At 37.8% G+C, this 124516-nt stretch overlaps 2 protein-coding genes and 2 long non-coding RNA genes across 4 annotated transcripts; 2 read left to right on the plus strand and 2 right to left on the minus strand.

Moving 5' to 3' along the window:
- Positions 1-34934: 34934 nt before the first annotated feature.
- On the plus strand, positions 34935-79217 carry SPARCL1 (SPARC like 1). Its single transcript, XM_038582185.1, is given in 12 exon segments — positions 34935-35338; positions 60827-60891; positions 63693-63866; positions 64232-64486; positions 64488-65231; positions 67039-67111; positions 67859-67977; positions 68453-68573; positions 70029-70165; positions 72190-72338; positions 72949-73097; positions 78756-79217. Coding segments are annotated over 11 exon segments (2004 nt in total). The 5' UTR covers positions 34935-35338; positions 60827-60837; the 3' UTR covers positions 78785-79217.
- A 12714-nt stretch (positions 79218-91931) lies between these two features.
- Positions 91932-116734, minus strand: NUDT9 (nudix hydrolase 9). The gene is made up of 8 exons (XM_038582187.1): positions 116318-116734; positions 104702-104941; positions 102905-103000; positions 101767-101853; positions 96783-96894; positions 95532-95678; positions 93600-93684; positions 91932-92735 (listed from the first exon to the last, which is right to left on the minus strand). The coding sequence occupies exons 1-8, from the start codon at positions 116422-116424 to the stop codon at positions 92557-92559; spliced, it is 1053 nt and encodes a 350-aa protein (XP_038438115.1). The 5' UTR covers positions 116425-116734; the 3' UTR covers positions 91932-92556.
- Positions 116735-116798: 64 nt separating this feature from the next.
- On the plus strand, positions 116799-118055 carry LOC102152088. The gene is made up of 2 exons (XR_005382879.1): positions 116799-117004; positions 117082-118055. It is a non-coding gene; the product is annotated as an uncharacterized LOC102152088 (long non-coding RNA).
- A 369-nt stretch (positions 118056-118424) lies between these two features.
- Positions 118425-119757, minus strand: LOC119867151. The gene is made up of 3 exons (XR_005382549.1): positions 119685-119757; positions 119151-119225; positions 118425-118505 (listed from the first exon to the last, which is right to left on the minus strand). It is a non-coding gene; the product is annotated as an uncharacterized LOC119867151 (long non-coding RNA).
- Between the last annotated feature and the right edge of the window lie 4759 nt (positions 119758-124516).

A 124516-nucleotide genomic window follows, 5' to 3' on the forward strand; every position in this document is an offset into this window, starting at 1 on the left:
TTCAGTCAATTCAGGTTTTCTGTTTCTTCCTGTTTTAGTTTTGGTAGTTTATATGTTTCTAAGATTTATCCATTTCTTCCAAATTGTCCAATTTTTTGGATATAATTTTTCATAATATTCTCTTATAATTGCTTGTATTTCTGTAGTGTTGGTTGTTATTTCTCCTCTCTCATTGGTGATTTAATTTTTTGGGTCCTTTCTCTTTTCTTTTTGATAAGTCTGGCTAGGGGTTTAATAATTTTATTAATTAATTAATGTCCATTGATTAATGGATAAAGAAGATATAGTATACATACACACACACACACACAATAGAATAGTACTCAGCCATTAAAAAGAAAGAAATCAAAAAAAAAAAAGAAAGAAAGAAATCTTGCTAAGTGATATAAGTCATAGAAAGATACCACATGATTTCACTCATATGTAGAATTTAAGAAACAAAACAGATTAACGTAGGGGGAGAAAAGAGACAAACCAAGAAACAGACTCTTAACTATAGAGAACAAACTTATGGTTACCAGGGTGAGAGGGTGGAATGGGTTAAACAGGTCATGGGGATTAGGGAAAGCACTTGTGATGAGCACTGGGTGTTGTATGTAAGTAATGAATCACTAAATTCTATGCCTGAAACTAATACTACCCTGTACATTAACTAATTGGAATTTGGATAAAAACTTTAAAACTATATAAAATAAAAATTTATATTATAAATTACAATCACAAATTGTGCTTTATTTTATCCTTCTACAGAAATATTTCTTACCTAATTTATGTTTCTTAAGCAGAACTCCAAAATTATACAAGCTTCAGGCTCCACAAACCTGGATCCACCCCTTCACTTCATTTATCTCAATTCTCAGTGACAAGTGAACACATTCTTGTCACTCCCCCAGTCCAACTGTGTTCCCAAATCTGTCAAGTAAAAAGTTTCAGAAACTTCTCCCTTAACTCCCTGGCTCTTCTGACTTAATAAATCTTATGTGAAATCTGGGCATTTGTACCTCTGCAGAGTTCTGCAAGTAGTTCTCCTGTGTGGCTCTGGTTTTGAAACCCCTGTCCTGCAATGTCAGAGGCACTTGCTTGACAAAGTGTGGGTCATCACTCATTATTTGTGAAATCAATTTAGTTGGCCAGTCGGCATTGTTTTAACAGAATAGAATTACTTTAGCATGCATCACAGGGTTAGTGGGTTTTGTCAAATTTTTGTTTTGTTTCAGAACAAAATCTGCAATATCTACATTGCTTTGCAGGACCCAATTCTTAATGTTATTATGGTCATTAAAAGTTTCAGAGCATCGATGTCAGGGATACTAGAAACTATTTATGACAAAACAGAATGATCTGGATTTAACTAATTATAAACAGCCTCTCTTGCATATGCCTTTAAGGATAACTCTTTTTTTTATAATAAATTTATTTTTTATTGGTGTTCAATTTACCAACGTACAGAATAACTCCCAGTGCTCATCCTGTCAAGTGCCCCCCTCAGTGCCCGTCACCCATTCACCCCCACCCCCTCCTCCCCTTCCACCCTCCCTCCCCTTCCACCACCCCTAGTTCGTTTCCCAGAGTTAGGAGTCTTTATGTTCTGTCTCCCTTTCTGATATTTTTACAAGACTTAAGGGGAAAGCTCCGGAATAGAGAAATTATGAGCTCACAAAACTTTAAAAAAAAAAAAGAGAGAGAGAGAGAGATAGGGATTGTGGAAAGCACACACACGTGCTTTCAAATCCTGGAAATACTAAAATATCTGTAGAAAGAGGAAAAGCAATTTGAGATTTTTTTAAATTATCGTTTTACTATGGAATGTGGTAAGGAAAGGAAATGGGAGCTTGGAAAAGTTTCATTCCATGCTAGCAAAAGTTTCTATCTGTGTACCTAAGAAGTAAGTAATAACTAAGACGAAAGAACATGGTTTGAAAGCAAACTGTATGACATTTGTAGGGCACGAAGACCGAGTTCTTTCTACTAAAAATAAAATGCTTAACTTATGCTGTCTGGCAAAACCGGCTGAGAGTTTGTCATGTTCTGGTACCTGGATATCTTTATTTCCTGCAGCCCTAAAAATAAAAGGACATATTCTATGTGGCATTTAGATTTAGTCATTAACTAACCCTGGACTTAAGTTTTCGCTAAGAATCTGCTGCACTTCATTTGGGAGGTAATGAATCATCCTTTGTTCTGTCATTTATGAGCTGATAATTATGAACTTGGAGGACCTTGAAAATTCAAGCTAGCATGTTTTTCAAATCATTTTAACAAGAAAGTTTAAAATGATGGGTCAATAAGAACTAAATTTCATTGGGACACCTGATGGCTGGCTCAGCGGTTGGGTGGCTGCCTTCGGCTCAGGTTGTGATCCTGGGATCTGGGACCTGAGATCGAGTCCCACACCAGGCTCCTGCGAAGAGTCTCCTTCTTCCTCTGCCTGTGTCTCTGCCTCTCTCTTTCTCTCTCTCATGAATAAATAAATATTTTTAAAAAAACTTTCTTGTGAGAAAAAGTGTTTTATGTGTCCTAGTTTGACTACTGTTGAGTGACGTTAGGACATTATCCTATTAAATGTGTTGGTATTTAATGAAGATAGTATTGCAAATGAATTAAAGCCATGGGCTCAGAAGTCAGGCCACCTTGGTGACAAAAAGAGCACTGTGCTTAGCTGCATGAGCCTGTGCCTTAGTTTCTCCCCTTGTAAATGGGAATACAAACGAATATAACTCATGGGAATATTGTGAACAGTAAATGAATACATACAATATGCTTTAAATGATCCCTGGCATATAGTAACCATTCAATAAATTAACTTTTTTTTCAAGATTTTTATTTGTTTATTTTTGCAAGAGGGAGAGAGAGAGAGAGAAAGAGAGAGAGAGAACAGGAGCCAGAGGAGGGGCAGCGGGAGAAGCAGACTCCCCGCTGAGCAGAGAGCCTGATTGAGGACTCAATCCCAGGACCCTGAGATCATGACCTGAGCCGAAGGCAAACACTTAACCAATTAAGCCACCCAGCACCCTCAATAAATTAACATTAAATACATACATACAGAGAAAGATCAAAGAAGAGATTTTTTATGTTAATTCAGCATTCATCTATTATTTTGTCCAGTTTCAGTTCCAATATATTGGAAACAATGTCAGGAAAAATGGAGCTATTTTTAAAGAGGATCAAAAACTGATTTTTAAAATGGACTCTATCTGAGTGATTCTCAAATTAAGGCAATGAGGATTCTCACATTTCATTTAACAATACTATTGTTTTTATCCTTTTTTTTAATTTATTTTTTATTGGTGTTCAATTTACTAACATACAGAATAACCCCCAGTGCCCGTCACCCATTCACTCCCACCCCCCCGCCCTCCTCCCCTTCTACCACCCTTAGTTCGTTTCCCAGAGTTAGCAGTCTTTACGTTCTGTCTCCCTTTCTGATATTTCCCACACATTTCTTCTCCCTTCCCTTATATTCCCTTTCACTATTATTTATATTCCCCAAATGAATGAGAACATATAATGTTTGTCCTTCTCCGACTGACTTACTTCACTCAGCATAATACCCTCCAGTTCCATCCACGTTGAAGCAAGTGGTGGGTATTTGTCATTTCTAATAGCTGAGTAATATTCCATTGTATACATAAACCACATCTTCTTTATCCATTCATCTTTCGTTGGACACCGAGGCTCCTTCCACAGTTTGGCTATCGTGGCCATTGCTGCTATAAACATCGGGGTGCAGGTGTCCCGGCGTTTCATTGCATTTGTATCTTTGGGGTAAATCCCCAACAGTGCAATTGCTGGGTCGTAGGGCAGGTCTATTTTTAACTGTTTGAGGAACCTCCACACAGTTTTCCAGAGTGGCTGCACCAGTTCACATTCCCACCAACAGTGTATGAGGGTTCCCTTTTCTCCGCATCCTCTCCAACATTTGTTGTTTCCTGCCTTGTTAATTTTCCCCATTCTCACTGGTGTGAGGTGGTATCTCATTGTGGTTTTGATTTGTATTTCCCTGATGGCAAGTGATGCAGAGCATTTTCTCATATGCATGTTGGCCATGTCTATGTCTTCCTCTGTGAGATTTCTGTTCATGTCTTTTGCCCATTTCATGATTGGATTGTTTGTTTCTTTGGTGTTGAGTTTAAGAAGTTCTTTATAGATCTTGGAAACTAGCCCTTTATCTGATATGTCATTTGCAAATATCTTCTCCCATTCTGTAGGTTGTCTTTGAGTTTTGTTGACTGTATCCTTTGCTGTGCAAAAGCTTCTTATCTTGATGAAGTCCCAATAGTTCATTTTTGCTTTTGTTTCTTTTGCCTTCGTGGATGTATCTTGCAAGAAGTTACTGTGGCCGAGTTTAAAAAGGGTGTTGCCTGTGTTCTTCTCTAGGATTTTGATGGAATCTTGTCTCACATTTAGATCTTTCATCCATTTTGAGTTTATCTTTGTGTATGGTGAAAGAGAGTGGTCTAGTTTCATTCTTCTGCATGTGGATGTCCAATTTTCCCAGCACCATTTATTGAAGAGACTGTCTTTCTTCCAATGGATAGTCTTTCCTCCTTTATCGAATATTAGTTGCCCATAAAGTTCAGGGTCCACTTCTGGATTCTCTATTCTGTTCCACTGATCTATGTGTCTGTTTTTGTGCCAGTACCACACTGTCTTGATGACCACAGCTTTGTAGTACAACCTGAAATCTGGCATTGTGATGCCCCCAGATATGGTTTTCTTTTTTAAAATTCCCCTGGCTATTCGGGGTCTTTTCTGATTCCACACAAATCTTAAAATAATTTGTTCTAACTCTCTGAAGAAAGTCCATGGTATTTTGATAGGGATTGCATTAAACGTGTATATTGCCCTGGGTAACATTGACATTTTCACAATATTAATTCTGCCAATCCATGAGCATGGAATATTTTTCCATCTCTTTGTGTCTTCCTCAATTTCTTTCAGAAGTGTTCTATAGTTTTGAGGGTATGGATCCTTAACATCTTTGGTTAGGTTTATTCCTAGGTATCTTATGCTTTTGGGTGCAATTGTAAATGGGATTGACTCCTTAATTTCTCTTTCTTCAGTCTCATTGTTAGTGTATAGAAATGCCACTGACTTCTGGGCATTGATTTTGTATCCTGCCACGCTACCGAATTGCTGTATGAGTTCTAGCAATCTTGGGGTGGAGACTTTTGGGTTTTCTATGTAGAGTATCATGTCATCGGCGAAGAGGGAGAGTTTGACTTCTTCTTTGCCAATTTGAATGCCTTTAATGTCTTTTTGTTGTCTGATTGCTGAGGCTAGGACTTCCAGTACTATGTTGAACAGCAGTGGTGAGAGTGGACATCCCTGTCTTGTTCCTGATCTTAGGGGAAAGGCTCCCAGTGCTTCCCCATTGAGAATGATATTTGCTGTGGGCTTTTCATAGATGGCTTTTAAGATGTCGAGGAATGTTCCCTCTATCCCTACACTCTGAAGAGTTTTGATCAGGAATGGATGCTGTATTTTGTCAAATGCTTTCTCTGCATCCAATGAGAGGATCATATGGTACTTGGTTTTTCTCTTGCTGATATGATGAATCACATTGATTGTTTTACGAGTGTTGAACCAGCCTTGTGTCCCAGGGATAAATCCTACTTGGTCATGGTGAATAATTTTCTTAATGTACTGTTGGATCCTATTGGCCAGTATCTTGTTGAGAATTTTTGCATCCATGTTCATCAGGGATATTGGTCTGTAATTCTCCTTTTTGGTGGGGTCTTTGGTTTTGGAATTAAGGTGATGCTGGCCTCGTAGAACGTATTTGGAAGTACTCCATCTCTTTCTATCTTTCCAAACAGCTTTAGGAGAATAGGTATGGTTTCTTCTTTAAACGTTTGATAAAATTCCCCTGGGAAGCCATCTGGCCCTGGACTCTTGTGTCTTGGGAGGTTTTTGATGACTGCTTCAATTTCCTCCCTGGTTATTGGCCTGTTCAGGTTTTCTATTTCTTCCTGTTCCAGTTTTGGTAGTTTGTGGCTTTCCAGGAATGCATCCATTTCTTCTAGATTGCCTAATTTATTGGCGTATAGCTGTTCATAATATGTTTTTAAAATCGTTTGTATTTCCTTGGTGTTGGTAGTGATCTCTCCTTTCTCATTCATGATTTTATTTTATTTTTTTTTACACTCATGATTTTATTAATTTGAGTCTTCTCTCTCTTCTTTTTAATAAGGCTGGCTAATGGTTTATCTATCTTATTAATTCTTTCAAAGAACCAACTCCTGGTTCTGTTGATCTGTTCCACAGTTCTTCTGGTCTCGATTTCGTTGAGTTCTGCTCGAATCTTTATTAACTCCCTTCTTCTCTTGGGTGTAGGATCTATTTGCTGTTTTTTCTCTAGCTTCTTTATGTGTAAGGTTAGCTTTTGTATTTGAGTTCTTTCCAGTTTTTGAATGGATGCTTGTATTGCGATGTATTTCCCCCTCAGGACTGCTTTTGCTGCATCCCAAAGATTTTGAACGGTTGTATCTTCGTTCTCATTAGTTTCCATGAATCTTTTTAATTCTTCCTTAATTTCCTGGTTGACCCTTTAATCTTTTAGCAGGATGGTCCTTAACCTCCACGTGTTTGAGGTCCTTCCAAACTTCTTGTTGTGATTTAGTTCTAATTTCAAGGCATTATGGTCTGAGAATATGCAGGGGACAATCCCAATCTTTTGGTATCGGTTCAGACCCGATTTGTGACCCAATATGTGGTCTATTCTGGAGAAAGTTCCATGTGCGCTTGAGAAGAATGTGTATTCAGCTGAGTTTGGATGTAAAGTTCTGTAGATATCTGTGAAATCCATCTGGTCCAGTGTATCATTTAAAGCTCTCGTTTCTTTGGAGATGTTGTGCTTAGAAGACCTATCGAGTATAGAAAGAGCTAGATTGAAGTCACCAAGTATAAGTGTATTATTATCTAAGTATTTCTTCACTTTGGTTAATAATTGATTTATATATTTGGCAGCTCCCACATTCAGGGCATATATATTGAGGATTGTTAAGTCCTCTTGTTGAATAGATCCTTTAAGTATGATATAGTGTCCCTCTTCATCTCTCACTACAGTCTTTGGGGTAAATTTTAGTTTATCTGATATAAGGATGGCTACCCCTGCTTTCTTTTGAGGACCATTCGAATGGTAAATGGTTCTCCAACCTTTTATTTTCAGGCTGTAGGTGTCCTTCTGTCTAAAATGAGTCTCTTGTAGACAGCAAATAGATGGGTCTTGCTTTTTTATCCAGTCTGAAACCCTGCGCCTTTTGATGGGGTCATTAAGCCCGTTCACATTCAGAGTTACTATTGAGAGATATGAGTTTAGTGTCATCATGATATCTATTCAGTCCTTGTTTTTGTGGATTGTTTTACTGAACTTCTTCTTAAAGGGGAATTTTAAGAGTACCCCTTAAAATTTCTTGCAGAGCTGGTTTGGAGGTCACATATTCTTTTAGTTGCTGCCTGTCTTGGAAGCTCTTTATCTCTCCTTCCATTTTGAATGAGAGCCTTGCTGGATAAAGTATTCTTGGTTGCATGTTCTTCTCATTTAGGACCCTGAATATATCCTGCCAGCCCTTTCTGGCCTGCCAGGTCTCTGTGGAGAGGTCTGCTGTTACCCTAATACTCCTCCCCATAAAAGTCAGGGATTTCTTGTCTCTTGCTGCCTTAAGGATTTTCTCTTTATCTTTGGAATTTGCAAGCTTCACTATTAAATGTGGAGGTGTTGAACGGTTTTTATTGATTTTAGGGGGGGATCTCTCTATTTCCTGGATCTGAATGCCTGTTTCCCTTCCCAGATTAGGAAAGTTTTCAGCTAGAATTTGTTCAAATACATATTCTGACCCTCGTCCCTTTCGGCGCCCTCGGGAACCCCAATTAAACGTAGGTTTTTCTTTCTCAGGCTGTCGTTTATTTCCCTTAATCTATCTTCATGGTCTTTTAATTGTTTGTTTCTTTTTTCCTCAGTTTCCCTCTTTGCTATCAACTTGTCTTCTATGTCACTCACTCGTTCTTCCACGTCGTTAACCCTCGTCGTTAGGACTTCTAGTTTGGATTGCATCTCATTCAATTGATTTTTAATTTCTGCCTGATTAGCTCTAAATTCTGCAGTCATGAAGTCTCTTGAGTCCTTTATACTTTTTTCTAGAGCCGCCAGTAGCTGTATAATAGTGCTTCTGAATTGGCTTTCTGACATTGAATTGTAATCCAGATTTTATAACTCTGTGGGAGAGAGGACTGTTTCTGATTCTTTCTTTTGAGGTGAGGTTTTCCTTCTAGTCATTTTGCTCAGTGCAGAGTGGCCAAAAGCAAGTTGTATTGGGAAAAAGAGAAAAAGAAAGGAGAGAAAGAAGGAAAGAAAAGAGAAAGAGAAAAAAAAGGGAAGAAAAAAAACGAAAAAAAAAAAAGAAGAAAAAGAAAGAAAAAGAAAGGAGGAAAAAAAGGGGCTGGGGGAAGGAAACAAATCAAAAAGCAAAACAAACAACAACAAAAAAAGAACCACGGGGGAGTATCTTCTGATTCTGTGTACTTTAAGTCCCTTGGCTTCTCCTGGAAGTTGTCCGTCTAGCTGGTGTTCTGGGGGAGGGGCCTGCTGTGCTGATTTTCAGGTGTTAGCACTTGGGGGAGCTGCTGTGCCCCTGCCTGGTGCAGGGCTCAGTGGGGGTTGTTTACCCCGTGAGGCCGCAGGAGGAACAACCGCAGTGGCGGGGCCAGCTCTGGACACCTGGATTCAGCTCCGGCAGGAACTCCGTCTGCAGGGCCTGGAGGCTCCGGGGCGGGGCCGCTGATCTGCTCAGCTGGGGCAGGAGCGTCCTCGCTGTCCTGGGCCCTCCCAGCCTCTGCCTGTCCCGGGTGAGGCCGGATCCTGGGCTGTGTCCCGGCGCCCTGTGCTCCGGCGCCTGCGCTGGTGGATTCGCGCTCCCGCCCCGCAGCCCCCTCCGCGGAGCCGCCCCCGAGCCCCCCCGAGCTGCTCCCGCCCCGCAGCCCCCTCCGCGGAGCCGCCCCCCCGCCCCCCCGAGCTGCTCCGGGTCCCGCCGTGCGCGCTGCAGCCCTTAGGGAGCTCGGCGCACTCTCCCGGGGCGCAGGTGTCCGTCAGTGTCCCCGGGAGCCCGCGGGCATCCCCGCCCTCCTGGGTCCTGCTCCACCTCCCCTGCGAGCCCCTTTCCGCCCGGGAAGGTCGGTGCAGCTCCTGCTCCTCCGGGACGGGGCTCTCCTGTCCTGGGGACACTCGCCCCGGCCTCAGCCCGGCTCCTCGCGGGGCCCCTCCCCCTTGGAGGCCTTTTGTTTCTTTATTTCTTTTCCCCGTCTTCCTACCTGGATAGAAGCGCGAACTCTTCTCACTGTAGCATTCCAGCTGGTCTCTCTTTAAATCTCAGGCCGAATTCATAGATTTTCAGGATAATTTGAAGGTTTTCTAGGTAATTTGTTGGAGACAGGTGATTTGGGGACCCTACTCTTCCGCCATCTTACTCCTCCCCCAATACTATTGTTTTTAAACAAAGTCTCTGTAGGGTTTTTTTTAATTAAATGTGTTATCAATAAAAAAATTTTTTTTATTTATTACTTTGTTAAAATTTTGTGACCTGGGATTATTTGAGCTAGGATAACCAAACTAGGAATCACTGTGGTATGTAAGAAATGTTCACCAGTGGAGATTGGAGGGATTAGGGGAGGGAGTTCTCCAGAGGCAGAATTACATGGAAAACTTTTTCAAAGTGCAAATGCCCACTCCCCTCTACTGCTCCTCTAGAGTGAACCACTGATACAAAAGAAGTTAGAGAAACAACTTAGTAGTTGAAGAGTTGGAAGTATAATGGCAGTGGAACCAAGTTCTCCAGCCTTTAGAATTAACTTTTTCTTTAATTACAGACCAAATGATGCAAACCACATTCCACATACAATGGGAAATCCAAAGCCTCCGTTTCCTGTGTTCCTGCAATTTGCTCTGAAAGAGATTTTTGTTCTCCTAAGCATCTGTCACTGCAGATTCCTGCTTCTGCAGAATTCTGAGTCCCCGCCAGCTGTCCCTGTGATATTCTCACCCCACTGTGTGAGTGGTCCTCTCTGTGCTTACTTTCTCTTCATTCACTCCAAATACCGCTAATATAGTTCACCTCCACTTTTGGCTCTCCCTCTCTTTTACTCTGCTTCATTTTTTGCCCTAGAATTTATCATCCTTTGGATGATAATATGTTGATTTCATGAGGACAGAGACTTGGTCTGCTCTGTTGCTGCAGTATCCCTAGCACCTTACCACATGCAGGAAGAACTCAATAAATATGCATATGATGAAAGAGTGATTGAAGACCTTATGATTATTACTATTTATCTTATTAATGCAGCAGACTTTTATTGTGAGCTTTGAATAATGATGGTTACTTACATCAAAGCTCAGGACAGTAAAACAGTTTAAAATGGACCCCTAAACTTATCTCTTGTTTTCCAAGGTCCTGGATCATCCTCCACAGAGACTTCTCACAAGCTTTTCTCCTTAGGCCATGTTCTTGAGCATTTGGGGCCTTCTTTTCCTGTATCTTTCAGACCTAATCTTCTCTCTCCTCCTGTCTCAGGTCCAGTGCTCTTCCTGCTTCCAGTGTTGATTCGACCAGAATGTATCTACACAGTCAAAAGTCCAGATGTTGTGTTTCCAATACTGGGTGCCTAAAATTTCATTAATCATAATCTTTGGCCCATGACACAGTCTCAACCTTAGTTCTGGCCTGGCCTATATTATTATTATTATTATTATTTTGCTTAGTTACATCTTTGTTTATTAAACAATAAATACCTGTGTAAATCCTACCCAGCATGCTAATGAAAACATTCAAAATTTCTAACATTTACCTATGTTTTCCTTCCTATTTTATACCCTGCCTCTTTCCAGTGGAAGAAACCACTATCCTGCAACTTTTACTATTATTCTCTTCACTTTTTAGAATGTTAGCTTTATCACAATATAAATATTTCTTAAAAAAATATTGAGCAGTTTTAGTTTGTAACTGTTTTCAGGGGATATGGAGTATTATGGTATATCTAATCTTTGGGAGCTTGTTTTTTACTTAAATTATAGTTTAGGACAAATTTACATTCACTTTAAGTTTATACTTGTGTAAGTAAAATTACTAATATAAGGTATATGAATTTCCAATTTTAAAAGATAATGCCAAAGTATTTTCCAAAGTAGTTGAACTAATTTGTGCTCCCACCATCAAAGTATAAGCTAGCCTATTTATCCACATATTCTCCAATATTTGATGATATTAGACTTCTTCAATTAACTGATTTGGTTTAAAATGGTATCTCATTGTGGTCTTCTTATTAGCTTATAAATGTCTTTTATATATTTTTGCTATCAGTTCTTTGCCAAGGTGTTGCAAATATTTTGTCTTCATTTATTTTTTCACTTTATTAAAAATATCTTTTAATATACAGAAGTTTTTAGTTTAATATGTCAAATTTATTATATGAGAGAAATCAGCTATCATAAATGTTTCAGCAATAGCCTTGAAGGATAGTGATAAGGGAAATCACCACAATAGGTAAGACTTCAGGCTATGTACTTAGTCATACATTTTGTATGAAGAGAGAAAAGACCTAAAGTTAGAATATACATGGACTCTGGGATTTTAGCAAATACTTGGCTAGCTAGTCAGGAACCGTGCTCATCTCCTAGAGCTGTCATACAAATTAGGCAGCTTAAATTTATTCTCTTATAGTTCAAGGAAGCCAGAAGTTTGAAATCAAGATGTTAGTAGGGTTAGTTCTCCTGGAGGCTCTAAGGAGGAAATCATTTCAAACCTTTTTCCTAGCATCCAGTGATTGCCAGTAATCCTTAGCATTTCTTGACTTGTGGACTTATCATTCCAATCTCTGCCTTTATCGTCCACACTGCCTCTTCTCCATGTACCTATCAGTATCCTTCCCTCTTCTTATAAGAGCCCCAGTCATTGGACTTAGGGCCCATCCTAAATCCCAGGATGATTTTATCTCAAGATTGTTAATGCATTACATTTATAAAAATACTAATTCCAAATAAGGTCACAATCTGAAGTTCCAGGGAGGCATGAATTTAGGACAAACACTGTTAAACCACTGCAGGGGTCTAAAAGGAGAAAGATTGGAATATCAGGAAAAAGGAAATCTGGGAAAGAGGCATATAACTGAACATTAGAGAATGAGCATAAAGTATGAAGAGCTTTAGAACACGTAATACCTACTCAAGATTACCAACATGGAAGAGACATCGAACAACCAGATAGACAAAAATGACTTGGCCAGTTAACATTATTCATCCTCTACCATCAACCAGTCACTGCTAGCACAATGGGAAATGATTGAAATAGCTTTGTCTCTGAGAGACTGTGCATGTGCTCAACATATGCTCCCATTCACCAACGCTAATTTAACTATTGCACCTGCAAAATGTACAACCTGCAAGCAAGAGAGACCAATGCTGAGTACCCCACATAGTATCACACTCTTCTGCATCCTGTATTCCTCACTCAATAATGATTTGTGATAATTGCTGGAAATCATTTGGATTTGCTCTAATTCATTATTTTTAATGGCCACATAATATCCCATGGCATTCCAAAGCTTTTCCTGCTATGGCTTCCTTTTACATTATAACACCCTATTAAATTCCTCTTATGATAGGAAAATGGGACAAATACTCAATGACAATAGATGGTGAGGACACCTGAGAAGACCCTATCTGACCTGCCCCCTCCACACACTCCATCAAACAACATGCTCCTGCTCTAGTTTCACAGTACAAATCCAAATTTAACAATTCAGAGAAGAGTTCCTTCAGCTGGTAAGTTTAATTCTGGGAATTAATTCTATTTTTTAAGTCCATTTTTGGCCACAAGCTAATAAAGCTACTATTATCTCAAATGATGAAAGCAGAGAAACCCTTTGAAGAATTTTCCAGGAGACTTGGCAGGAAGATTATAGTGTCGAAAAAGTAAGCTGAAAAAATATTCTGAGTCCGTATAAGTAGAGGAAGGTCAAAAGCAACTATCCAGTGTAGATCCTTTTGAGGATCACCGTATACGTGCAAATTTTTTTTGATGACAAGCCTCAGATCGATTTAGGAAGGGGAAGCGGAGATGGTGAAAGAGAACATGTCTACCTTCCAGCTGCCAAAAAGCAGCAGCTGCTGCAGGATGCCCTTATATGGCATTTGTTTCCTGTTGTCCTCTAGTGAAGTCTGCCGGGACAAACTAAGGCAAGTGGTATTTGCCATTTCCTGGAAGACAACCACAAAGCCAACTCTATAATTACCCAGAGGCCCTGTCTAAGCACCACAGCCGTAATCAGGCACCAGTCACGGGGAGAAGAGACTGACTGGGGCTCTGGTTAGGTACGCTGGGCATGTAGAGTGAAGGGTCCAAACCACATCTGGTCAGATCCTACCAGGAAAGCTTTGCCTCTACAGATGCTGCAAGAAACATCTCTGCATGAGGCAGCCGACAACCACCTCAGACGGCTCTGCTGTCCAAAATATCTGCTTGAGGGCAAAATTTCATGCAAGCAAGTGAAGATTTTTTGGGGAGAATATTTAGAGATGCAGTTTATATTGGCAACAAATCCTATGTTAGACCAAGCTGAGTAGTTTTGTAGCTGTTCTTGTCTTGCCTAACTGGATCTCAGATTGAATAATCACTGCTCTACCAGCTAACTGCTAGTTTTAAATGACTTCTAGGAAAAGTCCACCGACAATTTCATTTCCTTGCAATGCAACAAGCAGTATGTTAGCTATGGTTAACATCAGCATCTACAATTTCATAACAAACCCATTCTCGTTCCATGTCCAAAATACGTGGCTATTTGTAATCACTTCCCTTGGAAGCTATAACCCTGTGTTACCATAAATAATAATCGAATTGCCTTCTGAAGCATACCTATTTTTCTTGATTAAAAACTAAATTTTTGCACATGATTTGATTTTTATTGTCTCAAGAAATTTCTATAACCTTTTAGAAGTAGTTTTCAGACTGTATCCCAAGAATTCTGTCTTCATTAGAAATCTTTCCAGATGGATAAACAGATAAAAGCAGAACTGTTCTGAACAAAGTGGTTGAGCATTCTCACCCTTCCTTGTGTTACCTCCCATAAAACAAAATAAATAGATTACAAAATAGACTATAATAGTTAATGAGTTAATATAATCATTATTTTTAATTTTTTTATTTTGAAATAATTACAGATACACAAGAAGTTGCAAAAATAGCATAGAGAGGTCCTGTCACTCCTTCACCCAGCTTCTCCTAAAGTAACATCTCACTTAACTATAGTGCATTATCAAAACTAGGAAAACTATTGACTATAGACCTTACTCAAATTTCACTAGTTTTCACACACACTCCCATTGTATGGTTCTATGAAATTTTATCAGCATATAGATTTCCTCACCACTGAACTCTCTCATGATAGCCCTTTATATACCTCCCTCCACCCTCATACCTAACCCCACTGATCTGTTTTCCACTGATCTGATCCCTATACCTTTACTATTTCAAGAGTATAATATACATGGAATCATACAGTAGGTAATTTCAGATCTTTTTTTTTCACTTAGCATAATGCCTTGAATTTTATCCAAGTTGATATGTGTGTAAACAATGCCTTTGTATTTCAAAATAGTATTCCATTGTACAGATTTACCTTATTTTCTGTATTCATTCAGCTTTTGAAGGACATTTGGGTTGTTTCCAATTAGGTCTTCTACAGTTAAAGTTGCTAAGAGAATTTGTATACAGATTATTGTAAGAATAAGTTTTCTTTTTCTAGGATAAATGTCTAAGAGTGCAATTGCCAGGTTGAATGATAAGTATATGTTTAATTCTATAAGAAACTGCAAAACATTTTCTAAACTAATTGTCCACTTTTGTATTTCTACCAAAGATCCATATGAAAGATCTAGTTTCTCTGTCTTCTTGTCAGCATTTAGTATTATCAGTATTTTCCTTCTGGCTACTTGGTATGTAGTGAAGTGATCATTTATTTTAAAGATCAATATTACCTTTCTTTTCTTTGTGCAATTTAAAATTGGGAACTATTTAAAGTATTAAGAATAGTGTTCCCCAAGAATAAAATTAACATAAAAATGCATGTGATGATATGAACTCAATGATAGCTATTCCAGACCACACCTCAATGGATGAAATTAATGATCTGGTCCACTTCTAAAGATTCAGGAATTTTCATTTATTCACTGACCTAGAAATGAAAAGATACATAGGCATTGAGCCATGTCAAACAAATTTCTAAGAAATTTTTCTGCAGGCTAGATATATTAGGTATAACAATATCATACCCATTTACTCTGGTATGGTGGGTCTACCCAAGGGCCCAAACCTCAGAGCATATGTTTACAGAAGGAAAGCACAGGATGTAGATGTTCTTATAGGCATTTTTATAAAGCTACACTAGCCTGATGAAAGGCTACCTTCATTTCCCGAATGAATCACAATCAGTATGAAGGATGAAATCATCCTTTGGCCATGATTGTGCTGAAGAAAAAAGTCTACTTTTAATCCCCTTTCTACAGCAGGGTCACTTACCTTCTTTTGGATTTTACACTTCAAAATGAACCTGCTTCTTTCAATTTCCATTAACATACTAATTCCCAAGTGTACTAATTTTCACTTACTACATTTTATAATATGGACTTTCTTATAGTCAGTGGTATCATAAAGTGCTATATGGAGATAGATGGCAGCTGCCCTGTGGTGACCATAGCATAGTGTACAGAGTTGTTGAATCACTATATTGTACACTTGAAATTAGTGTAGCATTGTGGGTTAGCTATACTTTAGTAAATATATATATAAATAGATTTAAAAAAATACAGACTTCCTAAGGATGCTTAAACTCACTCTTCACACAACAGTAAACTACCTCCAAATTGTAGGATAATTCTAAACTTGAAAATAATCAATCACAACCTTAGCTTGTAATTTTTAAAAGATTTTTAAATATAAAAGCAGTACATACAGTAAATAATTCAGACTTGCAAATCTTGAGCATGTCATTCCCTTATGTGATTGTGTTGACCTCTTGCTGACATTTTAATATACTTAGCTTTGATCCTAAACTTTAGGGTCTGTTTTACCTTGGTGTCTACATCACTCTAATTCATGGATTGAATACATTAAAACCCTAAATAAAGGCTATGTAGATAAACATTGATATTTGCTTGAATTCTAGTCATACAAAATAGTATCTAACCACACACACAAAGAGCTCTGCTAATTGTTACCATGGCACACATAACTGTGAGTTACTCCTGATCACTAATGCTGGGCTTTCAGCAGGGCACTAAGTATGAGAAAAGGGCTTAGAAAATGCTTTGAAGTTCAAAACATAATTTAGTCTCTTAGATTTAAAATAATCTACTGCAAAGGCTGAGGTATTTCCTTTTTGAAAATGTCCTTTCAAAATTTTTGACATTGTCTTCCATTATGATTGTGGTTGACTAGAGTGCCATTTTGGGGGGTTATTTTGGCTGTATTAGTTACAGGCTAAGAGATCCCAAAGTTTAGCAGCTAATACAATATAGAAGTTTATCACTGTCTCATATATGAAAGTCCAGAAATAGACACTCCAAGGTTGGTAGGGCATCTCTGCCATCTGCATTAAGAACTTTCCATCTTTTTGTCTAAAATAGCTGCCTTTACAAAAATAAATAAATAAATAAATAAATAAATAAATAAATAAATAATAAAATAGCTGCCCTCTTGACAGGATGAGCACTGGGTGATATGCTATATGTTGACAAATTGAACTAAAAAAATAAAATAAAATAATAAAATATAAAATAAAATAAAATAAAATAAAATAATAAAATAAAATAACTGCCCTAATACCTTCCATAATATGTACATCACAGGTAGTGAGAAGAAAGAAAGGAAAAGAAATGTGTATTGCTCATTAAGGTATAACCTGAAAAAAAAAAAAAGGTATAATCTGAAAGTGGTACATATCACTTCTATTGTCATTCTCTTGTCAAGAACTTAGTCAAAAGGGCACAGCTAGCTGCAAGTGAATCTGAGAAAAAGAGTCTCCAACTAAAAATCAGAGTGCCCAACTATGGCCCAGGAATTTTAATATTAGAGGAAAAAAAGATGAACTACAGTGACCAGTTATTCTCCAGGGATAGCCAGCTCCTCCTCCCTCCCATTATTTCCAATTGTCAAAGTCCACATACAAATGGAAATGAGCTGGAAAATAGGGAAATTTGTACTCAAAACATTGTTCAAATTATAACCCATGGAACTTCATGACTGTTTCTAGAGTCAAGAATTTGAAGTGCATCCCTTACTCTAATATCTTGATCTCATTCACCAATTTCTATTGAGAAATGATTGCACTTTAGTGGTAAATAAAAGAATATGGATAAGAAGGTGAGAGAAAATGTTTTCAAAAACTGTAAACAAGAGTCTCTTTGAGAATAAAATATTGTGGGTTTTTTTCAACCTTCTCACATTGCCTGGTAATATAGCAGTGGTGGCAGCAGCATGGTGGGTGCAATAATAGTAATAGTAGTAGCAGTAATTGTAATGGTAAGAGGCATAGAAGGTGCCTTTTATGGCACACTTGCTATGTGTCAAGTCTTTCCTAAGTTATTTCTCTAAACTATTTTGTTGGCTTTTCATAACAATCCTTTGCGGTAAGTAATTTGTCTCTTGAAAATGAAGTTGAAGCAAAGTGATATGAAGTATCTTGCCCCCAGTTGCATAGCAAATAAGTAGCAAAGCCAGAATTTTAATATAGACAAACTGACTGCCTGTGTTATACGATATGCCTGAGATACCCTTAATGGGGTTACTGTGCTAGACACTTCATATGTATATCTGCTCACTTTATCCTCACAATAATCACACAGAACTATTTATAGATGGGAAAACTGGGGATTAAAAAAAAGTAGATAGTTTTCCTTTAATCAGAGCCATTAAGTAATAGAGCAAGATTCAGACCCAGGCAGTCTGATTCCTGTCCTCCAAACTAATACAGAGCTCATGCTCAGAACTTGCTCACTAGCAGAATCCTCATACTGGGGAAGAAAGCATAAACTAGTATGACCTTATTGTTTTCTAATAAGCTTTCCATTTGCCTTCTGATTCAGCTGAAGAACACTGGAATACCAAGTTAAAACAGCTTCCCAGGAGTGAACAGGTGGATTTGTAAAACTAGATTTGTTTTGTCTGATGAGTCATCTTTGTCTTGTGTCTGGTAAAAATGAAGTTGTTTTGTCTCACTGTGGCCCTGAGAGGTATTTAAGGTTATATCCAGAGACATTTTGAGTTTGTCATCTTTGTCTGACTATAAAAATAAAACCAGATGGCCTACTGCAGGTATGAGTATGATGATTGGGTATATGGAGGTGGAAGGTATGAGCGGTCAAGTGAGTGACAGGAAGTTTCTTAACCATACTATTGTAGTGCCTTTCCTACACACACACACACACACACACACACACACACACTTTCTCTCTCTCTCTCTCTCTCTCTCTCAAATCCACTGGAAACAGCTGCCTATCAGCATCTATACCAAGCATGTTCCTATTCCTCAGATACCCATCAGCAAAGTCAACCCTAGAAAAAATTGTAAAATACATACATATTACCCCCTCTCCACCATCTCTTTTTGTCTTCCTTCTGTCCTTGTTTTGTGATGTCTACAAGCTTCCCTCTTGAGAGCTGTAAATCCCTCACAGAGGCTTCTGCCCTAACTACAGCTCTCTCTGCCTGCTTATGTTTAATCAGCCCATTCATTTATTCAACAAATAGGTATAGAGTGGCTACTATGAGCCAGTCACTGTTCTAGGCTCTTGAGATACTTTGGTGAGCAAAACAAAAATGTTTGCCCTTTAAAAGCTTACATTCTAGCAAAGGCAAGCAAAAAATAAACAGGTCACATTATAAATGAATATATTATTTAGTCTATTAGTTCGTTATTGATACTACGATTAATACTATGTAAAACCAGAGAAAGGTTGAGTAGGGAAGAAGGATCAAGAGAGCTGAGGGGAGAAGGCAAAGATGTGGTTTGAAATATTCCATAGTGTGATCAGAAGACGTCTCACTGAGAAGAAATTAGAGCAAAGACTTGAGTTTGGGAGAGAGTGAACAAATGGATAAACTAGGAAAAAACACTCCATGCATAAGAAGGAATAAGTACAAAGGCCCTGGGTCAGAATGTATCTGAAGGGTTTGAGGAGCTGCAAAGAGGCAGAGAGTTCTGGAGCAGAATGAAGTGAGGGGAGAGTAGTAGCAGGAGATAAGTTTACCAAGACCAAGGCAGCCATAGATGCTAGACCTTATAGACCAATGCAAGGACTTCAGATATTAAATTGGGTACAAATGGAAAGTCGGTTACATTTTCTCTTCAGTTTAACTGATATAAACAAAATATTTCTCCTCTTTTAAGAAAACATATAGAAACTTAAGAAGTAACATAATGGGGGAGGACCAATGGATATGCAATTCAGTCTTCTACAGTTAAAGTGTTTCCATCTTCTTGAGTGGAAGAGCCTTGTAATATTTCCTCCCCTTAAAAATATATTAGATATTTCTGTAGAAATGCATATAGTACCATCTTTTATTTCCTTGGTCAAAAGGTGAGCTTATCCCTTCCCCTCTTCTCTTAAGTGAAATAAAGACATAGTTTGAAAATGCACCTACCCATTTGGCTCAATAGTTAAGTCTTGTCTGGCTTTAGTGTAAAAATAGACATTCTTCTGTCTGAACATGAAAATAGTACTTCCCCAACAAAAGCCAAATGTCTTAGAGCTGCAAAAGATGTTTACTTTTATAAAACAGCCTTTTCCTCTATGTTTATTTTCAGATCGTGTAGGTGTGCTTGTAGAAGTAAGCAGGTATATAAAGCTTAAAGAAAACCCATAAGAGCATGCTTCCCGCTGTAGGTGAGAGAGTCTTGTGGTAGTCACAACTTTCCACATGATAGGTTGGGAATATATGCTGGTGTAATATTTATCCCCCCCTCTTGAAAAGTTGTGGATATATTAAAGTAACAATAATGACCATAACTGTCTAATCTTTCTGGAACACTGTATATTCATTCATTCCTTCACTCATTCATTCAACAAGCAATTATTAAAGACCTACCATGCACTTTTCAAGTCACATTGTCTCTCAACTCTGTAGTTGTACAGCAGAATTGGCCACAGTCAAGATATTAAAAAGTGAATATGGTTGTATTCCAATAAAACTTTTGTTTGCAAAAAGAGGGCTATAAGGGTGCGTGGGTGTCTCAGTCAGTTAAGCGTCTGCCTTCAGCTCAAGTCATAATCTCAGAGTCCTGAGATAGAGCCCTACATCAGGCCTCCTGCTCAGCAGAGAGCCTGCTTCTCCCTCTCCCTCTGCCTGCCATTCCCCTTGCTTGTACTGTCTCTCTGTCTCTCTGTGTCAAACAAATAAATAAAATCTTTTTGAAAACAAGAGGAACATAGTTTGTCAACCCCTGAAATAAGAAAAAGGAATCAGGAATTCAGGTCAGCATTTTTAAATAGGATGATCAAGGTGAGGTTAATGGAGAAGGTAACATTCAGTCAAAAACTAGGAGGTGAACAAGTCAAGACTTGTGGTTATATGGATGAAAGCATTCCAGGTAGAGGGAGCAGCGAGTGCTAAAATTCTGTGGCAGCAGTGTGTCTGGTGTGTTTTGAAGCATCAGGAGGGAGCTCTGTCTGGTTAAGGCAGTGAGTGAGTGACCCTACTTGTAACCACTCTCACTAAATGAAAACATGTTTTACTACAATGAGTAAGGGCTCAGAATTAGGCCTTTCCCTGACATAGGAAAGATAAGCAGCATTGATATATTTTGTTTTGTCCTCATTAAGGCCTTGGTTCAACTTAATACTGGGAACAAAGGTGACAGGATGATGGTAAGAATGCTTAACCATAGGGATCCCTGGGTGGCGCAGGGGTTTGGCGCCTGCCTTTGGCCCAGGGCGCGATTCTGGAGACCCAGGATCGAATCCCACATCGGGCTCCCGGTGCATGGAGCCTGCTTCTCCCTCTGCCTGTGTCTCTGCCTCTCTCTCTCTCGCTCTCTGTGTGACTATCATAAATAAATAAAAATTTAATAAGTGGTGAGAGGGATCCCTGGGTGGCGCAGCGGTTTGGCGCCTGCCTTTGGCCCAGGGCGCGATTCTGGAGACCCAGGATCGAATCCCACGTCGGGCTCCCGGTGCATGGAGCCTGCTTCTCCCTCTGCCTGTGTCTCTGCCTCTCTCTCTCTCTCTGTGTGTGTGATTATCATAAATAAATAAAAATTAAAAAAAAAAAAGAATGCTTAACCATAGAGGTTTCCTCTAGGAATCTGTTACCAACACATTCTAATCCTCAGCAAAGCTGGACGAATAAAGGTCTATAATCAAAAAGCAGCTATAAAATACTGCCTTTTTATTCACTTGCCTGTTTATTCCTGAAGTGCTTTTAAGAGGCAACTAATGGTAGTATTTACAGAACCAGAAGGCAGGACTGTTATTTCTAAACTGTCAATAAACCTAACTTCTAAGAAGAACTCTCTAACTCTTGGTGTGGATGTGGTGTGAAGGAAGAATAATGTGAGTCTCCAGATGTCATGAGAGCAAACCAGTCTATGTTCTCAAGTCCACAGATGGGCTCCTGCAGAGCAGGCCGGAATACCTGGGTCTGTGAGTGAGAACCTGTGGACATGAGCGAGCCTTGGCTCATGTGATATATGTGTAAAATGGTTTTCATGTAGTGTCTGATGGACCCAGCTTGTAATGCAACTTGGAAGAATAACTTTTCATTTATACCCCATCTTGTTCCACAAAAATATGTTTGTTATGAAAAGATAACAGACAAGAGATAGAGAGTAAACCAGAAGCCTCAGTAAAGCCACCAAAAGCTCACTGTCCTCTCAAGCCTTGCCCCCTACCTTCCTCATTTTTCCCTGTATTTTAGCCCCACTGGAATTCTTCCAATGGCAGAATGTACAATGCTGTCCCCTTCTGGTGAGGAATGTCTGTGCCCCACCCCTGTCACTCAGGTAACATATTTATCCTTGTGTTCAAAGAATACTTTTGCCCAATTAAGTCCACGCCTCCTGTTATGCACTATCATGCTATGAAGCTTCCTTTCCTTCACAGCACTTTTCATTTTGTAGTTTATACATTCATCTGAGTGATTATATCAAAGTGTGATTTGGCATGTTGTTCTAGGCCTATCAAAATTCATTATAAACAATTCTAAATGGAGCAAAACAAGGTAATCCAAGAACACGGTTTTCTCAGGGTTCTGGTTTAATGCAAAGGTAAAATGACATCAGTGGAAATGAGGGAGAAGAACTGCATGTCCTTCAGGCCCTTCCATAAATCTTTTTTTCCAATCAGCATTATGGTATGATTGGACAGCTGAGATTTGAAGGCTGTATTTTCCATGAATACTTAAAGAGCAAACCCATGTTCATTCTTTGACAATCAGCTGGGAGGAATATGATTATTCAATTGACTGTTGTTCAGAATTGAGCTTGCATTCAGCTGAAGAAGGAATGATTCATCAGTTCATGCATTTGTGAAAGATGACTATGGTTCATACTCCCCTCTTGTGGCCACTTTCAAGGATTCTGGCGTACATAGGAGTGTAGTAAGGCAAATGAGAAATCAGATTCCTTTATTCAAGTCAGGAACCTGAGAATCACTTACTCTTTAGCCCTTCTCAATGTCAGAACAATTTTTAAAAATTGGTAAGATGTTTAAAAGCATCTCCAAACAAGGGTCAGTAGAGTTTGTGTTAAATCTTTAACGATTAAAATTTTTAAAAGTTTTTAAAACTCAACATTTAAACTGGTGGAGGGTTTGATATGATCATTTCTTGCAAATTACCTTTCCTTAATTAGATATGCCTTATCTGTTTGTTCCTCTTCAAATAGGACAGTAGTAGATTTAGAACTTTTAGGGAGTGTGGGAAGGAATGATGTGGTAGATGAAGCAATCAATAATAGCACAAATGCCCATTTTACAAATATTTATTGAGTATTTGCCACTATAGGGAATCATAGTTAATAAAAATTATTCCTATCTTAAAATATTAGCCAAGAGGGGTAAGGGGACCTGTATATATAACTACATTACATGATGAAAAATGATGAATGCCAAAGAAAAAATAATGATATGCTCTTTCACTATGACACGAGACAAAGTCAGAGACAGGAAGTGAAAAGGGACGGCAGATGAGCTGCTTCTTCTAAACCAACATGTTCTAGTGCAGGACGATTATGGATAAAGCATTTATTCTGCATCAAGTGTTCTAATCACCTTATCAAAGATAATATAATATTTACCTCACACCCATCAGGATGGCTATGACGCAAAAAGAAAATAACAAATGTTAGCAAGGATGTGGGAAAATCAGAATCCTTGTGCACTGTTAGTGGGAATGTAAAATGGTACAGCTGCTGTAGAAAACAGGATGACTATTCCTCAAAAAATTTTAAAATAAAATTACAGTATGATCCAGCAACTCCACTTCTAAGTATCTACCAAAAGAATTGAAGGCAAGATTTCCAGGAGATATTTATATATCTGTGTTCAGAGTAGCATTATTTCCAACAGCTAAAACATAGAAGCAACCCAAGACTCCATTGACAAATGAATGGATAAACAAAATGTGGCCTATACATACATAATACAGAATATAATTCAATCTTAAAAAGGAAGGAAATTCTGACACATGTTACAACATGGATTAACCTTGAGGACATTATGCAAAGTGAAATAAGCCAGTCACAAAAAGACAATTAGTGTATGATCCATTCATATGAGGTGCTTAGAATAGTCAAAATCATAGAGACAGGAAGTAGAATGATGGTTGCCAGGGATAGATGGAGGGAGGGATGGAAGTTATTGTTTAACAGGTACAGAGTTTCAGTTTTACAAGATGATGAGCTCTAGAGACAGATGGTTTGGTGATGGTTACACACCAAAATGCATTTAATATCACCGAACTGTATATTCAAAATGGTTAAGTAGGGAAATTTCATCTTACATGTATTTTACCACAATAAAAAAAATCATTTAAAAAATATGCTATTGAAGATCCAAGCATAACTTCCAAAGATAGCAGAGAAAGCTTCTTGGAGAAGAAGCAGCTAAGTTCAACCTGGAAAAATTGGTAGGGTTTAAGCATGGAGTTTTCAGGCAGAGGAAGCCACCTAAGCAAAAGCATGGAGGCAGAAAATTACAAGGCAAGGAAGAGAAAATGTTGGTGTTCATTTAAGTAAATGGAAGATAATATATAAGATGACGGATAGCTTTAAACGCCTGGCTCATGAGTTTACAATCAACTTGGTAAGCAGTGAGAAGCTATTGAAAGCTTTTGGGCAGAAGAGGGATATGATGTGAGTTGCACTTTGAGAGGGTTAAATTTTTAAAATACCATTTAAGATGGATTGGATTGGAGAGACAGGAAGAATCTGGAACTGATGTCAAAAACGTGTTCTGTGGCTCAATCCAGCTCATAGACCTCCTTTATATGACTTAAAGGGTATTGAGCAATATTTAATGATCACATAAAATTTCAGGCTTCTCGCTTCTCTTTGAAATGCTAAAATGATCTAGTGACGCTGGCTGTAGGTTCCTCATGACGATAAAACTGCAAAAGTTGAGTAACAGCTACTATCTTTCCATGGACCACATATTTTCCAGCTCCCAAGTCCCAAGCACTCCCTCGTCTTCCTGACACAAAGGCCTAGTGTCAGCTACCAATCATCATTGTCCTAAGTGTGTTGTTTTCCTACCTCAGACCTTTCTTATTTATGTGACCTTCCTGCCCTGTGGAGGAAATTGCATTTGTGAATGTGAGTCCAGAGGACACAACAGTTGGATGTGAGGTGACCAGAGCTTTCTTCAGGAATATGATCATAGGAATGAAGATGAAAGGCATTTTCAAGAGATCTTGGTCCTGCTGTTTTTTTTCTAAATCTGAACTATTTGTTAACAGACAATATGAGAACTGCTGACTTAGATGGAAAAAATTATAATTATGAACAGTTTGACTAGATCTCCTCAAAAAGTCAAGTGTAATGTCTCTAAAGGGTTATTTTGCCTCGTTTCTTTATAAAAAGATTTTAGAGTGGGACACCTGGGTAGCTCAGCAGTTGAGCATCTGTCTTTGGCTCAGGTCATGATCCTGGAGTCCTGGGATTGAGTCCTGGGATGGAGTCCCACATCGGGCTCCTGCATGGAGCCTGCTTCTCCCTCTGCCTATATCTCTGCCTCTCTCTGTCTCTCTCATGAAAAAGTAAATAAAATCTTTTTAAAAAATAAAAGATTTTAGAGTAATGAATGCTGTTATTATATAGAATTCAACAGAAATGACTCAGTTTCTCCCACCATAGAGTATGATAGTCAATTGATTACACCACAGTAAACTGTATTTTTAAGTATGAGATATGTTTCAATCATTTGGTGAGGTTCATTAGTCAGAGGCAAAACTGGTTCATGGGAGGAACAAAAAAAAATACTATTTTTTAAAATAAAACATAGCTATGGATATAGTATAATAAATGGATATACAGAATATCTGTGGTATTACAATTGCATAGGGAGGGGACGCTTAGGGAAAAATAAGTTCAAAGGGCCCCTGGGAGAGTGATATTGAAAAGAATATTTGAGAAAAACTGGAGAGAACATTGAGCAAATCATTGTTTTGTCTCCATCTGAACTGCCTTCCAGTTAATGCCAGTGTAGACTCTAACCAGTTCAAATCTGCTTGCTTATCACTTGTGAGAGATCAGGGCTCGGTCATAGCACTGCCAATGCTCATGTATAAAGACAACATGAAACCTCTGTAACAAACTCAGTACTGTTCACAACTGAAATACTGACAAAAACACAAATGCTCTCACCCAAAACCAAGAAGAAAACACAACCACTGGAACAAATTTCCAGAGTAGGATCACTTCATTACACAAACAGTACTTCTTAGTCCAAAACATCTTGCTCTGGGAACTTAACACTACAGCCAAAGAAACATCAGACAGATTTGGAGGAGGGCGGCTTTTGGCTAATAACAGCAAAGTGACCTCACCCGTGAGATGGCCTGAGTGCAAACTCCAGTGTTGGTGAACAAGACACATCTGCAAATCAAATGCACAGAAGTCTGAAGAAGTCCAGCTGTACCTCACTTGGACAAGACATCCAAACACCAGGCTATTTGATAGATTGGGCTCTGTGTCTCTCCTCAGGTGAGGTCAGAGCAAGAGAGCAGCTAACATGGCTCACATTGCTAGTGCACAGCCAACCCGAATTTCCCCAAACTCAATGAGGGTTCTGTCTGAGAAAAGACAATGGCACGGGACTCCAGGGATTGATGTGAGCAGCTGCTGTGTTTTCAGAGCTTGACTAAAAGGATGTGTTTCATCCCTTGCTGAGGATATTAGCAATTTATGTGAAAAGAGGAGATGTGCTAATTCTTATTACAGAAGGCTCCATGACAGTCTCCAGTAATGTCTAGCTTCTTAATTGGTCACTTTCATCATCATTATCTTTATTATTATTATTTATTAAGCTCTTGTCCAATCACACGTTATACAAAGCACTATGTAAACATTATCTCTTTTCCTTGAAATTACCCTATGAGGTAGGCATTATTATCATCCTCATCTTTTAAGATGAGGACATGGAAACCCAGAGAAGCGAAGTAAATGGCCCAAATGACACAACAGTAAAGCATCAGAGCTAGGGCTCAAATTCAGGTCTCTCTGACTCATCAATTCTCTGCTACTTCTTCCAGGGAAAAGAAGGATTTAGAATGGGTTCCATTTTCTAAGGGTTTGATCAGTGTAGTTTAGATTGAGAGGTAGTAGAATTTATTTCTGGTAGTGTTCAATGGCATCAGTGATTAGCAAGATCCTATCGAGCCATTCTGATATCCTTTGATAATCTGGCACCTGATAGGGAGGTAGGCACAAAAGATTAGAGGTACAAGGAAACAGCAGGCATTTTAAAATTTACCAATTCTGAATCAAAGCAATGGATATATGTACCTATATGTGACTTTTTGGGCTGGAACTCAGAATATGTGTCTTGCACCTTGGTAATGGATTTGACAGTCCATATTTAAGGCCAAGTACCATCAGACTAAGTCCTTTGGAATCTTTCAATGCTGATTAAAATTTCTCAGAGGAAAGAAAGAGGAAAGAAAAAGAGTGAAGAGAAGGAGGGAGGAAGGAAGGAAATATTTCTTGCTATTGTGATGAAGGACTTCAAGAATACAAAAAGATAAGGGCACCTGGGTGGCTCAGTCAGTTAAACACCTGCCTTCAGTTCAGGTCATGATCCCAGGGTCCTGGAACTGTGCCCCGCGAGAGGCTCCCTGCTCAGCAGAGAGCCTGCTTCTCCCTCTCCCTCTGCCCCTCCTCTCCAGTCGTTCTCTCTCTCTCTCTCAAATAAATAAAATTTTAAAATCTTTTTTTAAAAATACAAAACAACAGAACTCACAACTACTAAATGAAAATCTGCTACACACAGGTGCAAAAATATCATGAACTGGGCCATATAAAAACAGTTATAGATTTTTACTGAGCTAAGAATGATCATAAACAATTTCAGAAGGAATCTATTTCCTTTTTCAGGCCACTGCAGCTTTACTTCTTTTACTTTCAACTTTACTCTTTAAACTCAGTTCTCCAACTCAAAGTTATGCTCAAAGATATCTCATGTGTTCCTAGATTCCCGGTTATCACATGATCTCTTCCATTTCATAATCTCTTGCCATGACTCCTCCGGGGTTATTCATTGCCTGGAAAGCTACATAAGATCAGCAGCCCTGATCTGAGGCCCATGATAGGGCCACTTCTCACCAGCCATGCCTCTACCAACTTTGGGTTCCAATATGTTTGCCAGCACCACTACCTCTAGAGGGCACCACTATCATTGCCTAATGCCACTGACCTCATCAGGCACTCTGCCTCTGCTGAGCACCTTCGCTCAGTCAGCATCACTTACCATCATCCCCTCAAGAGTCTACACTGTGCACTTTTGCCTGTGGCTGGTACCACTGAGATGCCAGAGTAATTCTTTGTGCTCCGGAGTCGTCCTTACAAGGTATGCCATGGCATGCCTGCTGTACTTTCACTGCACATGGATATGAAAGCAAACCACCTAAGCCCTGGTTTTTTCAAGAGATTTGATAAAATGGCTTATTCCGTTAAACCCAGAGCCCTCCTCTTTCCAAGATGGACTTGCATTCATTGAGAGCGGGGCTAAGGTCAAAACTAAGGTCAAAAATATAATACAGGCATGCCTTATTTTACTGTACTTCACTTTATTGTGCTTTGCAGATATTGCATTTTTTACAAATGGAAGGTTTGTGGCAACCCTGTGTTGAGCAAGTCTGTCAGCATCATTTTTTTTTTAATTGAGGTATAGTTGGCACACAATGTTACATTAATTTCAGGCATACATCATAGTGATTCCACAAGTCTGTGCATTACCATGCTCAGGAAACATAAGCTACCATCTATCACATCAGCACCATCTTTGCAATAATTGCTCACTTTGTGTCTCTGTGTCACATTTTGGTAATTTTCATAAGATTTCAAACTTTTTCATTATTATTATATTTGAATTGCTGCAATCTCATGATAAAGCTTTCATGAAGGAGGAATTGCTTCTTACAGATGAGCAAAGAAAGTGGTTTCTTGAGATGGAATATACTCCAGGTGAAGATACTGTGAAGATTTTTGAAATGGCAACAAAGGAGTTAGTTTATTACATAAACCTAGTTGATAAATCGGTGTCAGGGTTTAGAGGATTGATTCCAATTTTGAAAGAAGCTCTACTGTGATTAAAACGTTATCAAACAGTATCACATGCTACAGAGAAATCTTTCATCAAAGGAGGAGTTAATCACAGCAAACTTTATTGTCATTTTATTTTAAGAAATTGCCACAGCCATCCCAACTCTCAGCAACCACCACCCTGATCAATCAGCAGCCATCAACACTGAAGCAGACCCCCCACCAGCAAAAAGATTACAACTCACCAAAAGCTCTGATGATGGTTAGCATTTTTTAGCCATAAAGTATTTATTAATTAAGGTATATACATTGTTTTTTAAGACATAGCTATTACTTAATAGACAGCAGCATGGGATAAATATAACTTTTATATCCACTGGGAAACCAAAAAATTTGTTTAACTCACTTTACTAAGCAATATTTGCTCTACTGTGGTGGTCTGGAACAAACCCCCAATATCTCTATGGTATGCCTATGTCCCACTGCTCCACTGGCTACATAATTAAGCTAATCTTGTCTGCCTAGCTTCCTGTTCCCTTACTTAGAATGAGTCTTCCCAAAAACTCCTTGGCTCCTTCTAAAGGGCCCACCCACTCATCTCTCAATATATGTCCAAATTTTTTTCAATGGTGCATGAAACTAAATTCAAACTGAACCCACAGAACAGAGATTAGAATTGAATTGCAAATACATTTGTGATTTGTTACATTTGTTTTTGCAGATTTGTTCATGTAAGCATTAAAGAATAAAACCAAACTATCACTAAGCATTTGTTACTGTCTTATAGAATTTATTTTATTTAATTGGACTTTAGCCTTTTTCTATTGCCTATCCACCCAGGGTGTTGTAGGAACCAGCAAAAAGAAATGTGATATTGGGGGCACCTCAGTGGCTCAGTCCACTAAGCATCTGCCTTCAGGTTGGTTCATGATCACAGGGTCCTGGGATTGTGCCCTGCATAGGACTCCCTCTTCGGTGACAAGTCTGTTTCTTCCTTTTCCTCTGCCCCTTCGCCTACTTGTGCCTGCTTGTGCGCTCTCTCTCTCTCTATCAAATAAATAAATAAAATAATTTTTTAATTAAAAAAAGGAAATGTAAAAAATAAATAAAATTTTAAAACATAAAAAAATGTGGTATTGCAAGGATGCTGTAAGGGTACTTTTGAGGCTTTACATAGTATCTCATATGTTTTATTCTGAAATTATTTTACAATATGAATTTTAACACTAATCATATTTTCTTCCTTCTTTTGGGTGCCTAGTTTAGTGGCTTGAATTGTGTGCCTCAAAAAAATATGTTCAAGTCTCAACATCTGGTGCCTGTGAATGGGACCTTATTTGGAAATAAGGTCTTTGCGGATGTAATTAAGATGAAGTCATACTGGATTTGTATTGGCCTTGGATCCAATGACTGGCATCCCTTTTTTTAAATTTATTTATTCATGAGAGAGACAGAGAGAGAGGCAGAGACTTAAGCAGAGGGAAAAGCAGGCTCCCTGCAGAGAGCCGGATGTGGGACTCAATTCCGGGACTCTGGGATCATGCTCTGAGCCAAAGGCAGACGCTCAACCGTTGAGCAACCCAGGTGTCCCCAGTGACTGGCATCCTTATAAGAAAATAGGACACACAGCGATTCGGAGGAGACACACAGGAACAAAGGTCATGTGAAGATGGATGCACAGATTGGTATAATGTTGCTGCAAGCCAAGGAATGCCACGAGTTTCTGGGAGCCATTAGAAGCAAGGAAGAGGCGGGACACCTGGGTGGCTGCCCTGGGCCAAAGGCAGGTGCTAAACCGCTGAGCCACCCAGGAATCCCCTAGTAATAACTTTCAAAACAAAACAAAAAAATAAAAAATAAAAAAATGAAACGAGAAAGACTGGTTAGAGTGAGATGAATTTTATAGGTCAGTCTAAGAAGTCTGGCTTTTGTTTCTTAGGTAAAAGGGAGCTCTGGAAGGTTTTCCTATTGAAGGTTAGGAAGAAGAAGAAGGAATGAACATAAAATATTGTATGTAAGGGGTGCCTGGCGGGTTCAGTGGGTGGAGCACGTGATTCTTGATCTCAGGGTTGTGAGTTCAAGCCCCATATTGGTTGCAGAGTTACTTAAAATCTTTTAAAAAACCCTGTTTTTTAACAGGGTTAAAAAGAAGAAGGGAAGAAGGGAAGAAGAACAGGGAAGGAGATTCTGGGATCTTGGGGTCCCAGAATCGAGTCCCACATCAGGTTCCCTGTATGGAGCCTGCTTCTCTCTCTGCCTGTGTCTCTGCCTTTCTCTCTGTGTCTCTCATGAATAAATAAATAAATTCTTTAAAAAAAAAAAAGAAAGAAAGTTACTACTAGAAAAATAGTTAATTACATTAACCACATTATATTTAGCAAAATATTATGCATATTTTTGTACTCTCTTATTAATTGTTTCCATAAGTCAGGCCTCTGCTTAAAACCAACTGGGGAGTATCTGACTAAGCCACAGAAGAACCAGGCTAGCCTAGGAAAGGATGGCTGGACTAAAGTCCTGTAAGAACCCATCATCAGAAATTGATCCAGTGGGTTGATGACTGAGACAGAGCTGAGAGATCTTAAAAGGTTCAGGGCCAGGATATGATGCTGGGAGGTGGGGGAGATTGCATGAGTAGAAGTCAGTAGCTAAGCCAGAACTGAGAAATAAGTGTGGATCCCGGTGTAAGACCCACAAGGAATTAAATATCAAGGTATGACAGATAATGAGATGTTATTGATTGAACTGTATCTCCCCCCAACCCCCCCAAAATTCATATGTTGAAGCCCTAACCCCTAATGTAACTGAATGTGGAGATAGAGCCCTTAAAGAGGTATTTCGGGTTAAATGCGGTCATAAGGGTGGGGCTCTAATCCAATATGACTGGTGTTCTTTTAAGAAAAGGAAAAGACACCGGGAATGTATGAGCATAGAGAAAATTCCATGTGAGGACATAGCGAGTAGATAGACATCTACAAGAAGAGAGAAGCCTCAGGAGAAACCAGCCCAGCTAGCACCTTGATCCTGGACTTTCAGCCTCCAGAACTGTGAGAAAATAAATTTGTTTTAGGTAAGTAAGCCACCCATTCTGTAGCATTTTGTTAATGATAGCCCTAGCAAACTAATACATAGCATAGCAAGGAGGAAGGTCCCACAGGCCAAGCCCTGGACAAGATAATTATTGAAACTGCTTTTACCGCACGTTTCCTTCATCCATACTCCCTTCCTACCTGTAGCTCTCCACTATTTCAAGGAAATCATGCCCCTTCTGATAATGAGTATATATATGTCTTGTGTCTTAAGACTCCTAATAGGCAAGAACTATGACATTTCTCTCATATCACCCAGAGATTTGTGCTATGTATAACAAAAAGGCTTATTCAGTGCTTGAGGATTGATTAATGTGTTCTCTGTGTTTACCTAAATCAGAGGTTCTTAACTTCATGGAACCCCTGAGTGAGGGGGTAATTTATGGACTTTAGATGGACTTTAGGAGCTTTCCCACAGCTTTTGTCAGATTCTTAAAAGGAATCCTAGCCCTCAAGGGTTAAAAAAAATACTTCATCTTTGATATTGGCTTTTGTTAGATCCTTTTGACCAATGCTGATGTTATGTGGGTCAGTTCATATGCAGTAATGTAATAAGCACTTTATTTGTCAGGGTTCTCCAATCACATTTGGACACTGGGTAAGTTTCTAAATCTGATCTGTAGCTCCATCTGTTAGGTAGTTATTATAGGTTTATTGTCCTCAGCTTCATGAGCTGTAAACTATTTTAGAAATGACAGCCTTAGAAACAATAAGAGTTTGGATATCTGCCCATGAACATTCCCAAAATAAAATCATACTTAAAAGACATTGTAGATTAAAGTTTTTTTAATTTTAAAAAAATGGTTATCTAGTTATAAGAAATACAGTAGATCTTTTTAATCATATTATAGGTCAATAAGATCCAGAGAAAACACCAAATATAACAGTCAAAATTCTCTAGCTTTACCACCTACAAATGAACTGTGTAGTTACATATTTACTTTTAAGAGATAAATCATATACTTTACTTAAGAGATAAATTCAGTTTGCTTTAACCAAGTTATTTCTATGTCAATGTAAATTTCCATAAGAAATTTCACTCGATAATGTCATAGACACATAAAATACCAATTTTAGTATTAGAATATTTTGTTGGTCAAGTCTTTTTTTCCATAGTCCTCCAGCTAAAACTTTCTCTACATTTTCATTGAATTAATGTGATTACCTGAAATTGGTCTCATAATGCTATCTTGAGATAAATGAGGAATATGGTTAGAATAAGAAGTCAGTATTTCAGGTTCCAGAGAAAATCCATAGCCAAACCAGGCAAAATCTTCAGAAATGCTTGTCCTACATCCCCTGCAATAGTACCACCATACCTGTGGCCCTCAGAAGCTGTCAGAAAAATGGTGCCTGTGTGCCCTGCACTTCTCAGACCTAGATGTGCACAGACACAGAGGAGAAGCAAAGTCAAACACAGCCCACTCCTTTGATCCTGCCTCTGAGGAGATGGTGCACACCCTGGACCTTGGCTAAGGAAAAACATCCCATTGTCTGGGGCAAAAGGACATCACGTCATTCCATCCTGTGCCTGGAAAGACCGTTCAGAACAAGTAATCCTGATTCTGGAGATGTGAGACAGTTCCCAGCTGCACTGTGACTTGTTTTCTGTTCCTAGGCAAATTGCCCAGTTTCCTCTGCTTCCAAATTTCCCCAACTGCAAAATAGAGATAATTATTGTTACCTTTCTCTTGTGGTGTTCTGACAAATAAATAGGGTGTTTCTAACATGGTTGGAGACAATTGTCTAAGGACATACTTGCCTAAAACTATAGGTGGAGGTTTTGTTTATTTTGATTGTTGTTATTTTGCTTTGGGCCTGACTTTGGCATAAGTGTAGAAAATCTAAATTAAATTATAAGCATTCATCTAATCTCAGTGGAGCATTTACAGTCAACAAAGCGCTGTGCCAGGCAGAAGGAGCACATCGTTACCCTCAAGCAACTCAGAACTCCCTCAGAAGGAGGTATTATATATAGTCTGGAGGTCGAGCAACATAAGCATAGCAGTTGACCAAGATAGCTAGGTTGGAATCCCACTCTATAACTTATGAGCTAGAGACCCTGGAAAAATCACTCAGCTTTATTAAGCCTTGATTTCCTCATGCGTATCACAGTAGCTACCATTCGAGGGCCTGCTGGTGACAGGAGATGTTCTGTGCACTTGCATTCACATGAAACCCAGAACAACTGCCTGAGATAGATATTGTTATCATCTCCATATTTGTATCCCCATCTTATAGATAAGGATACTGAAGCTTAGAGAGGTTACATCATTTGTCCCAGGTTATACAGTTAGGAAGTGGTGAAATTAGGACGCAAACCCAAGGTATGTGGCCTCAAAGCGTGCAGCCCTTACCACTTACACTATATACCCTCCAATGGGAACATAGTTCTACTCAGCTCATACAGACTTGTGAGGATCAACTGAAGTCATGCATAAAAAACTGTTAGCACGGTGTCCGACACATAATAAATGTACAATGAATGTGGAAGTAGCAGTAGAACAGATTAGACACGTATATAAATAACCAAAATGCCAAGTCAAAAATAAATGCGTAACACCAGTGTGTTTCATAAGAAAACTTGTTCTCATAGACCAGGTTATACAGGGGGTTCAGTTAAGGAGTTGTGATGGGAGAATAATAGTTTGTGAACTGCAACATTTCTACATCGGCATCCGAGGGATCTATAGTATGAATGAGTGTTGCTTCATATATACATAAGTTTCTGAAGGTCATTTAGGGAATGTTTAAAGTATCTGAGGTACCCTGCCCTTACTACTCAATTTACTAAAATTGAGACTGTACTCACAAGAACAATTTCCAATTAAGCAAGTAAAAATGCGTCTGCTGCAATTATTCTCTTCCCTTCCTTCACCCCCACTTTCCAATTTCCTTTAATAAGAAACAACAGTGGAGTTTCTTTTCAGAGCCTTAAAATAAAACCCCCCAAAAAAGGGATCCTGCTTGCTTTAGAGTTGTTTGAAAAAGGGAAAAAAATGCATAAAGAACCACGTGCTTATGTTCTGGCCAAGTTATTAGCCTCTGAGAACAAGAGCTAGAGGAGAGGACTGTTAACTCCATCGTCTCAGGCAGAATGAGCTCTTTCCCTGTTGGCTTGCGCTGCCTGGAAAGCATCTCGCGCCCTCCGAGAGGCCAGCCTGCTGGAGAACTGCAGGAATCTGCAACAAAAACGATGACAGCCTGAAATACACCCCGGTGCCAACCTCCACATTTGTCTGTCACCTCAGACCCTGACTAGTTGACAGAGCAGCAGAATTTCAACTCCAACAGACTCGAATGTGTTTCTGGGCAGAGAAGCAGAGCTAAAGAGGGAAGAGATTTTTTTAAAGAGTATTGAGTATTTACCAAACTTTTATTTCCTGGCCGTGTGCAAAGAGGGGATCCAACTCCAATTTTGTATCAAGGCTCTGAGTCCAGTCACATACCTGAAGGTAAATTTTAATACATTTACTGTATTATCTAATTGCATTTGTTATACTAATTTGCATGATCTGATGAAGATGTCTAATATTTTTTTTCCTAGTACAAAGCCATTTATTTACCAAAAAAAAATAAAAAAATAAAAAAACAAACCACCACAAACCTTTTGTGTGATTTACAGAAAAGCTACTTAATAGGAAAGTTTAACCGTCATATTCATGTTTCCTTTTCTTTTCCAAGATGAAATAGTAAGTAGTAATAAATGATGGTTTTTAATGTAGACCACGAACACAAATGTAGAACTGTTGTCGGCCTGATTAGCATTCAGATCTTGGTGAAGTCTGAATCCAGAATGGGTTTTATAGAAATATTTAACTACATATATTAAATCATCAGGGAAATAGGTTTAAAAAAAATAAATTTTCAAATCAAAGTGTTTTCCGTGTTTAAATTACCTAAAATTATCTTATCACCATCATTGTCCTAGTCTGTACCTAACAGCAATGTAGAAGTGGAACATTTTGCTTTTCCAAAAGATTAGGAAAATTATACTACTATAATCTTTGATTATGTTTTAGTTATTATAACCATTATTCCTTTCCTAACTCCCTTTTGTACTTTTATTACTAATTGTTGTCTCCTTCTACCATTTCTTAAGATGCACACGCAGAAAATTTCTCTAATTCCTAATGATGTCTTATTTGGGGAGGGAAAGGGGAGACAGAGAAACTAAAGAGCTAAGGAGATTATAACAACTCCTATACTGTAAGGTACTATCATTTCTGGTTCTACCAAAATAAAACAATAATGCAAGTCATGCTCACTCATTCCTCCTAGATATTAGAGGTCCCCCTGCAGGAGAAAACCATGCTTTCAGCTGCAGACTGATGCTGTTAATACTCTAACCAAGAAGTATTGCGGAAAGAGTATCTCTTTCACTGCCTTCAATCTACAAAGAGGTTAAGTATGTCACCTTGGCATTGTATCTGAGCTTTTCCCTGGCCCATGGCCTAAGTACACTGAATAGAAATGTTCCCTCAATCCAACTAAGCAGAAATATTTTAAAAATCCCCCCCTTTCTCTAGGATACCAACTTTTTTTTCAGTTCAGAGCTTATTCACCGAAACTTTGATGGTAATGACTATTGTTAACTATGACTATTTAAAAGAAAAGGGCACCCCTCTTAGGAAAGATTTAAGTTTTTATTTCTGTTCATTCAACAACATCTAGCAAAGCAGTACCGTCTGTTTCATCCAGTTACCATCCAGTCAACTAATGCTGCTCTCCACAGTTTTGAAAAGAATATGTACATGTTATTAATGAATCATGCTTTTTTTTTTCTTTTATGGAATTTCTGTACAGCCATTCAGAAATTACTGAGACTTCCTTTCCAGGTCTTTTGGGATTCAATTCCCAATACTTTCCCATGGGCAGCTCCACTTATCAACTACATAAAAATTAAAGGTGATGACAGAAAGGAAGTGAACGGCCATGTATCTAGACAATGCCCAACCATTATTCATTTCATTTCCCTTTGACAGCTTGTCATTTTTACTCCATTAATTTGTAACCGTAGATCAGCATTGCTGTTTTAGTTAAGTTTAGCACAACGTCCAGAACATGTTAGGGATCTTTTTTCCACCAAGAGGAACAAAAACAACTACTGTTGAAAGATTTCAGGTGCCCTTTTCCCCTCACATATCCTTCTGGAACAACTTTCAGTGAAGGAGAAGGGGGCCCATAAACCCAAGAGAACTTCCCCAGTAGGCTTGGCAGTCCAAGAGATGCCAGAGAAACCGGGGTCTCGTTCATATGACCTACAGGGCCTCTTCCACCAAAGGCTGAGCTTGCTGTGGTAGTGCCAGCTGGGGCCAGCCTGGTTTTTGTCTTGGGTATCAGAATATGGACAGAACAGAGCGTGTGGTCTTGAGTGTAAGGAGATGGTGTAAGAAAGTGAGTGAGATCATGAGCACTGGAAACATCCAGATCTGGTTTATATCTGGACTTTACCAGGCTCTGTGACTTTGGGCAAATGACTCTTTGAGCCTCAGTCGCAGAAATGAGAATCATAAAATTAGGTGCCACCTCAGAAATTTGTGGTGATATTAAGTCAAGAAAACAGCTATCCCTGGTGCATATGAAGTAATCAATCAATCACAGCTAATATGAAAACACTACCCTACTGATATGTCCCAACTAGAACTCTGTAAGAAGGGAATACGCTGTAGGTTTTCCCTCAAGGCCTTAGTTTATCCATCTATTAAGCAAGTAGTGGTAATAATACCCTCAGATGTGGCTGTCGGTGGAATTAAATGAGATGGTTTTTGGTATTTATTTATTTATTTGTTTATTTATGAGAGACACAGAGAGAGAGGCAGAGACATAGGCAGAGGGAGAAACAGGTCCTGTGGGGAGCCTGATGCGGGACTTGATCCCAGGATCCTGTAATCATGACCTGAGCCAAAGTCAGACGCTTACCACTGAGCCACCTCGGTGCCCACATGAGATGTTTTTTAAATACCAAGTATAGCATCTGACAGAGTGGCATGCCATGAGAAAGTATTTGGTTATGCACTGGAAATTATTTTTCTGGTAACAAATTTGGGGATCAGGAGTAAATATTCTTTGAATTGTCTTTTTTTATCCAAAGAAATGGAAAAATACATCTGACTCTACTCTGCTCCCCAGAGGGCCTCAACATGAGGTATTTATTACTGTGAGTCTTTTACTCCTTCATCAATTAGTTGCCTCTTAATGGCCAAGTCAGATGAAACCAAAGGGAGTTTTCTGTCTCAGATTGCCATTAAGAGAGAGAGACGAAATGCTGCTTTGCAGTCAATTCTGTTTTATTGGCCTAGTTGGACAGGGGAGAAGGTCCCCAGCATTTCTCCTTTCTTATCTTTTCTAAAGGCAAGAATAGGGGTTTTGACTTGCTTTGGGAGTATTTTTTTCCTTTCTAACTGAAATTCAAATGAAAGGGTTTGGGCTTTGTTTTTTGTTTTTGTAAACCTCTCCCCTACTCTCCTGGCATTGAAATGTCAGCTGCTTTTTCTGGCTACATGTAGCAGGAGCAGCCTGTCGTCATAGCAATGAAAGGGTATAGAGAGACTCGAGTTTCATGACCCACTCTGTGAAATAACTCTTAGTCTGCTCTAAAATCCTTCTTTAGAAATGAAGTCTCCAGTCCTGGCTTGTTTCCTTCCTATTATGCAACCAACTTATGTACACCAACTGCAGTAGCTAAATGTTTCCTTTAGAGATTCAATGAATAGATGTTAAGAAAATGAACAGAAAGCTACTAAAACAGTGACCAGTTTACTCGGGAGTGCAGGGGGAAAACAACTGAGAAGGCAAAGAAAGAAAGATAGAAATAACCTCCCTTCATAGCACATACCGCACAACCCAGAATAAATCCTTTCTCAAAGTTCCCACTGGCTCCTCCCATCTTCACCATGCACCGAAGTGTCGTGGTTATCCAGGGGGATTCTGGGGCAGGCTGCCTGGACTCACATCCTGGAACTCTCTCGGTTCTCTCTCGGTTTTTGTCTTACCCACTCCTTGCCTCTGTCCTCTCATATGTAAAATAGAGATAGTAATAGTCATAAAACTGTTATGGGAATTGAGTAAGACAGTGCATATAAGGCTCTTATTACAGTATCTGACCAGTGGCCAACGTGGACTATTAGGCTTGCCAGGCCTCAATTTCCTCTATTTGTTAAATGAGGATAACAGCTAATTCATAAGATCATTGTAGGATTAACGGAAATAATGTGTGTAAGTGCTAATAAGTAGTAGTTCTTTTAATACCGTTCATCATTATGTCTAACTTTGATGGAAATAGCTTTTTTTGAATTTGGAATATCCCAGTGAGTGAACTAATGAATACAGTCCTCAGAATTATCATGGTATAAATGTGAACCACTGAATTTCGAAAAAGAGAAGAAATAGGGTTTTTACATTTTTAAAGAATAAAGAAAATTCTCATCTTGGTTAATGATAAAAAGTTATTAAAACATCTTATCTTTCATTAAGATGCTTTATGTGAAAATTTGTTTTAGTTTCTTCAGTGTTGTCCATGCCATGCAATTATGTAACTAATTAACCTTATGTCTCAAACTCATGTATTCAATGTTCTGTACCTGAAAAATGCCAGAGATGCTGCAGGAGGAGCGGGGCTGTGCTCTGGTGGCTCTTACTGCGTAGTTAGGGAGATTGTTATTAAACAGATCATCACATTAATAAAAAGTGCTTATGCCCAAACACAAGGTGACCTCGATTACAAAGCCATCTTTATTTTTCTAATGAAAAGATCCTCAGCCAAAGTCTTTGGCTAACCTATGCACAAATGGATAGTTTATTGTAATGTGTACTCAGGATGCCTAAGATCGACTCACTGAATCGATCAGTGAGGGATAGCAATAAAGAAGTTTCCAAAGAATTTTTACACATTAAAGTAGACTTACAGGATCCCGGGAGTCAGGCTAAGATTGCCTTTTGCACTAACCTCAAGGCAGCTGAGTTCCTAGAGGAATGAATGTCACTCTGCCTGTTTCAAGAACTTGTCAATGGGCTGTAAGTAGTAAGGAAATTTAATTTCTCTTTTGTCTTTGTTTCCCACATCACAAGGACTTACTTGAAACCACCTGAGTCTATAAAGTGTGGTTTTTCTGAAACTGTGCAATTCCAACACTTGAGATAATGAAGGCGTATCTCAAGAATAATTACTAAATCTGCTTGAAATATCTTCATCTCCGTTTTTATTGTCAAGATGACCATCTTGGGGTACCTGGGTGGCTCAGTGGTTGAGCATCTGCCTTCAGCTCAGGTCATGATCTGAGGATCCTGGGATCCAGTTCCACATCAGGCTCCCCACAGGGAGCCTGCTTCTCCCTCTGCCTATGTCTCTGCCTCTCTCGCTCTCTCTCTCTCTCATGAATAAATAAATAAAATCTTAAAAAAAAAAAAAGATGACCATCTTAAGCATGACAAAAATAAGTATTGCTTGGAATCATTTTAGGCTGTTTTCTTGAAATGAAATTTTATTTTTTTTTTTATTTTATTGTTCAAAATTGTTCAAAATTATTTTATTGTTCAAAATTAAGTCATTGAGACAATGGTCTTTAATGTGAGAGATTTCAGAAGCACTAGAATATAAGGCAAGCCGCTCCTTTTCATAGCATAATTTTGGGGGCTGAAAAATTCACAGTATATTTGAATATGTATTATATAAAATTATATACTAAAGTAAATGTTAAGAGGGCAAAGCACCTTTGTTCTAAGAAAGTATATAAGGAGTCTGATCCCTGCCGAAGGTCAGTGATGGCTTTGATTTGAAGCTAAATCAATGTTACTCTCTGGTGTGTGTGTGTGTGTGTGTGTGTGTGTTGGGTGGTGGTGGTTGGGGTGAGTCGGTGCTGGCAAGAGAATTCTGAGTGTCACACATTGTACAAAGACCCTGTAGCAGGTGGGATCATGGGCTCTTTGAGGAACATTGAGAGCAAAGAGCAGAACAATGGGAGATGCAAATCTTAAGCAACTCTCCCCACAATGCCCTCTTCTTTGAGCACGAAGTGTTTATCCTCTGCTTGATTCACGTTTAATGTGTATCTTTAACATCTCTATCAAATGCTGGATAGACTCAGTGCCCCAACTGGCATTAACCATGTTTATCCCTCACTCAGCCTCACATGGTAGTAGGTTCAGTTAGGAAGAATGACAGCCAGTTGAAGGTCAGAGTTCCAGAAGGTCTGTATCCTTCACAGGACTGGGACACCTTGATGTCAGATGGTGACTCAGCTGAGAACTCAAAATAGAAGAGCATCTTTTTTTAATCCTTCAGGGTAACTGTAAAGTCAAGCTACAGAGCTCTCCCAAGAGACTCATTAACACTTTAAAAGCCCTGAAACATCACTGTTAACTCTGGATCAGGTAACAATAAGCATACATCAACCGAAATGTGACTAAAAGGTTGCCTCTCTAATAACAAAGCCTTTGGCTATCACGTAAAGACAGAGTGAAGGAAAATGGTCTGTTTGAGTTTGATTATGAAATACTTATGATAATCATTTTGTTGACTGCATTTCTCTGAAAGGAAATTTTTCCATAGTTATAATAATTACTAAAAATAGCAGCCTACAGTCTTCCTCTGATATAAATGAATTCAGCAGAGGATATACCTAACCTTATTTAGAAGCATGGAAGTACATGGTCAAGAAATGATATGCCAATAGTAAGAAGAAAAATAAAATAGAGCAAACAGTCGGTGCAAATTTCTCTTTTTTCTAGGGTATATGGTGTATCTTTCTCAGTTTGTTGGACTTTAGACAAGGTGAGATGAACAGAGCAATAGTCGTAACCTGCGTTGAAAACCAAAAACATTAAAGGAAGGTTTGTTTAGTTTCCTTGGCCTAGAAGGAAGGGGGAGGACTTGTAAGTTTGGCTGAGGCTGCCTCTGAAGGAGCCAACATCTAAGGGGAGAGGGGGCAGTTCAGCTGCCTGGGGGACTCCAGGCAACAAGACGGAAATCCACTTCAAACAATAACTGCCAGCACTAAAATTTCCAAGGAGTTATTTACGTAGCCAATAGAAGAGCTGGAAAACAAAAGACTCCAAGCCTGTTCCTCCCTTTAGAGGAATGGGTAACTCTGTTTGCTCTAGTTCAGTGGTCAGACAGCTTGTTAATGCTTAAAAGAGAAGGGAGATAAAAAGAGAGAAGAGGTATAGTGACCTAAGAAGTGCCCAGTGGAGCGAGATGGTTAGAATAAGTAGATTAAAGCGACAAGAGGACACGCAGAACTCCAAAAATAAAAATCCTCTTTTTAAGTTTAAATTAGTGCTTCAAATTAATAAAGTGAACAAATGTCCTACGAAACTTCAGAAACTGAAAAGAAATCCAATACAAAAGTCTACTCTGACCCAATCGAATTCTAATTTAGTCTTCCAGAAAATATCCTAGAAACTGAAATGCAACCAATTACAAATAAGGACTCAAAATGAATCAGAGTACCCAAAATATATTCTGGTAGTTTGTCTAAGTCCACTCCTAAATCTGGATCGATAATGATGCTCTAAGGAGTGAAATGTGTGGGAAATATCAGAAAGGGAGACAGAACGTAAAGACTGCTAACTCTGGGAAACGAACTAGGGGTGGTAGAAGGGGAGGAGGGCGGGGGGTGGGAGTGAATGGGTGACGGGCACTGGGGGTTATTCTGTATGTTAGTAAATTGAACACCAATAAAAAATAAATTAAAAAAAAAAAAGGAGTGCCAAACTTTAGGCTCTCTTCCCTTCTCTACGATACAGAAATTTCAGGAGAGAGAGAGAGAGAGACCAAAAGTCAGAGGGTTCCTTTCAGAAACGTTTCCTACCAAAGCAACATCCAAACCATATTTAGGTATTACATGCACGGCTTTCCACCCTCCATCTGAAGGACGAGCCATTGGTCATAGAGGCCAGAGTGGACGTAGCTCCATCAATCAGGGGTGGCTGACACAGGCATAGCTTATTTTGCCTGCCTTTCAGTCCAATCCCTTTGGGCTCAGCTGGGCTCCCTTCCCAGCTAGAGGAAAGGATATCCAGGCCCCTTTCCTTGTTTTTCCAGGGACAGAGCTTGTAGACCTGCTGAGAAATCTAATTACAACCTCCTTTCATGCTAAAATCCAATTACAACCTCTCCCAGGGTGAAAGCCAATCCTTTTGATAAAAAGGAAGCCAAACAAAGAGGCTTCAGGCAGGGGGTGTGCCTGTGTTCGGCCTTCCCTTAGGCAACTATGCAGAAAGGTTGCAGTGACCTTCTCCTGCCTTGAGTAGGAACAGTGGCCATAACCTATTACTACTCCCATCCTCATAAGAAGGAAAAATATTTTCATATCTGATGCTGGAGTTTCTGGGGATTTTTTCAAGCATCCATTAGCTGGGCAAAGCAAATTTTGAGCCACTCTCCACACACACGTTTTCGATTGACCAAGATGACTTTTTTTTAAATCAAATTTGGAATATGTTAAACAAGAAAAAAGTGAGTTATTAAATCCAATATCCTTCTATACTCTATTCCTGACGTCTTTGATGTCCTGTGCCACCCATTCAGCTACCCATTCATTTGAGGATAATGAATTCATTTGAGGAAACTGCAGTGTTCCTTGAAAAAGGGTCACCCCAAATTCTTGAAACCTAAATAAGATAAACAGAGACAGTTCTCAAAATAGCCATTTATGGAAACAACATGTTTTCCGAATACCTGGCATAAGTGTATAGTTGCTGAAACAATAAAATTCTAACCACATTCTAATCAAATATCTATCACTTCTACATAACCACTGTAGTCATAGAGTATGTATAAAATCCAGATTTGCAGTTTAGCAAAAAAAAAAAAAAATGGACAAAATTTTTAGAAAGAGCATCCAGTTATCTTTTTTTTTTTTTTAAGATTTATTTACTTATTTATTTATTTGTGATAAGACACACACAGAGAGAGAGGCAGAGACACAGGAGGAGGGAGAAGCAGGCTCCATGCAAGGAGCCCGACATGGGACTCGATCCCAGGACTCCAATATTGCGCTCTGGGCCAAAGGCAGGCACTAAGCCACTGAGCCACTGGGGACCCCCAACATCCAGTTATCTAATAAGTTTTTAATTGGATATGAGCAGAACATTGTTGTTGTTTTTTATAGGATAAAGTTTACCCTAGGTTCAAAAAAGGTGTGTTACACCCATAAAGTTAATATAAATATATAAATAAGAATAAGATCAACCATTTAATGACTCTCAAATACCTCCAAAAGCAAAACATTTTTACATACTTGACTCAACTTCCATTACCTAATCATCTATATAATATGATAGCAACCCAGTCACAAAGATGACTGAAATTTACAAAAGTCAGAAGAATTGACCCTAATTGTAGGTCAATGAAAACCTGTAACTAGTTTTAAGACACCGTGTTTGCTCAGGTCTTCATGCTCTCTTAGCCCACTGGAATCATTTTTAACTCCTAAGCCATTAGTTCAGAGGGTTTCCTCAACCTTTTATTGGGAACCAAACAACTCTGAACGAACTCTAAATTCATGCAGCATTCTATTGGAATTCAGTAGAATCAAATATATAGGTAAAGGAAGATACTAGAAGTTTTTGTTTTAAACTGGGAAGACTTCCGGTTTAAACCTTGGTACTCCCAGTGATCTTGCATTTAATAGCTTCTTAGATAGGTATGGAGGTATGGGAGGAGTATGGCATTAGCTCACTGACAAAAGAAAAGAAAATAACAACAACAGCTGATTGATGTTGCTTTGTAATCTGAAAACAATTTAAAATGATTTCAAAAGCAAATGCTTTCTTATAATTTGAAAAATACTCTGGTAGGAACATTGAAGTTTACTATAGTCTGAGCTGTGGATATGATTAACTTCTTTTCTTTTCCCAAAAGGTGACAGACAAAAATCTAGCCCATACCTATTCTATATTTGGTTCTTTGGTTTTTTTTTTTTTTTTTTTTTTGTATATTTCTTTATTGGAGTTCGATTTGCCAACATATGGTATAACACCCAGTGCCCGTCACCCAATCACCCCATCCCCCCGCCCCCAAATCCTCTGTATTGGATGGTGGCCACAATAAGGTCTCCTGATGTAGTCATGGCTGGAGGTAGCTGACTTACCTCACACTTCCCAGCATCTTGATAACAGGGCTAATAATGCCTAGAGATCCATAGCATAGTTATTGAATATGGTATGTACATTTTAGTGCCATGAAACTATCAAAAATAGTCCTTGTCCAAAAAGAATTAGCAGATTCCCTTATACAGTATCATTCATCCAGAGTACAACTTTGTTTTAATGTGGCTCATTAGACCACTCTTGATTAGGCAAATCTCCACGTGTTCAGTAGTTTTAGAACAGTTTACAATGTTTAGTCAGACTGAGCTAATGAGTTGGATTTCCTTTGGTATAGACTGCAAAATGGAGGGGAGAGAAACAGAGACAGTAATTTACTTCCTGGGGTTCCAGATTAATCTTGGTGTCATAACATTCTAGAGAGTGCATGAAAAGCAAAATGAGAGAGTACTTTAAAGTGAAAAAAGCCATGTTCTAACACAAAATACTCCCATAGTTTGCCCATATTTCTTTCTAAAATTCTTCAGTTCACCCTTCAGATCTTATGATTAAATCAGCAAAATCATCTTTATTGAGTGCTAATCCATATTTGAATACCTTGTAGCTTTGGATTCTCTCCAAAGTGAGGACTGCTGTGTCCCATTGAAAAAGAAAAATGTCAGGCAGCCCCTGTAGCTCAGCGGTTTAGCGCCACTTTCGGCCCAGGGCGGGATCCTGGAGACCCAGGATGGAGTCCCACATCAGGCTCCTTGCATGGGGCCTGCTTGTGTCTCTGCCTCTGTGTGTGTGTGTGTGTCTCTCACGAATAAATAAATAAAATCTTTAAAAAAGAAATTAATTAAATTAAATTAAATTTAAAAAGAAAAATGTGCCCCAGCTAAGGCAATACAGAAGAGGAAAAACTCTTTCCTCTATCCTTTTAGGTTCAGTTTTTGGGGCCTGCAAATTAAACTGACAAAAGACAGGTTAACAGGACGAAAAGGTTTATTCATATACATGCAGGAACTGGCTCCTTGAATGGTTAAAGTTTAAGGCTTGCATATCTAACTTAGTAGGGGAAAGGAAGGACTAGGGAAAGAAACAGCTTCTGTGGAAAGGACAAAAGATTTCTTTAGGAAAGATAAATGGGCTTTTAAAGCAAACGAGATAAGAGATTTTGTGAAAATGTTTATTTATTCAAGTACAGTGGTCTTTCTTCTTTAGAGCTACAAAATTCCTGAAGAGGAATTTATGGTAGGTTTACTCTCAGTCTCTCTCCTGGGAGTAGAAGGTACCCTGGGAGTAGAAGAGGGAATTTATGGCATTTCTTATTTCTCAGAAGGTTCTGCTTTTAGTCCAATAAGGAAGGCTCCAAGAAGACTTCTTTCTGCATCTGTTGAATCTCAAATATCCTCTGCTTAAAATAACCTTCATACCAACTCAAGGGGTCCAAGTGGGTCCCCACAGCAACTATTAGACAGACCTGAAACAGGGCAGCACTGGGGAACAGGAGGCAGCTTCATTGGCAGAGGATCTGAAAATATTCAAATCCATGTATCCTAAATTTTGAATCAAGTGTTGTTTGGTCAAGGTTCCAGCAAGAAAATGATAGATGCAGGCAGAAAAAATTGAATTTGGGGATTTGAGATAATGTATTAAAGGATTATCTATCAAGCTCTGGGCAGGGTATAGAGAAGCCCCAAAATCCTCTGAGAACAGGCTAATAAGTAAGCTTGTACATTCCAGGGGAGAGAGGATTTTCCAAACTCAGACAGAAAACACTGCCTAGAGAGGGTCACTGGGGGGAGCTATGGCCTCTAGGAGAGGGCCACAGTCACAGAGAGGGAGCTAAGAAAATATATACCCTGATTTTACACTCTTCCCTCAAATTTCTCCTGCAGTGTACCCCACTGGCTGAACCCAACAGAAACCATCAGGCAAGAGAGCCTGAAGATGCAATTCACACAGACTCTGGGACAGCTCAGGTTGGAGAGTAGATGTGGTATGGATCTGGAATAGATGGAAGGTTTCTAGATACTCAGTAGGGGTGGGGGAGTAAATCTTTTCCCAGTATGGGAGAAGTAGAATTAACAGCTGTAGACCAGCTGCGTCCTCTCCTTGCTTTAAAGAATCTTCTGGAGCTTCCCCTTGGAAGGCATAAATATGCCTAGGTTTTTCACCCTGTTTTCAAAGAACTGCTCAAACCTCAGCTGTAAAATTCATTAGGGTTATTGTATATCTGCTTCTTTTAGAGAAGGCGGGTAATGTGTAACAATGCACTACTAGGAAAAGCAGTTGTTCTCCCTGCTAATATATAATAATAATAATATTATATAATAATATAATATAACAATAGTGTTGGCCCTCACCAAGGCACATGAGAGGCTTCAACCATGTGCTGAACCCTGGAGGGATTTCTGCTGGAGTAAGTCTTTTCATTAGTGGTTCACACAGGAACTACTCATCAAAGCCCACCATTGTTCCCCAGCAGATCCAACACCATGAGAATGAGGCTACTTGGAACTGTTCTTAGGTATGATTTGCTGTTTTTCTTAATCCTGGAAGAGAACGACCCCAGTGAATAGTCCTTGGTACATTCACAGAGCTGAAAGCACTTGAAATTCCTCTCCCAACTGGCAGAGCTCAACAACAGACTTACTCTATTGACAAAAGAGAGACAATTTCCATTGAATCCAAAGAGGTTTTCTATTGTGCTGGTAGAGTTTAACTAATAAGGGAAATTCAAAGAACAGTCAGAGCAGAAAGCTAAGAACCTGGCATTCAGGGGAAAGAAATTCCAGGGAGGTAGGGAATGAAATAAATTAGGAGATGTAGAGAAAAGAGCTAAAGGCAAAGAAAGAATAGGAGTAATATATCTGATCATATCATGGGCTAGGCTTCAAAAGTTGAATTGTCATGCCGTTAATATCATGAAGCAAATCATTCAGGTATTATTATGTCCCACAACATAACAAATGCCACAGGTCTTCAGGCAAGCCATACTCAGGGGTAGATTCAGAATTTGTAAACCAAAAGTTTACTGTATGTATGGGGCCTTCTTTTTTTAAATAGAAAAATCAAAATTAGGTACAGGGCTTTGTAAGGAATGAGGAGCTCTAAAGCTTAAGCTTCTTAGCTTTGTAGTACATCTACCTCTGACTATACTCAAGTATCTGTTGCCCCAAAGAATATGCAAAAAGATGGGAGGAGAAAAAAATAAATGTAAATATGAGAAAACCCTGCAGACACAGAAAAAGAGGAAATAAAAGAACAGATACCACATTATGATTTGAACAAAAAAAAAAAAACATATAGGGCCAAAATAATTTTTCACACTATACCATTCTCACATAGTTCCAAAAGAAAAGCATTTTTACTATCCTTGATTCAACTTTAGTTACCTAATCATCTATATAATATGATAGGAACCAGTGGGATCATAGCATGAGATTTACAAAAATCAGAAGAACTGACCTTGTCTATAGGTCAGTGAAAACCTGTAACTGACTTTAAGACACCATGTTTGCAGGGTGCCTGGTTGGCTCATTCGATGGACCATGTGACTTTTGATCTTGGCGTTTGAGTTTGAGCCCCATGTTGGGGGTAGAGATTGCCCAAAAATAAAATCTTAAAAAAAAAAAAAAAAAAGGCACCATGTTTGCTCAGATCTTCATACTCTTTTAGTCCATTGTAATCATTTTTAACACAGGCAGTAGTGGAAATTTTCAGAAGGGCTGGCAAATGCCTGAGGGAAAGAACAGAACATTGCCTTCATGGGTCCATCCTATAGAGTTGTGAAATGAGACTCAATGAGATTAGTGAATGGCAAGTCATACAATCAGATGAGGAACCCTGAGAGGAATAATGAAGAGGTGTGGAAACATGGCTATTGCACAGTCTTGCCTAAGATAAGCCTGTGGGATCCTCTAAATATAATTAAAGTAATCCTGTAATTACACATTATAGAAGAGGGAGAATGTACTAATTTCTCCCAAGATGGAGAGACAGAACAATATTTGAGAATGTTCCTGAAAAACAATTCTTTTTGAAATCTTGCATGCTCCTCATTCATGACTGGGCACAGTGGCACAGAACTCAGGAAGCTCTCACTGAATGGATACTCTATGAACTGGAAGTGAGGCTATAGGTAGGAATATGCAGATGGTTCATAGATGAAGTGCTTAGCATAGTACCTGGCATATAGTAAAATCTCAAAAAATACAAGCCATTATATTACCTATTATATATGTTAATGATAAAAACTTACTTTTTCAATAAAACTATAGTTGGATGAAGATAAGTCAAAACTCTAAAGCTTCTTATGAGTGAAACTCCAGAGTCCTAGGCCATCATGTCTATCTAATCATTTGAGCAAGTAACTAAAGCCAGTCCAGATTGAAGTGGCAGAGAATTTTAGACCTCTCAATAGGAGAAGCAGCAAAGAATCTACAGCCATCTGTACTCTCCTATAAGTTTATGTGTGTTAAATAAGAAATGTTACAAATTGTCTCAAGACAGCTACCCAAGCAAGTTGGAATAGAGTTGATTTTTGGGGATGTTTTGGTTCTTAAAGGGGAGACCTGTTTCTGTCATGCCAAATGTTTCATCTGGATGTTTGTTTTGATGCTATGTGGGCTGGCCAGTAGAAGAACTTCAGGCATTTGAAATTTCAAATCCTGGGTTTCTCTCAAAAGACCATTCCTAGCAAATGCAGTCTAGCTCTCATCTTTTAAAACTCCTGATGAGGTTCTCCCAAAAGTTTGGGAACGAGACACTCTAACAGAAGGAAAAGGCTCTCCTCAAAGTTCCCCACCATCTCTCATCTCTAACCTCTCGAGACCCATGAAAAGAAAGAGTGGTACAAAGGAAAGAAAGAACTTAAGAACTCAAAAGAGATGAATTAAAGTCTCTATGAAGTATTAATTATTGGACTGAGTAAGCCATTTTTGCTTTATGAATGTTTCAAAGAAATGATATCTTTCATTTCATTTTTGCAGGTGAAATCACACATGATTATATAATCATATTTGAGTCTCAAAATAACGCTAGAAGATAAATAGAAAAGGTACTATAATTTTTCCTGTTTTGTAGATGAAGAAACCAGTGACTTGACGAAAAGTCTCTTGGCTGGCAAAGACAGTTCAGTTCTGGAACTCAGATCTTCCAACCCTGTTCCAAATGTTCTTTAAGCTATGCTGATGCCTCTGAATAGACTCATCCATTTGGGTAAAATAACATGATCTAATTTCACATCAACACTCCATATTTAAGTCTTCAGACTATTAACTTTGCATTCAAAAATTTGTCTCATTTCTTCATTTTTCACCAAGAGTTTTATTTGTTCTTTTTATGAAAAGAACAATCTGCATTTTGTAGAGCACACACACCAGATTTGAATGTCTCAAAATATATGACTTTTTACTTACCCAAGATTAAATGGTATTCATCATGCTTAGAAAGGACATCATGGGTTTCATTTTCAAAGTACTTTGCAAGCATCAGCTAATTAAGGCTCCCTGTCATCGACACTTGTTTTCAAAATATCTCTCATTTCCCAGGAAAGTTCTCCACTCTGTCTTATTTATACAAATCAGCACATTTGTTCAGGTCTTAAAATAAGCTAAAGGCTGTGAAATTATTTTGATCAGTGTGTGGCAATACAATTAGCTCAGTGAAGCAGAAATGCCCAGTGACTGGTCTGAAGGACAAAGTGGAACACAGCACGAGAACTCAAGGCCTTCTACATTCTGAACACTGGATTTTTCCACAAGGTCCAGTCTTTAAAAGTATAGCACAGTCATCTGCTTTATAAGTGAAAGCTTGAGGTAGTTTCCTACTTGGGTCATTCTAAATGACACAGTCCTATTCTGTCTTTAAATTTTGTTTTTTATTTCAAGATGGAAATAAACATGAGACCCCTAAAAAATAGTTCCATCCTGGACACACTAAATAATCAGGGAACAAACAGGAAATATTGGGTTGACTTTTTCAGACGAATCACCTGCACGATTGGTCACAAACACTATACTTCTTTCAAGCCTTAGAATGTCTTCCTACAGCTATGCCAGGATTCTCAGCATTGTAGTAGCCCCTTTGGGCTAAGACCAATGTGAAGATACCTCTTCCCTGAGACTAGAAAAGCATTAGTCCAGGAATATCCTTATCTCCTAAGTATGGATTAGATGCATATAGAAAACTAGAATTTAAATGTGTGGAATAGAAGACAAGTCTGTTTGAGTTTGTTTTTAATGAGTGAACTAAATGTAAAAATGTTCTAGAACTAGGACTCCTGGGCACCTTGAGATCACCAAGGGGAAGAAGACATGGAAGGATGGAGGGGGAAAAAAGTAAAGGAACACTAAAGATTCATTTTCTTTGAAACACACTTAAAACAGGACAAAAATGACTACAACAATGACAATGATGAGATGCACCAAGCAGAGCGACAGAAATAATAATCAATTACATGTGTATATTACTTCAGAGTTTGCAAAGAGCTTCTTCATCTCAGTGGCTCCCTTTGACATTGCAAGAAATTGTTATTTTCATCCTGTACGTGAAGTTTGGAAAGATGAAGTAATTTGCTCAAAGTAGTATTTAGTACTTGGCAGAGCCAAGGGGCTCAAAGCCAGGATCTCTGATTTCTAGTTTGCAGCCTGTTCTGCAGCCATGAGAGAATCTTGGACTCAGAGTCCAAAGCACTGCACTCTAATCCTTGCTCACCTCTTTTTTTTTAATTTTTTTTTTTTATTTATTTATGATAGTCATACAGAGAGAGAGAGAGAGAGAGGCAGAGACATAGGCAGAGGGAGAAGCAGGCCCCATGCACCGGGAGCCCGACGTGGGACTCGATCCCGGGTCTCCAGGATCGCGCCCTGGGCCAAAGGCAGGCACCAAACCGCTGGGCCACCCAGGGATCCCCCTTGCTCACCTCTTAAGCCTTGCACATGTAGCCAAGTACTTTAGATTCTTCAGGTTTCGATTTCTTTCCATTGGATCAAATGAGACTGTATACAAAAAATAATTTTATAACTGTGAAATGTTACATACATGTAAAAAAGATATAGCTAAGTGCAACTTAATTCCTGAGGTTTGCCTCAACATATCCTTATTGTCAAGCTTCCTCCCTTCTCTCTAAAAGAACAAAAAAACCCCTCTCCTCTTCAACGTGTAACCTTCCACCTGTGCTTTAATATTACAACAGCAGATACTTATCAGGTTCTGTTGTCTCACTTCATATTCATCATCATTGTATGGATAAACACTGAGCATCAAAAAAACTAAATAATTTATCCAAAATTCTGCAAATTAAGTAGTAGATCCCAGAAGTCCTGTATCAGAGCTTTTGTCTTTAACCACTGCACTATTGCCTTCACAACGACTCAGGCAACTTCTCTGTTTCTATTAATGCATAACAATCCACCCCAAAATTAAATGCTTAAAATCAATCCCCTTATTTGCGCATGAGTCTGCAGTCTGAAGTAGGCTCACTTGGGTAGTTCTTCTGGTGATTTTTGTCTGGAGTCACTCATGTGGCTCCAGCAAGCTGGGAGCTCAGCTGTGGTTGAACCATCCCAGATAGTCTTCCATCTTCCACGGTTCTATGTGGCCACTTATAATTCAGCGGTCCAAACTAGCCTCTAGTCCAAATTTTCTTACAGCACATGAATGGCCTTCATAGGAAGACAAATCCCAATATGCAAGTGCTTACTAAGCTTCTGCTGGCATCATGCTTGATAATGTGCCATTAACCAAAACAAGTCAGAAGACCAAGGCCAAAATCACAAGGTATAAAGCCCAAAAGTTATAGCTTATTAGGGGTTATCATTGTTTACCACATCTCCTCTTTATCTTCTCACTCATTACTTATGCTTTCCCTTCAGCATAGAAAATGCTTTAATGACCATATTTAAATAAAAATAAAAATTACCTGTGACCACATGCTCCTCCTTAACTCCTCCTTAGCTCTTACCTTCCTTTCAGAGGCAACCATCTTAAGTGAATGGTCTACATTCATTGTGTTCGTTCCTTATTCTACTCCCCAGTCATTGCAGACTGGCCTACACCAACACTATTGCACCATACCTAGTTTCCCTTAACTCTCCAGCAACCTCTGTATTTCCAAAGGCAATGGATAATTCATTGGCCTTGTTTACTTTGACCTGTCTGTGACATTGAACATTTTATTTTTCTTATGTGACTCTCCTTTCTCTCATCCTTTGTATCTTTAGCTTTTCTCATCCTCTAATGGCACCTCCTGGTCTTCACTCACCAGGGTTGTGGCTCCTGCTCTCTACTCTACTCATTGTATGGCTTCTCATGCTAATAGCATCCAAAACTATAGCTTTAGCCCAACTCTATGTTTACCTCTAGACCTATTTATTGAAGTATGTCTCTTCTCAAATGAAATTAGTTTAAAACTAATTTGTCGTCTTTGTTCTAAAACCATATCAGCCTGCTATAATCCCTTATCTTGGTGGATGAATGCCAGCATTAACCCTGTTGCCCAAATTAGAAATGTGTCAAGCCAAGACTTTTCCTTTTCTTCTTCCCATAGTATCCAACTGGTCATTAACTCTTATCTGTTCTGACTTTAAATAGTTTTCAGAACTATCCAGTGGTAAATGTTTAACAACCAGCTTTTGGCAGGATGGTGGGGGCAATAGGGGCTCTTGAGTGGCACCATCTAATTTCAAATGCCTTTTTTTAAAAAATATTTTTTTAAAGATTTTATTTATTTATGATAGAGAGAGAGAGAGAGAGAGAGAGAGAGACGCAGAGACACAGGCAGAGGGAGAGGCAGGCTCCATGCCAGGAGTCCAACGCAGGACTCCATCCCGAGGCTCCAGGATGGCGCCTTGGGCCAAAGGCAGGCGCCAAACCGCTGAGCCACCAGGGATCCCCTCAAATACCTTTTATTTCTATTTATGTTGCACACATCACACTATATTAAATCATTGATTTACCTGACTTCCTCCTTTTTAACTCTTCAGACAGGAACTATGAGGCTTGTGCTTAGGTAGTGTCTAGTAAGTGCTTAATAAATAAATAAAAGAGTGAACAAGTGATGCACACGCTGGCCAACTTGACATATGTTTCTTCTTGATCCATTCAGCTGCAATAAATTTAAGAAAACAAAAGGAATTTGTGAGATCCTATGATCAAGTTAAAGGGAAATATTTTCTCAAAGTTAGTTAGCTATGCTTATTGCTATTAAAAACTAAAATCAAAGGAAATTAGTCTTGCAACCCAGAATACTTTTGATGATTCTTGCTTCCTCCTTATGTTGCTACCATTTATAATAAAATGTGGTAACAGTCTCTTTGCCTAATGTCATTGTTATTTATGATAAATGTAGGAAAGATTCCTGAAATTAACTTTGGTAAATGTGTGGGCAAAAAGACTATAAATGTTCCATTGGAAAATTATATTGACCTCAATGCAAAACTTGTATTATTTTCTAAGGCTCTGAGTTGTTTATTTAATAATTACAATTTGACTTTTATGGAAGAAGAAATAAAAAAGGATAAAAATGTATTGAGTATCTCCTAGGTATCAGGCATTTTTACAACTATTATTTCCTCTAATCTCCACAAAACTGAATTAGATATTGTATTAGTCAAGGTTTTCCAGAGAAAGATAGGTGGTGGTGGGTGGGGGAAAAGAGAGATGATTTATTATAAGGAATTAGCTCAGGCAGTTATGGATGCTGATAACTTCCATGATCTTCCTTCTGCAAGCTAGAGACCTAGGGAATATGTTGGTCTTACAAAATTCTCCAGTCTTCGTCCAAAAGTCAGAGCACCACAAGCACTAATGGAGTATGTCCCAGTCTGAGGGCAGGAGAAGACTAATATCCCAGCTCAAACAGTGAGACTGAGAGAACAAATTTTTCCTTACTCCACCTTCTTGTTCTAGTCACACCCTCAAAAAATTAGTTGAAGCCAATCCTCACTGGGAAGAGCAACCTGTTTTACACCACAGTCTACCAATTCAGATGCTAATCTCCCCTGGAAACATCCTCACAGGTATACTAGGTAATAATGTTTAACCAGATATCTGGGCATCCTGCAGCCCAGTCCTGTTGTCGCATAAAATTAACCGTCACAGATGTTATCCCAATTCTAGGTGGGGAATCTGAGGCTCAGAGGGTTAAGTAATTTGCCAAAGATTACATAGCCAGCAACTGCTAGACCAAATTCAAATACATGTCTTACTAACCCCAGAGCACCATTCTTCTACTAAACTAGTAGCTCTCAACTGGAGCAGTTTTATCCTTCAGGAGATACTTGGCAATATCTGGAGACATTTTTGATTTTCATAACTGGTGGGGGGAATGGGAGACTTGCTATGACATCTAATGGGTAGAAGTCAGGGATGTTGTTACATATCCTACATGCATTAGAATGCTAAACATCCTACATACGACAATGAATTGCCCACCCCAAAATGTTAATAGTGCCAAGAAAATGAAACCCAGCACTAAACTATACTATTTTATATTTTTACGGTTTTCCAAAACTGTACTATCCTACTAGCAGTAGAATCATAATAATAGGCTGATCTAAAATATATATGACTGTAGTTCCATATCTAATAAACACTGGTTAAATGAATAAATGTTAAATTTTGAATATAGAGGAAGGAAACTGCATTTTTCAATGACTTTTTTACATTAGCATTCACTGAGAGAATAAAATATTTTAAATTATTATCAATAATAGAGAATGGAAAATAGATACCACTTATGTGCTTGAAGCATTAAATACCATGATATAAAATGTTTCATTCTGATACAATAAAATCATACAATATATTTTCACTGGGTCTAGTAGTTTAAAGAAAAAAGATAACAGCAGTTCGTGGTTCATGAGATTCATAGAATTATCTCCAGCTTTAGAATTGTAAAATATTAGAGCTAAAGGATCATTAAGGTCATCTGCTTCATCGTTCATCATGTAAAAACTGTATCTAAGAAAGGATAAGTGACCTGTCCAAGGACTTTGGCCACCGAAGGACAGTGTTAGAGCCAGAATTCAGCTCTCCTGACACTTATATGCTTTTTTCATTCCAAAGTGTTTTTCAATATCCCTGAAGTGTTAGAATGTAGGATGTGGGGGTGTTGCTACATATTTTTATTTAAACATGCTCTTCATTCAAAGGAAATTGAATTTCTATGTTTTTGCCTTCTTTAGACTATAAAAAACATTATTGAAAGGGACTTTTGATATCAAATAACCCAGCTAACATTCTATGATAAGACTTATTTTTCCTCAACAGAAAAGGAAAATGTTTGCCATGTATGCAAAATCTTAAACCTTAAAATATTGGAACTCTTTATTTAAAAATTCAAAGTAAGTTCTGAATTTTTCCCAATAAGGAGTTTTTTCCTCCTTCCCTACATCTTTGTGTATGAAGTAAATGGAGATCTTTATCTGCACAGGAGCTGGGAAAGCACCAGAACAGAAACCAGGATAGCTGGGTTCAAGGCCAGTTCCCTTTCCTAACAGCTGTCAGACCTCCAGCATGTCCTGTCAATAGCCTTTCTAGCCCTGTTCTTTATCTGCCACATCATGGGGTTATTGCAAAGGTCAAATAAGATAATATTCCATTTTTAAATCTGTTTGGTAAACCCAAGGCACTTTGATAATATAAATTTCCAGTATTTGTTATACACCCTTGCTAGTTCTAAATAATGTTAATTTAAAAATATAAATGGAACACATATTCCACTGTTAGTACTCTGAATTTCTGAAGTTATGTATAGTCATTTTCAGAGGAGTTCCTTAGAGGAATTAAATTTAAGTCTCCAAGATGAATACATGTTATTTTCATTAAAAATGGAATAGATTAGTTTATTTAAGGTGATACAAGTTCATAGGTGATTTCAGTTTTCCCTCACATTGAATCTTTAATCTCCATTCTTCCAATATACTATTCCCTAGTCCAAGTGGCCCACCCTGTGGGATTTGAATGTTGGGATAGGTGAAAGTGTGTTCTTATTTTTTCTAATATGATAAGGAAGTCTGTTCTAGTAACTATAGGCTCCTTTTTTCAATAAAAACTTTATTTGCTAATGAAATTAAAACCAAAGACCGACCCATAGTAATTCCTATTGTCCTAGAAGTAGTAATAGCAATAGGGATATAAAGCAGATGAAGAAATGAGGTGGATTACACACTGTTCATTAAATGGGGTGGATGAAACATATGCATATATTGCCACTTCCTGCCAAAATTCCAGTATAATGATAGGAAAGGAAAAATAATAATATAAACTCACAATGACAAAGAAAAAAGAGAGGGTGACAAGAGAAAAGATATAGGCAAATTTTTAGAAGGTAGCAAGCAACTAGAAGAACAGGGAAAGCTTAAATCTAAGGATTTTCAGAGAAGGGTGCCATAAACAGAAGCCAGTTCACACTGCAGAACCCAGAAAAGTTTCCAAGATTGGAGATACCAGGTAATTTGGAAATTGAGGCAAGGGTAGAGGCTTAAATTAGGAGGATTGGTTGAAACCTGTTGTATAAACAGAGATGCCAGATTCTTCCTCATGCTGGTATTGCCAGGCCCCCCCATTTCACCCTAAACAGGAAAGGGAGGTAATTCTCTGGTCCTGGGCTTTAGATAGACACCATGGAGGGTGGGATGTGATGTCATACAGAAATCTGGGAACAAAATGAGAGTCAATATATGCCCTGAGAGATTTCCAGTCCCTTCATTCCATCTCACAAAATGTAGCAACCAGGCTTTTATCCCAACCCCTGGAGTAGGAAGTATGATCTTCCCTAGAAAAAAATTATCTTCAAGGATAAAAATCTGACAGTGACATTTAGGGCATCACATCAAAAGTGTCTCCAAGGTGACAAGCCCTGCCTGTGAAATATCCAACTGGCTTTTTAGTGACTTGCTACTAAATATTACCATACAACCAAAGACATTGGCCATCCGAGAAAAGCTTTCAACATAAAAATCAAAGACCAAAGTAAACAAACCAGAAAAATGGATAATATGGAAACAAAATATAGAGTTCAAAGGAAATTTTTTAAATATTCAATATCCTCAAAAACATAAGAGTATATATATCACACTAATGAAAAAAGAAGATAAAATTTAAAAGGGGAACATCAGGAAATAAGAAACTAAGTGTATGAGAAAAATATTTTAAAAATCAATAGTAGAGAAAAAAGATAAAATTGAGGAAGTTTCCCAGAATAAAATAAACAAGATGGAAAAAAGGAGCAAAAACTAAGTAAATTAGACAACCAACCTCCAAAGTTTGACATTTAACTATTACAAATTCCAGAAAGAAAATTTTTTAAAAAGACAAAATTATCAAAGAAGGGGAATCTGCTTCTCCCTCTCTTTCTCTGCAGCTCCTCTTGCTTGTGTTCTCTCTCTGTCAAATAAGTAAATAAAATCTTTTTTAAAAATTATCAAAGAATTAGCATGTAAAAATCTCTCAGAACTGAAATATATGAACTTTTAAATTCAATGGGCCTAATGAGGGCCTAAACAAATTAAAAAGTATCCAAACTGGGGTGTTCGGCTGACTTAGAAGAGTATGCAACTTTTGGTTTCTGTTCATGAGTTCAAGCCCTGCATTGGGTGTAGAAATTATTAAAACTAAAAAATATTTTATTATTTGGCAGAGACAGTGAGAGAGCAAAGCACAAGCGAGGGGAGCGGCAGGCAGAGGGAACTGGAGAAGCAGGCTCCCCATTTAGCAGGGAGCCTAATGTGGGGCTGATCCAGGGCTTGTTCGAAGGATCAACCTGAGCCAAAGGACTGACTTAACCAACTGAGCCACGCAGGTGCCCTTATTTCCAAAAAAAAAAAAAAAAAAAAAGGAGGATCCAAACTAAGACAGAGATTGTAATATTTTAGAATGCTAGGAACAAATATTAAAACTTGAAAAAAAAAACCTTAGAAGCTTACATAAAGAATAAAAAAAATTCTCATTTAAAAAATTCTGGGAAAAATCAATTCCTACTAGCAACACTGGAAATTAAAAGAAAATGGAACATGGTTTAAAATTCTGAGAAAAAAAATTTTGATCTAAAATTCTATGTCCTTCCAAACCATCTATCCAGTGAAGGATAAAAAACTCGTGTTTTCTTGAAATGCAAAGTCTCAAAACTTCTGTCCCCTAGGTATTATTTCTCAGGAAGCTTCTGGAGGATGTGCTCCATGAAAATGAGGGAGAATATCAAAAAAGAAAAACATAGAAACAAGAAGCAAGAACTCAAACACAGGAAAAGAGCAAAGGGAATTCCCAGGGTGGTGGTGACTAGCAATCCCGGGAGGAAAGCAGGGCAGCTAGCTCCCTGGGGTACTTCAGTCATGTGGAACAAGACAGCCAACACCTGGAAGGGACATCTCCAAGGGGAAAATGGGACTTAAGGATTCTTTTATGGGTTTGTGGTTGTTGTTCTGTCTTTGTCATTGTTACCATACTAAAAGGAATTTTTAAATTTTGTTGGAAAATTTGGGAAGAATAAGCATACTTGGAAAAGTACATCAAAAAAGGAGGCAATTTATAGATCCAGACAAAGCAAAATATTGTTCAAGAAATAAATCTAAGTTTGATTCAACACAGGAAATTACTACTTGGCTCAGCTGTGAAGAATATACACATTGTCATAAATGTTAAATAGTGATTGAAATAACAATTGTGATGTAATTATTTTAGGAAGAGAAAGGAGGGGAAGGAGAAGAGTATGTTTGTGCATGTGTGTGCATGCATGTGGTGTGTGTGAAGCAATAGCTGTTACAGTATTAAATCAATAGAATAATTTTTAACATCAATATATTTTAATACATATTTATTTTAAATATTCATTCAAGCATTTGTTTAGAAATATTGAGGTGACCAGCAGAAGAAATTGCTTACATTATAAGCCTCAAAATATTATTTAAAGCTCTATGGATACACTTATGAATAAAAGATGACAAACATAATTTAAAAGAGTCACCTAACTATTCCTAGGAGATCCAGAGAATCTCTTTTAATGACTGAAAACTCTGTTCCTAATCCCAGTTGGAGGTAGATTGCCAGCCTTAGAGATACTCTGCAGGGCAATGCACACTGCCCACTCCTTTTAAGAGAATTCCCAGGAGACTAATTTACTTCACCTCTTTGAGCCTCGCTTGCCTCATATCTCAACTGAAAAAGTTCATTTGGAACAAACTAAACTCATATTCAAAGCGAATAAGTGAAACAGACCAGTGGCAAGTGCCAGCATTTCTCATAGAGGATAGTCTCTACTAAGATCCAGTCAGGAAGACCATTTGTTGCTAAGAGGCCCAGTGGTTCAAGAAAAATTGAAAATCTGGGTTTTTACATGAACACTTTGGACTTTAAAATGCTAGCTTGAAATACACAGTTGCCTACCAAACCAAACCCATCTGCGGCCACCACCCACCCCCAAATTGCCAGTGTGATACCTCTAAATAAGATGAACACTGATGACTGCTCTAGGCAAGACTAGGTCTTATTCCTAAAACTCTGCATTGAATGTATGGGTTTCTCCACCACCAAAGAAGTGGGTTGTTTTATCCCTTTCTGACACACTATATTACTTCACTTTGTCACTTTTATCTTCACTGTGAACACTGACAAATCTTAACACACAAATCTGCATAGCGCCTTTATTTAAGGAAACACAGGCATAAACAGAGGTAGGTTCAACCAAACACAGCTGGGCCAGAGAATCAAGGAGTCATTCTTACAGAGACACAATTGGGTAAAAACTGTCATTAATCCATCTTTCCAGACATGTTAGTGCACAAAGACAATAATCTCCTTTAAGTACAAAGGCAATATCAAGCTGAATATTTGCTAGGAAGATTATCTTTTACTCTTTCAAAAGGAAACTTTTACCCACCACTGCTAATTATCTTCTTGGTTTACAGGCCTAGAAAACATGAAGACTGTGCTTTTTTTCCTATACATTTTGGGAACTGCAGCTGCAATCCCGGTAAATATCCTTTTTTTTCCTGTTGTTATATCTCTCCTTCTTGACATTTAATTTAGACATCTTCTATTTAAAAAGAGAATGTGTGCACGTAGTGCATATATAGTGGTTTGAAATTCTCTTTTTTAATATTTTTCTTTCCCAAATAGGGAATGAATGACTAGAAAAATTGAAATAAAATACATTTGAAAGGAATTCTTTTAGAACTAGCAGGTTCTCCAAGATACAGTAAATCGAAAGCTGAAAATGTTGATTATCAGTTACTAGGAAGGGGATATGCCAGGGCCCAAATGTCAAGAGAATGAGAAGAAATAAATTTTCCTATGGAACTTCATCACTTAGTATGAGAAACCTAAGAAATTAGTATAAGAAGTCTTGAGAGTGAATACCCATAGTCTTCAGCAGCATTTTCTTCAAGTTCAAATATAAACTCAGTTCTGAGTCTGTAATAAAACAAGAACCAATGGTTAGGGGCAGGAAATGGTATGGTAATCATAAATCAGCTCCTAACTCATCTTTGGGAGTGATAGGGTGAGGGGGTGTCTGAAAACAGACAGAATTAGAACTTTTCTTTTCACAGTCAGATATACTGGCCCCACCATTCACTCAGCAATAAATCATCCGCGCACAAATCAGAGTCATTTGAGGCTATGTCAGCAGCCTTAAAATAACCTGAAAGTTTTTGTTGTTGTTAATGGAACCATGGCTTGGATGATCATTCAGATGTCTCCCAAATGATCCATAACATCTATAATCAAACCAAAGGATTTGTGCCATTTTTTCTTTTTTGCCAAATGGAGGAATCAATCTCCTTTAACAAGACAAAGTAATTTCTCTCATCCCTTTTCTTTCTCATTCTCTACTATGTCCAGGATTCTGTCCTTGCTTTTTGGATAGCTGGTGGCGAACATTTGGTTGACAGATGTGTCAGCAAAGATAAACATCATGCCACCCAGACCAAGCAGTTCTTAGAAAACAGAATTTATGACAACACTGCTAGGAATTATGCTTAACTAGCTGGAGCTACTCCAGCTGAAATTATACATTGTCCTCTGAAATTACAAAAGTGGGATAAATTACGTTCAGCACAGAAAGAAGCTTCCACAAACCCATTGTTTTCTCCTTAAAGTGTATTTTGCCCTTGCGGCTGTTGCCACTATGTAAACAGGCATCAAAACTGTCTTTCAACCAAATGTTAGAATAATACATCTACATAGAGACACATTTTAGACATTTTCTCTTTAGGACAATTTGTTACGTGGATCCAATCAAAAGCCAAAAAGCTAAATATCTTCTCACTGGGTTTACCTATTAAAAATCTTGTATCATTTTCCTCACTTGCCTAAATTCTAAAGAAGTAAGTGGTTTCGTGTGGGTAGGAGATTCCACACAAATTTCCAGAGGCTATAGCTGTGGGAATAATAATAAACCAGAATTTGATCTGAGAAAATTTCTGAAAGAAGAAAAGCTGCCATGCTTTTTGTGCATTTCTTCCAGCTTGAGGAGTCAAAGCAGAGGAAGAAGGCTGCAGAGAGAGGGAGCAGTTCTCTACTAATAAGCCTATAATCTCCTCCATTCATTGCTTCCCATGATGCCCCTGCCGGCAACCTGCCAGACTGGCCACTGTTCCTTTTTTCTTTCCCTCTTATAAATCGCTTCTTTGGAAATTTTTTCAAATGCCATTACTCCTTTTAATTGAGAAGGTGATCAGAAGCAAGAGAACAAACAGTATCTAAAATGAGTCCTGTACTCCATGTCTTTCCTTATATTAAGTAATTGATACAACAGAATGTGCTAATAAAGTCAAATCAGTGCAAATAGAATCTGAATTTTGTACTTACGCCGAGATTTGCCTGACATCTGAGCATCCATAGCATCTGTCTAATAAAGATTTGTGGTAAATACCTGCTTATGGTATCGGACAGTTCATAGTGTTACCACTGTATCATATGACTGCTAGCAATAGTCATTTTTCATTGGGGTAACTTAACAATTCACAAACTATTATATATTATATATGCATAAACTTATCTTGATATTTCTACTCAACTTCACCTTGATAGATTCACAATTTGTCAAATGACAGGTAGATAGTTAATAGCAGAGTCAAGGCTTAAAGAGAGATCTCTTATCTCTAAATCCAGTTGTTAAACTTCTCAGTCATTTATCACTGCCTTCAGTCTTGCTAGAAATAGAGCCATCCCTCTAGTTGAAATAATACTCCATAGTTGTTCTTCTCTATCAGAATTAGTGTACTGTTTCACACAATTTTTGAATTAGTTCTACATTTAATTATCTTTGTATAAGATATTATGAGATTTTTTGATGGATATAAGGCTGCTACTGCCAAGAAAATAAACAAATATTAAATAAAAATTTATACCTTTTCTGTAATCATCAGTGAGTACTTAAAAGTTAACCTAAGAAAATGTACAGTATTATATCCTTTGGCTAATTTGACTTTCTGCTAAGCAACAGTTCTCATAATTATAAAGTATGGATGTTTTTTAAAAGTTTGAAAAGCACAGAAAATAATTCTAAAACTCTCAAAGAAGACTTTATTATTGCTCTGTTTCCTGTCTCTGCATATATAACTTTTTCTTAAATATGTTTGGGATTCTGTTTTAATTTAACATTATAATCTGGACATTTGTTTGTATTCTTAAAAATTTTTGAGACTATCTTTTAAGTGATATTATGTATGAGGCGTATTGCTACTAATAATGATAATAAAAGAGTAACTAGAAATTTTAAACATTAACATCTAGACATGAATAACATGGGCCAATTTCTAATTTTTTCAGACAAATGCAAGGTTCCTGTCTGATCATTCCAAACCAACTGCTGATTCTTTGAGTTCCATCCAACAAGCTGAAATATTAGTAACACCTAACAACACTGCAATCCCCGTGTTAGGGGTTGAAGATGCAGAAAATGAAAAGGAAATTGCAGTATCTATAGACCATCCCAACCATGAGGTAAAAGTAACATGGTTACACCATTATAATTTTAAAAGTTTCCAATTTACCTCATTCTCACTCATCTCAGCTTAATTTTTAAAAGATGATGATCACATCAACTGTCTCCAATCACCAGAAAAAAACTGTGAGAATTAGCGAGTTTTACACCTTCGACCAAGGTGCTATATAATCCTGTCAGTTCACAAAATTCATATTCAGGTTAAACTTGTAGTTATAGAATATACAGAATGTCCTATAGGGGTTTGCCTGATACTATGTGAAGAAAAAGAATAATAAATATTAGGTATTGGCTTGTGAATTATAAATATGATGCAAATATTCCATTATAATTTGTTTCAAAAGCAAACTTCTTTTCTTTTAAGGCTGAAAAATCTTCAGTACTAAAGTCAAAGGAGGAAAATCATGACGAGTCAGCAGATCAGGGGCAGAGTTACAGCCAAGAGCTTGGATTACAGGATGAAGAAGAAAGTGAAAGTGACTTAAGTGAGAATTTGGAGTATATGCCATCTGAACGTACATTGGACCTAAAAGAAGATATGGGTGAGCCTCAAAACAAAAAACTCTCAGAGAACATTGATCTCCTTGCTCCTAATATTAGTTCCATTGTAGATCCTAACCTATCAAGAAAGCATCACAAAAACAGAAAAAGAACAAGAACAACCAATAAATGATTTACATCCTCAGCTGAACAAGAGCAACAAGCATAGCCAAGATGTAAGTGATCAAGGAAACGAAGAGCAGGACTCAAATATTCCCAATGGAGAAGGGGAAGGGGAAGAAGACCCAGGTGAAGTTGGTACCCACAGCAATAACCAAGAAAGGGAGAGAATGTTTCCCAAGGAACATTCTAACATCAAGGAGGAGGAAGACCATACCCAGTCTGATGATGTTTTGGAAGAGTCCAATCAACCAACTCAAGTAAGCAAGATGCAGAAAGATGAATCTGAGCAGGGTAACCAAGAACAAGAAGAGGATAGTTCCAATGCAGAAATGGAAGATGAAACTGCATCAAAAATTAATAAACACAATCAAGATCCTGAATGGCAAAGCCAAGAAGAAAAACCTGAAGTTATCAGCGACCATGAGGAGATAGATAAAAAGACTGTTTCTGAGGCTCTGCTTGTGAAGCCTACCGAAGATGGTAACATCATGCCTAGAAATCATGGAGCTAATGATGATGGTGATGATGAGCCCAGACACGATGCAAGTGATGACTACGAATTCATCCCAAGTGAGGCCTTCATAGAGGCCGAAAGATCTCAGTCTATTTCCTATCACCTCAAATATGAAGAAGAAAGAGAAAGAGAAAGAGCACGTGAGAATGGAAATGTGGATGCCAGTGAACCTGGAGAATACCAAGGGGTGAGATTCTTTACAATGATGCTTTTCCAATAGAGTAGTTAGCTTTATCAAGAACTATCCATGACCTTTCTCTGTGCTCTCACAGTCTCCTATGCCTTTCTCTATCAGTACATTACTAAAATATATTAAAATTATTTATTTTCCTCTGCATCTTCATCACTAAGCTGAAAGTACCTGTTTTATTTGGGTTCCCCTAGAAGCAGATCCTGGATTTTAGTACAGTTTATTTGAGAAGTTCAGGAAACAAAGAGGAGAGGAATATGATAAACAAGGAAAGGAAGCTAATCAAAGGTACATCATTAAACTGACATAAAACACATTGCTCTGAATTACCCCATTTGGAGAGTGAGAGAGCTGGGATATTTATACAGACTGAGAATTGCTAGGAGAGGTGTTAATTCCCCAGCACTTTCGGTCTGTCCTTTGAGCAGGCCAAATATACTGCCATGGTTTTTCAGGCACATAGATGCACATACAGGCAGTTGAAAGTGCCTGGAGCTCACTAGAATGATAAACTCTGACAGATATGAGGGATGGGAGACACTGATGACTACCGCTGTAATGTCTTGAGAGTAGATGCCATGTAATATTTAAGTTGAATCATCAATGTCTAAGAAAATACCTCTAACACAATAAGAGATCGAGGAATATTTGTTGATTTAGCTATAAAGATAAAGAATAAAGACTTCAGGGATCCCTGGGTGGCGCAGCGGTTTGGCGCCTGCCTTTGGCCCAGGGCGCGATCCTGGAGACCCGGGATCGAATCCCACATCAGGCTCCCGGTGCATGGAGCCTGCTTCTCCCTCTGCCTGTGTCTCTGCCTCTCTCTCTCTCTCTCTCTGTGACTATCATAAATAAATAAAAATAAAAAAATTAAAAAAAAAAAAAAAAAAAAAAAAGAATAAAGACTTCAGCTACAATCAATGTTTGATTAAGCAAACACACACCAAAATGATAATCAGGAAACTGCAGCAGAGTGGGAGTAGGGGAAAAGCATACTGTTATTGATTGTTTAATCATTTGGAGCTTTCATGCAAAACCCCAGCAGCCACCCACCAGGAGGACTTGACATAGCTTTTGGTGGCCAAGATCAATAGTAACTTTGATTACCAAGAACTCTGCTGCCACTTTAAGGTAAGAGTTTTATTACACTTTAGAAACCTGGTAAGAAACCTGGGGCACCAGGGTGGCTCAGTTGGTTAAGCACCCAACTCATAGTTTCAGTTCAGGTCCTGATCTCCGGATCGTGAGATCAAGCCCCATGTAGGAATCCGTGCTCAATGTGGATTGCGCTTGAGTTTCTTTCTCCCTCTCCTTCTGCCCCTCTCCCCCATGCTTGTTCTCTCTCTCCCTCCCTCTCTCTCTAAAATAAATAAATAAATAAATAAATAAATAAATAAATAAATAAATAAATAAATCTTTTTTAAAAAGGGACCTGGTAAGAAACCTTTATCAACAGCTTCATAGAGATTACTGATGGAATTGTGTCTTAACTATGGAATCACATGATAATACTACATTTCGACTGTTTTCCCAAATCCAAAGGGAAGGTTCCAGCTTTGTTCCCAATGTTAGTTCCAACTTTTATTGAGTAATCCCCAGAGATATAGTGCTGAATCCAGTTCAAGATACAAATGGCTCCTGTTCTCAAAGAGTTACTATCTCCACAAGTTATATTTGTCTTTTTGAGATCTGAAATGATCTGGGTATGAAACGCTTTGTGAAGGTATAATACAAATACGTAATACAAGTTATGTAGTAGCTTTTCCCCTAACTAGACTTTAGCTTCTGCTCTTGTTATTCAAAGGCCAAGAAAGCAGAGAGCTCACCGAATGAAGATGAAAGTTCATATGAAAACAACAGAATGGTGCACGATATTGGTGAGTAGAGACTAAGCAAACGACTTGTGATTTATCAAGGAGGAAATGGAATGGCCACATTAGGCTCTCCTCAGTCCATCATTTGTTGTTGCTTCACAGAAATCTTTTCCCAAATCCTCCTTAAGGAAATGCTCTTGTAAATTGTTGACATTCTCTTGGACACATTTGATATACAACTATGAGAAAACGTGTTTACAAACTGGAAATCTTGTAATATTAGTATGAAAGCTAGATTCTTTTTTTCCTAAATCCTTTTGCTTCCGAGAAGAATAATTCTACCTTATTCGATTTCAAGTCCATAACTTACTAATGAATTTAGACCCCATATTTAATTCAGACCTAATTCTGAATCACATACCCCAATCACAAACATTTTAAATTTCACCACCATAAAATTTTCGTGGCTTATTTAACTTATGATCAGTTTGGACAACCTTGAAGTGTGGACTCCAGACTATGGCCATTGTAAGCAGGCCACGAAGAGCTATTTGTTCTTTTTATGTTTTGTTTGTTTGTTTGTTCTTTTTAAATCCCCAATTCAAACTGCAGAGAAAATCTAAACTGTTGCGTAAAACAGTCTGATGCCAGAGGATCCCATTTGAACATTAACATATCCATTAAAACAGTTTTTAATATTTTCCCAAATTTTCTCTCCTTGATGAAAATGAATCTAATTATCTGGATGAATTTGAGATTCCACACTCAGTTTAGCTTTGCTCATGCTTCCTGACCAAATTTTTCTGTTAGATTCTTGCATGAACTTCCAGTGTAAAAGGGGACACATCTGTAAGGCTGACCAACAGGGAAAACCCCACTGTGTTTGCCAAGATTCGGTGACTTGTCCTCCTACAAAACTCCTTGACCAAGTAAGTATTCTACAAAATGGTCTTGAAGGGGCCCCAAATAGTGATTTGAATGAAAGTGGTTTGCAATTGAAATATGGGGGGGGGGGGAGACAGATACCCAGGTTATCACCTAAAACTTAAAATAATATTGAATAGGAAAAAATGCCAGCAGAAACAAGGAATTTCAACTGTGCCCTGAAAAGGTAATAATGGCATTGATCTCCAGAACTCATTTTAAAACTCACTGTATACTTGGAACATCTGCAGTTTGCATTCTACAGAGCTTATCTAGAGCTAGATTGTCAACACCCGTGGTATAATTTAGTTGTTTTTTTTTTTTACCCAATAAGACAGTTATGATTTTAATACCTTCACTTACCTGACCACATCTTTGGCACGGCACGGTTGATCAGTCAACTATTAGCTTTAAGGAGCAGAGTGTTTCCCCAATGTACATTCAGAAACATGAGCTTTTTGTCCTGCTTGTCTGTCCTAGGTTTGTGGCACTGACAATCAGACCTATGCTAGCTCCTGTCATCTGTTTGCTACTAAATGTAAACTGGAAGGGACCAAAAAAGGGCACCAACTACAGCTGGATTATTTTGGAGCCTGCAAATGTAAGAGTCTGCCTCTTTTGCCAACCACCATTGCTGAGAGGATTTGGGGTGAATCTCTGCGTATCTGAATAATATATATACATACTCATACATGCAAACAGAAGAAGGATAATGTAGTTCTGAACCTAGGATGCTCATTAAAATCTATTTGAGAAACTTAAAAAAAAAAAAAAGAATAACGCCCAGGCTTTAACTAATAAGAGATGGATTTCATTGGACTGGGTTACGGCTTTGGCGATGTTTTTTCATTTGTTTTTAAAGTAACCTAGACAATTCTAATGTGCAGCCAGGGTTCAGAACCACTATGATAATGTTACCACTTAGTAATTGAGACGAATCATTGGAATTTTGCTAAATTACTTATCCTCTTCCAATGTACATTAAGTCTCTGCCAAGAAGTTTTATGACAATATATTCTTCCAGAAGTTTTTTGAATTGTTTTCCTTCCCCAAGATACTCTCAATGGTGTTTGAATCTCCTTATCACTAAATAATTCTCCATATTAGCAGTGCTTACTAATATTTCCAGTTCTCCTCTCCTTCCTGACATACAAGAGTATTAAACTTCTCAGCCCTCTGGACATTAAATGTGGCCATATGAGTTGCTTCGTCCGATGAAATTTCAGCAAAAACCATCCATTTGAGTTCTGGTTAGATGTATTTGAGAACTAGTATATGGTCCTCTCTGCTCCCTCCACTTTATGTTGAGATGGTGGTGTCTTCAACATCCTGAGCCCAGGAGAAACTGCCGTGAGCAGGACCTTCCTGCCAGCTTGTATTGGACTTGAATGTACAACACAATGACTGTAGTTAACACTGCTGAATAGTATATCTGAAAGTTGCTAAAAGACTAGATCCTAAAAGTTCTCATCCTGAGGCAAAATAAAAATTTTTGTGACTTGATGAGGTGATAGCATTAACTAAACTTATTGTGGTAGTCATAGCACAATATATGGATGTCAGGTCATTTTGCTGTGCACCTTAGACTTAGACACAGTGCCAATGTCAATTATATCTCAATAAAACTTAAAAAAAAAACCCTTTTGTTCTTTTAAGCCACTGAGATTTAACATTATTTGTTACTGCAGCATAACCTAACTTCCACTTTTGTCTCTATTCTCCTAATAAATAGTTCTTGTGTCCTCCACCTCTAAATTCCAACTTTCTGATTCTAGAATAGTGATTCTCAGTCCTGTTTGCATTATCAGGTTATCTTTGGAACTTTTAAAACGTCCTGATGCCAAAGCTCCACCCCAAACTAATCAAATTAGAATTTATTTGAATGGAACCTGATATCTGGTATGTTTTTAGAACTCCCTAGGCAGTTCTGTTGTACCACCAGGCTTAAGGACCACTGTTGTGATGTGTGTGTTAAGTTTACTGTTATGAAGACTTGCCACATAGGATAGGAGTAAGACCCAAAGATTAAAATCTGTTTTCTTTCCTCTTGGAACAGCTATTCCTATTTGTACAGACTTTGAAGTGACTCAGTTTCCCCTAAGGATGAGAGACTGGCTCAAGAATATTCTCATGCAACTTTATGAGCAAAACCCTGAACATGCTGGATATCTAAATGAAAAGCAAAGAAATAAAGTAAGTTATCCACAGGTCAGCTACCTAAGTGTCTATCTACAGGTCCTGAGGAAAAAGGGTGTGTGTGTTGTGGGGAAGAGGAGGCCTACCTCCCACTGCATATTAGCAAGAGCCCACTTTGCCGCTCCACACCTGCTAAGTTCATACGTACTAACAGATTAGTAGTGGTCACCATTCACGCCACAAGATTTGAGACATGGCCAAACCACCCAACTCCTACTCGAAGGGCAGCAGCCTGAGCAAGGACTCTTTAACTCATACCCTAGAGCAAGCCCTAGTTGAGCAAAGTGAACCTCAATTCAGCATTTATATATTCAGGTACAGATACATTATTTAAATTGGAACATCTCTTTTTCCCCCATTGGCCAGGCAGATTTATGATATAAGAGAAGTCCCCTACTTGCAAAGTCAGTAATATATTATGATTCAAAAGTGCAGAATATTTATTCCAGAAGTTCTCAGGGAAAATTCATTCATCAAATAGCTATTAAGTGCACCTTGGGTATCTAGAATTGATTTTCATGCTGGAGATAAAGCAATGAACCAAACAAAAATCTCTGCCTTTAGAAGCTCACATTCTAAGCAAAGAGACTCTGAACAAACACTGTACAGTTTAAAAACAAATCTTACATAGCCTTACATTTCAATTTTTTTCTTTAAAAGGAGTGAGTTGTGTACAGGGGGGTTAAATGCTTTATAGACAAGAAAAAAAAACTGCGCTAGAACCAACTAATTCATGTATATATCTACATATGCAAATATGAGATACATGTAAATATATAAACATGTAAATAAATATATGAGATACATGTAAATATATAAACATGTAAATAAATATGTAAATATATGTATAAGATATGTCTGATGGGATGAAACATGCTATGAAGAAAAAATTAACAAGAAGGAAGCTGTGCATTAACTGTGTCAGATGCTGTTTACAGATGTAGGATGAGGACTGAGTTGGCCCCTGATCTGCCATGTGGTCATGGTCTGTGGTGACTACAGAGTTGATCTTGACAGAAGCTGTTTCTGCAGAATGGAAAGGAGAAAAGCCTGAATGGATAGTGTTCAAAAGAGAATTAGGAGGAAGGATGTGGAAGCAGCAAGTATAGACAGTATTTTCATGACATCTTGAAAAGTGAGATGGGTAGCAGCTGGAGGGGAATGTGAGTTCAAGAGCCCCATCTACCAATGGGAGATGGTAGAGGATGTTTGTACGCTTCTGGTAGTAACCAAGTAAAGAAGGAAAAACTGATGAGGAGTAGAAAAGGTGCCCAACTGCCATTGGGTGCTCTTGAGGAGATAGGAAGGGTTAGGCTCCTGAGCACCAATGAAAGGTTGGGCTTATATTCAGAGCACAGGAAGTTCATCCATGATAACAAGGAGAGTAGTTGGTGGATACGGCCATGAGAATGGGTAGAAGTTCGTTCTAATTGCTTCCAATTAGTTCATGAGTAACATCAGAAGCCAAGAGTTTTATATGCATTGCCCAGAAATAATCTCTGTCCTCTCTCTTTAATACATCATCATGAAGGCCTTGAGAGCATTAGATACAAAACAGGGAAATTTTAATGGGGGTGGCCAAGTGGTGTTACACCATGACTAAACTGATCCTGAGCAGACCCTGGACAGATATACACAGAGAATTAAGAATAGAGTATGCCAATGGGGGAAAAGCAAGACTTTTTTTTTTTTTTTTTTTTTACTAACTAATAATTTTGCTTACGTCAGTTTAGCTCCTTTCATTAAAACATTCTCATACTATGATGAATAGTACCTGGTTAAAAGAAAAATCAAAAAAGACTCAAACCTCTTCTGAAAACCACACTTTTTTTTAAAATTTTAGCTGTTATTCTAGGTAGAAATAAGAAAGTCTATTGTGTTGATTAGAAAGTATTTCATTTGGCCTTATATGATGGCCTGGGCTTATTTTACTGTCATGTCGCTATTACTCAAGTAAAGTTTAGCAAGTGATAATGTCATTACCCTGATTCCCTGATGATATTCTCCCTTCCTAATCCCAGGTCAAGAAAATTTACCTGGATGAAAAGAGGCTCTTGGCTGGGGACCATTCCATTGACCTTCTCTTAAGGGACTTTAAGAAAAACTACCACATGTATGTATATCCTGTGCACTGGCAGTTTGGTGAACTTGACCAACATCCTATGGACAGGTAAAAACTCTTTGCCTTCCCATTACTAGATCATCTCCCTCATATAATGTCTTAGTTATCTATACAAAGATAATTCTAAACAAATTTAGGAAGTTTTCCAGCTCTGATTTAGAACACTGAGATCCCAAACAAATGTGGGTAGGTGTCTAAACACAAAACTGCTTTGAAAATAACAGAATATGGCCACATCATCATTCCCAAGTTTAGATGTTAGGACCCAGAGACTCCTTCAATTTTTTCTCATCCTTGATGCTAAATTCCTAAGATAATCCGATTGGCCCAACTTGGGTCAAGTGCCTACATCAGGAACAACTGAATTTGGTCAGTGGATAAGAGCCAGGTTGTACAAACATAATTGCTGGTGGGAGCATCCCTATAAATTTAAGATGGTGGGAGGATACTTCCCAGTGAGGAAGAAAACTTTGTGACATCCTAAGTGCTATCTATCTTACCCATTAATAGTTTATTTCATTTGCAAGTTTTCATGAGTGTACTATTTATTTGGCATACTTAGCAATAATCTTGTGGAAGAGAAATGCCTTGGTTATCCTAAAAGTTAACTTTGATATACAAGCTACTCATTAACATACTGCCATTCACTTTATTGCAGAGTCTTGACTCATTCTGAGCTTGCTCCTTTACGAGCTTCTCTGGTGCCCATGGAACACTGCATAACTCGCTTCTTTGAGGAGTGTGACCCCAACAAGGATAAGCACATCACCCTGGAGGAGTGGGGCCACTGCTTTGGAATTAAAGAAGGTAAATTCATCACCAGCCCAAGAAGAGGGGTGTCCTTTTCTCCCAGAGATCCCTAAGCTCTGCAGCCCTCCTAGGGAGGTCCTGCTGTGTGCTCAGATTGAAACCTCAAGACAGCAAGGGGGCAGCATCCCAGGTAGGACTCCTTCAGTGCACATGCTGTCATTGCAAGGTTATTTCATTTTTCCCTTATGATATTCTGTTTTCAAAGGGTAACAGGTGGGAATATTTAGAGGATACTACATTGAGGTCTTAGCAGTTGGCTAAGCCTAAGAAAATGTCAATCCAGAGAGCTGTGCCAGATGTCAGAAGGCTACCCTTATGACGAATGAGGGATTTTATATACTTTCTTAACCTCAGTATTAGTCCACACTTTAAAAAATCATATATAAAGAGTAAAACAGCAAGTCTGATTTTGCCAGTGGAAGATATCAGAAAAATCTTAGAATTCATTACTAACTCATTAAAGATTGAGCCTCTTATCACAAGTTGTACCCAGGTATTATACCTTTAATCCACACCGCACCTTCAGTGACAAAAATCATCATCATCATCATTATCATTATCATCATCATCATCATCATCATCATCAGAGGGTTCTTTATTTACTCCTGCAGTACAAGATCTAAAATTTAGACATTTGTTTTGCTAGGTTATGTCTTAATATATTTCCTTTTATTTTCCTAAATTAAAGTTGATTTTTATGAGCAGGCGTGTTTTTAATAAGCATGTTTTTTGAAAGATGTTCAAAAATGAGCAATCAGAACTGCTTGCACAATGTAAATCAACAGTAGACATCAAAAGCAGAGGTTTCATATTTATGTTCACAACATACAAGTAGGATGAATGTACAGCCAATCAATAAAGAAAAATAAGTTCATCAAAGATCAGAGTTTCCCAGAAAGAGGCAACCTGTGTGACTTCACTTTTAAATTATTCTTTATGGTATGTAGAATGCCTTGAAATTAAAGAGAAAGAGCTAAGAGTAGGAGGATTACTTACTTATTGATTGTTAAGCAGAAAAGGTTAGTTCTTTTCCTCTGCAATATCATTTTGTGAAATAACTACAATTGTAATGAACAAAGAATGTGTATTTTTGCAAGCATTGAGTACTGTACATTGGTTACCTATTGCTGCATAACCCATTACTCTAAAGCTTAGAAGCTTAAAATCTCACAGTTTCCAAGAATCAGGAATCTAGGAGTAGTTTACTTGGGTGGTTCTGGCTTGGGATCTGCTCTAAGGTTGCTCACATGGCTACTGTTGGGAGGTTTCATTTCCCCACTATGTGGTCCTCTCCATGGGATTGTTCACAGCATGGCATCTGGTTTCCTCCAGAGGGAGTGATCAGAGAGAAAATTAAGAGGAAGCAAGAGAATCCAAGACTGAAGCTAAATGTCTTTTATAACCTGATCGCAGAAGTGACATACATCATTTCTGCCACATTCTGTTGGCCAGACAACCCTGCTGTAATGTGGGAGGAGCTCTTGGAGACTGGCTATGACATACTGTGTGTACCCTCTTAGCACTGATAGGAAATTAATGAGCTATTGAAACCCAGACCTGCATAAATAATACCACTTTTCTTCCTAACATCTATTCTATAAACTCAAATATATTCCTAAAAATGGCTAAAACTATCTTTTCTAATTCCCATGTTAAAAAGGACAAAGTTTGAGATCTAGCAATTTCTGGGTAGGGTCTTTGGGTTTTCCACATAAAGTATAACGTCATCTGTGAAGAGTAAGTTTGACTTATTCTTTGCCAATCTGATTGCCTTTTATTTCTTTCTGATGTCTGATTACTGAGGCTAGGACTTCTAGTACTATGTTGAACAGCAGTGGTGAGAATGAACATCCCTGTCGTGTTCCTCACAGGGGAAAAGCTTTCAGTTTTTCCCCCATTGAGAATGATATTCACTGTGGGCTTTTCATACAGCCACTCTGGAAAACACTATGGAGATTCCTCAAGAAGTTAAAAATAGAGCTACTCTATGAGAGGTATTTACCCCAAAGATACAAAGGTAGAGATCTGAAGGGGCACCTGCACCCCAGTGTTTATAGCAGAAACATCCACAATAGTCAAATTATGGAAAGAGCCAGATGTCCATCAAAAGATGAATGGATAAAGATGTGGCATATATATAAAGATATATATAGAGAATATTGTATATATACGATACAATATTCATATATAGTATATATACAATTATAGAAAATGTATATATACATTGGAATATTATGTATATATATATTACATATATATATATCATGTCAAATATCTGTTTGACATGAATGAATAGAACTGGAGGGTATTATGCTGAGTGAAATAAGTCAATCAGAAAAAGGCAATTATCACATGGTTTCACTCATATGTAGAATATAAGAAATAGCACAGAGGATCGTAGGGGAAGGGAGGGGAAACTGAATGGGAAGAAATCAGAGAGGGAGACACATCATGAGGGACTCTTAATTCTAGGAAACAAACTGAAGGTTGCTGGAGGGGCAGCAGGTGGGGAAATGGGATATCTGGGAGATGGGCATTAAGGAGGGCACATGATGGGATGAACACTGGGTACTATATGCAACTGATCATTGAACTCTACATCTGAAACTAATGATGTAGTATATGTTGGCTAATTGAATTTAAATTTTTAAAAAAGGACAAAATATACTGAAGTACAGCCACCCCACTCCGTCTACTCCACCATTATCAAAAGGCAGGAAACTTAGCTGGGACAAGACATATTTAATGCCCTTTAATAAAGCTTGATTTTAAGGGAGTGATATTGGAATAGAGGCCATTTATTTAAGGAAACCAGTTGTGCTTCACTGTTCTGAAACTTCTGGCAACTTCTCAGCATGTAGTCTCCCTCAGGCTCTGTCTGGGAGGAGCAGGAAAAGCTTAAAGTTCAGTGACTCGAAAAGCTCCTAATGATCTTGTTTGTTCACTGTGGTTTGGCCATGATGACATTTTGAAGAAGGGAAAGAATTATCACATAGTAAACCAATAAAACAGATATTTAATATTCAGTCAGAATAAGTAAACAAGTTACTGCTTTGGGATGTAGCTAGGGAAAACAAAACAAAACAAAATATTTCTAAGTATGCCCCTCCTTCCCTCATAGCTGAGAAATCCACAGAAAGACCAGATAAATTTTAGCCAGTGTTTTCCTGAATTTTAACGGACTTTTATCTGAGCTAGATGTGCTCAAATATTTTAGCTCTGTCATTAACTAGCTATGTGAATTAGGGCATACCACTTAACCTCAACAGGTCTCATCTTCCTTAGGTGTAAAAATGAGTTTTAATTAAAAGGTGGAGGAGTCTTATTTAGTTAGTGCCTGTGACATACCATGTATTGACATATATCCATATTAATCGTTAGAAAGACCTTCCAAGTGAGACCAACAGGGCAAACAAGTCAGATCATCCTACTAAACCGATTAAAGGCATTATCCTAAGAGTACTGGAAGATCATTAAAGTATTTTAAACAAGGGAGCCAATTCAATGTATTTGTATTTTAAGAAAGATTCTTTTGGTTATATTGTGGAGTAGCCAGAGAAGAGTTGAGAGGACGTGTGGTAAGTTCAGGCACAGCAGATGAGTACTTGAACTAGGGCAGTTACAGTGGGGAAAAAGAAAAGGAAACCTATTCAATATATATTTAAAAATATGAACAAATTCAAGATATATTCAAGAATATAAACATATTCAAGATGTATAGAAATAATAAGACAGCGTTTGCTAGGAAATGTGTAGGGGCAGGGAACAGACAGTAGAGAGATTGAGAGAAAGAGAAGAATGACACCCAGGTTCCCTGCTCAGGCCAGGCGGGTAAACAGAGGAATGAAGATAGAAAACACAAGAACAGGGGATCCCTGGGTGGCACAGCGGTTTGGCGCCTGCCTTTGGCCCAGGGCGCGATCCTGGAGACCCGGGATCGAATCCCACATCAGGCTCCCAGTGCATGGAGCCTGCTTCTCCCTCTGCCTGTGTCTCTGCCTCTCTCTCTCTCTCTGTGACTATCATAAATAAATAAAAATTAAAAAAAAAAAAAGAAAAGAAAACACAAGAACAGAAGCAGATTTGGGGAAGATGATAACTTCTGCTTATGACGTGTTGAACTTTTAAGTACTTGGGAGACAATGTGCAGTTGAGAGTTGAGTATGTGGGTCAACTTTTCAAGACAGCATTTTGGAATTTAAGTACATATTTGAGGATTATGAGCATACAGAAAGTAGTTAGCACCACAGAAGGGAATTACTTCCCTGAGAAAAAAGTGTTGAGTTACATGGAAAAGGCCCCAGGGTTGAACACCAAGGAACAACATCTGGCTGGTAGCTAGAGGAGGAAGAAGGAGTTTATGAAGAAGAATAAAAAGTCTACTGAAAGGAAGGAAGAAAACAGCATAATGCCATGTCAAAGGAGGTGTTCAAAGAGGAGGAAGAGATCACAGTGCCAGATGCTGTTGAGATGCCAAGTAAGATAAAAGACTCAGAATATTCCTTTTACATAGAACTAAGCATATCCTGGGTGGCCTTTGTAAGAGCAGTTTTAGTGGAATGGTAGAGATGGAAGCCAGATTCTATAGGCTGAGAAAGAATAGATGGGAAAAGGTAAAGAGTGGCTGTTTGAAAGCAAGGTAGAGCTAAAGAGGAATATAAAGTTGAAGGAAAGATCTATGAGGATAAAATAAGGTTGAGCATTCATTCATTCCTTCATTCAACAGAGGTTTACTGATGGTCCACCTAGTGCCAGGCACTGTTCTCAAGGCTAGATATGCAACATATTTAAATGCTAATAGGAAGGTCCCAGTGAGGAAGGAAAGGTTGAAGATGTAAGAAAGAAAAGCAAAAGAGGAAAATTAGAGGAGAATTTCTTAGGACGGAAGACATCCTGGGCACAAGCAGGATTAGCCTAAAGACAACAGGAAGGACATTTCTCATCCAAACAACAGAAACAAGGCAAAAAGTATGAGCACAACAATAAGTAAATTTACAAATAATGAGACTAAAATGTCCATTTTATAAATGAAGCCATTGTTCAAAAGAAATATGCCAAAGTTCATAATCTTTCCAACGCTTGGGCAGACTTATATAGGGCAGGAAAATTACCTGGTGTCCCAGACAGGGTAGTAGTTAATATGAAAAAGAAGCATGACTTGAAGTTTCCTTCAAGTTAATCTGCTTAAGTATTTGTTCAATAATTATTGAGTGAGGGTGGGCCATACTGGTGGGAGTGGTCTTATATCTGCATACAGTGCTACTACAATACCATTGACTGTATTCCTTACTCCTTAACTTTTATCCCTGTGACTTATTCATTCCATAACTGGAGGCCAATCTGTACCTCCCACTCCCCTTCACCCATTTTGCCCATCTCCCCACCCCCCTCCCTTCTGGCAACCATCAGTCTGTTCTCTATATCTGCTTTTTGTTTGCTTATTTGTTTTGTTTTTTAGATTCTGCGTATAAGCGAAACCAAATGGCATCTTCTTAAAAGCTTCACAGGTGATGCTGATGCCGTACCAGGGTTGAGAACCATCCTACAGTATAATTAGATGGTTTCTCTAATCCTCTAGCTCTGACATTATTTGTTTATATTACTACTCTGGCTATTTTCTAAAAGTGTGTTTTGTTTCGTTTTTGTTTTTTACAGAAGACATAGACGAAAATCTCCTGTTTTGAATTAAGATTTGAAAGAATTCAAACATTCCAGCATCCTCCTCCATTTCTGACCACTCCTGAAAATATATGCAGCCACAATACTTGTAGATTTATATTTAGCAAAATGTTTGCATGTCTGAGAAGACAATGAGAGTAATTGCTTGCTAACAGTGTATGCACCAAGCATTTAACATTAGCTTTGAAAATAAAACTTTAAAATTAAATAAAGTCAACATATGCAAAATACTGTGTGCTCTTTGTGAACAAGAGTTTTAACTCATCCCTCTCTGCATCCATTTATGAAATACTAATTATAAAACTTGAAGAAAACACTACATTCATTTTGTTCATAATATCATGTACACTTCAAGAAAATGGAATAATGTTATTTTGTTTTTAATGTGCATTATTTTCAGTATCTTAATGTCCTAATAAAAATCTAAATCTAACTCAAGTTTATTTCCAGTCATTTATTTAAACAACTGCATGTGAAAAACCAACTCAGGACTCACACTTCAAATGAAATTAAAACTACACTTCCTAGACCTATTACTAAAAAAAAAGGGGGGGGGGGCGTGGTTGGGGGAGATGTTTCCTATGGGAAACAAATATTCAGCTGTTAAATGGTAGATGCTTATTAATGCCCTTTGTTGTGATGTAAATTTAAATAGAAAAAATTCAAGTGCTTCCTACTAAGTTAAAATAAGGATAATTATTATGCACTGCTTGATACAACTAATTCTAACTTTGGTGCAGCTCTCCATGTATGTTGGGGGAAAGGGAGGTCGTGCAAAATTTCTACACATTTCATGTCCTCAAAATAAAGATAATATAAAGACAACACAGACAACAGAAAATTCTGAAGTGTCTTAATGTCCAGTGTAGTCAGAGGTAAATATTACTCCAATATATAAATTAAATATTACTCCAATATATAAATGTAAATTGATAGCAAGAAATCATTTCATAAGAGAAAATTTGTGTTTTCATTTGAACTCTTTCTTCTTTCATAACTATTAATAGTAAAGGCTAGATAGCAAAAATAATGAAACATCATAATAGAGCTTTTTCCAAGATCTGAAGCAAGGCAATGAAAGAAACTGTCGCCTTCTGTACGCTACTTAACAATTATTTAAATGAAAATAAAACAGTTTTGTGTTACATATTTTCTTATCTGAAATGAAAGATGTCAATGCAATTTTGTTTATTTTTTAAAATAATAAAAAATGTGTTGTTGTGGTTGTTAAGAGCCTTGGTTGTGATGCCCCAGGGAATTTCATCTGCAGGAACTTATGGAAAAGTTGCTTTTTATCAGAATAATTTTCTCTGATTAACTTCAAAATTGTTTTATCTCTTTTCTTAGCTCTGTGAGTCACTTGTTCTTAACCAGATCACATCACATCAGTTATTTCTAAATAATTGAGTTCAATTAGATTAATCAAAATCTAAGTATTTATATAATTTTTTCCAACTAGGGATATAATTTTAAACTATTCCAAAATTCAGAATTTTTTATGTGTGACTCCAAAGATATGTCATGAGAAATCTTAACTAATGACGGTTATAAATTTATGAATTTGTTAGGAACACTGAAATTATATTTGGAGGTATTAAATTACCATTTTGAATGTTTTGGAATAGTGAAAAGTGATTTTAATTCTAAAGACATTACCTGTTTATTTAAAATGTTTTTTTTTATTTTAAAATGTTTTATTTGAAAATTAAGATCATTTTGCAATAACAAATAATATTTAATAATAGAAAATTTTAGAACCTTAAATCTTTCTGTCCACTGTCTCCCTTGTATATCGCTGCCCTAGATGATATGTTATAGATGTAATTTAATATTCTTGGTAGTCACAACTTTTAATTGTGATGTGTTTATGATAAAGACATTGCTCTAATCCCAACCAAGGAGATGAAATTATTCTCTCAGTCACCAGTCTTTAAGCCCTATCTCTGTGAGATACTTTAGAAGTTGGAGTCCTAGTCTGAAACCAGTTATTCAGTTTAGCTTTAAATCTTGTGACTCATATTGCTCATGACCATAAAGGCATTAGTAATATGCCTTAAATACTAGATGGGCATACAGATTCTAGAAGATCACACTGCTCCTTGACTTCGTTGCTCCGAGGGCCATTTGAAGCAAAGGTAATTTAAAAAACATACGGTATAATCTGGGCTGATTCTATTGAACTAGGTAAAAGAATGTAAAATTTTTTCATGTTGGGTAACTTCATGATTTCTAACAAGCCCACTTATGAAAAAAGAAAATTCAAAGGTTTGGATCCAAAAGGAAGAAAAATATGAAAAAGAAACCTGAAAAAAAAGAGAAAGGGAGATAAGTTGCCTAATTCAGGCAAAGTAAAATTACATGAAGCTAAATCATAGTTGAGTATAAAACACATACAAAGTAGTTGAAGAGTGACTTTTATAAAGAGATATACCTTGCTTCGGATGCTGAGGGCAAGTCTTAATAAAAATGTAATGAATTTGATTATTCTTCCAAAATTCAATTTCAGTGGTTTGGTTTGAAACCCACATGGCAAGTTAATTTGAATTAAATGTGATTTAAGACCATAAAAATGTTTGCTTTCAGAATCTTCTGACCAGTAATACCACATTGATTTGCTTTTTTGAATGTATTCATATTTACTCATATTGTGCTATTCTCTGCCAACCCATTATGCCTTATAAGATTTTTTCTCTATTGTTTTCTTCTTGAGGAATAATTGTCAATAACAGCATCCAGACTATGTGAAGGTCTCTAAGTTTCACGTGGGTAGAAGCTCAAGGTGGATTTATTTATTTATACATGCTTAGTCCCCAATATTAAGCATGATGCAACACTCGTGTTTAAAGATTGCTGGGTAGAGGTCACAAATTCAAATAACTTCAGGGTCTAAACAGGTATAGGTTGAACTGTGAGATTATAAGGAAGAAGAGGAATTGTATGCAATGTTATGAGCCAGAGAATGCATGTCTTGTCTAAAGGCATTCAAAGTTTTTTAAAGCACTGTTCTAGGCTTTCAAAACCTGAATCTGGAGGCAGAATTTAGCCTGACCACTATTGCAACACTTCTAACTAAACAGCTTATTTACAACAAGAATAGGACTTAGAAAAAACTAAAAATGATCTTCTAATCCTTCGATTCCAGACTCTTCCTTCAGAATGAAATTTCTCATTTTAGCTGGCCTTTTGAGCACTGCCACTGCTCTGCCCATTCCTGTGAGTACACCTCCTCCATTTCCACTCTATTTCCATTCTAGGGATGGTATTTCTGGGCTAGGAGGCCTTTCCTGTATCTTTTCACTTCACAAAAGAAAAAGGTATAGTCCAGGTAAGTTGCAGAATCAGGAATTCATCACTGGTCCTTAGCCCTTGCTCTTCCCAGTACAAATCGCAGTCCTACGTGCCATCTGCCAACTGGGTGACCTTGAGCAAGAAGCTAACCCATGGCTTCCCAGTCTGTAAAATGAGTCATAAGAATGACCTCAGAGTAGTGCAAAGATACTAAAAAAGCACATAAGTCCTAACTGGAAAATAGGAAGCTCTCAAACTTAGCAAAATAGAACTCCCATTCCACAGTGACCTAGGATTTAATTATGCAGTTTGAATTGAGTTCCATTTACAGTATCCTTATCCCAAACTGTCTCCTGTTGACAGCAGCCATGCCTTCTACATCTATACACATGAGATCTAGGAGTGTCATCTGTGTCAGTTATAGTCTGACTAAGTAGGACACCAAGTAGACAAGAAATCCTCTTTCTAAGAGCATTGTGTAACCAAAGAGCTTTCAAAGTTTGTGTTTGGGGAAAAAAATTAAATTTACAGTTCTATAACTCCCTTCACTTTGAACTTGTAGATATTGAGAACTAAACTGAGAACACTGTTGATTCAGAGATAAAGAGGCATGGAACATGTAGTTACTCTTAAGAAATATAAATAAAACCAGTATTTGGAAGTAAGTTTAAATGCAAGAAGTACACCTTCTAAATCACTGGACAAAATTAATTTGACCTTTCCCCATTAGATATTCAACTGTTTTTCATTTCAGAAGTGAAGCTACCCCACTGGTGGGTGTACTGCTCAGTAGTGGGCTGTTACCTATTCTCATAAAATGTCTTTGTAATGAACACTGTATTGCCATACGTTGCTTCACCTTGTTGCTGTTGTCGTTTTACAAGCTTGAACAATACGGAGGAGGTTCCAGTGAACAGGTAAATTTCTAGTTGTATTTTCAAATGCCGTATTCATCTTTTTAAAAGTTTATAGTTGTCCTGAAATGACTGACATCACGTTTCTTCTTACAGAGATTTGGCTTTTACCTGCCACAAGGACCACCGTTTTTTCCTCAGATCCTGTTTCCGCCTCCTCCACAACTGCCCTTGGTAAACATGGGTTTGAAGAATCTCAAATTACAAAAATATTTATTATTTAGATGATGGATATTAAATTTCCCAAATTTTCAGACCTGAATATGAGCTTTAAAAGGTTGCTAGGCATCAGCTATTCACACCCCCACCCTGCACAGCTTGTGATGGAATGTGAGAAGTGGCTAACAAGTTTTCTCCTTTGAATATTCAGTGACTTCTTCCAATGTCTCTCTACACCTGCCATCAAAAAAGTGTCCATACTGAGTTCCTTTGACTATAATGAGCCTAGTTGCTCTTCATGAAGAAAATACTAACCTCTTTTTACTATCTTTTTCTAAATCATCTTGCTGCTTTTTTTCTCAAAAGTTTTTTTTTTTTTTTCAGCTTTCTGTAACATTTTCTCACAGGTCAAACAATACAATTATTTTGCTCTTCCTGTTAGATATTCTCCAGTCTCTCCTAATATCTGGATTCTTATAACATTTTTAAATAAAGGCCAGAAGAGTGCTAAATACATAATAGAATTTCCTTCACTCTCTATGTAATAGTTAATTGGTACAGACAAATAACATTCATTCAATTAATATTCACTGAATGTCTACTGCATGATGGGGTCTCTAATGAGTGCTTGAAATACAGAGACATGAGATAAGTTCACAGTCAGATGAGAGAGATTCATAAATGTAAAAATGTAATTTGATGAGTGCTTCTAGATGCAAATACAAAGTTGGCTTAAAAAAAAAAAAAAAAAAAAAAAACAAAGTTGGCTTAGACTGTGGACCAAAGATGTCTTTCCCAGAGGAGACATTATCTGAGCCGGGTCACAAGGGATGAGGAGTGGGTGAGGTACTACAGACAGAGGAAACTGCAAATGGATGGGATGGACCTGAGAATGACAGGACCATTTGGGAAAATGATCCGTACCATGAGGCTGAAACACAGATTGGAGACATGTTAAACTTGGACAGTCCTTAAGCAATGATATTTTGAAAAGTTCACACACATTTTAAAACAGCATTTTGCTTAACTTCTTGTCTACCACCTATCCTTAAAATAAACATGATTTTGCCTAATTTGAATTTTATATCTAAATGTAATAAACACCTACCATTCGCTTGTATTTAATTTCAAACTGTTATTTCTCAACGGTAAGTAGGCTTTTGGAAATTTGTCACTGAAGTTATAGTCGTTAATGGAACAGTCTTTCTTTTTAATGTTTTCACATATCCTACTTGAATAGCCACTAAATTTCTACCTGCATTTATCATTAATTGCTAATTTTGGTTCTAGTCAAGGCTAGAAGCATTGTTTACCTTTGTTTTTGTTTTTTTGGCTGAAATTCAGTAGGATTTGGTAATGCAAAATCCTGAAGTTTGGGGTTATAATTAGAATGTAGGAACCTCTGTTAACATCTTATATAAATAAGTCTGTATGGCAACAAAGAATCACTAGAATTTGAAATGGAAACTCTTCCTTCCACTAGATGGCAGAGTTGTATTAAAAAGCCGGCAAAGAGTAACCTACTGTTGAGAAACTGGTGGCTTTGCAAGAACTATCAAATACATAAGACAGATCCTTTGATTTTAGATTAATTTAAAATCCATTAGTATCTAAAGCTCCACCAAGTAGAAAGTGGGCTCCCTAAAAGCTTATATAATTGCTCAATAAATACTGGATGGATGGATGGATGGATGGATGGATAAATGAGTTAATGAGGGAAAAAAGCTAAAATAAAACTTTATTTTATTTACTCCTCCCCTTTTCCTCCCCTTTTCTTTATAGGTTCCAATTCCTATTCCTTTGCCTTTTCCTTTTGATCCAAATCAGGTAAGTATACTTAAGTGTGCTTTAAGAAAGTACTTAAATGAATGCAAAACAAAAACTTGAAAACTCTTTAGATTTAATTGGAGAGAAACCTGATACCAAGGATTAATAGCCATCATTCTCTTTTGGACCTTCAGTTATTGATATTTTTTCTATTTTGAGTCATTTACTGTACAAATCTGATATACCCTTGCAAACTGAACGACCTAAGACCTAAAACTTTCCTTGATCATGTGGAAGGAGCCCAGGAAACTAGTAGAAAAAGCAAACTGCCATTTCATAGTTTGGAGTGATCTTGAATTCCTTTGAGACTTACTTTCTTCTAGAGTATAAAATAATGAAAATGAATGATTTATAAAGTCCATTTTGCCTCTAAAATCTTATGGTTATACCTGACATTAATGGGGGGGGGGGGGACATTCTTATTGAAATGGAATCTGTCCTAGAATCCTTTGAACTGGATTTAAGATAATGGTCATGTTATAAAAGGATTAAATTTCACTTTGACAGGATTTTGCTGAATGGAGGGAAAATTACATATGAGATTGACTTAATCACAAATCAAAAAATGTATATTATAACATATTAATACTAAATTCTTTCATGATACTACTATTACAATGATGGGAAATGACATTACTAAAGTTTTCTCTCATAAGAAGTCATCCTAAAATATAGTCTTTTTCCAACCTAGTAAGCATAAGTTTAATGATCTTTTCAAGAAGTCCCTACTTTGTTCGGAGACCACAAAAGAAAATGTGGAATGTATGCTTCTAGAGATAATAGGTTTGTGGAAGGAGTTACTTCAAATATTAGTGACTATGATTCTTAATGGCATAATTTTAGAAATATAAGAATTCTAAAAAGCATGTTTTCATTAATCAAGTTAATATAAAATGTATGAAGACAAGATAAACAAAATGCTAAATTACAACTCTTTGATTATGTTATTGTCCTTCCTTTATTCTAGGTCCTGACACTTAATGATCTTATAACGGTAAATATATCTGCCCTGTTAATCTACTAAGTTCATAAAAATACATTTAACTTCCTATGTAAGATAGGCCAGTTCATCATGAAAATTAGTATCTTTATTCGTCTACATTTGGAAACAAAATCAAGCACAGCTGTTAAATTCAAAGCAAAAAAACAATCTCAATGCATGTAGACAGTTCTACATTCATTATTCAATTCATCCAAACTATAAATTGACAACCTCTTCCATCACTGATGAGGCTGAAAATGAAGAGTCAAAAGACTTAGACCTACAGAATAAATTGCTTTAGGAGAAATAAAATAGACTTGATTATTTGTTCACTAACAAAGCATTGGCATAAACACATAATAGATTAAAAATTATCCAATCTAAATTCCAACAGGTAATATTTTTTTAACTGAAATACACACAATTAGACTTTTTAATGAAGCCTTTTAGCGATACATTATTCAGAAACTTAGTTTATAAAAACTCAGGAAAAATATTTGAGTGGAGTTACGAAAGAGAACACTAAAAAATTCCATTTCCTCTAAAAACATGCTTTTCATAAACATTTTCTGAAATCAAGACACATCTCACAATAGATACACATATTTATTTAAAGATATCATTTTTATTTAACTAAATGGTACATTTTACAATTGGTGATATCTTAGAATCAAGGATATGCATATTTTGTAAAAATGTCAGAAACTTAGACCTAAATCATTTGTATGCCTGAGAAAAATTTTCAGAATTTGAGACCATTTAAAGCCAACTATCTTAAGGTATACTTATATGTCCCAGAACCTTGAGGTCAAATAGTTTCTGACTCTACTCAATAAGAACTTAAGTCTCTTGAGTTCAAGTGCTAGTGCTCTCCCCACAATCCACTCTATTTCAGCAACATTATTCTCCATTTCCAAATGGCAAACAATAAAAATTCTTGCGTATTTCTAACTAAACATGTTTTAGGAAACTATCTTCAACAATTAATTACTGAGGACTATAAAATTAGCAAGTTCACCTCTACATCAAAACATGGTTGAAAGACCACTGGCCTGTGGTGGGAAAGTTTAGATTCTAAACTCACCTTTACAATTAAATTAACTGTGTGACTTTGGGTAAAGGTATAGTTTACCTTCGAGGTCCCTTCCAGTGAAAATATTGACTCCTCAGACACAGAACCCATTCAGATTACCAGATCTGAAGACTTACTTATACTTTCTTTTACTGAACTTCTTAAAAGTACTATTGGCTGGGGCGTCTGGCTGGCTTGGTCACTAGAGCATGTGACTCGATCTTCAGGTCATGAGTTTGAACCCCATGTTGAGTGAAGAGATTAAAAATAAAATCTTAAAAAAAAAAAAAAAGTGCTGTTGGCCTGCAACCCATACTGGGAAGAATTCTGAAAGAATAACTTATAGAATTGCCTTATCTTCATAGTCATAAGAATTTTTTTTCTCCCAGTGATCCTCGTTAAGTCAGAAAGCAGGAAGAGGCATCCTAAAAGAACAAACACTACCTCACGTATTGTTCTTGCCTAAGAAAAAAATGGCAGTGTTTAGACATGTTCTTGCATATGTGCTGGGATGGACAGCTCTACAAATAGAGGGATTCACCTTCTTTCAATGGTCAATTCCTTGAGCAAGCTGCCAGTCTGTTAAAATGGAACTGTGCAAACTACAAAGCAATACTTTTCCAGTGAAGCTGCTTGTCTAAGCAGACCCTTGAAGCAGAGTATTCATAGTTGTCCTAAAATTTTGGTTCAAGTATCATTCACATAGGGAGTTTGCATAATTTAAGAAACACAACACTTGCATGGATGCGTACACAGTGAGTTTTTTAACCACTCACATCAAATTCCTATCTTTCAAACATAGTGAATAGTTACAAGAAAATTTTTTTTGAATTAAGGGAATTTAGATATTGCATATTCATTTTAAAATCTTACATCATGTAAATAAAGCACTAAACAATAAAATGGAATTAATTTTTCAACAAAAAGAGATTCATTTTTTTAAAGATTTTATTTATTTATTCATGAGAGACACACACACACACACAGAGGCAGAGACACAGGCAGAGGGAGAAGTAGGCTCCACGCAGGGAGCCCGACGTGGGACTCAATCCGGGGGCTCCAGGATCAGGCCCTGAGCTGAAGGCGGCGCCAAACCGCTGAGCCACCCAGGCTGCCCCCAAAAAAGATTCATATAGAAAACATTTTAGTTTCTATGTGGACTGAAAAATAAACCCTCTAGCACTGATCATTGACTTTTCTTCTTTCACAGTTAATCACTTCTATTTTGAACCAACTCGGGGTAAGTTCATATAAATTTTTAAGCCAGTGTAAATTACAAGCCTATTTAATGGACTGAAGATAGTATCTTTTTTTTTTTTTTTTTTTTAGGGTTTCTTTGGGGTAAGACTTTATTTCTATGATTTTACTGATAAAAGTAAGTGACATTTAATCTCAAGAAAGGTAAGAATAATTCTCAACTATAGAAACATATGGCAGAGTCAAACCCAACTGACTTACCCAAATTAGAGCTCCTGAACTATAAACTCTGGCTCTTTAGATCAGAATTTCTGCAAGTCTAAAAAAGGTATTATTTTCATAATGTCCATGGTATGTGACAAAATTTCAGCTTACAGAAACATATGTAGTATTAGGTTGAAATTTCAAACAGTAAATTTTACCTCAAGCTTGTTTTTGTTTTATGGACAATTCCTGTAAGTAGTGAGAAAAGTCAGGGTGAAACTATCACATCTAGAAATGGCTTGATTTCCAGGCAAGGCAATACATCTCAACACAAATGCATCAGCTTGCTGGATGGCAAGGCTACAAAGCTTGAAACTTTGACTCTCATCCAAGTTTGTTTTCATTTAAAATATATACAAAAAATATATATTTTTTAAAGATTTTGTTTATTTATTCATAAGAGAGACACAGAGAGAGAGGCAGAGAGAGAAGCAGACTCCATGCAGGGAGGCCCGATGTGGGATTCCAGGATCATGCCCTGGGCTGAAGGCAGGCGCTAAACCACTGAGCCACCCAGGCGTCCCCGTATATTCCTTTCTTAAGTATTTGAATTAATGTCAATCAAAAGTATATTTGGTATGTATTTATTTTTATCCACCCTGAGAGAAACTAATGAGTCAAAATATTCTCAATCTCAATTTTGAGAAAGAAATTGGATTTCACTCAATGAAATGAGCAGGATGAGAGACATGAGTGGAAACAAAGAAGAAATTATGGCAAAAATACCTTCATATAATAAAACTATAATTTGTGTTTATTTTGGCAGAAATAATTCTCTCACTATCAGAAATCATATACGGTGAGTAAAATCTCCAAATACCTTTCAAGCACTATTATGTACGTTAAAAATATTTTTATCTTAGGAGTTTAATAGTCTCAGGTCATGTCCATATGGATAAATTAATAGAATGATGAAAGGTGTACTGATGAAAGCAGGTAGATTAACCTACTTAAATTACAAATGCTCTCTTCAAAGGATGGATTTTTAAATCAGTTAATTAAAACTTCACAAATATGTTAAGAGTATAAAACCAATGACCACTTCTTATACTGTAAGAAAATATAGCATTTAGCCCTAAAAGTAGTTAGAATTTTCAAGTGCCCTCTTTAGCTACCAAATATTTAGGTTTTAGGTAATTAAGTCTCATGTAGGTTCAGCTTCCATTTAAATTTGAATGCTTTCAAAAGCTTAAGAACACCTGCTAGCAAGAAAAATACTGGTTGCTGCCACTTATCCTTAAGATATTATCAAATAAACTCTTTGGGCCAAAATTTCAATTTCAACCACACTATCTAAATCACATGTGGCCCTAAAGTCATAAACTATAACTGTATTGCTATGGATAATGTGAGTACTGCTTCATATCTTTTTTTTTTTATTATTGGAGTTAAATTTGCTAACATATAGCATATCATCCAGTGTGCTGCTTCATATCTAATCTTCCGAACTGCATACTTAAAGTGACAAATCATAAAAACTTAATAACCTTAGTAGGTAATAAAATACAGAATAGGTTTAAGAACCAGGCAGACCAGGATTCAAATCCCAGCTCTGTCCCTTACTGAATTAACCTTGGGACAATCTTTCTAAATATCATATTTTTTCTATTATTTAAATTAAATTAACCAACATATAATACTTCATTAGTTTCTGTTGTAGTGTTCAGTAATTTATCAGTTGCGGATAACACCTAATGCTCATATCATGTGCCCTCCTTAATTTTCATCTATGAAATGGAAATAATACCACCTAACTTCATAGGACTGTTGCTGAGGATTTGAGTGATATAATGTAGATTATGCAGTACATGGTATCTATTATTACTATTTTACTAAATATCTTTTAGACAAAAGTATTCCAGGAGTGTTCCTTAAACCTAAAATATAAGAAAAGCAAATATGAAGGCAATATCACCTAGTGATATAGGAGCAGATATTCCTCCAGAAATGTCTTAAACTAAAATATTAATCTGGTTTTTCTTATTATAGATGATGCTGGATATCAGAAGATTATCTACTTCTGTCCCGTCTATAGTTTATAGTTTTATAATTTTGCACACTTTATATGTGTTCCAGAGAAAACTCCAAAATGCCATGAAGAATTTATTATATATTTTCTTTAGTTCTTCTTTAAATAAAATGCTTTAGTTCTTCTTTAAATAAAATGTTATTACCTAATATTTTTTCTAATGTCAATGTAAATGTTTTGATACTATCAGACTTAAGTAAATGTCAAACTTCAGGGAATTGCTCAAACTTTCTCAAGAGCTTTAGTAAGCAGCTTCAATTTAAGGAATTCTGTTCAGTGCCAAGAAAAAGCAATCTCTTCCTGCCAAACATTAAAAGTAGAATCCAACTCTTTCATTGTAGGAGAAGTTCATCCTACCCATCGCCTAATGAGCAGGTCATCCTGGTCAGCACAAGTCCCTTATTATATACACAGGGACCAGGATTTTATGGATTTTAGAAAATTAATACCATATTGAAGCCTCATAATTTCTAAAGGGATCTGAAACAAGATCCTGAAATCAAACATTCTAGTGTTTTTCAGCAAAACTTACAGTCACACTAATGGGAAAAAAGCTTCCTGTCAGTTCAGTTCAAGTTTACGACCAAAGTAGTTTTGACACTAAATTGGGGAGGGGGGTGCTTTTGATTTACCTTAGCCTAAGTTCTATCCTCAAGTTACAGAGCAAACCTTTCTCAAACATGTAAAGAAAAGGAAACAACTACATCTCTATCCCCTAAACCTCCTTTTCTTTAGATGCCCCATCTGTATGTAATCCAACTGGAATGAAGACAGAATTATGATGGTACCTATTTTAGGGTGACAGGAGTAAATGTCATGGGACTTTCCCAATATACTTTTCCCAATGGATATCTTATAGCAGAATGTGATACATATGCCCACTCAGACAAGTGTTCTTTTCCTTCCTCTTCCCGGTTTCCAAGAGCACCTAGAACATCAACAACTCTTTACTTTCCTCTGGGAATTATGGGAACACCTATACTAATATTTAACATTCCCTTCAAAAAAAAGAAAAAAAAAAAACAAAAAAACAAAACACTTTAACTCTCAAAGACCTACCTCTATCTCTGCCTTATTTCAATTTTTCTGAACTTTTTTTTTAAAGACTTTATTCATGAGAGACAGAGAGAGAGAGAGAGAGAGAGAGAGAGAGGCAGAGACACAGGCAGAGGGAGAAGCAGGCTCCATGCAGGGAGCCCGATGTGGGACTCGATCCCGAGGCCTCCAGGATCACGTCCCCAGCTGAAGGCAAGCGCTAAACCGCTGGGCCACCCAGGGATCCCCTCTTTCTGAACTTTTTAATTCATTTATGACACATATATTTACAGTCGAGTGAAATACATTTATCCATTTAAATTACTAATTTCCTGGACATATTTTTTAATTCAGAATTTCTGAAAAGTGAGAACATGAGCTCTTGTTCATTGATCTTGATCTTTATTGACTAAAATAGTTACTGAAATTTCCTCAGAACACTGGACTCTAAAGTCAAGAATATCTAAGGTTTCCATTTTGAAATCAGCTTCAGCAAAATCACATAAAGCAAAATAAGAATCAAATAATTTACAGATAAATTAGAATACACAATGGTGGTGCTTCTCCTAAAGGAGTCTGATATGGCAGGAATATCCTTCAAACCCCAGAAGATCAATAGGGGGTTAAAAAAAAAAAAAAAAGAAAAAAAAAAGAACTGACAAATAAGAACTAGATGAAAAACAGAAGTGATGGCCAACATAAATTTATTTTTATTCAGATTATGATTCTTCAAAGACTTTTGGTTAAGACGTGGTTTAAGCCATGCTTAAATAGAATACATACAAAATATGATTGTTTATATTTCTTTTGATTGAAAAGCGGAAAATTCCATGTTGCATTTCACCGTATTTACTAATTTTATGCTGATGTAAACCTAAATGCAAATAGCTTTGAAAGTGAATAAACTAACTTCCAAGTGACCAACCCTGCCCCCTTGTAGTATGAGCTCTGTGATGCCTTCTTTCAGCACGCACCCCTTTGCTGGCCTGTGGTTCCCACAATGATGGGGGCTACAACCCACTGCACTCAGTTTCAGAGTCCTCACTCCAGTGTGCATCTCGCTTCTCAGCCACGAGTTTGATGAATTGAGAGTGACTGGCATAAAGCTGGAGTTGATCACTGATGTCCACCCATTTAACCTTTCCAGCATCATCTCCAGCCTCCAGGGTAAGGTTATCCATTATCTCACCTGTTACCAAAGAAAAACATCACCAAAAAAAAGTAATTCATGTGTTTATTTCTTTTTCAACATAATTCTGTAGCTTCAAGTATTCTTACTAAAGCAATCTTAAGTCACCATTGTATTATGTGGCCCAGTGATTTAAAAACTAGAATGTTCCATAGTTCCAAATGCCCAAATGTTAACCAAGTTCCTAATTTTTTTAAGATTTTATTTATTTATTATTTATTTGAGATAGAGAGAGCACAAGTGTGGGGAAGGGCAGAGGGACAAGCAGACTCCATGCTGAGTGCTGAGCCCAATGCAGGGCTCGATCCCAAGACCCTGAGATCATGACCTAAGCTGAAGTCAGATGTCTGACTGAGCCATCCAAGCACACTTCCAAGTTCCTAAATTTTAAGTAGAGGCATCAATAAGGGAACTTTTCTCTTTAAAAAGAAAGAATATTAGCCTTAAAAACAAAAGTTCATATTAAATAAGTATGAAAACTTATGTCAAAATAAATTCTGGATGGATTAGAGATTTTTTATTTTTTTGGATTAGAGATTTAAATGTAAAAAAAAAAAAAAACAATTCTTGGTGACTCATTTTATACTTGTAAGGTAAGTAGACCTTTCTAAGCATGACACCAAACCAGAAAACTGAAAATATTCATAATTATATTTGCAAATAAATATACTAAAATAATTGTAATTATCAAAAAAATTAAAAATAATGCTCTCAATCACTGTGGGGAATGCAAACGAAATATTTCTGTAAGACAATTTGGCAAGGCTCAAGAGCTTTGAAAAAGCAAATGCTCTTTGATGAGCATTCCCTTCCACAAATATCAGAGTGCCTCTTATCTGGTCAGTCTAATAAACCTAAGTTTACCTGTTTCATCATGGTAGTTCACAGCTTCTGTCTCCATCCATGCATTATCAGTATTTCGAGGATCATCAACATATCCCTTATATATCTATTTTCAAAAGGAGACAGACAAAAAAAGTGTAGAGTGAAACAGGAATGGGTAGAGCAGATACATGTTAACCTTCATTAGAATCAGAAATGTAAATACTCTGTTGCAAAACAGTGTACATATACTTAACATTACTTAACTGTACATTAAAAATAGTTAAAATAGTAAAATATGTAGTTTTTATCACAATAAAGAAAAATACGCCAACCTCAAATTGTCAGGAGGCAAAAATGAAGCATTTATTTAGGATCAAAGAACTGCAATTCAGGGTACAAAGATTTAGGTAGCAATCCAGTGTCGCACTAGGTAGCAAAATCAGGGTTTTTTAAAGATAGAGAATGCTTCTATAAGTTGTTTACAGGGGCACCTGGGTGACTCAGTGGTTGAGCGTCTGCCTTTGGCTCAGGTCATGATCCCAGGGTCCTGGGACCAAGTCCCGCAACAGGGAGCCTGCTTCTTCCTCTGCCTATGTCTCTCCCTCTCTGTGTCTCTCATAAATAAAATTAAAAAAAAAAAAAAAGTTGTTTACAAAGATTTTTGACTAGCATTGGTACAGGAAACCGATCGTGGCTGAATATAATTGGTTGCTAAAGCTATCACTAAGCAAGATTGTTCTTTAGCAAGTTGCAGGTGTTTGTATAGGAGTCTTTGGAGTATTTGCGGTTTGGCCCAGTTTAAAAGTTCAGGGCTCCACCTGGTGAGGAAGTGTATAAGGCCCACCTTCTTAAGGGCCTCTTAGCTCCATTTTAAAACCCCTTGACCTAACTGACTCCATTATTTAACCTTTCATAAAAGAAATCTAAATATCATAGAACCTTTCATGTAGCATTCCATATGCTTATTATAAATTTCCCAAGAAAAAATATTCTCCAGAACCATTTGAATCCGCTTTAAAATTCATAAAACCCTGAGAGTACCCAGGTGGCTCAGTTGGATGAGTGTCCAACTCTTGATTTCAGCTAAGGTCATGATCTCTGGGAGCATGGGACCGAACCCCAGGTCAGGTCCCACCCACAATGTGGAGATTCTCTCTCTCCCTCTGCCCCTTCTCCTAGCCCTCCCTCCCCATCACATGAAAATAAAAAATTCACAAAACCCTCAACTCCACAGATTTTAATTTCATAATGTGGAAACAGACACATTTGGGCCATATGACTTTTTTAAAGGCTATTTTTCTGTTTTTTCTGTTTTAGTAATTCCTATAATTATAGTTTCAGACATACAAAGATTCTTTTATAGTAATATGTAAATATATCTAGTAAAGACTAATATTTAAACTATTAATACATGAAAAGATTTGGATCTAGCCATCCAGAAAGAAAAGGATCTAGCTTTAGAAAGAAAACAAAGCAAATGGAAGAAAATCCAGCAAAAAAAGAAAAAACTCTTTTTCCTTATCATCAGTACACATGTACCTTATAAGGTGATTTTTTTAAATCACAAAGGGCATATAGACAAAATAGACATAAGATTTAAATGGTTATCAACCAGAAAAACTCTGAATAACATAATTTAAAATATAAATGTTCTTGCAAAGAGCTAAATTCATGTAAATTTTTAAAAGGTTTTCAGATGGATGGGATCATATTAGCTCACAACTAGTCTAAAGAAAAACTCAGAGGAAAAAAAAATGTATTCTAACATAATTGACCTAAAGTTGGGCTATAAACTTTAAATAGAACTCTATTTACAGTGCAAATCTATGACAATTTAAGTTGTTTTTATGAATATATGTTTCAAATACACAAGTAATTCAGTTTATTTAGAGAATAATCTACCAGATTTCCAGGTGAACTTCTAAGTAATTTTCACTAATCCACGGGGCTCTATCCTTCACCATTTCTTACCACTAGGTGTTCCTGGCTGAAGAGTTTGTGCAACTGTTCCTCCAATTCTCTCTTTTCCGCACCAGATTTTTGTAAGGAGTTGAGAGCTTCCTCACCAAATTCTCTTTTAAGTGTAGCACTAATCTTCTCTCCTGGATCCACCATCCCCTAAGAGTCACATTTTTGTTTTAAGAGGAAAAAACAGAATAGGCTTTAATTCATGCAACAAATATTTACTGGTGATACAGCAGACATTTGTTGTTCTATCTGCTCATAATCATGTATCCTCATTCTCTTGTAGTATGTTCTTCTGTAAACCATTTGATTCTTGTAGAAGCAGCCAATCAGGGCATCTCATGTATTTGACCACAGTAATTGGTCCAAGGTTAGCCTATAGTAAACTGAGCCAATCAGACTCCTTTCCTGGGATCTTCTAAACTCCAGCTAAGGAAGACCTGGAGGCAAGAAAGAATACAGCAAGCTGACACTTTCCCATTGTTCATTCCAATCCATTTTTATCTTACAAAGGAAAAACCATTCTTGCAGATAGCAGTATAAAGAGTCATCCTCTTATCCAACTATCTCCATTTCACAATATGGCATAAAATATAAAAGCCTCTGTTGTTAAAAAATAAAAAAGATTTTTTTAAAAACCCCTCTGTTGCACAAATACCCATTTAAAAAAGCCACTTCAAATATACACTGACATGAATGCAACAAAAGTACACTATTCTTGATAATGTAGAAACTTTAAAAACTACACAGAATAGTACATAATAGAAGTTATCTTTCTATGTCTGAAGTTATCAGAATTCAACAAAACGATGCTAACAGTTTTACTTTGGACTTGGAGTAGAGGTTGAATTCTAAAATGGGATCCAACAATTTATGAATACCCACTTTATGTCAGGTGCTTTATATGCTATTGCTAGTAATTCTATGGAGTAGATACAATTATCTTTATTTTAGGGAGAAGGGTCTGAACTCCACAGACTCTGCTCAAGGTGGAAAGGCCAGGATACAAGCCTGTTTTTAACTCCAAGTCCACATTCTTTTCCAAGGGTTTTATAATTAGGCTCAAATTCTGACAACTTTGATGTATTATCTTCCACTTGCTATTGAGTCATCACAGCAATGAATGACAAAAAAATTACTAACTGAAGTGGGGAGGAATGGAGGATGAGTGGAGAAAAAAGAGCCACACACAAGAACCTTGCAGGAAATGAAGCAAGTAAGAAAAACTTAAAACATTATTTTAATTTGAATTCTTACCCCTGGGATTGCCCATTCTCCACAGTCTTTCCTTTTTATTGCCACAAACTGCAAGATGTTTTTCCCAGAAATGGGATGGGGGATTTTATTTCCACTTCTATCCCTTTTCCACCTGTAAACAGTAATATGAGATCATAACTGATTTAAAACAAGGACTAAGGATTTGACTCAAGCTTGAGACAAAGTTATAGATGTGTTTTTCTTTATAACAAGAATATGTATAAATTTACCTCAAATCAGCTAGCTTTACCAGAAAAGTTATTTTGTAATAGAAACATTCTATATTTAGCACTGTTACAAACTAAGTCAGATATTTACTTTCTATATAAGACACTGTTCTCTCTGTAATAAAAATTCAGAATATAAATAGCTTTTACTACTTAAAGTACTGTCTAAAAAAGTTTAAAAGCCTAACAGAATTTAGAGACAGGGGTGTAAACTTAAAAAAAAGTCTAAGGATTTTTTTTAAGAATCACAAATCATGTAGTGGCATCTCCCCTTTCCCTTCTCTACCCGGTCCAGGATCAAGCCCCATACTTTTATTTCCGAGCTCAGCACAGAGTCTGCTTGTCCCTCTCCCTCTGCCCCTCCCCACCCCCACTCTCTCAAATAAATAAAATCTTTAAAAAATATTTTAATAAATAAAAAAAGTATCAAAGGGTTGTTACTTTCAGAATGTACTTCTAACCATAGCCTCTTTCCCAGAAATGCTGATACATCTCCCCTTTCCCTTCTGTATCCCCACCACACCCACCCCCTACACCCAATTGTAAGGATTGTTCTAATACTATCTTGGGCAAAGATAAAGACTTTGAACTTCCAGTACTAAACCAAAAAAACAAAGCCTAAGATCTAATGACTGCTTTGCATTAGATTCAGTGAAATAAATGTGTTTAAATAGAAGTTTCCAAATTTCTTTATATAGTAGCTTTCAAATCTATCCTATAATTCCTGCCCTGAATGAGCTCACAGTCTAGCAGTGGAGGTAGACATGTAAGTGAATAAATTATAAAAGACAGTGACAGTTTGAGGACTATAGTAAATAGAAATGAAAGGATAATTGGGACAAGAAGACAGCATCTGTTTTTAAAGGATGCCAGACATAGGTATAAACATGGGCAAGAAACAAAGGTGTTTCTTATAATATGTTGAAGAAACTGAATGTATAGTATAGGTGGGGTCTGGCCCCATGGGTGTCAGAGGGAGAAAGAAGGGTGATGAGGCTGGAAGAGTAGGCAAAGAATTCATCAAAGTCAATTGCTTAGAGAGCCAGAGAATACTTTTAAGCACGGTAAAGCCATAAGCAACTGGTATTTTAGAAAGCTCACTCACTTTGACAAAAGTATGGAGGCTAGTTTGGAGGGAAGCAAGACTGAAGGCTAGAAAACTTTACCATGACCCATACAAGATGATGAGGACAGGACTGAAGGCAGAAGTGGTAAGAATCAGAGAGCATGGGTTTCACTTTTATTTCTTAAAAGCCACTTTTTTAAAAGATTTATTTATTTATTCATGAGAGGCCCAGATAGAGAGAGAGAGAGAGAGGCAGAGACATAAGCAGAGGGAGAAGCAGGCTCCACGCAGGGAACCTGATGTGGACTTGATCTCAGATTCTGGATCCCAGGATCATGCCCTGAGCCAAAGGCAGACACTCAACCGCTGAGCCACCCAGGAGTCCGTCCCTTAAAAGCCATTTAGATAGCACTTACTATGTACCTAACACTGTTTTAAGTCTTTAGCATACTTATCCATTTAAATCTCAAAGCAACCCTATAAGGTAGTTGCATTACTACCTTTATTTTACAGACATATGTGGAGAATGAGGCTCAGAGAAGTGGATTAAACTTTACCAAGAGTGCAGAGCTCATAGGGTATAAACCAGGATCTGAACCCAAGCAATCTGTTTCCAGAATCTATACTCTTAATCACTATACTATATACTTAAATCAAACAAGCACAATGTTTACACTAATTAGATAAAAGGAGGGGTAAGAAGGTGATGACTCCATTCACTCACAAACATTTACTAGCACCAATTCAAGGAGCTGATAAAACAAAGACCAGTACAGTCCCCTGCTGCACAGCCAGCCAACCAACCAGTCTTGGCTACAGCACAAGGAAGAGAAGCAAAACATAGAGAGAAATACTGCAGTTCAGCCGGGCAGGCAGGGCAGGACCAGCTGGATGATGAACACCTTGCCTATCGGGTTTACATTCTCAGATTTTATGCTGAAGGCACTCACTTAAGAATTTTTAAGCAGAGTTGTTTCTTGTTTTGTTCTTTATTAGTACCTAATACATTATTACCAAGTTTAAAAAAAAATTTCTTGATATAATGGAAATAATGTATCATTTTAATTAATGAACCTCATTAACACTACTTAAATGTCAATATTTCTATATACTATTGATATTTCCTCCCCACTTCTGATGGCCCACACCTTCCTGTCTCACCAAAACTAGAAACTGTTAACACCATTAACTTTTGATCTGATTTTATTCAAATATATTAACACTTCCCATCACATTTTCTCTTTAAAGGATCTAAAGAAATGTCAGATACTTGTATATGTAGAATCCCTAGGAGAGGCACCTGGGAATAGAAAAATGTAACACTTGCCCTGGAGAGAACAGATAAGAACCTTTGTGAAATTCTATACTATACAGCACTGTTCTGAATCATGAAGTACTTGAAAGAAAAGGGAATGGAATCTTTTTAAAAGCGACTAGTGACTCTTAGGATTACTCATTAGTGAAAAACTGATATAGAAGAGAAAAAAGCAAAGTATCTGGAGCCAAATACCCCTGATTCAAATTTCAGATCCTACAAGATTTAAGTGAGTCACTAAACCTCAGTGAAGCTTCATTTCAGATCTGTAAAATAGGTTAATACCTACCTCCATTGTTGCGAAACAAATAGAAAAACTAACCTCCATACTTCTCTCCATTTCCACTGCCGTTCATCTATTTCGAGGCACTCATGGGCTGATAGATAGATCCATGTCTGAGGTAGCCAAGAGCATCAACCTAATAGCACAATTGAAAGCTAGACTCTGCCACCTCTGGGCACTCTCAAAGCCTTGGACCACCTCAAAGCCTTCAGGGTCTCATTTGCACAAGCTCAGAATGTCTATCATTTCAAAACAATGCTACACCATCACCACATACACTCTCATATATTTGGTCCACCAGAGATAAAGATTAGCAAACTTTCAAGTCTCTAGCTTCCCTTTTCTTCTTCTTGGCCTCTTATTAGCATTCCTTCCTGAGGTTAGCCAGCCTCACCAAACTGGAAAGACACTGATACTGTCATTAATATTTTTTACTTATATTCATTAATAAAAATATATCAACTTTTCTCATTTCATTTAAACCATAAAATTTCTAAAGGAATTTGATACCAATAGGTAGGCTGGCAGGTAGATACATAGGTAGGTAGACAGGAGGGATATGGATTGTTAGGTGGGTGAGTAGGTATATGGGTAGATGGATGAAAGATAAAATTGGGGTGAAAGCTGAGTAAAGATCTCTTTTGACAGGAGAACTGAAAGGTCAAGTAGGAGAGTAAGATGGGACAAATATCGGTGCCTCTTCCAGTAACTTGAAAATATGGGAAATAAGCTGCTTCCCTAGACTTAAATTGTAAATCATATTTATATCTCAGATAAGAGAAAAACAAAGTCTCTTCAAAGAACAGAACGCCCTCAAAGTATCAAAACTAAAGAAGTAAAAATATTGAGGGTATTTGCATTATTTAAATGAAAGTGACAATTACATGTGAGGAGGGAGTTGATAAGTGAGGAAATCCTAAAAATAAAAAAATTAAAAAGATGACAGAATATTCCAGATACGTTGGAAAGATGATTCCTATAGATATGGTCAAGTACATCTAAACATTGGATTCAAAAAAAAATAAAAAATAAAAAATAAAAATAAAAATAAACATTGGATTCACCTACCCTCTTTATTCTGATTTATGCTCACAGGGACCTTCTGAATAATATTTGGCTTATCAGATGTGCCTTAGGAAGAGAATGCCTGTCTCCTGTTCTGAAACCTTCAGTGGCTGCAGTTCACACTCCCTAACTTTGGCATTTAATATTCTCCACATTTGCACAAAAATTAAATAAGTTTGATGATGCACTATTCTCCTACAAAAATCTGTTTCAACCAAGCTAGTCTTTTCGCTATCCCTCAGTACTCAGATATTACTACAAGCCTTTTTCTTAGGCTTCCTGCTGTCCCCATATCCAAGCTTCAAGTTCAGCTCAAGTCTACCTCCTTAATAATGCTTTTCTTGGGTGCTCCAGTTTACCATCATCATGACCCACATCTAATCTAAATGGTGGGGTGGGGGAGGGTGAATTGAAGTAGGCTTCACACCCAGTACAGAGCCCAGTACAGGGCTCAATCTCACAGCCCTAAGACCATGACCTGAGACAAAATCAAGAATTGGACATCTAACCAACTGAGCCACCCAGGTGCCCCTAATCTAATTTTCTAAAGCATCCTGTATCACCCATGTTACTTGACATGTTTTCTTTTTTTTTTTTAACCTTGACATGTTTTCTTATTTTATATTTTTCATCTTGCAAATTAAGCCACAGCTCTTCTGTGACAGGGATCTGAAACTTAGGATTCTTTAATTTTTTTATATCTTCCAAAGCACATACTCTATTCTGTGAACAAACAAATGTTCAGTAAATACCAGGTAAGCTAACTTTGTTCAGATAATGCCTAGCATACTCTTTTAACATAAAACTACAGCTTTACACTTATATATGATTTCACATAAAGTTCTTTTAAAAGACAGATTTCACAAGTACACCTATACACACACACACACACATATACAACCCCACATACTTACACATATATACATGTATATATATACACACAAACATATATGTGTGTATATAAACATATGGTTATAGTAGATATATCTCCAATCTCTGCTATGGAAATTTTTTTTTTTCATTCTTACCTGGTTATGATGGGATCTGCAGCATGATTTGGGCCCCATCGCCCCAAAAGCCCCCGACCAACCAGTCCTGTCCGTCCTGCAGGATTTCTGGGACAAAAAAAATGAAAAATCAATTGAATGTGTTCATCTTTTTTTTTTTTAAGATTTTTAAATTTATTTATTCATGAGAGACACAGAGAGAGAGGGGCAGAGACATAGACAAAGGGAGAAGCAGGCTCCTTGTGGGGAGCCCAATGTGGGACTCAATCCCCCAACCCAGGATCACATCCTGAGCCAAAGGCAGACACTCAACCACTGAGCCACCCAGGTGTCCCTGTGTTCATCTTTTTTAATCCAACTTAACCCTAAAAGAAGGCAGTAAATACTATAAGAGGGAAATAATATCTCATCCCAAATCCACTAATATTATCACATATCTGGCACTAAAATCACATTATTTCCTTAACACTGTTGTTTAACTTTTCTTTTGTGCATGTCTTAAGTTTTGGGCTTCATCTAGGAGGAAGATCTCATTTTCAAAGTTGTTCTCAATATGTGAATTTGTTTCAGTTTTCATCTATGCTCCTAAATTCAAGCCAAAACTTTACAGGACTCTTACAACAGGGCAGATGAATGGTCTGCACCTAAGCATCATCTGTCTCTACAACAGTGATGATTTATCATTCAAGATACCCACACTTACCTTCACTTTCTCACCATTCCCTTTTCTTATTCCCATCTCATACAACCCTTTCTGTTATTTTTTTTTTAAAGTAATACCTATATCCACTGTGGGACTCGGACTCACAACCCCTAAATCAAGAGTCACATGCTCTACCAACTGAGCCAGCCAGGCGCCCCTCCCTTCTCTGTTCATTTATTCAATGAATTATTTCTACCCTCAAGGCAGAGTTACCAAAAAAGTGCATTCAAATACTGTCTCTGCCACTCATTGTATACAAATTGCTTATATTCTCTCTTCTTATCTATAAATGGAACTACAATATCTGCCCACAGAGTTATTTTAATGATTTAATTAGATCACATGTATAAATTCTTTTGTACATTGTCTGGCACATACAAGCACTCAATAAATGTTAATTGGGTTTCTTAGCCTTTGAAGACCCATTATTGTAAGATATCCACCCCCAGTACCTACCTGGGTCTCCCATTTTCAATCTCATACAAACCATTCTGGCTCTTTCTCTGAACATGCCCATCCTTTTCATTGAACTTGGGAGAGAAGTTACTTTCACTGTAATGAGAGAATGCCAAAGCAAAATAAGAAATAATGGTCCAATATTACCAAAAGCTTACTAATATCAATCTGTTATTTATAATAAGGTATCCCTGAAACTTAATTATTTTTAAGAGTCAGTTTTCATTTATAAATCCATCTTACTCTTTTAAAACAGTTTCTTAAAGTGTTAACCAAAGCACCTTATAATACAAGGATGTATATTATAACCCCTCTGGGAAGGACTCTGCAGAAAATCTGTAGCTCCTCCCCACATGCTACAAAAAAAGTCTACATCACTATTAGCAAGGAGGAATTGTCTGTGGGCACAATATAGCAATTAGTGTGATCCCAAAAATAAGATCCTTTCTGATATCTTGATATTTTTACTGTCTCAAAGTAATTTTAATTTCCTCAAATGTACACTAGCTAATATTTTCATCAAAGTAAACCCACAAAACAGTGAATTTACCACAAAACTTCTTAATAACTATGATGTAGATCAAAATAGATATTATATGTTACAAATGTTCTAAGTCTTAATCTTGATGGGATAGAACTGTATAAATATAAAATCGTTCTGAGCTCTAGAAGCACAATTAAGAAATGTGTACTTTACTGCCTTTGCCATTCCTCAATAAAAGTATTTTCAAAGTAAATATGAATAAACTCTCTCCTCACCATTATGAAATCACTGATATAACTGTTGATAGTGAATAAGGAGTTGTATAGCATACAGAGTTCACAGTAAGTTCTGAAGTAAGTTTTGGTTCTTTTCAGTTTAACCTAATGAACTAATAACACTGGATCTATACAACTAGCAACACTTTTTACTTACCTGATTAAATAATCCCTTGGGAACCATTCATAATAAATTTTTCCATTAAATCAAACTTGTAAAACTGTTCTAAAACTATGGTAGCAGTTTAGCAGAGTGGTTAAGAGCATGAATTCTGGAGTCCGATTGAGTTCAAGTCCAACCTTCACCATCATCTACTAGCTCTGTAACCATATGTAAAGGGCAACCTTTCTGTGCTTCCATTTTTGCACGTGGGTTTTGTTTTTCTATAAAGTAGAAATAACAACCCTCTGTCTTCCAGAATAGTTGTAAGAAAATAATGCTTATAAAAAATTAAGTACAATACCTAGTTCACAGTACATTAAAAAACTCATCATATTCGTTAAAAGGAACATAAATATAAAACATGAGTCAATGTACTTCTATGAATTTAGTCAAAGGATTTTTGCTTGAGTATTTGTTTTCTTCCTTCTCCTTTATCTATCCCTTTTCTGTGTTTTTCACACTGTTCCAATTTTATCATCCTATTCTTAGTAATCTGAAAAAATTCTGAAAAATATATTTTTTTTTACTACTTCAAACACAAGTCTAGCTATGGTGGAAAATAACCACAAAAGATGTTCTACTGATGACCAAAATAGAATAAATGAAAATAGATACCACCACTTGCCATTCCATAAAACAACTCCACAGTAAAATAGATTTACTTTTTTGGAAGGATCATCATAAAACCTCTAAAAGAACAAGCAAACATGGATTCTCTAGTTTTAGCAAGAATTCAAGCAAATGTGGAAACTTAGTTATGACAAAGTCATAGATAAAAATGATTTTTCAGCTGTCAAAGTGATCATTTACAAAGACAACCATTCTCTTCACCATCTTACCCCTAGCTATCTGTTAATGCCAGAAATTATGCTCACCTGATCTGAGGATCTGCCCACCTAGGTCCTGCCAAGACAGAGACTGCAGTGTATTCCACAGGATTATAGTCTTGCCATTCAACAAACCAGCCTACTTTCTCATTAGGAACCTGGCTGCGTTGGACTTTTGAACCTGGATAAGGAGATGTCCGAGCCTTGTTGTGGGAATTCTGTTTGGCACCATTAGAGTTAGACATGATGTTCGAGTTAAGATGAAACCCACAGAATGAAAATGTGTTTCTGAAAAGAAAAAAAGAAAAAAAAGACAAATGTTCTACATAAATACCAAAAGAAATTAAAAATAACCTAATTCAAAGACCCAAAAACATACTTTTCAATTTCAAAGTATAAAAGTCTAACATCTATGAGAAAATTATTTTCAAATATGAAAAACTTTAAAATATTGCCGAATCTTATTAATTGGAACCTACTCCCTGAATTTCTTTTAGTTGAGAAAAAGGGACAGATGTTTACTTTTGTTAGCACGAAAGTGGGGGAAGTTATGAAAATTCAACTATAAAAACAAATGTAAAGGAAGACTTTTTAAAAAATGGGCTATAATCTAACACACATGTAAAATGTATGACAAAAATGGAACAAAAGAACAAAAAAATGGAAATATCTGTTGTAAGGTTCTTACATTGTATAAGAAATAACACAATACTACCAAAAGTCTGACTATGATAAATATACTAATTCTAAACTGATGGCACACTTCCCCGGCTCTCATAATATCAATTTGCCCTTGTGACAAATGATTAATTGTCACAAGGGCAAACACCAACTTGCTAGGTTGGTGAAATAAGTCCACATCTGTATCATTCACTGAGAAGTACACAGTGATCATTTCTGAGGTATTACTCATAAGTATGACCAGAATTGAAAACATAAGGAAATATAGAATACAACCTGGTCAAGGGATAGCTTGCAAAATAAAGGTGTGTACTCTTTCAATTGGTAACATGAAAGACAGAGGAACTCTTTTGGATAGATGCAGACTAAAGAGACATGAAAACTAAACACAATCAATGATGTTGGATTGGTTCCTGAACCAAAAAGAAAAAAATTTTTCCACAGGACAAGTGGTGAAATTTGAATGGGGTTATACAAATAATTTTAAAAGTTGATGCAAAACCTACTTACTACTCACAGAGAAACGCTTTGGAGACTATGGCTTTGTTGGTGAATTCTATGAAATACTCAAAGAATTAACACCAATGTTCCTCAAACTCTTCAAAAAAAATTGAAAGAATATATCCAAATGTGTTCTATGAGGCCGGCATTATTACCCCAATACCAAAGCTAGACAAAGACACTACTAAAAAACCATAGATCACTACCCCTTATACATATTGATACAAAAATCCTCAACAAAATAGTAGCAAACAGAATTCAACAGCACATTAAAGGATTATACACCATAACCAAGTGAGATTTATTGGAATGCAAGGATTGGAATACCAAAATCAATCAACACAATACACATAAACAGAATGAAAGAAAAAAACAGATGATCATCCCAATTAATACAGAAAAATCTGTCATAATCCAACACCTTTCACAATAAAAAACATTCAACAAACTAGGAATAGAAGAAGAAAACTACCTCAATATATTAAAAGTCATATATTAAAGCTCACTTTTTGGTATGACAGTGAAAGACTGAAAACTATCACAAACAAGGAACCCCAACCAGTCCCTTGAAAACAATCTTGAAAAAGAAAAAGTTGGAGATGTCATAACTTCCTAATTTCAAAACTTACTATAGTAATCCTAATGGTAAAATACTGGCATAATTTCAAAACTAAGCTATAGTAATCATAACAGAATAATACTGGTAGGAAGACAGACATATAGACCAGTGGGATAGAATAGAGAGCCCACACACAAACCCTCACTCACATAGGTGGTCAAATGATTTTCAACAAGTGTGACAAAACTATTCAACAGGAAAGGATTGTCTTTTCAACAAATAAGGCTGGGAAAATTAGATATCCACATGCAAATGAAGATGATCCCTTACTTTTTTTTAAAGATTTATTTAGTTATTTATTTATTTATTTATTTATTTATTTATTTATTTATTATTATTTATTTATGATAGACATAGAGAGAGAGGCAGAGACACAGGCAGAGGGAGAAGCAGGCTCCATGCAGGAACCCGACGTGGGACTTGATCCCGGGACTCCAGGACCGTGCCCTGGGGCAAAGGCAGGTGCTAAACCCCTGCGCCACCCAGGGATCCCTTACTCTTTATAGCATATGCAAACACTAATGCAAAATGGATCAAAACCCAAACATAAGACCTAAAACTATAAAACTCTTGGAAAAAAAACATACAGGGAAAATTTCATGATGCTGAACTTGACAATGACTTCTTGGATGTAACCAAAAGCACAAGCGACAAAGAAAAACCAATAAATTGGACTACATCAAAATTTAAAACTTCTGAGCATCAATAAGCAGTCACTGGTTTTAGATGAACCCCACTTCACCCAGGGTGCAAGCATTATAAAAAAGAAGAGTAACTGGTGCGCCTGGGTAGCTCAGTCGGTTAAGTGTTGGACTCTTGATTTCAGCTTAGGTCATGATCTCAGGGTCCTGGGATGGAGCCCCTCCTCAGGCTCCATGCTCAGCAGGGACTCTGCTTGAAGATTACTCTTTCTCCTTCTCCCTCTGCCCCTCCCCTGACTTGCATACACTCTCTCTAAAATAAATAAATCTTTAAAAAAATAACGGGCAAGCAATTTTACATTGTTCTAGTGGCATCTTTAAAAAAGCACATTCATGGGAGGGAGGCAAGATGGCAGAATAGGGATCCTCGTTTCATCTGGTTCCCCAAATTTAGCTAGATTAACTAGCAAACTATCCTGAACACCTGTGTTCAGGATGAATTCAACCTGAGATGTAAAGAAAGAACAGCTGGAACGCTACAAACAGAAAAATGACGCTTCTTACAAGGTAGGAGTGCAGAGAAGACAAACAGGATATTTAGAAGATAAATGTCAGGGGGAGGGAGCTTTTTAAGGGCTGTAAGAAAGTGATATAGCCCTGGGGTGCAAAATTGGGACCTTTAGAAATCTGCTCCTTTGAGACTTGCCTGCCTGAAAAGTGCTCAGTGGTGAAGCAAGGCAGAATTGCAGGAGGGACAGTGGGGTCCCTGCAATCTTCCTGGAGGCACAGAAAGAACAGGAGTGCCTAAGCCAGCAAAGTTCCCAAGCATTGGAGCATTGGAGCATGTTTAAATTAGCAAGCCCAGAAGGCTCTGCTTGTTGTGCCACAAACCATGGACCAGAGCAGGAATGGGTGATGCTCTCCTTACTGGGTCCCTACAAAGGAGTGGAGAGTCCAAGCAGGTGTGCATTCAACCCAGATGAACCCTATCTGTGCCAGGGCCCTGCAAACAGCCAGAAGCAAGGCAACCCTCCGCTTCCACTGGGAGGGATGGAGCAGGTGCATGCACAACCAGGGAAAACCTCTCCCAGCCAGAGCCCTGCAAATGGCACCAATCATTGTCTCCCTCGCCTGCCCCAGGGGAGGATCTGAACCAGGAGACAGTAAGAGTCTGCAGTTTGGCACATGCCAGGATCTCTCGGCTCCAGAGCTAGAGATCTGGACACAGCCATTTTTTTTTTTCCTTTCGCCCTCAAAAGAGGTGTAAAAGCCTCTAGGGAACAAAGACCTCACAGGACAAATTGTTTACACTCAGCCTTGCCACCTGGCAAGGGGTGGAGCATCTCCTCCCAGGCACAGACACCTGAAAATCAGCACAGCAGGCCCCTCCCACAGAAGACCAGCTGAAAGAACAGGGGAATAGCAAGTGTACTGACCAAGCAGCACAGGAAAGCTCCAGAACTGAAGCAAAATAGTATAAAGAACTCAAGGTTTTGTTGTTTTTTTTGTTTTTTTTTTTTATGATTCATTTATCTATCTTTCAAGTTAAAATTTTCCAATATTCTTTCTTTTTTACTGTCTCAAGTAGTTTAATGTTTTATCAACTCTTCATTTTAAAGTTTTTTTTTCCTTTTTTAACTTTCATATTTTACAATGACATGTTATAGATACATTCCTCATTTTTGGTTTCCTTTCGCCATATTCAATTTTATTTTTGTATATATGTAAGTTTTGCTTTTTTTAAAAAATAATTTTGGAATTTGTGCCTTCTAACATACACACCAAAATACACTCAGAACTAAGTGGATCACCCTTTGATCCACTTTATGAGATTGTATTCTCTCCCCTGCATAATTTTCCCTCCCCCTTTTCCTTTCTTTTTGTTGTTGTTGTCTCTGTAAGTTTTGCTTCTTTTATAATTTTGGAACTTAGTACTTTCTAACATACAGACCAAAATACACTCAGAACTAAGTGGATCACCCTTTGATCCACTCTATGAGATTGTATTCTCTCCCCTGCACAATTTTCCCTCCCCCTTTTCCTTTCTTTTTGTTGTTGTTGTCTCTGTAAGTTTTGCTTCTTTTATAATTTTGGAACTTAGTACTTTCTAACATACAGACCAAAATACACTCAGACCAAGTAGATCACCATTTTGGTCCACTCTGTGAGATTATATTTTTTGTTTGTTTTTCTTTTTCTTTGTCTTTTTTCTTTTATTTTCTGGTCCCTGACCTCTTTGGGATTGTCTAGTGTGTATTTTGCTTGGGTCGTGGTTGGTATTTTTGACTCTGCTCACTCATACAGCCATTCTGCACTGAACAAAATGACTAAAAGGAAGAATTCACCACAAAAGAAAGAACCAGGGGTAATACTCTCTGCCATTGATCTAATGGATATATATTTAAGTAAAATATCAAGAGACAGAATTCAGGATACAATTATAGAGTTACTAGGTGGATGTGAAAAAAATCATAAAAGTCACTAGAGAATCTCAGTACAGAAATGAGATCAGGCTGAAATTAAAAATACTCTGAGATGCAGTCTAAACTGGATGGTCTAACAGCCTAGGTAAATGAGGCAGACGAGAAAGTAAATGACATAGAAGACAAGTTGATGGAAAGGAAGGAAGCTGAGGAAAAGAGAGAACTAAGAGCCCATGAGGAGAGGCTCCAAGAATTAAGTGATAATTTGTAAAAGAATAACATCCATATTATTGGGATTCCAGAGGGCGTGGAGAGAGAGAGAAGACCAGAAAGCATGTTTGAACAAATCATAGCTGGGAACTTCCCTAATCTGGGGAAAGAAATAGGCATACATATCCAAGACAGAGAGAAGACCCCTCCCAAAATCAACAAAAACCAATCAACACCTCATCATATAATAGTGAAGCTTGCAAATTTCAGAGAGAAGGAGAAAATCTTGAAAGCAGCTTGAGAAAAGAGATTCCTAACATTAAGGAGAAAAATATTAGATGACCAGCAGACCTACCTACAGAGACCTGGCAGGCCAGAAAGGGCCGTCATGATACATTCAGGGTACTAAATGAGAAAAACATGCAGTCAAGGATACTTTATCCAGCAAGGCTGTCATTCAGATTGGAAAGAAAGATAATAAAGAGCTTCTAGGATAGGCAAAAACCGAAAGAATATTAAGGGAGAATAGTCCCTGCAAGAAATATTAAGGGAGAGCCTGTAAGTGAAGAGGGAGCCCAAAGAAACAGAGACAATCTGCAGAAATAGGGACTGTACAGGTAATACAATGGCACTAAATTCATATCTTTCAATTGTTACTCTGAATTTGAATGGGCTAAATGCTCCAGGCAAAAGACTCAGGGTATCACACTGGATAAAAAAGCAAGACCCATCTATATGCTGTCTACAAGAGATTCATTTTAGACCTAAAAACACCTTCATACTGAAAATGAGGGGGCGGAGAACCATTTATCATGCAAATGGACTTCAAAAGAAAGGTGGGGTAGCCATCCTCATATCAGGTAAATTAGATTTTAAACCAAAGACTGTAGTAAGAAATGAAGAGGGAAACTATATCATAGTTAACAGGTCTATCCAACAAGAGGACCTAACAATTATAAATATTTATGCCCCTAATGTGGGACCAGCCAATTATATCAACCAATTAATAACCAAAGGAAAGAAACACATAGATAATAATACATTAAGGATAGGAGACTCCAACGTTCCACTCTCAGCAAAGAACAGATCTTCTAAACAGAAGATCAACAAAGAAATAAGGGTTTTGAATGACACACTGGACTAGATGGGACTTCACGGAAATATACAGAACACGCCATCCTAATGCAACAGAATACACATTCTTCTCAACTGCACATGAACTTTCTTCAGAAACAACCACATACTGGGTCACAAATCAGGTCTCAATCGATACCAAAAGACTGGGATTAGTCCCTGCATATTTTCAGACCACAATGCTCTGAAACCAGAATTCATTCACAGGACAAACTCGGGAAGGAACTCAAATACTTGGAGGTTAAAGAGCATCCTACTAAAAAATGAATGGGTAAACCAGGAAATTAGAGAAGAATTAAAAAGGCTCATACAAACTAACAAAAAAGAAAGCACAATTGTTCAAAATCTTTGAAATACAGCAATGGCAGTCCTAAGAGGCAAGTACATTTCAATACAAGCCTCTGTCAAAAAAATTAGAAAAATCTCACATATACAAGCTAACCTCATACCTAAAGGAGCTGAAGAAAAAAACAGCAAATAAAGCCTAACACAAGCAGGAGACAAGAAATAATAAAGATTTGAGCAGAATTCAATGAAACAGAAATCAGAAGAACAGTAGAACAAATCAACAAAAGTAGGAGCTGGTTCTTTGAAAGAATTAGTAAGATAAATAAACCCCTAACCAGACTAATTAAAAAGAAAAAAGGGTGGGGGGGGGGGGGACAGCCCAGGTGGCTCAGCAGTTTAGCGCCCAGGGCGTGATCCTGGAGACCTGAGATCGAGTCCCACATCGGGCTCCCTGCATGGAGCCTGCTTCTCCCTCTGCCTGTGTCTCTGCCTTTCTCTCTCTCTCTCTCTCTCTCTCTCTAATAAATAAATAAAATCTTAAAAAAAAAAGAAAAAACCTCAAATTAATAAAATCATGAATGAAAGAGGAGAAATCACAACCAACACCAAGGAAATACAAACAATTTTAGGAACATATTATGAGCAACTATATGCCAACAAATTAGGCAATCTGAAGAAATGGATGATTCCTAGAAACTTATAAATTACTAAAACTGAAACAGAAAACATGAACAGACCAATAACCAATAAGGATATGGAAGCAGTCATCAAAAACCTTCCAAGCAACAAGAGCCCAGGGCCAGATGGCTTTCCAGGGGAATTCTATCAAACCTTAACTAAAGAAGAAATAACACCTATTCTACTGAAGCTATTTCAAAAGATAGAAATGGAAAGAAAACTTCCAAACTCATTCTATGACACCAGCATTACCTTGATCCCAAAACCAGACAGAGACCCCATCAAAAAGGAGAATTATAGACCAATATCCCTGATGAACACGGATATCAAAATATTCACTAAAATACTAGCCAACAAGATCCAACAGTACAGTTAAAGGATTATTCACCATGACCAAGTGGGATTTATTCCTGGGAGGCAAGGGTGGTTCAACATACATAAATTAATCATGATAGATCACATTAAAAGAAAAGACAAGAATCATATAATCCTCTCAATTGATGCAGAGAAAACATTTGACAAAATACAGCATCCACTCCTGATTAAAATTCTTCAAAGTATAGTGCTAGAAGGAACATACCTCAATATCATAAAAGCCATCTACAAAAAGCCTACAACAAATATCATTCTCAGGAACACTACAGGGATGCTCACTCTCACCACTATTGTTCAACGTAGTACTAGAAGTCCTAGCCTCAGCAATTAGACAACAAAAAGAAATAAAAGCACTCAAATTGTCAAAGAAAAAAATCAAACTCTCACTCTTCACAGATGACATGATATTGTAAATGAAGAACCAAAGGACTCCACCCCAGCAATTCAGCAATGTGGCAGGATACAAAATCAATGCACAGAAATAACTTGCATTTCTGTATACTAACAGTGAGACTGAAGAAAGAGAAATTAAGTAATCAATCCCATTTACAATTGCACCAAAAACCATAAGATATCTGGGAATAAACCTAACCAAAGAGGCAAAGGTCCTATATTCTAAAAACTACAGAACACTTATGAAAGAAATTGAGGAAGAGATAAAAAGACGGGAAAACACTCCATGCTCATGGATTGGAAGAATAAATATTGTGAAAATGTCTATCCTACCCAGAACAATCTACACATACAATGCAATCCCTATCAAAATACCATGGACTTTTTTCAAAGAGTTGGAACAAATAATCCTAAGATTCATATGGAACCAGAAAAGACCCCAAAATAGCCAGAGGAATGTTGAAAAGGAAAACCAAAGCTGGGGGCATCACAAAGCCTGACTTCAAGTTGTATTACAAAGCTGTGATTGAGACAGGATGGCACTGGCACAAAAACAGACACACACAGATCAATGGAACAGAACAGAGAACCCAAAAATGGACCCCCCCACCCCAACTCTATGGTCAACTAATCTTCGACAAAGCAGGAAAATAATAAAATGTGTTGGGAAAATTGGACAGCCACGTGCAGAACGAAACTGGACCATTCTCTTACACCATACACAAAGATAAACTCTAAATGATTCAAAGATCTAACTGTGAGACAGGATTCCATCAAAATCCTAGAGAACACAGGCAGTAACCTTTTTGAACTTGGCCACAGCAACTTCCTGCAAGACATATCCACGAAGGCAGGGGAAACAAAAGCAATAATGAGCTATTGAGACTTCATCAAGATAAAAAGCTTCTTGCAAAGGAAACAGTCAACCTATAAGATGGGAGAAGATGTTTGCAAATGACGTATCAGATAAAGGGCTGATATCCAAGATCTCTAAAGAACTTATCAAATTCAACACCCAAAAAGCAAACAATTCAGTTAAGAAATGGGCAGAAGACATAAACAGATATTTTTCCAAAGAACTACACATGGCCAACAAGCACATCAGAAAATGTTCCGTTATCACTTGTCATCAGGGAAATACAAATCAAAACACAGTGAGATACTACTTTACACTGGTGAGAATACCTAAAATTAACAAGACAGGAAACAACAAAGGTTGGCGAGGATGTGGAGAAAGGGGAACCCTCTTACACTGTTAGTGGGAATGCAAGCTGGTGCACTACTAGTTATTTACCCCAAAGATACAGATGTAGTGATCTAAAGGGGCACCTGCATCCCTATGTTCATAGCAGCAGTGTCTACAATAGCCAAACTGTGGAAGGAGCCCAGATGTCCTGGACTGGATAACGATGTATACACACACACATACACACACACAATGGAATATTACTCAGCCTTCAGAAAGGATGAATATTCACCATTTACACTGACATGAATGGAACTAGAGGGTATTATGCTAAGTGAAAAAGTCAATCAGACAAAGACAACTATCATATGGTTTCACTCATATGTGGCATATAAGAAATAGTGAAAGGGACCACAAGGGAAGAGGGAAGGACTGAGTGGGGAAAACTTATAAGGGAAGACAATCCATGAGACTTCTGCCTCTAGCGATCAAACAAAGGAGAGCAGAAGTGGAGGTGGATGGGGGATAGGGTAACCGGGTGATGGGCATTAAGGAGGGCAAGTACATGATGTGACGAGCACTGGATGTTATACTATATGTTGGCAAGTTGAATTTAAATTTAAAAAAAAAAAAAAAAAAACAGGATCGAGTCCCACGTCGGGTTCCTTGCATGGAGCCTGCTTCTCCCTCTGCCTGTGTCTCTGCCTCTCTGAGTCTCTCATGAATAAATAGATAAAATCTTTAAAAAATAAATTAAAAAAAATGTTAATAGCATTCATGACTTCCAAAGAACATTGTTTTTTTGTTTTGTTTTGTTTTGTTTTTAACTTGGAATATTTTTTAATTTTTAAAAATTTTACTTTAATTGTAATTTGGTTGACATGCAAAGTTACATTTTAAAAAGCATAGATGTTTATTCTGTCCCTCCCCAAATCCCACTGAAAAGAGATACAAAAGGCCAACAAAATCCACAGCAGGAGAGAGAACAGGTCACCACCAGTGATTAAGAGATTGTAACTAATTTCAGGTAGAAAGTAGATGGACTCCTACTGACCTACAAACCAAAATACAACAAATTATATTTGAGAATATGCACAAAAGGGTGGGTGACAGATTCCATTCCTACAAGAGGAGGTCTGAGAGGTTTCAAGCTTGAGATAAGTGGGCCCAAATGTCCTAAGTGGGCAGTGGGGCAATAACCATGGAAATCAGCCATTCTCCTTCTCCAAACAAAATGTTGGCATTAGTTAGGTTTCCCCCTGGGATAAAGCCAAACTAGAACCTCTGTTTTGAATTCTGGTATTAGAGAATACAGCAGCAATTTAGGCTTAATATCACCATAGTTCATAGTAGGGAATAAAGCTAAAGCAGCTATGCTCAGCAGGGAATTTGCTCCACTAGTTCCCAGCCTGTCCTACTGGCTTCCTGCTCACACACACTCAACTGAAACCTTCCAGTCTACGTACGTGACATGATGCCAATGTTCTGAAATCAGCCCTCCCATTTTGAGAAAACAATGTCTTTTACCTACATGAATCGAAATATAAATGGATAACCGGTGTCCACCGGATGTTTGAGAAGAGAAGGAAAAAGGACTGAAAAGTAATAGAACCACTGACCCACAACAGGTAAGTCACAAAACAGAAGATAATTTACTTTAATTATCATTCTTACAGATTCAAGAGTTTTTACATCCATCAAACTAAAAAAGGCGGCTATCCAGAGCAATTAGAGGGAGAAAAAGTTCTTGTCAAAATTTACAATTCAATAAGAGATCCGATGATGCACCGGGACTGAAGTCTGCTTTAGCAACCTGGAAGATAAATTTAAGTGAAATATGTAAGAGCGTTGTACAAAAAAGACAAATGAAATGGAAAATGAGAGAAAAGGAGAAGTTCAACCTAGAAGGTCCAACAGCTACCGTAAGAGGTCCGGGGGGAGGGGGAGGGGGAGGGGGAGGGGGGGAGGACAAGACAGGGCAAAAACGGGGCGGGGAGGGGTGGGGGGGGGAGGAGGGAACAAAAGAAAATTTCCTTTTGCCTCAAGTAAACACGACATGTCCACACCACATCCAAACAAGTGCTACTGAAAACTCTCGCAGGACAGCAATACTGGGGACTTCTGGAGGATGGCAAATTTCAGTAGCAGAGACCAAGAAAGATCGCTACCACCAATCCTCCTCAAAAGGCAGATGAAACACCGTGGAGCCTTTTTTTTTTTTTTTTTTAATAAATTTATGATAGACAGAGAGAGAGAGAGAGAGAGGCAGAGACACAGGCAGAGGGAGAAGCAGGCTCCACGCAGGGAGCCCGATGCGGGACTCGATCCCGCGTCTCCCAGGACCACGCCCCGGGCCGAAGGCGGGCGCCAAACCGCTGCGCCACCCGGGCATCCCCCCGGGGGACCTTTTTTGAAAACGTGAACGTCGCCCTGAAAACCCGGGACGCCGGCAAAGCCTACGGCCCCCGCGGACTCAACACTGGCTCCACCCACACCCGAGAACTCGGGAGTAGGCAGCCCTAGAAGAGGAAATACCTGCACGCCGGAGCGCTGCCACAGCCCGAGGGCCTGACCGCCACAGAGGCCAAGGCCACAGAGAGAGACGCTGCGGCCAAAGTCTTGCCCAGGAAGCGTTCGGCCATCAGCGGCCCCCGCGCGGCTCCGCGGGGCGAGGTCAGGCTCAGCGGCGGCCCCAGCCTCGGCCGCGGGACAGCCCCGGGGATCGAGCCGGCGCTAGGACCGCGCCGCTCTCCCGTTCCGGGGAAGGACTAGCTACGTCCTTGACAGAAACACACACGACCTGGAGCTCTCCCAACACAATCCCTCGCTTCCACCACTGACACGAAGGCAACCAGATCCGCGAGCGGCGCGAACACTCCCGGCGCCCGCCGCCGCGGAACCGGGCCCCGCGCCCGGCGCCTTCCAACGCCCCGGCTCCGCGCTTTACAGCCGCGCCGTAAACCAAAAACAGCGCCGGCTTTGCGGCGCTCAGCTTTTACGACCTCCCCGTTTGCGCAGGCGTACTTGGGGGGGGGGGGGAGTGGTGGGAAATGATGTCCAGAAAGCGCAAGGGCAAAGTGGAGGTGAAGGGGCGTGGGAAGGGGGGAAATGGGGAAAGAAAGAAAAGGGATTGAGAGAAAGCTGTTGGCCTCGTTTTGTTCATCGGCAAGAAGCGTGACAGGCAGCTCATGTAATGAACTACGGCGTCCCGGTCCTATCTGAGTAAGTGCTTGCTGAAGAAGGAGGTGGATGAGAGATTTGCAACCCACTTAAGGCTTTTCTCTTACTCTTTCACCAAGGTGTGCGCTGCAGTTGCTAAATTTGACAAGGCTTTGCCGGGATGCGACCTTGGCAAACCCGCGGAGGGCTAAGCCAGCCGTGAGCTGGCGGCGCAGCTTGGAGCAGGACTGCAGAGCAACACCCAAGACAAACAAGGGGCGAAATTTTGCCAAAAATTGGTAATTCAGCTGGTCCAAACAGTTTGTAATATGGCTTTCATTTTTTATATTCATTATCTTATTGACGTGGCGAATCTGTGACTTCTAAGTACATGATCCATTGTGTGAATGGTCTGGTATGGACACAAGGCATCCTAAAACTTCAGCTCTCTCAAGAGCCAGATGAATCAAACTTTGACAGGTATTGTTCTGAAGACTGAAGAATGCAGAACTCTTGGCCTGTAACAGCTCCATCACAACTTCTACACCAAGAGAATCGACCAAGCTAGTATGGCTTCAAGTAGCGTAAGGCCTTGTCCCTAGGATAACCCCAGATCCCCTTAAAAAACCTGCCTGGAGGGAAAGTTAACAATGCAGGGGAATTGACTGTTCCAGGCAAAGTCTTGTGATAGGCAGAGAGTACCTACACCCCCTCTCTTAGAGCAGTTTCTTTGTAGAGCTTGCATTTATAAATCCTTTCTCTGCCCTTTGTGCCAAAAAATCTGCTAGCCAGAACTATTTCCTCAAGGACCTAAGAGCCTCTCTGTTTGAAATGCAGTAATTCAGGGAGAGCCTAACTTTAATGGATGACTTTCTTCAACTTGGACTGCAGCCTCTTGTCTTAAAGATAGAAGTTTGTTTCTTCTCTGACAAGCACCAGTTAACAAACCCAGATGGCCTACTCCCGTGAATCACCAACTCACCCCCTCAATGCCCCTCAGTGCCTTTCCCTGGGCACACTCCAGCCTTTAAAAAGTTTCCAGCCTCTGTTTCAGGGAAGTTGAGTTTATTCATGCAGGCATATTACTGAATAAAATGTGTCCTTACTACTTCAACTAGTATCCAGGTTTGTTTATTGTTGCCAGTTCTTCCAGATAGTAAACTACTATTGCTAAAATGTGTTTGCCTTTTAAAAAATAACTATATGGGGCAGCCCGGTGGCTCACCTTCAGCCCAGGGCCTGATCCTGGGGACCTGGGATCAAGTCCCACGTCGGGCTCCCTGCATGGAGTCTGCTTCTTCCTCTGCCTGTGTCTCTGCCTCTGTGTGTGTGTGTGTGTGTGTGTGTGTGTGTGTGTGTCTCATGAATAAATAAATAAAATCTTTAAAAATAAATAAATAAAATAAAATGAAAAATAACTATCTGGATGTGGCTTTCTGTAGTCAGATAAACTTTACCCTCATTGTTGATGACAGCCACTAACCTCTGCTTAAACTGGAAATGTAGTTAGGCAGGCTCTGTTTCAAAGGTTCAGCTCTTCTGAAGTGTGCTGACAGATTAGTCACTAGGAGGAAGAGAAGTAAGGCAGTGAGCCACAGAACATTTGACCAGGAACAGGAGACAGAAAGGCATTGTCATAGAACATTCTTCAGGCTCTCGTTTTCTGACTCTATATTCCTTAAGGAGAGATTGGAGTGGACTTACCATACAGAACGACACAACCATGCAAACAAAACCAACTCCTCACTACTAGGACTGTCCCACAATTAGACAGGGGTCTTCAGGGTTCCACCCTACAGGGACATCTACTAGAGTCTGCTAGAGTGTAGTAAGCATGTGCTTAGCCCACTCTTGGGCAGGACTGAAATGTCATTTCAAATATTTACTGATTTATATTAGCATCCATTTATCCACATACCAAATTAAATGGATATCATTAGAACTTAAGTGGAGAGAAGTGAGGGCTTTTGTTTTTTATTTAATTTTTTAAGTTAGTAACCACATGCCAACTTTCAGGGCTTCTTACAGTAGTTGGTGAGACAGGCAAAAGATGCTAAATAATAAATGTTTTTAAATAGGAAAGCAATGTATGTGATTACTGGAATTGATTTTAGGTATACTAAAAATAAGAATGATTAATAATTCCAACTGTTTCCCCCTTGTTCTATTCATTTCATTATATAATAAATATGGATTACTTACTACTTACCAGGCACTGCCCCAGGTGCCAGGAATAAAGTTGTGAACAAGATAGACAAGGTCCCGCTCTCATGAAACTTGCTTTCTAGGGGAGGTAAATCAACTATAAATAACTAAGCAAACTAGGAATTGCATATCAGGGAAAGTTCTATGAAGAAAGTAAACAACTTTCTGCATAAAAGAATAATTAAAGCTGGACTAACTATATTACAGGAGGAGAGTGTCAGTAAAGGCTTTGCTGAGGAGATCACTCTTGGGAGATACCTAAGGATATGAAGCTGCCAGCCCCCTGGAAAAGCTGGGGAAGGAACATTCCAGGCAGAGAAGACTATAAGTGCAAAATCTCTAAGGTAGAAAATAGCCTGGCCATAAGCAACAGAAAGGTCAATGTGCTAAAGCATACTACTAAACCAGAAAGTGTGATCTGCAGTGAAGCCAGAGAGGTGGCCAGGATGGTGGACACAACTCTTTGTTTCCCAATACCCATCTATTCATTCTCCCTTCTTCCATGTCATAGGTAGAAATATATCCGGTTAAAACTTACCCCCCATGCTCCTGGTAGTGAAAAGGGCCACATGACCCTTCCTGGCCAATGAGATGAACGTGGTAGCCTATTGTGTGGGTTTTCTGGAAAGGCCATTATTTTCCTGAGCTAAAGAGATTGGCTGACTCAGCAGGAATCATTAACCCTTTGCAGTTTCCCCTCCTTCCTATATTCCTGCTTGAAAGGAGGGCACATTTCCTAGAGGAGGAGCAGCCGTCTTAAGATCCTAATGACAAAAGCCACACACATGGATGGCACAATAGGGTACAAGAAGGAACCTTAGGGGTTTTTTGTTTGTTTGTTTGTTTGTTATTTTTTTGCTTCCTCAATTAGTTGCACCAGTCCTGCAAAGCCTGCTTCTGGACTAATAAGGAAAATAAACCCCTATTTGACTAAACTACTATAGTTGGGTTTATTTTATGTAAAAATCTTGATCCAAGAGCCAAATCACGTAAGATCTTATAGGCTATGGTAAGGAATTAGCAGTTAATCCCAAGTGCAATGGAAAGCCATTAACACTGTACAAATTTTATTCCTCGAAATGTAGAGAAGTAGGTATTATAAAAGTGGAACCGGATAAACAGCAACATAGGGATAAGGATTGGAATGGGAAGTCCAGTTACTTGACTCCTACTACTTGCTTCTACTGCTATCCTCTTTCCTTTCCCATCAACCCCCTGGGTCAGAAGTAGCCTACTTTTCTCCTTCTCTTCCTTTATGGCAAGGATTTTCTTCATATCTTTTGTGTTCTTTCAATCAGCCACCAGTCCTGTCTCTTAATAAGTTAATGCATGCTGAAGGAAATTTAAAGCATTTAAATGACTTACTGAAAATCACACAACTAGAGAATGACAGAGCTGGAATTCCAACCTAACTTCAGAATGTTTGCTTTCATATTTTGCTGCTTCAGTCTTCACAAAGGCCAAGGATGAATAGTTTTAGTGGAATAAGCAGCCTCCTGCTGAGGAAGGCCACTAGTTAGTCACAAGAATGTAAGTGCTCTATGTTGACTTTTAGCTTTCAGAAACAACATAGACCAAGCAAAGAAAATGTTACAGTTACAAAATACAAAGTAAATAGGATCAATCCTGAAATTATGAAAGTAAACCAGATATTACAAGTTGGGTGATAGAAATGGACAGCCGAAGAAAACAATACCCTCCTCTGACAAAATGGAAAGCCAAAAGTTTTATCATACAGTGGCAGGAAGAAGACATTAAAAAAATGTAAATGTTTTAAATATAACCAAAAAAGTAGTAGGGATAGTGACATAATCACATTGGGAATATATAGGGAGAAGGGTGTTAGGAGTAGAGTAAGTGAGCTACATCCTCAGCTGTCATAGAAGAAAATCAATTACCAATGTCTCCTATTGACTAACCAGTAAATGACACTGTAAGCCTTTATTAAAGATATAGAAGTCAACAGTACAAGAGACAATTAAAAGGATTAAAATGGTTAATCTGAAGAGTTAGACAAGGGTGGGACTGAGGACTCTTTTGTTTTTGTTACTGTTATTGTTTTGTTTTTATCCACCCTGCTGAACCACTTTTAGAGATTTTTTTTTTTTTTTTTAAATCATGAGAGACAGAGACAGAGAGGCAGAGACACAGGCAGAGGGAGAGGCAGACTCCATGCAGTAAGCCCAACGTGGGACTCATCCTGGGACTCTGGGATCACGCCCTGGGCCGAAGGCAGGCGCCAAACTGCTGAGCCACCCAGGCATCCCTCCTGAACCACTTTTAAACCAGATGTATTCTTTACTTTGAATTCATAGATTCATTACTTTAAAAAAATGTGATTGGACAAGTTAACATTTCACTCCCTCTAAGCTCTAAAATTCAGGTTTCAGAGCCAAGTATAGAGGCTTCTATCCCAGAATGACTGAAAAATTAATGGCAGTACAACCTTTAGCGCAGTCTGGCAATCATTTCTGAATGTTCTTCCTCTGTGTTCTTTAAAGTAACAGGGAAAAGAAAAGTGACTGTTCTTCATTGGTTTACATAATTGCTAAGTATGGTGGCCTTTCCTTCTGAATCCAGTAGGACTCTACAGAGCCAGCCTTGCAAACATAAACCTCATACTGATGACTGGTTAAAATACAGTAATAGCTATCATTAATTAAGTATATATGTATGTAAGATATCAGCTCTGTGCTTTTTAAATATCTCATTTACTCAACCAAGCTCTATTATATCCATGTTACAGATGAAATAACTGAGATCTCAGGAGAAGGTAAGTAATTAACCAGATATCACATAGCTGATAAAAAGTTAGCAGGAATTAACATCCTTGTTTTAGAGGTGTCTAGGTGGCTCAGTCAGTTGAGCATCTGACTCTTAATTTCAGTTCAATTCATGATCTCAGGGTTGTGAGATTGAGTACCACATCAGGCTCCACACTTGAGATCTCTCCCCCACCCCACCCACACATGTTCTAAAAAAGCAACAACAACAACAACAACAATACATAAAATCCTTGTTAAAAAAATAAAATAAAATAAAATCCTTGTTTTAATAGCTGACTCTATTGCTGTTAAATAGGAATTAAGTTACCTAATGATATGAGGAAGAGGTGTTATGAATGCTGTAGGAGTTATTAAAAGGAGGTATTTTTTTAATTTTTATTTATTTATGATAGTCACACAGAGAGAGAGGCAGAGACACAGGCAGAGGGAGAAGCAGTCTCCATGCACTGGGAGCCCGATGCGGGATTCGATCCTGGGTCTCCAGGATTGCGCCCTAGGCCAAAGGCAGGCGCCAAACCGCTGCACCACCCAGGGATCCCTAAAAGGAGGTATTATAAGTAATAGTTTTTATCCTTTGGAATTTTCAAAGTAATTTAGGGCTGGCCTAGCTTTTCTTCTTTGCCCTAAGAATAAAGGCAACATAGCATAGTGATAATGGCCTAGATCTAAATTCAATTCTATCATTTATACTAACCTTAGGTGATTTGCTTATTTCTCTTAATCCTTTATTTCTTTATTCATGTAATAGACATCTCATGGAACCTACTTCTTAAGACTGTTGAGAGGATAAAATGAACTTTGTCTATATGTGAAGCACTTAGCATAATGCCTAGTCATCATAAGTGACCAAATCATCTATGAAGGGCTCCTTATCCTTACCCCCTTTTCCCCTTTTTATAATGCCACTCAACAGCCTGGAGGGCACCATGAAACTAAGATGCTCTACACGGAAAACATTTTAAACTTTCCCAATGAAAAGTGTTTTTAAAAACCACAAATATATAAAGTTGCACACTATGCTGTTGTGTCAGATTAGTAGCTAATTATCACTCGTCAAACCACCCACATTATAGTTATATTAGTGTTAATTATAACTTACATAGAGTTGAATAGTTGATAGAGCACTGTGTTTTATGTTAATTCATTTGAGCTTCACAAGAATTCTATAGGGTGAATATTAATAACATCCCAATTTTACAAATTAGGAAACATCCTCAGGAAGATGAAGTCACATCCACACGTGGGAATCAGGTGTGCCTATTTTCAAACACTGGGTTCTTTCCCTAGACCAGGGAAACTCTAGTCAATTTAGTGGGTCAGAAATACCTGATTCTCTTTAAATACAATTATTTTTCTTTTTTTTTAAGATTGCATTTTTTTTAAGTAATCACTATACCCAATGTGGTGTTTGAATTCACAGCCCCAAGATCAAAAGTCACATGCTCACCAACCCAGCCATCAGGGTGCCCCAAATACAATTTTCTTAATAGAAAATATTAGAGTCAGAGCCTAAACATATGAAAGTCAACATATATGAAAGCAAACACATATATACATCTAAAATATCACATTTTATAAGTATTGGGCAAAAACGTTTGAGAAACACTGAACCTGCATCTAGCCCCAGTTATGCTTTTACTTGCTGCAGGAGCTTTAAAAAGTTAATCTAACTGATCTATTCATTTATAAAATAGGGAGACAAATAATTTTCTTCTCTACTTCCTAAGAGGCTTTTAAAAAATCTATTGGGATAATATATATGGGGGGAAAAAACTCTGGAAACTAGAAACTTTCTGTGCAAGTATTTGTAAACTTAGATTTGAGAGCCATAAGAAAAAGTGGCAGATGGTAGAGAGACAAGAGTATGAATATTTGTGAACTTCAGTTTTTTGTTATCTTCCTGCCTTTCTTTTTTTTAAGATTTTAAATTTATTTGACAGAGAGATAGAACCAGAGAGCACAAGTGAGGGGAATGGCAGAGGGAGAAGGAGGTTCTCTGCTGACCAGGGAGACCTCAGCTGGACTGAATCCCCGGACCCTGGGATCATGACCCATGCTGAAGGCAGATGCTTAACCGACTGAGCCACCCCGGCACTCCTCATAACTGCCTCTTAAATATAAAGAGTGACCATCAGTCACCCACATGACAGAAGTCTCTTTCCAAATACCATAGTGTCTCACAAAAAGCCCCAATTCAATTACTATCAAGAACTAAATCGAAAAATACATGTAACACACAATTATTAAGCTCTTCCTGCACACAAACCCAGAATTGGGTCTTTTTTTTTTTTTTTTTTTCAGTAACCAATCTCTAGGATTTTTTTAATTCACTATTTGTATATTGAATACTTATATAAAGAGTCTACTAAACCAAAAATTGCAGAGGTAATCTTTATGCAAGGTGACCTTCTTTCTATTTTATTATTCATTCTGGAAGCAGTGATTAACCTGGATAAGGATATAGTTACTTTAGTGTAATATTTTTTTCCCCAAATTCCAACAGGTTGAGCGAAAAGGGTTATCCAAATATACTGCTCTTCTTTGTGGAAACAATCCCTTACGATGTAATACGATTTTTCCTGGG

Source organism: Canis lupus, chromosome 32, assembly GCF_011100685.1.
Source record: "Canis lupus familiaris isolate Mischka breed German Shepherd chromosome 32, alternate assembly UU_Cfam_GSD_1.0, whole genome shotgun sequence".
Taxonomy (NCBI): domain Eukaryota; kingdom Metazoa; phylum Chordata; class Mammalia; order Carnivora; family Canidae; genus Canis; species Canis lupus.

What these genes read in the sequence shown, in the direction of transcription:
- NUDT9 (XM_038582187.1), bottom strand. Translation starts at nt 116,424, where the DNA reads ATGGCCGAACGCTTCCTGGGCAAGACTTTGGCCGCAGCGTCTCTCTCT. An exon ending in GGCAGCGCTCCGGCGTGCAG is followed by an intron (nt 104,942 to 116,317) that starts GTATTTCCTCTT and finishes TTTTCTTTTCAG; the next exon opens with AAACACATTTTCATTCTGTG. An exon ending in TCAGCCAGGAACACCTAGTG is followed by an intron (nt 93,685 to 95,531) that starts GTAAGAAATGGT and finishes TTTTGAAAATAG; the next exon opens with ATATATAAGGGATATGTTGA.